Source organism: Polyergus mexicanus, unplaced genomic scaffold, assembly GCF_030449975.1.
Source record: "Polyergus mexicanus isolate NDT 795.1 unplaced genomic scaffold, iyPolMexi1.0 SCAF_4, whole genome shotgun sequence".
Lineage (NCBI taxonomy): Eukaryota > Metazoa > Arthropoda > Insecta > Hymenoptera > Formicidae > Polyergus > Polyergus mexicanus.
This window is the reverse complement of record NW_027223324.1, coordinates 778,832-923,010: the sequence shown is the minus strand read 5'-3', so window position 1 is coordinate 923,010 and position 144,179 is coordinate 778,832. Positions and strand designations below refer to the sequence as shown.

General features: G+C 39.5%; 1 protein-coding gene and 1 long non-coding RNA gene across 7 annotated transcripts; one reads left to right on the top strand and one right to left on the bottom strand.

Moving 5' to 3' along the window:
• Window positions 1-49,063: 49,063 nt before the first annotated feature.
• On the bottom strand, window positions 49,064-142,783 carry Dll (homeotic protein distal-less). 6 transcript variants are annotated; one of them, XM_070294588.1, is made up of 6 exons: window positions 142,605-142,783; window positions 124,203-126,526; window positions 116,595-116,836; window positions 54,919-55,087; window positions 53,245-53,557; window positions 49,064-52,205 (listed from the first exon to the last, which is right to left on the bottom strand). In XM_070294588.1, the coding sequence occupies exons 2-6, from the start codon at window positions 124,714-124,716 to the stop codon at window positions 52,187-52,189; spliced, it is 1,257 nt and encodes a 418-aa protein (XP_070150689.1). In that variant the 5' UTR covers window positions 124,717-126,526; window positions 142,605-142,783; the 3' UTR covers window positions 49,064-52,186. The 6 variants fall into 6 exon arrangements, with proteins under 6 accessions (XP_070150689.1, XP_070150690.1, XP_070150688.1 ...); XM_070294589.1 differs by having other exon boundaries at window positions 54,916-55,087; window positions 124,218-126,526; window positions 142,605-142,779; XM_070294587.1 differs by having other exon boundaries at window positions 54,916-55,087; window positions 142,605-142,778.
• On the top strand, window positions 136,192-138,134 carry LOC138932808 (uncharacterized). The gene is made up of 3 exons (XR_011446842.1): window positions 136,192-136,357; window positions 137,273-137,570; window positions 138,093-138,134. It is a non-coding gene; the product is annotated as an uncharacterized lncRNA (long non-coding RNA).
• Window positions 142,784-144,179: the final 1,396 nt, after the last annotated feature.

Genomic DNA, 144,179 nt, shown 5'->3' with positions numbered 1-144,179 from the left:
GAGAGATATGATGTTACCGAATAATTAATCACGTGGATTATTATCAGTGTTGACGATCTAACTGCCACCGTCGCGTTCGTTTATTGATACCAACGAATGATAGTCACCAAGCGTAATTAATACCAAGCGTAATAAGTGCCGCTCTTGAATCGTGTCTCTTTGAATATTGCAGAACATGTTTAATATATTTTTGAGCAATTTCACAAAATTTATTTCACTTTCTTGTCATGTCTTATTGATATTAAACAATTATTTATTTTGCATCAATCAGATTTATTTTATGCTTTAAAATTAAATCGTGTAAAATTGCAAATATCAATAGTATAAATTTATTTCGAAGAACTATTACTTTTTTAATATCGATATTGAAACATGCATTGCACGTCCGAACGTTTATATCAGATGGAATTTCATGCGTCGGAAGCATAGTCGGAAGATAGATAAATGTAAATTTTTAACATTTCCGTTGCCACGTGGCCGTGGAATTTTAAACTTCAAACCTGGAAGATTAAAATTTTTTTTCTGCTTGTCGTCGTGTGCGGCTTTATGTATTAAAAGGCGCACAATGTGATACGTATCAAGCGCATCAAGTAATACTCGGAGATGTATATCATCGCCGTGTAAATTCACAAAGTCGGAGCTCAGTAGAGATTACATAAATAGGAAAACACGTAATTACGAAGCAGCATGCAACATTGTTTCTAATCACTGCTTCCTCGTCCTTTGTTCCAAGGATTTTTCCCAGCTAACTTTGACACGCGGACTCTTTCGTATGCAACATTTATGTGCGAAGCTTAACTTTTTACGCCATGTCGCGCCTACTATTATCGCACTGTATATTTATCTTTCATATATGAACAAAATTCTCTCTTATTTACTTTGGTGAAAATAATTGCAATACACGACGGGAACGACAGGAAAATTTCTTCGAATCGCGATGTCTTTGTAATTTTTACTATTATTCTATATTAAGTTTATATAAGCTAAACATTTATTTTATTGATACTTTCGAATATCAATTATTTTATATATAAAAAAATAATATTACTGTTTACACAAAAATATAAATTATTATAGCGCTATTAAAAATACTGCGAGAAGCTTCGAAATTTATTGGATAGAAATTTGCGAAAGAAATAAGAATAAAATTGATTGACTATATTTTGACGATATAATGTATCATGATTTTCTAATATAAATTGATCTGAAACTGAAATGAAGTATTTCGAAGAGAATTTTACATAGTAACACATTTAGATTGATAAAAAATATTTAATATAAAATAAAAAATATAGCGCAACCAAAAATTTGTGCAATTATTTGAAATCGATGGTAAGCGTATCAACATGAGGAATTATTCTTCGACAAATGTAGACACAAAATGGCCACTCAAACGTGACTTCACGTTAGCAGATATGGATCGCGCCCTCCCTGACGGTCGGAGGATTCCCTCTCGGGGGGGATGGCAAACGACCAGAGGACGGGGCTGATGTTACCATAGCAACAACGATCCCTCAGTAGCCGAACCCTCCTACACCCTTCATTCAACTCTGCCACCCCTATAATCCGCTCGAACTCGAAGACAGCTACTGCACAATTTTCGCGAGAGGATATGTGCTTTCACGATATATCATGAGAAATAAAGTAAAAGTTTTGACGCGTATCTGTCAAAAATTACACGACAGAATTAAATTAACAGGAAATATTAAAAAAGATTAAACAAGAAAATATTTTGATTGATTTTATTAGAGTATATAAAAAAAAAATAATATTACTGGCAAAATGGTATGTAAATTAATTAATTCAAATATTTGTTAAAATATTTGAATTTGCGTGGATTGATATTTATAAATGATGATTAATGCATTTTTTAAATCAGGTTGATCACCTGATAAATTTATATCGACTATACATAGAAAAAAACGAGAATTAATTCAGATTAAACGAAATTGTTCTCGATTGTTGGATCTCAATCAAAGATACCAGTAATTTTTTGTCGATACTATTGTAACGTTAATTCACGGCAATTGTTTCACGCTAATATTTGGAAATGATTGCTACTTTGATAATGTTCAGAGATAACCAATGAAAGAGGCAAGTAACGAGACCTAAAATTACGCGCGTTAGCTCTCTCGGCGGGTAAACTATACGATTCATGATGTAAGTGTAAGTACAGATCGCGGATATATTTGCCACGGCGATTACGTACGCGATTGCAATTAAAGTTACTTCAATAATTGATAGCGCGAAAAGACGCGTTGATCTATAGAAAGCGACGTAAATCACTTCCAGGAATTCAGTGTGTATAATTATTCCTATGCGTGATTGCGCAACTTTGTTTTCATTTTAAAAATCCGCTTTTTTTCCACTTTAAAAGATAATTCTCACGGTAAAATTCAGAAAATGATGTGCGAATTCTATACATTGAAGAATAAAAAATAGGAAAAAAATAATATATAACTTTCAATATCTCTTAATTTTACATTAAAGTTATCTCGCGTTAAAGTATAAGTATATGACAAGAATTAACATCATTAAATAATAACAGATCACGTAAAACAATTAGCAATTAGAATTACAATATTTTACGCGCTTAAACTAATAAAATTATAATAATATCAAGAATACTTGATATTTAATGTATATATAATAAAGGTGCAATTTCTCGTTCGAAATATTTAATCGAAGGGAGTCATATTTCATTCAATCGGCGTCGTCGATCGAACAATTAACCCTTTCTGCGTTGCAATTTGTATTCCCCTAATCTGCAAAGACGAGCGGAAAATATGAGACGAATTCGAAGCGAGATTTTCTCGTATTGGGCTACCCTCGTCGATTCCGTAGCCCCATCGGTCTCGCATTCACGCCTGACTCCGTCAGAATAAATGTCGCGAGTTAGACGACGACTAGGTAGAAAATCTTCGCGCGACGTCTAATTACTTTACAGGAGTTAAAAAGGGTACGGTAAGGCCCCTTTGTCGGGCGCCTAACGAAGCGTCAAAAAGCTACCTCGAACAAAGTCCGAGTCTGACCCAAATAAATATTCATGGGAGACAGCGATTGCCGGCGCGACTCGCCTGCGCTCCTCTTCCATTTATTAATTATCTTTTTGTGTTACAACGTACTTTTTCCCGCCCCGAGGAGATACGCATACATACATATATGCATACGCGACGTTATACGTGGGCGAAAAATCCGAAAAAGGTCCATATGAGAGAAAAGGAGCAACGCGGTCGATCGCATATCGTAATATCGCCCGGCCGATTAACATAATATCTCTGCTTCTTTCGTATTCAAAACGGGCCATCGCCGCGGCCAGGATAATGGTACTCCCGATCCGTATTTATACTAATGCTAGGTTTGCTGAGACGAGCTCTAAGATCATAATGAGTCTTCGATCGAATTAGGCAGAAGGGTGTCTCTCGCGTCGCGCTCCTTCTTGATTTCGCTCCGCCGACGCTCTGTCTTTTTGCCCTTCTTCCGTCGAATCCTCGTGAATACCACATTTTTTTTTACATGGCTGCGTCATTAAAAATGGGGAAAGGAAAGAAGAGAGAGTGACCACGAGGATTTGTATCGTTTAAGGATCGTTTTATGCTACAATGTTATTAAAAATCATTCCGACGTCTAGTATTAAATGTTGTTCTTCGTTCTTTATGATACTTTGTGAAATTTTGGGCTGGTCGACGAGTTTTAATACAATTTAGTGCATTTTGTAAGAAAGTTCAATTGTTAGTAACAATATTTGTTATAATACTCTTTAAAAATTTAAATAATCAATCGATTGTATAAGATATGTATATTGTATATATGATACCAAAAGATTTATCTATAAATATTGATAACCTTTTAATATTGATAAATAGATTAATTTTTCTTTTCATTGTAATCTAAGTTAATGCAATGCGAATTTTCTTTTGATGCGCGTAACTTAAAATGTATTCGTCGATTTGATCGATGATTCGAGAGATGATGCGGTAGACAAGTAACTCCTTGTTCGGGGAAAATCAACAGTTTTCCCGCGAAACGAGCTTAAAATCTCCCCCTCGTCGGTCGAAGAAGTGCCATTAGCGGCGGTGACGGCGAGCGCAGCTTTAGAAGCTCTGAGCTTTCTCGTGCCTCGTCGCGCTTTCGAGTACGGCAACATCGGTCGTAGCTCGTTATTCTCTCGTTGTCAATGACGTTCGTAATATTGCATCCATCCCATCCATCGCCCCTTCGTCGGGGTTGACTGAATCGCTGCCTTTTAATCCTAAGTGCGGAACAATGCTGTTGCAATTCTCGCGATGGCAAATGCAAACTTTTCCTCGCGGATCTCTCTCGCTAAATGTGTCTTCGAAATAAAGCATTTTATTCTTCATATTATTTTTCATCTGTCAAAAACATTTATTTTCATTATTAAAAAATAATTAATAAGATAAAGTTATATTCGAAGGCAAGGAAAGATTTTTTTTTACACAAATTTAATTTTAAAATTATAAATAGTGTATGCTACATTTTGATAATAGACTATGTTATAAACGTTATCGTAATTTTATACTTTCTCAATCCTTTTTTTTTTTTTTTTTTATAGCATCTTCAATTATAGTTCAAAGTTGCATTATAATCAGTCATTATATGATAGATCCATATTTATAGCTTCTGAGATATTGTTTTTTACTTTCTGCTTATTTTACACATTGCACTTCTTTATACGCGTTTGTCGAAATTGGTGTTACTTTCTTTAATATATGCACGATCAAATACGCGAGTGTGGTAATAGTGCCGCGAGCTTTCTATAATCTCGGACATTTGGGTGCAGGCATCGGCATAAAGCGTCGGCCACTATCCGGACCGCAAAATTCGGGATTAATGCGTTTTTAATAGTGACATAACTGCGCCGTTCGTTCGCCAGCGCTTTCTTCCTGACGCGTGCGTTTCGCGGAAAGCATAAAAATTACATTGGGACCGACGGAGTAGATTTTTAACGATTCTCGAAAAGAGAAGCAAAAAATCGCATGCATGCGTTATGGACAGGAATGCTGTCCAATTTTTTGCAAACTTACCGCGATGTGCATGAAAGTCGGAGTGAAGGGGGAAAGGAGAAAGAGAGCATGGGACACGTATCCTACTCGTTAAACCATTGACTGTCACCGATTTGACAGCAGAGAGAAGTCTTGATGCGTCAACGACTATACATTTGTCAGAAACAATCCCGGTTGAGCACTTTGCGAGAGTTTCTCTTTCCTTTATGCCATTTATTGATCATGCACGTGAATTCAAACATCTTTTCAATTTTTATGTATTTTTAAGTAATAAGCTGCACAATAGTGATAGCACGATCCAATTAAAATATATATATATTCGATAACTGAATAATCAATAATATCTTGATTATATCATATTTCACATATGAAATTGTATACAATTAACGAGAAATTATACGTGCAATTAATACAAATATATTTCCGAATTTAATAAAAAGCAAGCAAGTTTCTTTGCAAGATGAAGAAGAACGAATCCTTCTATAACAATGCTTGGCTCGCTCTATCCGCCGCCATTTTGCGATCGGAGATCTGAAGATGCTCGATGTTCCTCTTCTCTTTTCTTCGTTTTTTTCTCCGTTTCGTCGTCCTAATCATTGTTATTACGGGAGGATGCCCCGTTCGCGCACACGCGCTTTTTCTCCCTCGCTCACATCCCCCGTACATCCCCCGGTGCGCGCCGTCTCGTCCACCCTCGGCGATAGATTTCGGTCAAGCCAATTACATTTTTTCCCTGGCCGTGGAAGGAATAAAACTATGATACAACCAGCCGGTATCGCGCTCCCCACCTGCCCCGAACACAGCATCGGTCGACCTTAGAAACCCCAAAAATAATCCCGCACAAAATTCGTAGGCGCGACAGACGCGGCTAATGCCAATAATCATAGCCGGATCATCATCTCCTGATCCTCGTAGTATCGTATTCTAATTTCCGCATGTTGTCCCGGCCCTTTACGGGGATATATGGAAAAATATCGGCGCCAAACTTCTGCCTTAATTAATGCGCACTCCTTAATATAATCTTCCATCGAAGATAGTAATTTCTTAAAAGTTGCAGATTAAAATCATTATACAAAAAAAATCCATATAAAAATCATTAACATCTTTACAAAATGATTGGCAAAAATAGAAAAGTGCAAGATATACGTTATTACAGAAACGTATATATAAAAACGTATTATCAAACATATATCACATTCTTTCGAGTGAAAGATCAAGTAAACACGTGTTCTTATTAAGAAAATGAGAACATCGTATAAAAGTGATGTTATCGAAAAAATCCTAGGCAGCTATAGCGTATCATCAGGATACCAGTGCGAGTGATCGGGAATCACGAAGTCGTCGTCGTGCTTCACACGCGAATCTTGTTACTCTCCGATTACGAGGCCTAACGAGTGCGTCACGGCGTCCTCTTTCTCGAAGACAGCTGGCCAGTTGAGGAGGTAGAAGAGGGCCCCGTCGTCAATTTTCTGCCCGACAGATCCGCGAATCCGCGTCGCCGATCCGCTCCCCTCGATCTAAGGCCCTCCATCCGCGCCCGTGGACGACGCCGGATCTCTTTCCGACGTCCTCCGTCCACGTGGTGTCTCCCTCGCTCCTCCGGACCCAGTAATTGATATTATTATAGGCTGGAGAGGGGCCCTCCCATTACGTTATAAATGTTACACGGGTCGATTACCGCTCTTTGTTCCGGACATGCTTACATTGTCCGCGAACAATGCTGGACCCCTTTCCTCCGCCACCTCCTGTTCCCTGGGCCCGGTGCATCGTATGCGAAGAAGGAAGAGGACGAAACAGAATTAACCCCACGATTTAACCTAAGAGATATCGGTATCGAGCTCTTTTCTCGGCGCGGATAACAGTGGCGTTCTCCCCTGATTATCCTTGGTGAGAATTCGATATTTATTGGGTCCATTTATACTTGTCGGTGAAAGCACGCGCCTTTATCTCAGGGAGGTAGAAATAAAAATGTTGAAGAGTTAGATGAAAAATATAAAATAAATAATTAGAAAATCATTTATAAAATTTCGTTTGAAATCTGGGTAAGAAAATATGATCCCAGAAATCCCAACGAGAGACGTACTTAAATTACTAAATAAAATATGAATGAAGGTAGTTCCGGCCATGAATGCTAATATGAATTTTTCAAGATGGGTTGTGATGTATGCAGTTATAATCGCGTTATGCTCCGAATACGTTGGTCACGATCGACTCAACTCTCCTTTCAATATCATGCGACGTAGTATATACAAACAGACAACATGTTTCAAACCAGCTAGCGATATAACTTTACCATTGATACTTATTTTTAAAATTAATATAACGAGTGCAACTAAAATGTATACAAGTTGATGATGAGATGCTGGATTACAAATTTGGAAAAGCGCAAATGTAATTAAGGCTAAAATTAAAAATATATCCAACGCATATATTGGAGTAAATGTCACGATGTTTGTTTCGTTATGTCATTTCCGCGATGGCGTTCGAAAAATATTTTCTTCAAAGCCGTGTATAGGAAATATATAATTGCAGGTGTGCGATTCGGGTTGACGAGTCAAACGACCAAACAAGCAGATGCTTGCAAAAGGACCATACGAATCGTAACAATGCCACGGCAAGGCCAGAAACACGCTGCAGCGGGCCCGAACCCCTTCGATTTTTAATTTAATCCCTCTTCTCGCGGCACGTTTTGTTTAATGATGAAGGCGGTAACCGCGCACGGACCCCCCGACCAATAGAAGACCGGCTGGAAATCATACACGAGATCGCCGGCTGCGCAGCGGCCTCCGAGAGAGGAGGTGAAGTTGGGTTCGACGAGGTTATGCTCGCTCCCCACGTCTCCTTAACATTCGACGGGCCTGTCCCGACACGGCATTACTCTCGCAAGAGGTGGGGTTCCCTCTCTTCGATCGGCGTTAGGTATTTCTTCTTCCACCACCTTCTTGTCCTCTTCCTCTTTCTCCTCATCCTCCTCCTTCTCCTCCTTCTCCTCTTGCTTCACCGCATTTTCTTCTTCTTCTGCCTTTCGCATTAGAATACCTTTATCTTCGTTGCACTTGTCGAAGTCCATATTATATTCTAGAATAGGCTAGCTTCAGCTTTCGGTACCAAATAGGAAACGTGAGAATTATTGTATGATTGATAGCAGACTTGAAGAATGTTCCAGTCTTTATATGGTAAAAATAGTGCTTTCTTGTAAAAATTAAAAAATTAAATTAAAAAGACAATAGAAATTGTTAATAATATGTTGCCATAAAGAAGCGAAACAAAGAATTTTAATGAGCAATACCGAGATCGTCAAAATATTGTAAAATCGTCATTATCGAAAATCATTACATTAAAATTTTAACCGCGCAAATTTTTCAAAATTTTTAAGTCATGATTCGCATCGACTACTCCGACAGATTTTGTATTAGAAAACAGCAAATTTTTCCGACGATGCAAGCTTTCGATAGTTACCATTTTTAATTACCAGCAAATAATGAATGAATGCCATCGATAAGTTTCTCTGTCTTCAAGGAGATTCTCCGTTTCCCGCATATCCCCTAATTTTCCGACAAGGAATTACGAAATTCTTTTGTCCGATATTGACGGAAGAGAGAAAACGGGGAATTAAGATGATGATTAAAGTGCCGTGACAATATCAGTGTCCGATAATTGATCCTTACTGCCGCTCACCACGTAAAATTTTTAAACGGCCGCTTAAAAGAAGCCAGCCGAGCTTTTTTTCCGTTAATCCGTTCGGGCAACAACGTACAACGCGACTATAGGATAACCACGGCGAGCGATGAAAAGGGGTTTCTTCGCGAGGGTGGCACACACGATCGCGTTATAAACACGGAGTCGAGTAGAATGGCGTCGTACACCGACACCCCGCATAAATCGTATACGCCTCGGTCAGTAGTAATTCCTCATGTGAAAAGTTGCCACACACATTTATGTTAGATCAGCCATAGTTAGACCTGGTGCGCGTTCTCGTTTCATTTCAAGTCGAATTATACCCGGTGATGGACGATCTTTTGTTAAAGTTTGACAATAGTCATCATGCTAATTTCTACTTGGTTGCGTATGAGTTTTGATGCACGATTTAATGATTTAGAAGGATTATTTTGCGCAGTTTGTGATCTAGAAGATATCTACTTGAATCGTTGAAGAAGATAATACACAGGCTGCATTTTGTTGATCTTAACGCAACGTTGTTTTTTTTCTACCTACTAAAATGTATATTATAAATTTTAATTCATTTGTTTGCGTAATGTAAGCAAAGAAATCAGCACCAGAGATCTTTGTTGCAGATAGTATGATTTGCGGACCCGGTAAGTAACAATCACGTGACAATGCGTTGCTTGCGTGCCCGCGATTCGATCGTATTGCAATTTTCGCCCGATCTATCATCGGCGAGTTTAATCGTAAACTGTATACAAGGATAAAACGTTGTTTCTATTAGCTCTTCGTCATTTTAAATTGGCGATTTATCTTTTCCGCGAAAAGTCTGAAATCCGTTATTCAGGCTGCATCGTAGCAAAGGATTTTTTATCGAACGCCGCAAATATCGCAAATCTCTTTTCTTTCTTATATGGAAAAAGCTTTAATTGCAAATTAAATACAGAAAGTGTCGTCGTTATTCACTATCGGAATATTCAATTATCATAAATTAAGAATCATTTTATTAATAGCTAAATTTCGAAGGGTTAATTCATTACGCGTTTATTCATTAACGCGGAGCTGTGTTATCGGCTGCATTCTACGGACAATTTGTTTAATTATTAAAATGCAAGCTTTGCGTGTCGTCTCCTCCATCACTAAAACATTCTAACTGCGATTCCGATCGAAGGAACAAAGTAGCGCGTTTATCAGCGATCATTATAAATCTAAAGGAAAGAAAAAAGACACGCACGCGGTTAGATCGATTCTCGCGGGTTTCAATTACTTCGCCGTGGAATCTTTTTTTCGGGCGGTATATACACGCGAAATGGTGAGGTTTCTCGGTAAATACGAAACACCGTGCGAGCAGGCACTGAAAATTAGCATGTCACCATCGTCATTGATGCGCCTGTTGCCCCTTTGTCGATTCTTGCATGTATTGATCGATGCCACCGTAATTTTTGTATCGCGTGCCATATCACCTGCCACCTTTCCTTTCCAGCAAAACCATATCGGCTTGGACATTTTTCCCTCAAAGTTGCATTTTCTTTTTGCCGCGCGGCCGACACGAGAACCTCCGAGCGGGGGCGCTCGAGAGCGCGTTGCGCGCTTACGTTAATTTTCTCTCGTATGTAAACGTAAGGAGAATTTTTTTCGAAATTACTAATTCTGCGACGTAGGAGCTGATTAGTTGCCCCGCGAAGATAAAGAAATGTACAATTACGAAGCAAAATTGCCCATGGCCGCAACTTAATTACCGTATTGAATGCGCAGCGCTAAGTATATGGTGATGGTTAGTAGTGGCAATTTTTCCTGAAATATATATAGGCTGCCTGAGAAATATATAATTACGTCAGATAGATTTATCAATGAAACATTTGCAGCTTTAATGTTTCAGTTATTTTTCAAATCGTATTCAGGTTGTATTTAATTTTCGTGATGACACACGCACACTTCATTATATATGACTTTTTAGGGAAATATAGTATATATCCATAAAGTTTATGATATCGCGTGTGTGTGTGTGTGTGTGTGCACATTTTTACTCAGGTATCATTCTTATGATTCCCTGAATTTTTTTTTTTTCACCCTCTTTGCGCACTTCGTGTTCTCTTATTGAGTTTGGACGTGCGCAGTTCCAGCATCATAATCACGTTTCCGTGTTCTTTCATGCTGCAGGTGCAATGTGGGGAGAAAAAAGGAAAGAGAACCTTGAACCAATCGTAAATGGCGCGGAGTGAAAGCGATCGGTCACCACGATTTTCCCAGAAGAGCGCGAGCCACGAAATTATCGGCTTGTAAATCGAACCATAGAATCTTATTCCTTTTGCGGCAAATAAGCGGCCGTCTGGTAATCCAGTAGCGAATCGAAACGTCGAAAGTGAGGAACGCAATCCCCAATTATCGAACTGCCCGACTAGACGTATACATACCTCGGGCTAAATACTATTCATCACTTACATTTTTACAGCGAGAAAATTATTTTATCTTTTCGAAATAAAATATTTGGTCAACTTTATATGCACATATGATACCTGAAGAAAAAGATATATTATTCTATATCTATTGTATAATATTAGATTAGTTTGTAATTAAAATATATGTATTAAATAGAGAGCTTTTTAAAGCGACTACTTTCTCATAACATTGTGTATAAAGGAATCTTTGTATTTCATTAGAAATTATTTAGGAAGAATTAGACTATATCTATATGTAAGACTCTTTTTCAAGAGAAATTGTAGACATGTCACACCTTTGCCCGAGAGCGATAAAGATGGCATGGCGACACTTCGCGAACAATAATCCGTGAGTCGCGCGATTATACGCGAGCAGAGCTTAATCACCGTAATAGGGCGAACATAATGATCGATACGATCTGTATTTGCTCGTTAAATTCGAGCTAGTGCATAAATTTTTGCATAATGATATGCTATAACAGTGATGTGACACAAAATAAATGTTACAATTAATACAAGTCTATACTTATATCTTTATAAAGTAATACTCTTTAAAATAACATTTTTAAAATAAAATTAAATTGTTGAGAAAGAGAATTTTTCTCTTTTCTTTTTTATTCTCCCTTTCCCCTACTTATTCTAATAATTTGTAACATATATTTTTGAAGGAATAAATCTGATAATATACATATATGTACAATGGTTCTTATCTCTTTTAATTAGAACGTAATTCTTTTCGATCTTTTGGAAATGTTCGATAATTAAAGAATAAATAAAGTTAAAATTAATATTCTCTCGATCGCAGCTTGAGACAACAAATAATCTCTCTCCGATAAACATACGAAAGCAGTATAAAACGTAATACGTTATATCAGATCGACTATGTGAATAGATGCGTGAAATCGAAGTAGTAAGACGTGTACGAGCGTAGGATTTGATTCCGAGCTATCTGAGGTCCGCGGACGTGTCGCCGTTTAATTGAGTCATCGTGTCATTAATCGCGTAATAATCGAGCATCGCGAGTAATCCGTCTGATCCCGCTGGTGATGGATCAAAATCCTCGCAAGACAACGCATGTCTGAAGATTATAAGATCGATGTACAATTAGGCCCAATTACACGCACGAATAATCGGCTATGGTCGATGAAAGATGGTTTATCCTCCCAAGTAAAGTAATACAGGCGACAGGTTTGCAAGATTGCTTACATCGACGAAACGAAGAGGGAACAGTCTTGCGATAAAAGGAGGCGTTAGTCCGAAGGCTCTTGTAAAATCTATGATCATGTGTTGTCGATAAAATAATTAAGCTAAAATACTCTCAATGTGGGAGTATAGAAGATTGGAATAATGTACAAAAACTATACAAGAATTATAAAATTATTTTGTAAAAGATTTTATAAATTATAAATCGCGGATTTCCACTTTTCTCAAAACAAACATTATCAGAAATAAAACATGCGTCACTTGAAATTATAAGTAATTTTCATACATAAACTATTACCAATGATGCATGTAAATTTCTATACATATTTTTTTCAAAGTTATTTTCCGTTCTGGACTGATTATTTTATTGAAAATCACCAACACAACGCATACAGTGAGCCGTGCGTATATCAGCATCTACCGAATTTAACAAAGTTCTCTTTCACTGGAATCCGAGCAATCGCGAGACTTTGCGAAACACGAGCGACCTGGAACATCGCGTGCCTTCGAAATATTCCGAGAATATGCTAATTACTAGTTAGTCAGTTTCTTGTGGCACTGCGACCGCTTCTACAATCGGCGATGCCCTTTTTAGCAGCCGTCCTTTCTCGTTCCTTTACTCTCGTCGTAGCTTCCCGTGATATTGTCGCTCTCTTTGTGCCCCGCAATCCCCGGCAGTTGCGCTTCGTTAAACATGCGATGGATCGCTCCTCCTTCGTTACCTCTGACTTTTGTGTTCTTCGGTGACATTGTTTATTGAACGGCTGGCCGCATTCGTGTCTTCCTTACTGGCCAGATACTCGCGAGCGAGCGACAGTGCTGATTGTTTTAATTCCAAGATTACATTCGATCGAAAAGAGAGTTACCTGACATTTTAATAGTTATCAATATCATCGTTCAAAACAATTCTACTCGAATTATTTAACTGTAAAAATCTTTATTTAATACATATAGATATATATGTATGTATTATTTTAAATATTTGACAAATTAGAAAAATTTGATAGATATTCGAGCATCTAAAGATATCCCTTTCTCTTTGATATCAACAATAAAGAATTTTGACATATTCATATGGATACGTTTTTTTTCTAAACTTTTACGAGAACGAAAAATATTGTAAGCTATTAAAAAAAAAATAAATGTTTGATTGTAAGATAATTAGACTCTAAGACTTTTTCAGTTGCATATTTGATCTACCGGTACGATTCTTTTTCTGTATTTGACCCTTCATATTCCTGTACGTCACGCAAACATGGCGATTTCTGACATGGAAGGATTGAATAAATTTGAAATTTTCTAGAAAAATAAATTTTAACCTGCGCATGAGCGAAGGCCATGAGCAGGATATCGCGTGTAAACGCGAGCGAATCCAATTAATGTGGAACGGATGTTGTAGAGCGGCGATACAGAGCGCAGGGGATGCCCCTCCTTATCATTCTCAAAACCGTGTAAGCTGCGGAGTTAATTAATGGGAGTGAAGAGAGAGAATAGTGTGCGGCTATGATACACATAACAAAGAAATAAGATAACTCGGATATCGAGGGTCCTTTGAATTACAGCGATTACAGCATCCACGACAAGTGTGAGTCTAACAATTAATACCAAATTACGTAAAACATTTTGATATAATAACGGATCCATATTTTCATTCAGGGAATCATTGGGGCATAGATTGTGATGGATACGCGGTTTTACGCTTCAGCAGTATACAGAATATCCGGAAATCGGGGCAACTCTATTATCGCCCACAGGTTATACGAGTCAGTTCAAGTTTTATCGTCGCGGAGAGCTTCACGTACGGCAATATGTTGTTTTATATGATGCAATCATTAGCGGTAATAATCATTAAATCCGCCGGGCAAGGCTGAGCGGAGTCGCGGCTTTGCGTTTCCTCGGAGTTATTTTTTTAGTGTCATATTATTACATTGAATTTTTCATGTGGCTATTTATTTATTTATTTATTTTTTTTTTGTAACGATAAATTTATTGATCCCTGATTGCGGAATTTGATGTTGATGAATGATTTAGACTTGATATAAATTAGAAATAAAAGATTTAAGCATTTAAAAAAAATTGACATACACAATAACAATAAGTATAACACATTAAATTTATATAAATTATAAAATCTATTTTATTTTATAAAAATTTTGCATCTACTTTTAATAGAAAAACGTACTTTCCCCCAGAATTCTATGTAATAAATTTTTTCTCTTATATTAATAAAAAATCCTTAATCTACTAGCCTAACTAATCGTTCAACTAGTCGACGAAACAATTATAGCGGTCATAAAGTACCAGTAGTTATTTTTGTGGATTTTTTAATCTTACGATCACGCCAAAAGAAAACGAGATAGGGCGAAAGCAAGACCGGCAAAGCGAAAAGGTTGATCGAAACGCGATGAAGACGACAAGACGGTTAGTTAGTCGGTTATAGAGGGCATAATTGCGGTTTACTGTCTCAATAAATATATACGACACACACCGCGCTCGGATCAAAGTGAATAGCAAGGCCTCGCAGGGTTTCGAAATCAAGCGGCACCCAGTGGGAAAAATTTTATGATCGCTACTTAATATGGTTTATGGTATTTAGTCCTGCTTACGCCGAACCGCCGCCGGAACCGGAAGACTCCTAATGATCCGCCACATTTATTCTCGAGGATTCCGAAGACCTCGGGACCTCGTACGACGTAGCGCCGGTAACAAGATCTCGTTATCCTTCGCCATTCGTAAGTCATTGCCAAACAATACAGGGTGTTCCACGCGTCAGGTTAGACGCATGCCTGCATTTTACGCCGAGAAATAATGACTTCTTGACTGCCTTATCACGGTTAAGTCACCAATACCTAATAATTAACCAAATGGTTATTGTAAATGTGCGTTCCAGTTTCTTAATCTATTATACCTATACTCGATATGTGTGCTATGTATCTTATCGTCATACAAACTAATTACGAGTCTGCGTCTATCACCGTAATTGCGAAGCCATCGTAACATTGTATCCTTGATAATCGATATCAAAATTATCGATAACGATTCTATATACCATACGAACTAATGCACGACAGTAAATTGACACAAGTTTGCAAATAAAAATTGAAAGGTTTAATTTTTTATCATACTATATCCCGGTTATGTATATCCGTAATTCATCTTAAATTAACGACCATTGTGTGTAGTTTATGCATCAATATTGATATTATAAAAACAAACCATCATTAATCGAGCCACGTGCATCAAGTTGTTTATGTCCGATGGGCATAACGCGTGACAAGATACAACATCGCGACATTATCAGTGCGCTATTTTTCACCTGTGTATGCCGCTATAGAACGTCGATTAAGTCTAAAATGCACTTTGGATCTTCGTATAATTTGCTTATTGCATTTTTCAATTTGGAAGACACCCTCTTTAGAAAAATTTTATATTATTCTATTTACTTAATTGAATTACACTCCGAGCGATATAAAAAATAAGTCATTAGTTTAAATCGTACGATGCACGAGATAATATAAAAAATCAATAATCAATGAAAGATGATCGAAACGTAGGTATGAAAATATTCGAAACGTAACCAAAGATACTATTGTCACCGATATAGAAAAACGTTGCTCACGTTTACGGTTAATTCAAGATAAAATTACAACGAGGACAGCCTAATCAACCTGTATTACATGAGACCGTGTAAATAATTCTAAGTGAATGGCTTGGCTCGTTTCACGTGCATTATCCGAACTATAATTTTGACGGATCCGAAAAAGACATTCCCGCGATCCGTTGAATTTAAATAAAACAATTTTTGCAGTTCTTTTTTTATATCTATGTATAAGTACATTAAATGCTACCGTTAAATGCTACCGTTCGCGTTTCGTGTATTAATTAAGTATATAGCATTCTCATGCCAGCATACGCACGTGCTAATTGCGCGAAGTTGATAAAAGCGAGGACATCAACGTCTCGTTTATTTTTTATTTATTGCCTACAACGCGATGAGTTAAATATTACGGTCAACGTAATTAGCAGCGCCCAATAAAACGTCTAATGTACGCCGGGATTGGATAACTAATACATCGGCATGTAATATTTATAAGACAGGTCTCAGTGACATTAATAGTCCACGGATTAACGGTCATTACACCCAAACAACTGTCATAATACGCGACTAAAGCTCTGGTTAACGTTAATATGCTAACAATTATTTTACTATTCACTAATAGCTAATCGTATGTTATCGTTGAATGTCCCCTTTACTACAACTTTGACTTGAATAGCTATATAATTTTGTCGAGCGTATTTACTCTCGTTATTTAACGAAAAATATTGCGTTTAACTTTCTCGTACATTCGCTCGATATCATAATCGCTGCATACGAGAATCTATGATTTCTCCTTGTAAATTATTAATAATATAACAATATCATCAACTTGTTAAATTCTAAAATTAAATTCCATTAAATTTAAAGCATTTCAAATCCTATAACGTATATGCAGCAACGAAATACGTATGCAATTTATTTTTAATTATAGATGAAATTCTGAAACGTACATCCGTTGTTTTTTTTTTTTTTTTTTGTACGATTAGTGATTGACTTTTTGGACTGTCGTCCTCACTTTTTGTAGAAAGAATAATAATAATGTCGCAACAGAATGATAGTTGTGCCACTTATGGCGTGTGTGTTTACTCCAAATAGATTCGAACCTTCATTTCCTCGTTGCTGCAGCAATTTTGTGGCTCTAAGCATCATTTCGTAATGCGTTCCATCTGCATTTTATCGTTGCCGGTACGTTGATGTTCGCCGCAACTGTTCTTTGTTCCGTGTCGTCGGGAATTTTGGAATCGAAACAGCTCGGGCGACCCTAGCATTAAAGATCCGGCTTGTGTTTTCCCATAATGACAGTCTGCTGTGGACTATACATGAAGTTAAGATTCCTCCAACTTTTTTCAAATAACCCAACACGTCATAATCCACAATATCTACGTTTTAATCCAACTTTGTACGACGTATAAATATAAAGAATTATTCGTATTTTGATTATAAATATCAAAATGTCGAGTCAAGCATTGATTTATTAATCAATTTAAAAAAAAAAACCCTATCTTATTTCGTTATACATATCTATTTAAGCGTGAAGCTTATTACGGGTAATAACTCGATTAGATCTAAAGATTGCGATTAAGAAGAAACTAATAGCAGTTCGAACAGCGTAGCAAGATTTATGCTGATTTTTTTTGCCACTATGATACCGTATATCGTGTCATTAGTTACATGAAATAGCATTATACAGGTAAAAAGAGAATTCTATAATGCGTCGTACGGAAGACGCATTAACCTTCGCTGGTAATCGTATTACTTGTCTTCGTCTTGGCATTTCTTATCGCGAATGTGTGGCGAGGTGGTTTGCGCGGGACGGGAAGAATGAAGTCGATGCGACAAGAAAAACGCGCGAGCCGCGCATTCTTACATAATATAATCGCAACCGTACGCGTACCTGCGTTCATGTATCCTGGAAAATCGCGCGTGCGTTCGACGAAGAACAGAGAAATAAATAAAGTTTATATGTTTCTTCGTCCCTCCTTCTCTATCCGGCGGATGATGCACTATCGATCCGACGGAAAAGCGCGCATGCCGGCACCTCGGAAAAAAGCGCGAGACGCATATGCGAGTAGCGTATATGCGGGTAAAAAACGCGTTGCGGAAAAGAAAATGGAAAACGTCGCGCGACAGGTATCGCCGAGAGAAGTTACGGATGTGAGTCCATCGATCGCTTCATTTTTCATTCTACGTGACATACGTGCATAAATAATGTCGCGGTAATTTTTTTTTTTTTTTTTTTACTCTCATTGGACTCATCTCTCGCTCTCACTTCTCGCTCGACATATCCGCAATTGTACGTACATGAAGTATACGCTATCCGGCCAATCGCGAAAGCTGTCCTCTTCCTGGCAAAAAACGCTCACCCATCCGTATGTCCGACTCTCACAAAAAAAAAAAAAAAGCCGCTGTTACCCGTAAAAGGACAATGCATCCGCAACGCGCGTCTATAACCACGAGCATCCGCGCACGTATCTCCTTGATAACTTTCCCTTCCCCGGCCAATCTTTTTCGCGCAATGCCGCAATCGATGCCAACGAAAAAAATGCGGTCGATGCTGCGAAGGAAGGACGCGACGTAGACACGCTCGAGAGAGGGTGCAGCAGGGCCAACGCTTTCCGTGAATGCGGCGGCTTCGTTTGATGCTTTTTACCGAGAGTCCTGGATACCGAGCGTTCCTGTAGTACGATTGGCTTCTTCCACAATCCTCTGATTGATCATTGGTCCTTTTGGTTCTTAAAAAAAAAAAAGAGAAATATTGAATTTACGTTCATTGAACTACGAATGCTGCATTGTGTAACAGTAATATTAATATAGATATATTGTTCGTGCAGTGAAATAAATTCATCATGTTTTAAAGAATTATTAATGATCAAATCAAGGATACCGCTATTTTTTCAATGTTGAGAGAAATAAGTTTTTTATATTTTATAATACAACAGCACGGTCCCCATGACAAAACAAGTATTTAGCTGAATTGATGAAGCTCATAGACATATAATGTTTGATTTTATCCGACCTATAGCTCTAAAATATGAAACGTGAATTCATCAAGAAACCATAAGCAAATTTAAACCGATCAAATTATTCTCGAGCTTTTCAAAGCGGTTAAGTTCAGTCGAATTAACCGGGATGAGAGCCAAGTGCGAAATGTTTCGCACGCGATCTGGTACCTGATTTACGAGACACCCTATAACCAGAGGCAACCAATCCACCGTCTTCATACATGAGAGTCTGGTTCTCCACTTCTTAAAGAGATGGCACCACCAGGAAAATAGTATCTTCAATATAATATCTTCAATATGATATCTTCACTATCACAAATCAACCAGTTTGGCTAGAAAAAGTTCTTCTTATGATATTTTACATTATGTAGATATACACGGTCATGATAATTAAAAAATTACAATGTAACAATTAAAAATATGTTAATGTTCACAAGAGTGTATACATAATTTCGATTTTTCCGAATAATAATGAGAATGGTAGAGAGGAGCAGTTGAGATAATATTAATTAACGCGTCGATAATCCGGCAAAACGCGAACAAAAGTTGAGCTATAAATCATTAAGGCGAGGGCATATAATAGCCGTCTGTTTATTTTCAATTTTCGCGATCCCGCTCGCGTGGTGCTATAACAGATCGGTTAAACGACCGCGAACGATAATCTGCGGCCTGATAAAGCGCGTGTAACGTCGCGCAATAAAATCGCAATCGCCCGACACGACGAATTAACCACATGCTATCCCTATTTGTAGCGCGCTCGTCGACATATCAGCGCGGCGATTAATTATGCATGTGGCGCTATTACACCATGAGAGCGGAGCTCGTAGGATGACGGCGGATTTGCACAAATTTAGCCGGGGAGTAGTTAACGCCATCGGTTAATGGGAAGCACCTTAATAATGATTACTGACGTACGGTTAACTGCATTACGACGTGGCGCTCGAAAGAATTAACGTGCTGGATCGTGGGTGCGAGAGCGGAGGGACGAAATTACACGCTTTGCGAAGTAATTAGTTTCGTACGTACGTAGCTATATATATTGTTGCCGAATATTTATCTCGATTTCGCTCTCTTTCTTTGGTTTATCTTGAAACGGAGAGCATTCAACGAAAGCTCACACGTGTTATTAGTATCTCGTATGATTGGGAAGCTATAAGTATAAATTCAATATATGTATTACGTTAAAAATACAATAAGATTACTGCTCTTCCTATATATATATATATAGTTGTCTCCAATCATATCTAAAGTCTAGAATCATATCGATAAGCATCAGATAGGAAGACGAGGGTTGGCTGAGACCCACGTGAAAAACTGCTAAAGTCGACAACGACATGGTTACAAAACGTCGGCCGCAAGCGATAGAGGAGGGCTCCCCTCACCGTTCCTTCAATTCAATTGAATTCTATTCCGGCGTGCAGTTGATATCATTGAGGTCGCCACTTAAATCCTCATTGTCGTCCGTCGCTTATTGTTTCACCCTTCGCGTACCGGGGCGTACGTACATATATACGTACGTTTCTCTTTCACATCCGTACCCGCACCTCTAACCGGCCTGAAGGAGAGCGGACTCGAGGGTCCGTCGCAGGGCATCGACAGCGAAACAGTAGCGGATACTTAAACGATGCCATTTCTCAATAGAGAGCATTATCCCGTGCGTAAAACGCGTTGCACGAACGAATTTATTTGCATAGAAAATTTTATAATGCCTTGCGTCCTTCTCCTAAGCACAGCATTGATAATATATCGTTCTGATAAGTATATATACAGTAACAATTTAAACACGATATTTATTTTATAATTAAATTAATTAAAGAAAATATAATCTAGAATATATTTAGAGAGAGAGAGAGAGAGAGAGAGAGAGAGAAGATATAAAAAAAGATATAATATATATGCATTTCTTTTCTTTTTCTTTTTTTTTTAATTATAGCGTCAGAAAATATTATGTTCTAATAAAAACATCTCTGTCTCAAGAATTATGCAAAAATGTAAATGTCTTTTATCTAGATCTAGATCTTTTATATAGATTAGAATCATTTATGTTTTGCATGAGAATAAGAGCGTCGGCTAATCGGCAAATTTAACCAAACGTTTGAATTTTTCATAAATCCCTAACGTATACAAATGAGGAAGTCATGATGGTATTGTCGGCGATTAATGATCTTAAAGGTCGTCACCGTAATTGGGAGGAGAATAAGAAGAACGACGCGGAAAGACGAGATTAGAAGAAAAGAGAACGGGTGAGAGCGGGAAGAGGAAAAAAGAGAATATACGACGAGGCGGCCCAAGTCGACGTTCCCATGTGTTACCACCGAGGTCGATCAGCCTGGTTTGTTCGAGCGAGCATGTGGGCCAACAATGCCCACTTCGGTAGAGCCGACCACGACGCACTTCACTCGGTCCATTATATTCCGTACACGTTTTCATGTGGCCGCCGCGGTTACGCGCCGGGGATATTCCCTGTCGACGGAGGGTGCTCCATCGCGGCCGCGAGGCTCAAAGATGCTGAAGAGCCCTCGTGGAAATTCGTAACGTGCCAAGTAGCGTCGAGTCGCGCAACATGGGAGCCCTACCTGTTCCCTACCGGCGACGAAGTCGACATTGAAAACGACATTCCTCTTTCAGCGGAAGTTTGGCGACAAAATCTACACGTGATGGATGCAGATCCTGAGGTTCTAAGTGAGAATGTCAATCTCTTTGATTCGGGAAAAAAACATTGAACTACGTAATTTGCATGCTTCTCACTTTGACTTTCTGATGTTAGGAAATTCTGTGCGAAAGCTGACGTCTTTCTATAGATAATAAGAAGATATGTATCTGGAATACTAAACACACTAATATGCCTTAACTATCAAGTTTCTTCCTGTCGCGATTTTTCGTATAGTGTCAATAGATTAATTACTATGAAGCGCTCGTATTTTCACCGATATTTAAAAAACGGGTATTTAAATTAAATAGAAACAATGACAATTGCTAATTATATCATCAATAAATCGCCGCAACACTTGTAAAAATGATAATTACTTTGATGCCGTGTGCATGTACGAATAAAATCTGAAATCTTTCGCATAAATGTATTCTCATCGATTAACAATGTCTATTAAACATTTGAAAGATCAACTTCTCTCAACTTCTACAGCTGCTACGTAATGTTATCTTACATTATTATTATTGACGTTTGATTGCTATCTTCCCGATGAAATCGCATCATTAATTTTCATTGCGCTGTTTGTTTAGACGTCGGAATTGCTACTCGTGAATGCAAATAATATGCACGCTGTAATAATTATTACCAATTGCCGCTCACCGATATCTCACATCTCATTAAACAAATAAGCGGTTGTTGATAAAAAAGAAAGAATAAATTTTAATAATTCTGTGGCAATGCACATTGAGAATGTTAAGAATTAACAAAAGTCATTACATTATTGGCGCATATGTAATATAGAAAAGGCCATTAATATTAGAGTCAAGCCCGATAAGTATCGATACGTCGGAAATACTCCGCGGCGCGATCATGTAAAGTGAATTATCCCATCAGATTATATCGTCGTCGTTGTCATTAGGGCTCGATCTCTATCGTCTTCTCCTCGTCCCAGCCACCTACGGTGTAGCCCCCGTTAACAATTCCACTTGATTCCGTCATTGGCGACGTTGGAGTTCCTGAATGAGTTCGTAACGAGATGCACAGCTAGAGGGCTGGACCATGTCGGGGTTGCCAGCACGTGTCCTCAATGGACCAATCAAAGCTCACCCTCTTCTCGTCGAATCTCTCCCCGGTGTCCTCTGTTCCTCTCTCTCTCTCTCTCTCTCTCTCTCTCTCTCTCTCTCTCTCTCTCTTTCTCTTTTTCTATCTCTCCGTCTCCACGCGACTGGCAGCTTATGCACATCGAGCTAATAAGGTGCCCTTGCTGAACCTAACAGATCGGGAATCCGAGTTTCTTTCAACAAACTTCGGAAAAATTTTTGTTTTTCTCTGATATAAAGAAAAACCAGATTTAATTATATTTCGGTATTTACGTGCGAACGCGTATTATATTTTCTATATATTACCGATTTATATGGAAGAAATCTACCTTTTTAATGTATAAAGCAAGATTCTTACAAATGCAGAAAAGGAAAATTTCTATTTAGACAATTTTTCCATATCAAATTACTACTCTTCTCATTACGATTGATAAAAATAATAATAATAATAATATTAATGCCAATAAGTTAAAAAGTCTCTGAGGTGGCAATACTTGTTCAAGCGTTTAACGAACCGATAATCATTATGAAAGATAGTAATAAGAGAGCAGCGGCGCGCACTGCTTTTTCTGCATTTTTTTGAATCAGTAAGAATCAATTTTCAGCAGCGAGTTAAAAAATTATTGCGATCGGTACAGCTTGAAATATGGAACGAGATCGAGGCGTGCAGTTCATCGTTTCCTTAATCGAGAGGGAATTCGAGAGAGTCCGTCGCCTGATGGTTAACGACTCATGAAGTCGTCTCTCGTAATTAATCATCGTAATGCTAATGATGTTCCTTAATGGTAACTCACCAGCTTGCCCATAACACTCGCGTCTGGCTCGCGTCAAGCTTGCGAAAAACAAAGTACCGTGGATACCAATGATCAAGCCATGCGCTCTATTCTTCGTGGTAAATTTCCCGCAATTAGCAGCTAATAACACAAGTGCACAACCTGAGATCTTATCTTATATCTGTTAGCACTTGTTTTATAAATTACACTCGACATAAAGAATTATACGTTATACACGTTATACGCATTAAAATTCGTCTAATAATCTAATTTAAATATATGTAACGTTTCTCGAGTGGGAGGAGATAGAAAAAATGATATAAATTAAATATTGAACTTAAATTGACAAAAAGTCAGCAATCTTTTTCCCCCTCTTCAATAATATCCATATATTATTTAGTAATATAATATTGAGATAAGCCACGTGAAAGACATATCCCATTAAGCTCGCTTGTATGTTCTCTCCTTTTCTTTCCTATGACATATGTAACGAGGGGTGGCTTAATAGAGCCTGTTGAACGCGGGTGATTCGAGGATCGGCGCGCGCGTTGAGGCGGACAAAAAAGGCGCGAGTCGCGCGAGCGTGAACGGACTCGATGGGTTTCGCACGTTAATCAACGAACCATTTAATTGTTGAGATAAATCGCGATTTACAGCTAAAGTTACGACAATAGATTCTACAGATTAGAATTATTTTGATCAGATGAACACGTTGAAATGAATTCGGGAATAAATGATTGGAATTTCTACATTTTAAGTAGAACATTTCGTTTCGTTTCTGTCGCTCTCTCATTGAGTTGTTTTTTTATATTTAATAAACTAGTTTTAAACTTTAGCGCGAAATTTATTGGCAATCCTCGGTACACTCGGAGATCGACGAAATGCACGTAAACAGAAAAACAACACAACCACTAAACATTAAGCCGGCTGTAAAATACGAAATTATAGTTGTGGTATAGGCAATAATGCGTTCGCTCGCGTACTCACAGGCGTGTTAAAAGTACACGCTGGTTGTATATAAAGTACATACTAAATATATGTTCAAGGGATTATGGAAAGACGTATGGAAGTTGCGCAGTCGGGCGCAGCCGTAGTGGCTCACCAGCACCGATGTGATTACGACACGACTTTTAACAACCACTCTCGACATCCAGGAGAAACTTGTGACATCAAAACTTCGGCCGAGTCTCGCGATTGCCGTTGACTCGGCGATTTCTGAAGCTCGCCGTAAGAGTTACCGGAGCCCTGAATGTACCCAGGCACCAAATTGTCCTCCTTCGTGAAGAAACCGTCGCGCTCATTGTCTTAAGCCGTATTATACAAGGGCTTTCAACAATTCTGTGTTTTTTTGCTCGACTGAGATCTAATTAAAAGTCGAACCATTGACTATTCTAGAACGACTAAAAGTTTAAGGTTCTTAATGAATAAAATGCAAAAATCAAAATCTTATTCGATTTTAAGTAGACTTTAACAGAAGATTGAGATCAAAATCGTAATAAATGATGGTTTCAAGCAAGACTCAATATAAGCATCGTGATGAAAAAATTTTTTCTCGGAATATGTGCGTGTTATATGCGTACATTGCACATGTTCCCTAATATTACTAAAGAATATTTATGTCTTTTTATATAGTTATATATAAAAAGAATGTATCCCGCAAATATTTTTAAAATTATTTAAAATATTCTAAAGTCTTTTAAAAAATTGAAATCGCAGTTGCATCTTTCTATATTTGTTTAATTTAGTAAAAACGCAGATAAGTACAATTTTAATGCAGCTTACATGTGCATCTAATGAACCATGCTCGTTGCCCGCAGCACTTCGCTAACAAGATTTTTTATTATTTTATCTACCCGTATATAACACATATTACATAGATAAAGTATCTCATTGATCTGTTAAGAAACGAGTTGTGTTTCATGGATCACGCAACCTGCTTTTATAAATCGGATTTTTTAAAGATACGCGCCAGATGCAAATTTAGTTAATGTAGTTAGTTGGAACTTTAGCCTCAAAATTACATCGTAAAATACTGCTATTGTATTATTTATTAGTTATCGAATTTTCTAACTTTTATATACGGTTATTTAAATATTGACGATCAATTGTTATGAAATATATATAGTAATAAAATCGCATCGCAGTTACCATTTTACATATGCTACGTCTTTATATGTATGTATAAATAAATTTATATTATAATTCTATTAACAGTATTATAGTTAAGTAAGGAAACCACATAATTTTTTTACTTGCAATTAGTTGTAAATTTTGAAACATTTAACATAAATTTTATGTGTGTTAAAAATATATACATATATACATATAATATTATATATAACTATAGATATCATAAATCAATTACCTAGAGAATGATTAAATTTTCGCAAACTACCTCTTAATTCACAGCATTGTAAAAATTCATAGTGCACAATCGCACACTCCCACCAAGCCTCGTAAAAGCATTAAGTCGTCCAATTGGCCGCATCTGTTGACTGGTTACCGGGTGACCTCGGCTCTTATCAAATGCGTTGACGCGATAAAAGTCGAGAGAGCCAGTTTGTTGTACGTCCAGGTTGGAATAGAAAAAAAAAACTCGAGAACAATGACGAGAGGAAGGAAAGGGGAGAAGGGAAACTCGATACTAATTGCCCAATCAGTGTCTCAGACCTGACCCTTCGTAGGGTTCTTCTTTCTTCGATCATTTGGAGCCGCGGCGAACGGCCACGTCAATTATACAATTAGCAAGAGAAAGTCCCTTTTGAATCTCCGCGACGCGACTGACCCAATAGCGAACGGATCGACACGCGAGGCGCGTGTGGAGGCCCCGAGGTCGAATAAATTAAATTCGTCTTCTCGTGTCGATGGAGGATAAAGCGTCTCCGTGGATAAAGCGTCTCCGTGGGATTTGTGTGTCGCGGTTTTGCCGTGTGGGATTCAATGCGTCGCGGGAACTCGTTAGACGCGATGAGCTCTGCACTATTCGTCTCCCGTGTCCAAGGCCTATTGCCACCGTCCGTTATAAAGTGGCAGTTTTGTTCTTGTTACCGTGTACCGTTTCACCGACCGTAATTTCGGAGATTGCGTCGCGCTGGATTGTGAAAAATTCAGTGAAACGCGTTCATTCTAGAGACCCGTACCGTTCGTTTGCTTTCCTCGATGATGGAAATCCGAAGTTGGACCCGATCGCTGCAAAACAAAATTCAACAACAAATTAATATATGTTTGTTAGATATATATTGAAAAAAAATTTTACTTTCAAAATTCTAATTACTTTATCATTTTTGAATCACCTAATAAAAATAATAGAGAGAGAGAGAGAGAGAGAGAGAGTATGTTCATATAATATATAAACCCTATAAGAGTATGTAAAAAGATTATTCCATTTTTCAAAGCCCAAGATAAATATAATTACTGAGAGAGACATATGATGGATTGTGCAACAAAACGCAATATTAGTTACTCCCCTCTTATCCCTTCTTAAATTCTCATTTTTAATTTAACAATGCGTTCTTAGATTAGATTTCTCTCCGTAAAGTATAATTTATAATCTCTCATTAATCAGATTGTTAATGAAATATTCACCATAAAGGCACGAGTGTCCAGAAGAAGCTAGGGCAGCGCGGTTAATCGAGGAAATTCAGTGAAACCGTAATTAGCTGCAGCGATCGTCGTTATAGCGGCCACGAAAGTTTGCCAGACCGGCAGCCTAATGAACTCGTTACATATTTACACGTTGTTCGTGCCTATCGAGCGGACTGGTGAGCGCAGAAAACCACATCGAATTAAGAGGTCCTCTCGCAAATTGCAGACGAGACACGAGAGAGCGATTTAAGCTCATCGATCCACGACCGACCTCTGAATCCGTTTCGCACTCGCTCGTGCTAATGATACCATTTTGATGAGAAAGTCATTTAATCGATATAAAATGTTTCTTTCTATATATATTCTCGCATTTAATTTATATATTATATTTTCGATATATCTTAATAATAATCAAATATATAATTTGAATAGATCGTTATATACAAAACATAGTTTAAACAAATATTTATCTTTTACATATATATATATATTTTTTTTTCTTATTTCATCATTTATTTCCTCTATATTAGATGCACATTTTATTATAAACGTTTATCGTAGTAGCTGTCTCCACTCATTTGCCGCTTAAAATATTTGTAAATGAACGACTCTGACATTGCACGATTCCACTATAAAACTAAAGATCGATCATCACATTACGAGAAAATTTATATGTCGCGCATTCACGGCCAAGTGCCGGCTCTCGATATATCATAATTATCTAAAATCCACTAATAACCGCACCGAGATCGTTTCTTCAATGAAACCAACCATTTTTACGTTCTCAAATAACACGCGAGAAGATATACGGAAGTAATAGTGACTAGCAGAGAGCTACGACGCGCCTCACCGGGGTGGTTTCGTGCCGTCCAAGTTGTCGTAGATTCACTCTGTCGTCCGGTCTTCCGAGTTCAAGGTCATCGAGTGCTTAGGAGGGTCGCATGTCCAAGAACGAGCGACGATGTATCGGCGTTCAGCGGTCGGCCACATGGTGAATTAAGGGTCAGCCCATTACCGATTTGACCTCGGATGACCCGGCAGTGTATACAGAGTTGGTTGCGTGCTGCTTGATTCAATTAACCCCACGACACACAAATACGCTAGCGCACACGCATGCAGCACAGTGTATGAATACGCGCGAACGCGTTTGCCCGCGTAACACATACACCATGTCGCTTAAGATCCAAAGTCATCTTCGAAGGGGAGACGAAAAGCGCGTGAGATACAACGACAAATCGGTGATAGCAAATCCGTATAATTCTCTTGAGGAATAGCTGTCTCTTGATAAATTCAATAAATATAAATCGGTAATCAATTTGTTTTATGGAAATATAGCGGATTCGAGCAAACGAATCTTTGCTTTTTTTTAGAATCAATCTGACACACACATATATGTAGAGTATTCTGAAATATTTATAGAAATTAAAATTTTACGGCGCGAAGAAATATCTTGTAGAGAATAGTAATTTTACAATCTTTTTTATATCTATAAAATTATTCACGATTAACGATCATTTAATTATTCGTTCTCTGTTTTAGTGATTAATGTTTTATATTTTCGTCATTCATATAATTTTCCATCAGTATCGTATATATCTATAGTTTGATACACAGCGACAAAAATTATGAATAATTTCCTGTTTCCTCCCAGCATCTTTCTCTCTCTCTCTCTCTCTCTCTCTCTCTCTCTTGTCAATTTTGCCGGAAATGTACATGTCCGTTGAGCTTCCTAAGCTACGGGAGCCGAGTGTGACCAATATTTCTTGATTAGAGAATCGCGCGGCACATCGGATGCGAAGGCGTTTGCGAAGAAGAAGAGGAAGAAGAAGAAAACAAAGACGAGAGAAAAGGAATGAGAGGGAGGTGAAACACGGTGAAGAAGAGTCTCATCTGGTTCGCCGTGGACCACTCGTAGAGAGGATCCATCAATCACACATGTCCCGCACCTCTCGCCGGTAGCAAGAACCTGCAGAACGTCTTCGCCTTTACAACGGCGTCGCCGAGGAAGTCGGGTCCTCATCTTTTACCTTGATCGTCCTAAGGTCTCTCGCTTCGTGCAAAAAGTGTGTAATAATCCGCGGGCATTGTGCTTCGGCAGACGTGAAGAAAACAGTATACGCATGTTTTCAGTCACCTGTACACGATGTCTGGTAAAAAGTCAGCTGGATTGTGCGAGTATTGACAAATGACTTCCGTGTGCTCTCATCGTAATGCGATAGACATTGATAATATGCAGGATGAAGAATTTCGTTGTCAGATTATTGTAGAAAAATATAAAAATATTATATGACATTTTAATGTTTAAATATTTATCGCTATTTTAAATCTTTCATATGATTCTTCTTATTTTTGTTCTTCTTTCTTCTATAATTATTTTCGATTCCCAAATATTTTACTATAATGAATTTTGATGCCTTTGAAATATCGGGAACACGTAAGGTGAAAGTCGTGGATAGGGGGGAACCGGAGAGACTAGGACAGGAGAGGAGAGATTGTTCAGCGAGGAAAGAAGAAGGCAACGGCTCGGGTCTCTCGGAGGCGAGATTGTGTGTTAATGTATGGCTGGCATTTGGACGACAACCGTGACAAATTGCTTTATTAGGTTGGCAGCCCGGGAGCCTTTCCACTCGCAGCTCGCACCTCAGGACCGCCACTCATCGTGATTGTACGCTCTATTCTCCTCTACCTCTTGTTCTTCTCCATTCTACACCGTCTTCTTCTTTCAGCAAGCAGCGGAAGACAACGTAACTCGCGGCTAGATGAATGGATGAACGGTGATGCGCGCTGCGGGAGGGCGGTGCTTTTTTGAAATCGAACCGATCAGCCCAGGTCCGATCCCGTGAATCTACACGGCGAGATCACTTACATATCGCTCCAACACTGTCGAAAAGCTTATGCGCTTTCTTTTATTCATGCCGCCATTTTCATAATTAATCTTGATCTGTCCGTTGAAACAAATTATTTGATGCTTAAATTCTCACAATCGGTGTTGCAGAAGCATCCGTGTGCGCTTCTCACGTTTTTTAAATAGGTATATGTAAAAAAATCATTCGATAAAAGTACACATTTTGTATAATATTTAAAAATAATAATTTTTCCATTTAATTGATATAATACAATTTTTTTCTCGTGCACCTTTAATATTTATATACTTTTAATTATACCTATACGTATCAACTTCGACCTTTTGTGCCCTTTCGCATCATCAGCCACTGCTCAAAGGTTCGACAAAAATCGAGCTCGATCTGGCGTTGCGTTCCCGAATCTGATTTATTGACGCCATCTGAGTAAATTACAAAGTGTGATTAGCCTTGACGTGGTACAAAAGACGCGGCTACCGCGCGAGCCTGTTTCAGGAAGCCGATAGGCCGCGGATCGGCTACCATTACGTCACCTGGGCAAAGTTGCCGCCACCTTGCAGCTCGCGCGTCCGCGCCGGCAATCCGGGCGAGAAGACGCGGATTATTAATGTTCGCGCCGGCCCGTTAATGGATCGGAGGTCTCCCATTCGAACGCGAACGAGCATAGTATGCGGGTCCAGCTGTGTGAACGTGTTGTAAGATCCTTTTTTGCGAGGTACATTGTCCTGGCGACTCCCGGATGCGGCGTCATTAAGTTGCTCGCCGCCTCCTCCCGCCGTACCCCTCGCCTTAACTCACCGTCGATGCCGGGCGACGCTTCCTCGCTGGCAACTAACAGGAACGATGTCGAATATCGAGCTGGTCCACCTTATGCGGCTTCTATTCTCAGCAAGGTTATTAACTCTAGGTGATTATTAGCCTTCGTTACTTAAATCAAATCAACTGCCTAATGATCTATCGTCACTTCCATCGAAACCGCGCTTCTTTCGGCATTGCTCTTTGCTACGATAGCTTCTCAAGTCTCACTGTCAGTAGAGATATATCTCTTGTAAACTAAAAATACATTGCATTTATAATTTATAATTTAGTAAACATATTTTTAATAATACAAGTTAATGAAAATGTTCTTTCAACGAAACAGCTGATTTATTTAGAGATTATTAAATGTTTAGTGCGACAAATATGCGTCTTGATAAACGCTTAAAATTTCTTTAAGAACGTTTGGTGAAACGTCAACTCGATGTGTCTAAGTGGACGATGGAAATATATTTGTGGAAGTCATGAAAAGGCCGTGACGGAAGCGATTAACGATGACAAATCCAAAGAAGCGGACACATACAGTCCTTTGTAGAGCTTTCAACGTATAAATATAGAAATGCTTGCGCGCGATCGTTATCGCGCGTAATATTGACTCCGGAGCTATCAGACGTCGTCTAAAGTCAGACGCGTGCGATTGGACCAAATGCCATAAGTGGAACATGGGAACAGTCCGGATTTCTGGTCCACGATCACGTCGCGCACGTCGGGCTCGTCAATGAATAGATAACGAAGGAGAATGAGCTAGTTGAGGCGGTTTGATACATCGGCGACATCGCCGCAACATTCATCTGCATAAATCATTCTTATCAGTACGATTCCCTCAAGCAGGGATTCTCAACCAACAACGTTGAACACGTGACAAATATACGCCTATAGATACAATTTAATCGATGTACGATATTAATCTTAATGTATAAATAAATCTGCTATGGCATTTATAAGTAATAATCTATCATGTAAATGTATATAAACATCAAATGCAAAGTTAAATAAAAATTATGGATTGCAACGTTTAAATTATATATATTATTAAGTTCTTCTCTCTCTCTCTCTCTTTCTCTAACAGTCAAATTTTTGATAAATGTTATTAATAAAAAACATTATTTTTGGAATCCCGAGTTTCTTTCTCCAAAATAAGGGAAGAAAAGAAAGTTATCGTAAAAAATATCTTATTTCTTTAAAATAACATTTTAAATATCGATAAGATCAGAAATTCCAAGCATCGAAATTTTTTTTTTATAATCTGCATCAGTATTGATAAAAGTCTGACATTTTAGTTGAAAGAAGCGACAGTTTTAACGCGATGACACGATGCATTAAGCGTGGTTCACAGGCCGTACGGAACGCGTTCCCCACACGTAGGAATAAGACGCCCACGGTATTTACCCGTTCTGAATTCCTGAGTCGCGATTCGCCCCCTCGCGAATTGTTGCGTAGCGCAAACCCAAACTCTTAACTCTTAAGCTCGCATGACTCGCCAATTCAACGATATATAAGGTGATCTGAAATTGCCGGGTAATCTATTATTTTACGGAAAGCAGCTGAGGCGCATTTAAAAAATTTTACATATTGATATGCGTTTGAACAGTCGTTTTTCATTAGAGATACATAATAAGCGATGTGTATATATTAAATATATTCAAGAAACAATAGCAAGAATGCAGAAATTTTTAAACGATAAAAATGTAACGTAATGTTTCCGTAATGTGCCGCGTGTTATCGTTCATCGTAATGTACAATTTAATATCGCGAATACTTGAATCGGAGATCGGAAGTCGACTCACAGAACGGGCAAAGACAAATCAGAGATACTTTAAGCACACCCTGTACTTACACAGATGTTTAAGAGCTAAGCAACTACTCAGAGCGAGTGAGTTGATGCGAGCCGCGTATCACGAGAAGGAAGTTCAATTTAACCCAATAAAGGACAATCAGAGGCCGACGGCGACCAGAGACGAGTACCTACTACTCTTCTGATGGTTAAACGGATCTACCGAGGGACTTCGCCTTCAGCTCTTTTTCACCTAGAAGACGAGAAACTGGTCTCTTACAAGAGATCATATCATTTTAAAAGACATCGTATCGTAAACTTTTTCGTTTCTTAATGATAATCACGAGACTAGAGAAAAGTATGTTCCTGTTCGATTTTGCAAGAATATATAATCGCAATTTTTATATAGAATAGTTGATGCTTGTAAAAAATTATTGTGTTCAAACTATAATAATTTCTTAATAATATCTGTCAAATATATGCTTAAGAATCGTTATATATATTGTATATATGTACATTAAGATACGTAGAATAATGTCGTTAATATGGTAAGGCCTTTTTAATTTCCGCGAAAATGTAGGCGATGTTCCTGGTAAGTTTCCATAGTAACAATGAAGAGAATGTTCATGTAAGGCTCCTCTATGGCTCGCTGAAACGTATTATGGCTTGGCACTCTGTGCGAAAATGGAAAAAGGCCAATTCTATCCATTCTTCAAGCTCGGCCTCATGCCGAAGATCATGGAACTCACGATGCACCCAAGCGTAAAACCGGTGACATGGACCAAGTGGGTTTTCGTGCAGAGGATTTCTCACAAAAGACCGCAAAAAGGACGCGCGCTTCGCATGGAAGCAGAGAGCGGTTAAAGACTCTTGGCAAAGGGGTGCGATAAAACGGCTCTTAAGATCCACGAATATATCAATCGCGTCGATTTGGGTTCGTGACATGGACACGATAAAAAGTGCAAAAAAAAAAAGAGATGAAGATAATTGAAAAAATGTACGCGATTTCTTTTCTGGAATATTATGATATACATATGGCGATTTTATATAACGTGCTATAGGTTTTTTGTAAAAAAAACAAATTAATGTTTAGATATGTATTATATATTAAATAATTGTTAGAATTATTCTAGAATGGTTTAATTAATTTCTAAAGAATAACTTCTAGAATATTATTCTAAAATTGTCACTCAACAATCAGTGATATAGAGCACGCTTTTTACGCACCCTGTTATCCGTTATACATCGTGGAAACACCGGTCTGACTTTCATCGCGTCACGTATCGGCGTTTATCTCATAGCGTATGCACGAGAGCAGAGTCGGTATCGGGATCTCACGAGGTCCATTCGGGAGCTGGTGATGAAAAGAGCGAGAGGTACCTAGTAGATTAGCGAGGGCTCACCCCCTGCTCACCCCACCGGTCGAATAAGGGGGTTCCAACATTAGCGATTATACGCATCGTGGCACCCATACATCGAGTGTCTCCGTGTGGAACTAAACAGACAAAATGGCCATGCTCTAGCTCACCCTCGATTCCGTTTTCCTTTTGCGAGAAGCATCTCTCTTTCTTTCTCTCGTTCTTTTTCACTCTCATCGTCTAGGAGATATACCTTCATGACGGAGAAGAGTCACGAGATTTTCGAAAGTGCTCCCCGCTCCGGAGAGATATGTCTTCGCGGATTGGTGAAAAGCGTAGTGGGTCTTGTGCATTATACGCGTCGTTATTATCCTCAGTCACGCACTCGTAACGCGAAACTGCGAAAAACAATGGCTTATGCCGCGATATTTCAACAGACTATGTTGAAAACAATAGAGAAAATATTGATATACACATAAGTATAATTACGGTTCAAACTTTGGAAATTATTCTAAATAATATGACATAAAATTTTGATTTCCGTTAATAAAAATATAAAAAATTTTAAAACGAAATTATATAAGCATCTTTAATAATCTCGATCAATTTACGAGATCGACTGGTATTTATTAAGTAGCAAATAGACTTTTCGACAGAAAAAGGACATTCTAATTGCTCGCAGTCGCTTAATTTCCTCTACGATTCTTCGCATCTCGGTCGTACGACAGCTGCGGATTGATCCAGTTTCCGGATCTGGCGTCCTCATCTTATTGTCAAGGAAATCGTAAGGACGCCATAAGAGATATCGCGCCTCATCCACTCTACGTCGCGCACGCCACCCTTTCCCCGCGGGAGACCGATGGGACAGATTTTTTTTTCGTGTCCAACGGATATGCACGCGAATAATCCGCTTTTCATCGGGACCAGTAAACATCGGCTATTCAGGAAGGCCCTTCGAATCTCCTGGCGGATGCCAGGACTGCGTTTAACGCGATCATTTCGGAAATCGGATTTGGCGGCATTGTCCTCGTAAAAGGGATGACACCGATCTTACCCTCTGCGCATTTAAGCCACTCTCGTTCGCTGATGCATACCGCAACATGGCGTGACAGTCCTTTTAGGAAACGAGCCGACTGGCGGGAAGTAAAGCGTGGGATGCTGTCATTGCGAACTATCGAGAATGCTAAAAGCAGAATAGAACATAATTTCTCCTTTAAATGTAAAACGTTAAAGAAAATATGCGTATACAAGACAGAGAAAGGAAGAAAAGAAACGAAAATCGAGCAAGAAAGATTGACTAATCGCAGAAATAAAAGAGTCTAATTAAATATAGTGGAAATATTTGCAAGAAAGCCGGGCAAACCACGGCAAAAACCATTTTTATAATTTCATAGCTTGCGGAAGACACAGAGTTTTTTTTCTACTGTGCTCATTCATGAATAAGTTACTGCAATTACGAGTTACTTTATGAGAGATTGGCACATTGCGTATGTCAAAGAACGCGGCTGCTGTGACAAAAATCAATTACAGCTTAATAAAGCGGTTGTATACAATACTTGCCTTCGATGCCTATCTCTATTTATTGATTACCGATCGATAATGTAATAATGATATTTATTATCCGCGCGCATACGCAGAATAAATTTTTCAAACCTGTCTTTTATTACTCTTGCTTTATGTTTATTCTTCCGCGACACGCACGATGCTAGATTTAAATATATTGTACATTGAAAGAGACAACTGATCGCGAAGATATAAATTATTAAACTTTTTTTCTATTCAACGACGAAGAAAACTGACGCAGTTAGATTTTTTCGCGCGTACGTTTGTTTACGATAGATTTATGCATATCAATTATTTATGACCAGATCACTCTTATTATAGTGAGAGGAACATTTCTTGTACGAAACGTTATTACGCCATCACTCTGTATTATAGCGTGGTGTGATCGTCAATTGCGTAGGCTCGTGTGTCTTTACAGGCCGTTTCCGACCTTCGAAACAATTACTCGCAATTAAAGCCGTCGCAGCAAAGGCCGAAGATTCGTTTCTTTAATTGCTGTATGAAATTTCCTCGCCGCGAAATAGACATGTAATCGCATATAAATTCGGATGTAAAGTTATTATAATGAATTAAAAATCGGTGTACGATAAATCTTTTTTCATAATCAATATTCATTATATAAATATTTAATAAGACCACAAATTCTATCATTTAATAAATGTAGGCCAAGTTCCATTATAATTGCATGTATGCGCGATATAGAAAATATCTTAGAAAACGGACATCTTAGATAAAATATAGTATTGCCATTATAGTCGTTTGCCGTCGACTTTCAATTTTATCACAGTTATTACAGTTTAAAGACCGCAAGTGCCTTCAAAAAGTTTATCTTGAAAACGTAGTAGAGACGCATTATTATTTCGCATAATTTCGTGCTCGGGCTCTTTAGGTCCTAATAACTATACACACGCGTATGTGGGGGGGGGGGGTGAGGCGTATAACGTTCAGCCCGCGCATGAATAAATTACAGACGACGTAACTCCTGCGTAACTCCTGTCACGATAGGAATTATCGTTCCATTATTGAGAGGACGCGCATAACGGCAATGACTTCCTCGACTCGATTCAGACGAAAAAAGGACCTCCTGTCTCTCACACTCGGCAACTCGTACCTATATCTTCGGTGAGCAAAAAATGACCGAAGAAGACAGAAGACAGAGTGAACATACGAAAAAACGCTACCGACGTACACGACTCTTTAGTTTGCTTCATTCGCCTTGATCGTACGACGAATAAACCTGCGGAGACTCCAAGGTTGATTCGCAATCCGTGTGCGACACGCGCAGATGTAATTTGCCTCTTTCGGCTATTGTCATTTTTGTACGAAATGTGAGAATCTCGTGTGTATCTCGTAGAATCGTACACTTGAGCTTCTGACCCGCAATAAGTAACCTGTCTGACGCAAGTATATTTGCGATTCAAACAATCACGATCAAATTTTATTTTGCAAAGATAATTCAATATATTGTGTAGATATATATAGATACATATAGATATGTATAAATGGAGATAAAACGAGAAATCGAAAGCATCCTCGGATTCTGCTCGCGGAAAATACAATAGTAATGACTTTCGGAATATGTTTCCCGCTAATAAATACCAGAGCGTTCAGGCTCGGCGCGGCGTTCCACTTCTTTTCTTTTATTGTTGTTGAGGAATCAGAGAAAACGTTTTCCTTGTCGTTAAAATGATATGCGCACTGCACATATAATAATGACCGGCTGTGGCCGGTAAGTAACGCTAATGATGTACGTTTAACTGTACGGTCACGAAGGTAAACTCGATATAGCTGATAAGCGAGTTCATGAAACACTTTTGCGAATATCGTAATGTCAGAAAAAAGCAAAGTTTCTCACCGTATTATTAACTTTGCGGAATTGTCGATAATCCGAAGATACCAAGCTCCATCCAATATTCAAGATGTTTTCCGCACGAAATAAGAAGAGATAGAGAGCCGAAAATGAATAAAACACATATTTCTCTTCATGACAAATAGCTTTATAAAATTTATTTTCATGCTCGTTTTTTTACGTATTAAATAAAAATTTTACGTCGCCAAAATTTTGATTATACGTCTTAGAATTCACAAGGAAACACATTCATCTTATATATTTAATCCTTGTTATATGTCAATTTTCTCAAGTAACTATTGAGATAATAATTAACTGTATTGTAATACGATGTTTTATTAAGTATTACGTTTGTTAAAAAAAAGATATAATATATACTGCAATAAGACGCGCACTAATTTCATTGGTGATACGATGAAACCTTGAATACATAAGAATTATATTTCTGCGCTGTGAAAAATTGCAATTTCATTATAGTTTAATTATATACGTGTTATAGAAACAGTATAAAAATCAGCTGTTGTTTAAAATTTGCAGAAAGTTTCAAGATAATAAAGTCAATAAAATCTCGATTTGAATATTAATTGGTTTGATTTGTAAGATAACAAAGCATCCCAATCTCATTCGTCATATCTTAATCGGCGTCTCCGCATCGCAAATAGATGAAAGCGATCGGTAGTAGTGTAGAATGCGTGATATATCTCGGGAAAAAACGCGTTTGAAGGCCGTGAGGTAGCAGGTTTCTTCGCTCGTCAGCGCGGCGGCAGGTATAAGACGAAGGGATTCTGGGATTCATTAGCGTAATTAACGGGCCCTCATTAAGCGTATTACAGAATGAACGGGCCCATCTTCGCTACATCTCGGCATCGACCAGCTTTCTACAACTACGCGTCAATTCGAGTCGCGTGTTTCTCTTTCGGCGCGCACGTATATATTTCTCTTTGCAGATGTGTAACGTTCTCTCTCTCTCTCTCTCACAGAAGATTTATTTCAATGAAGCTGAAAGAGGCTTGTCACATTCTGTTCCTACAACCAGAGAACACGTATATGGATATTTTAATCAAAGACTTCGTTAATTAACGTTAAAGCAATGATTCATTGCTCATTTTTTGTATAATCGTGATTTTTAATTTTGGAAAGATTTTACAAGTTAAATTATTACATAAAATTATGCACATTAATATATTGCAAAGTATGAAAGGTAATTTAATTGGAGAAAAAAAAGCATACATATAAAAAAATGTGACAAACTTTTTATGAGAACTGAATTGCTTGAATATACAATACAGACAAAATACATATATGTATAATAATCATCACAAGTTTAAATGGCTTTCAAATAAATAATAAATTATTGTATCTTTGTTTTTTCTTTGTTATGCAGAGAGAGAAACTGTTTCCGATTATTGCGTAACCAATCGCTTACGTAACGCTGCATTCTATTGCATATAAGTATGCGATTGAATGTCAACGATTATATTGTCTAAGGGATAAAAAAGTACGACCTTTCGGTCCGGGACTTCAGCCACGAGCACTTCTGTGATGTATCTCATGTACGCATGGCATATTAATTAATTTCTTGAATAATGATAAATCTACGCATAGACATACATACATACATACGACATATATGTATACATATTTACATCGCCAAAGATACTCCGTCTTTCTTAATATTCAACAATATTTCTTCATATTCTGTTAAGAATTTAACAAGTACGGTTACACAAAGTCATGCAAATATCTATTTGGATTAAAATTTTTAAAAATATATTATTTACGTTTTATTTCATAAATGTCTAAAATATTTATGATAATTAAAGCGCGTTTAAAATGCAGAAAAATTAAGGAAATAAATTATTATAAGAAATACATATATATACAATGTGACGATGCACATATGTTTAAGATACAGATGAATTTATTTAAAAGTAAGATCTCTTCCATATCTCTCTAATAAGTACAAGTAAATAATAATGTTATCATCTCTAATGCTTCTTCTAATGCTTATTAATACTGTGGCAATCCGCTTTGATCTCGTTAACACTACATATATGAAAATACTATCCTAAGGGGTCCGGATGTAAAACGAGGCACGCAACGCGTGTGCGTAACAAAGGCTTAAGGGCGCAACTTCTTTGGGGGTTAACGCGTGCCATTCGGCGTCTGAAATAGGTGATGATAGGTTGAAACCGTGATCCGATATCATTCCTATGAATTATTAAGTAATAGAAGTTTAGAGTGGCTTGGGGATCGTCAGCTTTTGATTTTACTTATAATAGTTTAGATTTACGTATCAAAATGAAGCAATCGATACCATCTGCTTGTATAATACGTTTGCGTAAAGAAATAACGTTGTTTTATCGAATCTCCGACTTTTAATAAACAAGGATAGTCTTATCGTATGTCAAAATTAATTTAGAATTATGTGATTGAAATTGGTAGCTATCGTTTCCTTCATTCGATATAAGGATGCTAAAAAAAAAAAAAAAAAAAAAAAAAAAAAAAAAAAAAAAAAACGTTCGTTCTTCACGTAACTCTCGTCATTCGAACATTGATCTCGTTGCTTTCTCGAGGGATTGAAAGATGGGGGATTAACGGACGGGTGTCGCCGCGAATATTTTATAAATTAATGTCAATGCGCCCGGCTATATATCCGGTTACACCGGAAGTGCCCGGTACAATGAAACACGCATACAACTTGCGCGTAAGGAAAAGACACAAGGGGGCGACGTGGGGAGAGGACAGACCGAGCGAAAAAAATGCTTTCGGCCGTACGTGGATTTCCTCCCACATTGTAAAGTAACCCCTATTCACCCTCCGCTACAGGACGGCTTTTTTATCGGCAGTACGCGCCGCGAGTTTTTTCTTGCTGCTCTCCCTTCTGGTGCGACCCCCTCGCGATTGTGTTCGGGACACGGGGGGCGTGAACTCTGGCTGCCACGAGTAACCTCGAGGCGTTTTTCGCATTTGCAAGCATCGCCAAAGTTGAGCTGAAAGGAACCGTTAAAGTTTATGCTGACATCCAGCTGGTAAAGATTGGGTGGATGGATAGCCGGCGCGCGATAAACTGTTTCTGGCAAATATTGCATTATTTATACATTTATAAAAAATATACATTTTTAAGAGTTTGAGAGAAAGCAGTGATATCAAATGTTAAAGAAGCTTGATAAATTAAATTTCAATACCATAAGTATAATGCGATACCGATTATTTGTGAACAATAAGTAACATCGTAGTGTTATACAATCGATAAATTTTTTTTTCTTATTTTTTAATCTGACAAAACATAAATTAGCGAATGGCAACCATTCAATTATACTTTGCGTTCTGATCTTATAGTCTTTCGCGAGTAATTACTAATAAAAAAATTATTAGCCGTTTCTGCCGGTTTATTCTCGGCGGTACGCTCTCTCCTAAAAACACAATCCGCCTTAACTTTCAATAATTTATTCAGATGTCCACCGTACGCTTTTTGCTTGTTTTCTCCTTTCTATTTGCCCCTCGTAGGTTTATATCCCAATTATCTTTTACGTGAAAGATATAGCTTAAGCTTTAGAGATAAGTAATAAAGTTCTTTTTCTTAATCAAGGAATACAGAAAATAACATTGTCCGGGCAAAAAAATCTACAATATAATCCGCGCTTTATATATGCTTTCGTATAAAAGCGCATGAAAATTACTTTGTAGACAACAAAGTTAAAGACAGATTTTAACATTTTATCTTTCAGCATTTTTCGTATTAAAATCAATTCAACTATAATTGAGAAAGCGCGATATTAATATTTAATAAACATGGCATCCCAATTTACATAGAGATTTATTCTTTCATCCGATAAACGTGATTTGATCTCACGGACGGATAACTGACCCGTCCGCCCAGACATGTCGCTAGATAAGATCTAAGATTACGGCGATGCTGTTAATGTCGGATTAGTGTCACTAGCCCTTTTCCAAAACGACTCGCACGAGACTGGGTCAGAGGGTCGGGCGTGCGCCTGCCGTCCGTCGGGCTTTACGTCTCGTCTCGCGGCTTCACTTTACGACTACCGTCGTCGAGTGAGGGCCGACCCTCCCGCAAATCTGTTTATTTTGCGCGGGTTCGCTCGACAGGTAGGTCCTCGAGAGGACCGATCCTCGTGTGCGATCGACAGCCCGAGAAAGACATCGGCCTCGTGTTGCCCCGTTCTCGAGGAAGCTTGCCGCATCCTCGAGATTTGTGCGTTAATCCTTTGATCCTTTCTTACTGTCGAGTCGAGAGCTCAGAAGGGAGAAGCTCCTCAAAAGTACTGCCACTTGACTTTTTCGATTTACGATAAAGTCGCCCGTTCTGTCTTTTAAGGCAATAATATCTAATAATTGTTGTACGATTGTTTCGTATAAATATCGTATAATATTACATACACAATCAAATTTTTCATTTTATTTAAAAAAAATTATTATTCACATACGCATACACAAAATCTCTTTATATAAATAATAAATAATACTTTAATAAATAATATACAACATAAAACACACACATACATATGTCAAGTGGTGCAAAAAAAAAAGTTATTCGTTGATATAAAAGATTTTCGTATATCACTTCATTAAACAGCAAAAAATAATACGATGTATAAATAATATAAAAATATGCAAATAAGATAACAAGGCATTAAAGAGAACAAGGAATATTCAACTGATTATCACTGGTTTCCTAATGAACGTTAATGGCACGTTAATTTCTTTATCATTTTAACTACGATCATAAGCATACCTCGTTATAAAAACTATTTAATAAAATCTCGCGCAAGAACTAATTTATATCTTGCTAGTAATATCATGTTTATTTTAAGTCATCTTGTGTGCGCGTTTTCTCATATGCGCACGTACAAATATCCTTTTCTGAAATATATTTAACGAAAGAATAACATATTTTCATTTACGTTTTGTAAAATTTACAAAACTTTAACGTGCGAAAAGTATGTAATATTATTTTAAAAGATGATGATCTACTTTCGTCGATTCCTAGTAATCAAAATATATCAAGGTCTACACGAGGTCGAAACGTGCATTTAATCACCGATGATCGAGACACACAAATGTCAATGAGTTTACCCTTTCCTCTACTTATGGACTTGTTCGAGTTTCGTTACTGTACACGAGCATTTGTGTGAGTCTTTCTGCCACGTGCCTGCAACCCTTATGAGACAACCGATACGTTGGGCGGAGTTCTCTGCGCCCGGTTTCTTTCGACCTTTGTGATCTGCAAGTCCACCACCTGGAACTACAGAAGGTACTACGATCGAGTGTTCGTCGCTAGAGCCGTTGAACAACGTTTGTCTTTGAAAGTTTTAATGTCAGTTAATTTTTTTTCTCATTTTCCATTGGGAAATACAAAGAGTTTTCACAAAGCCTCTACATCGAATTCCTCTCATGCTGTTAATTTTATTCTAAACTTTCTTTACTCTTGGAGAGAGGTGTGTCTTTAACAATAATAATATATCTATGCCAACTTTTTTAATACGTCATTCTTTTGGGAATATTAAAATTTGCAAATTTAAATATATGATAGTTTAATCGATAATATAAATAATTGTACGATATAATAATTATACTTATAACATGTTCGTTGCTACATTTTCATAATTTTTAAAAATAAAATTATGGCCAAAGTTGAAGAAAGTGTCATTTAATTTAACCCGCATAACTTACGATATTTACGTAGCACGATCCCCGCGATTCAGCTCGGCCAGAATAATGATTTTTCGCCACGTGCACGCGGAATGTCACTAATGGTGGAAGGAAGAGGGGAACGAGAAGTAATAGAATTAGTTCGGCCAGACGGAGGAGACCTCCTCACTTGCCTCGCTATAATACGAGCTAAGTTCCGTCACGAAGACCTTAATATCCGCCACTTCCGCTGCCTCCCACTCGTTCGTTTGTTTATTCGATATCGTCGACCATCTTACGAGGCCGAGCCTTCTCGTCCTTATTCTGACCCTTACATGGGGACATGGACATTACACAATATAATTTTCTTCGACGGCGTTACACGTGTACGCGGGCTGATTTATGACGTTACTGATGCTGTTTGTACATGAATTAAGGAAAATATCGAAAAAGTAATATAAGAGGATAAAATCATTCGCAGAGAAGAGATATGTACGAATGTTTTTCTAGCCATCTGTGATAAATTAGTAAGTGATCAAAAACGCAGATCCTTCCGGGAAACTTTTTTAACAAGTTTGCTAATAATATATTAATATAATAATATATTCTCGAATTACTAGCTTTAGATAATCAATATGTAATTCACAAAATTCAAGACAGAATTCTATTTTGCGTCACATATTCTACGGTATGAATGGATTCTGATATGTATTTTGTTTTTGTAAAATGTTTTTATATTACAAATATAATGAATCAAATTCTCTTCGAATTTTTTATCACAAATAATTAGATCGTCTACAATGATTCCTTAGCATCTTGATAACTTCATAATATATTTAATATTTTACTTCATATAAAAATACTTGACGAGTATAATTATCAATTATTATCGCAATTAGAAATGAGCTATTCGTTACTTTAAATAAAAATCGTTCCGCACACGAAGGCTCGTACGTCGTCTCGACGTAACACGAACTCTCGAGCCACGAGGGAGCTGTATTGTCTCGCGGACGATTCGCTCGCTCGCGAAGTAGCGAGCAAGAAATCCGATGTGGGTTAAATGCTAATTGCACAAAGTCGGGCAACTCGAGTCGGCGAATCTCTCGGGTGGCACGATCCGCGGTCGCGATAAAGCAAGCTACACGAAGTCCGTGCGTTCTTATCCGCGCTTACATTCGGAAGGTTAAGAGTATCGTGTATGCGGTGCTAGAGTTCTGGGGCACTTTTAGCTTTCGTGTAACAGTTGCGTGTTGCTGCACGTTCTCGAGTCCGCCGACCGCCGCTTTGAGGGGAAAAAAAAAAAGTATGTACTCTCCACACAATACTGGAGATATAAAAGTTATCGATATTACGAAATTAACACGCGTTCGCTGTGCTGAAATAATAGTTTATAAGCGATTCAAATGATTCGCAGCAAATGGAATCTCAAGAGAAAACCTTACATTCTCGTGCAAATATGTTATTAGTATCGTAAATATTTACCAAGTTATTATGCACGCACGCGCCGATACGACACCAAGACAAAAAAAAAAAAAAAAAAAAAAATTTGCAACGTTTGATAATATTGTATTCAATTTTCTATCCATTGCGATGAGACTATATACTCGTATTTTATTATTTACCTCCACGTGGCAATAACGTCATGTTTTTTTCTCCGAGAACCGGTGCAAAGAAATGAGGTCGATTCGCGCAAACAATGTTATCTAATTTGACGTGAATAATAAAACGATACGTCGATCGTGCACAACATTTCGAATATATAAATAGCGATATAATCATAAATAAATTTTTTGTTTCTTTATAATAAAAGTTTCCTCGCATCGATAATTTATTTTGATATTATCGATTTAGAAACAATCGCGGATAGATATATGGGATGAAAATAGCGTGTTCCGCTATATCATTCGTATAATGCGATTATATAATATGACGTTAAGAGCACGCAGTGACGGATCAGATCTGCCAGCTTTATCGAAATCCGTGTGTCGACTAGAAAGTGCCCTGAATCGATCACACGGCTCCTCTATCTACTTTCTTGAATAAACAAATGACGCCGCAATCCAAACAAATTGTCCCACGGATATATTTCTTCCCGAGATGCGCTTAATTGCGTACAGGCGTACAGTTATTTCGGGGGAGAGGTAGACTATTTAAAGTATAAATTTATTTAGTATATCTTAAAATTAATTGATACATATATGCATGTTCCATTTTTAAAAAACGATTATTTAACGATGAAAGAATTGAACTCTGTTAGCATTTGTTAATCTTTAACGCACATTATTATTCTTTTATATCTCTAGAATATTGATAATATCAATAATAATAATTTAATTAATATATATTTAGATATGAATATAAATAGATCATTACTATTTATATGAATAAATTTAAAATGCAATTTTTACTCATTAACTACGTTAAATCTCTTCCGCGGAGAATCTTTAATTTTATTAATCATTTTCCTCAAACGATTTATGATACCTGCGAGCACTTACAGCGGACTTATCTATTGAATGAAGGGTCATCTCTTATCTTCATCTGCAACCGCCGCTCGCACTGTGCCGTAACTTTTCCTAATGGTAACAGTACTTAACTGATCGCAGTGCATAGATCCAATGAATATACGTATATACGCAATGATAGGAGTTCAGTTTTGTTCCGTCCTTTTTTTATCCCTTTTTTTTTCCTCATCAAATCGATGAAGAAGGAAAAGAAAGCGTTTTATAACGCGGAGTAAAAACTCTCGGATAAAATCTGAGTTATAGCATTCATAAAAATAAACTTTTTTATCTATATAAGCGAACTATTAATCAGTTAAACATGATTTCGATAGAAAAAAAAGAGAAGGACTGAAAGAAGAAGGAGATATATAACGATCTTTACGAGGAAGAAATCGATCTCCTTACGATAATGGTAAATTGAATTCAACGTCGATGACGAGCTGCTCGTCTTCAAGGTAGCCAAGAGCAAATAAACATCCACTCGACATAATGTCTTCGAAGACTCGTTGGATCGAATACAGGCACCTACCTTGCGAGAATTCGAGCGTGCTTCATCGAACATTGTATCCATTATACGTTTTTGTCTGCCGCTCCCCCTCCCTCCTCTTCCTCTTTTCCCGTGACTCCCGCGAGACTTGCATTGTCGTCCCGAGATGGTCCTTTTCCCCATCTTCTTCTTCCTTTTCTCCTCGTATATAAGTATAAGTTTACGTTTGGAAACCACGAGCCCACAAGGCCTCGCGGTATTCATCCCAACATCGGCGTATCTTTTTCTACTGCACGGTCCCGCACGAATGAGCGGATCTACTCGCGCGTGGCGAACGACGGATCTCGGAATAAAGTATGTATTCTGTCTTGGGGAGCCGTTCTTATCAAACATTTTTCTTAACTAGTCTCTTGAACTCTCCAACATCGGATGTGCTGATTTAATTAATGTTTAGCTGTATCACAATCGGTAATTTAAACGAATTTTCATTTACTATTAAAAAAAGATGAAGAGACACTTAAAAAATACAATTACAAAGAATAAATCTATAGAAAACAGAAATAAAATTTTCATGAATATAAAAACTGCTTTTTCCTATTAAAAAAATGTGTAAGAATATATGGTATTTTGTATCCGTTTCTCTGAGCGAAACGTCTTCTTCATGATATCGCGAGAAGACGCAGGATACAGCGTGCCCTCGGCTTTGAGAGCGAGATAGGAGTACAGTTATCCATAAAAGTAGAGCATGCGTACGTTGGCTCTAGAACGGCAGGTGGCTGCCGGTGAATAAAGAGAGAAGAAGCAAAAGAACGCGAGAGCCGTCATCCATCGGGACAGTACGAGAGAGTTCTCGTTCACTCGGAAATGATTGAATCATTGAGCCGATGTCCGCTTGTTATATACGAAAACGTAGTAATTCATAAAAGACACGCGACTCGCGTTATTAATTCGCTCCTTTTGACATATCATAGAGACAAAATTTAATGGACAACATTTTTTCTCGTTAAACCGATAGCTTGCATATTTTACATACATGCTTCGTAACGATACCTACATTTTTAGAAACTTACCAATTAATTGATACGCAATTGCTGCAATTCAGTAGAATTCTTCTATTCCTTTTCTAAAAATACAAGATGTTAAATATGTTAATTTATATATTCTATAAAATATAAAAGATAGTAGGACGGGGGAATATATAAACGAAATACCACGAGGCAATGTTTTAAATTGAATTAATTAGTTATTCATATTTTATACACAATAGTAATCATAATTAAGGTGTTTTAGTTCCTCGTAATATTCTATATCCGTACAAGGGTACTCGGTAAAATCGATAAATTGGGGTCTGCCGTGTTATATCCTATATGTATATAGACGATTTTCTAGGCCTCTCTTGTTTCTTCTGTTTCTCTCGTTCTCGTCTCATTTCTCTTTACATTCTTATCACAATATCGTATTTTACACAGATTCACTTACGTCTTATATGCTAGAGGGCCTCGGTGCAATATTTACAGATGTTCGGCGTTCGATCTATCGGCCTCGCCGAGTCTGATCGATCTCCGATGGTTTGCACCGAGACTAGTAACGCTAGTAAATTCTATGGACTTTTTTTATACTGTTTACCATTCTCTCTCTCTCTCTCTCTCTCTCTCTCTCTCTCTCTCTCTAAAAAGAGAATCGTGTTAAGTTCGCGTTTCATTCTCGCGCGCGGCACTGATCATAATCCGCATATTTGATAAAAGCGTGGAAAAAGTGAACTGCCGCTACGTTACACGATTTGTTTCGCATGATTTGCTCATCGAAGCTATCCGGCAAACATCTTTCTGCATCACAGAAATTAATTTTGGTATTTCCTGAAAACTGTATCCCTTTTCATAAACGGTTTTTTTTTTTTTTTTTTTTTTTTTTTTATATTCATGAAGAGATATAAGCTACCTTTGTATGTCATTTTCTTTCTTAAAATTTTATAAAGTTCCTTGAATTTAAATTTATATAGAAGATTTGATTTCTCATGCAAATAAAGATATTTTTCTAATAAACATAGCTTTCCAGAAAATTCAACGTCAATCTCGCAAACAATGATCAAGACGCATATGCCTTGTCACTTCGACCACGCTAACAATTGTTTTACGCTGTTTTCCGCATTTCCGGCTTTATACGTAATTTAGGAACTGAGGGGAGCTTCGTCTTAAATTATACACGCATACACCTTCTTATTGCACCGAATCAAAACGCAAGAAGCCATCCGAGGAGGCCATCTCGTGCCTCCTAGTTCTCCGCAGCGCGACTTGCGGTTAAATCTAACGGCACTTATTATTATATACGAGAGAGAATCGCCGCGTCTCTCGTTGTCATCGTCACCGTCATCGTCGTTGCCGGTGCGCGTCCTTTGCCCATACCGACATCACATCCCGACGAAGACGACGACGATGACGATGACGATAACGCGGTGTACGTCACAATGTAGGAATTTAACGTCGCCCCGGCGCAGCGACATCGATCCCCGGAACGTAGCCTACCTTCCAGCCCGCCTTCCTCTTTTTCGGCCGCGGAACCTTTACGTAACGCGGGCTAACGTAATCGCGTAGCATTCAACAGCAAGCGCGGTCGACACGAGCGGAAGGGCATAAAACTAGTTTTGTACTGTTCTCTTTGTGCACCGTGGGGTAAACCTAGGGCAGCCTAATCCGCCTCGAGTTTCCGCGCCGCATCGACTCGCGCGGCGTCGACGCTTTTTCTTCGTCGATTCTCAGGGAAATTTATACGGGTGCGTTATATACATATATACGTGAGATTTCGCGTATATACTCTCGATTCTATTGACACACGGCGTCGGAAACGTACGGTTTTAGTGTCACGAAAAAATACACTCAATACAATTATTTGAGATTTAATTTACAAACCGTAGATACGTTATTATTTTCCTATATGAATCTGTAACACGAATTTGTATACTGTCTCATATCTGGATTTATCGTCCAATCTCGAGAATTCGATGCAACTTTGAATCATGTAAATGCACTATTAATTACGGGTTAATGCATGAAAGCTCTTACGTTATAATAAAGCAATATAGAAATTAAAAATTTAAATTTTTATTAGCCCATTAGAAAATGTAAGTTTTAAAAGTTTTGCGTGGATATTAATTTTTTCTCTCTCTTTTTTTTTTTTTTTTTTTTTTTGTGTGTGAAAATCTGAGAGTCGAGCTGAGCGAAACCGAGACTTGGCGCGCATCGCGACATGTGCCGAACGGTACCGTCAATCAGAGCGAAGGAAAAGGCAGAATCAGGAAGGAAAGGGACCGTATGGGACCATGCGTTCTCATGAGACGACCATTGTTGCATCGACGAGACAGTGGATCTATGTAGGTCAGCGGTGGGGCCCGTCGACCCTCCCAGTTTCCCGCGATTGCAAGCCACAGCCGTCGTTTTTGCGGTTTGGCGTCGCCTCTTGGAAAGCTAGATATTGCACGACGCAAGATGGCAAGGGTGACCCAATATGGCTGACGGGGGACAGCGAAGAAGAAACAGCGCAAAACAAATCGCCGCATTGTTCACCCGCAGTTTGACCGGCTTACAACAAGTCGCGTATTCGGATGCCTAGTTTCTAATTCGAACATAGATCATTTAATCACCGCGGCAATGGAAGAAAAAAGAGAGGCAATAAACCGTTCTTTTTAATTTAGTGTGAGATTTTCTTGAAGTTTTTTTAATTTCTAAAATAGTTCGTAAAATTTACATTAGATAAAATTATATTCCCTTGCGTACACAACATTATAAATAAATAAATATTTTTGAAATTAGCAATTTTTAAAATAACAATTCTCAATTATTGATTCGTTTATAATCCGTTATATAAAATATTGCAACTGAAAAAAATCAAACAAATTATGCATTAAACTGTAGCATTACAGAAAAGATCACAATCTAGGCAACTAATTGAAAATTCAAGCAATGTCTTCTTTACATTTTCCAAAATTCTTAATGAACTCGAACATCGGCATTCTACGCGACTCTTTAGACTTTAGACGAGATAACAATTTTTTTTCAAACTCCTCCCAAAACTATCGTTCCTCCGTTCATCTCTCGCGCGCTTCTTTCCTCTTCGGAGGAGGCCGCGGCCGATTGCCTCATTCGGGAAGAAGGGACGACCGGTGATTATAGCGAGCCACCGTGATTGCCGAGATTGTTTGACTCACGAAAATGTCATTAGGATTTCATTACTTCCAACTGCCTTGAGGAACGACTGCTTCAACGAGTTTATGCAACGTTGTCTCTCTTTTTCTCCGCTTCTCCTCTTCCCCCTACTCTATTCCACGTTTATCTTCTCGAAGAGATTCCGCCAATCTCGCCGTTCCTCTCTGTCTCTATCGCGCGAAATACAGCACGAAGTAGGTCGGTTGCGCTCTCAGCTGTTGGGCAACTGTCACAAAGGATCGATCCGCCTAACGTCATCGGCAATTGACATTTACGATGAGATAGAAATTGGTCTTTAGAGATGCACGATCGTGCTTGATTCAGAAAAGTGACGAAAATCTCGTGTTGATCGAGCCGTATAAAAAGGTCATTCAATCTGATCCTGTTATTCGCCAGAATTTGTTCTGGAAATAAACGTAATTATCAGAGGCAAGTACCGGATATAGGCCATGGATCTCAAACTTGATTCGCGTCCAATATTTTCATCGTAGATGTCATAATTATTGCTACTTTAATACTATCGCATTTTGATGACCCCCGGGATTCGTTAAGTTTGAGAGTAGTAAGAAGTTGAACGAGTTTGAATATTTTATCATATCCGATTAATTGTAAGTTTAAAAAAGCAATTTTTAATAATACTAATAAATCATTGATCTGTCAACACCGGTGTGACCTTCTCCCCTTCCCCCATCTCAGAGGAATCTAATTTAAAATTAGATTAAAATTCTTGAATCTTATGCATTTGTTCTATGAATAATTATCTGGAAGTAAATCAATGTAAATCAAAAACATTGAAGTCAGTATTTAAAACTTTAGATTGCAATAGAAAATGGCATTAAATAAATAAGAAAATATTTAATTTTGGCGATTAAACGCAAAGGAAATGTTTTTCTACAGATTATAGTGTTTTGAGGCTTCTGATATAAATACAAATACAATTAATTAACACCTTTACTGTGTTTCGATCCCACGTGATTCGATTTTGGTAATTGTAGCAGTAACGTCGATTCAATATGTTTTCATAGAAAATAATTGTATCGCGTAACTCTTGTTGAATTAATAATTAATTATAGCGATTAAAATCGTTACGCAGTTTCACGCAATTGACAAACATTATGGACAACATTCTCACAATGAAAACAATTATTTGGAGGCAATCTTTGCTTATAATTAACCGTAGTAATCAAATTAGATCCGATGCGCGCAATTGCGATGGTTGACACGAACAGACATATAGAGAAGCCATTTTATTTCCCAGGAAAAAGATTCCTCGCGATTTTTATATTTTTTGCGACAACGATTACTTGTCAAACACGAAAAGCGTTACAGTCATGATTATTCAATCATACGCGAAGCGTTACAAGTACCCTCCAACTCGTAAATCGAACATCAAGACCACCAACGAAAACGACGTCGTACCTCAGAGAATTCGCATCACGAACGATCAATTTTCGGCAATTTTATGTCATAAACTACTGTTATCAACATTATATTATCACTCATTTCATATAATATTTACTTCACCATATGACGAAGTCGTTCCTTTCTTCTTCCAATCAACGTCGATTCCATACCCAAAGAAAAAGTCTCGCTTTCGCAACGAAACAACGCGCACCGAAACAATGTCACTTATCAATTAAAAGTCACTCGATGCATACGAACCGTTTATGACTTGCCATCGACGTCGATCTAGTCCATGTTGACTCGAAATTCGGTCCTCTTCGTTAGCTTTGAGAAACATTTTTTGACAGCGCGTCCTTGCCGATCTAAGATCGGTATTTGTGGTTGCACATTATTCATCTCATTAATATTATTATTATTAATATTTTGCTAAATGTGTGTGTGTGTGTGTGTGTGCGTGTGCGTATCATACACGATATCGCACTGTTCGTATTCACTTTGACGGACGGCCTGCACGGATACCGGCATGCGGGTTTTATTAGACAATTAGAAACAATATTAACATTCAATTTTCCTCACAAAAGGCGCTACACATATTCACAGTTTAGGGCGAGACCGCTGGAATAAGTCCAAGGCGCCACGAAGGAATGGTTCACTTGAACTCAGTTCGAGGGACATCTTCGTTAAACCGCTGGCCACACCCTGCAAAACACACAGATGATCGTTCTGTTAGGGAAGATTGACGCATCGCGAGAGATATTTCGCGAAATTTTAAAAGATTCAATTATCAACTTCAAATCTATCTAATTTCAAACTAATATTTATCGCCCATAAATAAAAGTTTTACAGTAAATGTTTCAATAATTAATTAATTTTAAGTCAGAGGTATTAAGGTAAATCTTTTTTTACATCTTTTAATATAAAACTGCAAATATACATTTATCTCTCTCTCTCTCTCTCTCTTTTTCTGCTGTAAAAATATATTTTTCACGCTTGTACTATACTACATACATACTTGACGTCGATTTTCGCCGTTATTATATTATTAAAGAGATATACGGTAACTTTGAAGCTTCCGGAATCACAGTGCGATGAATATTATGGTAAGGCAAGTGAGGTAAATTTGTCGTGTCATGCTGATTCTCGGTGAATAGAAGAAACATCTAGCATGTCCCAAGGGGACATGTGACTGGCAGTACCAGTTTGCATTGAGGTGCGCTGATTGACGCGTCGCACTTTAATTTCGGATTGAAAATGTCTATTAAATACTATTCAATGATTGCTCGCGTAAAAATCACCGAGTTATAGCAATCAGAAAGACGAGAAAGCTATTTTCAAATATAGACATTTAGGAAATGCTGTTTACTTATTGTATGTTAATAAATTTAACAGATTTCTCCTGCAGAGCACAATATTTATTTATCTCACGATAACTCTATCTTTATCTTCTATAAATGTCCTATATAATTCGTACAATACTTTCATGTACACATTTCAAATATTTAAAAATATCTAATATCAGAATATTTCTATATAATTAATTATCTAACTTCAATTTAATTATTTAAATTCAATATATTTTTTAAATTTCTTAAATCGCGTTTACCTTTATACTTTCAAGGGTACTCTAAGAGGAAATTATTGTTTTAGAGATGTAATAATTTATCTCGTCAGCTTCCAAAGGCAATGCATCAAACCTCCATCAATGTCGATCTGTTCGCGATTTGAAAAAGCAACTTACGTGAGTAATCCGGGATTAGGGTCCGCCTGGTACCAGGAATACTGCGGCATGTAGCCTGCGTGATGCGGCGGGGGTGGCGGTGGCGGTGGATGATGCCCGGGCGTGTGCGGGTGATGATGGGTGTGAGGGGGCGCGTGCGGATGCGGATGGTGCTTCATCTCGCCCGGCCAGGAGGGTGCCGGCGGGCTCTCGTTGTGCTGAGGCGACATTTCGCTTCCGGGGCTCGAGCTCCCGGGGGTGTGACCGCCACCCCCGCCGCCCATGCCACCCAAGTAACCCGTCGTCGGGCTGCCCGACACGGAACTTCCGCCTCCTGCAACACAAACGCGAACCGGGAACCCCCGGGTTTCAGGACCACTCTCGCAGATTCTCTCGCGGCTGTCGCCGTCGCATTCAAGCCGCGCGGTTGCACATGCAGCTGCGCGCGCCTTCAATGGGACCAGCGTCGTAAATTGTATTAATAGCGCGCGAGGGAGAGAGCTTTCCGCCCGCGGCATTGTGTACTGATGCATCTGGTAGCTGTTACGAAACGGGAAAGAGTTTCCAGGATGGTTGCGCGATCGCTCCGATTCCGCGAGCTAGTTAAGTTGGAGTCGGTACCGAGAATTTGAGGTGTATATATGTGTAGTTCATCCCCCTGAGTGTGTATACGTCACGCTTCCGTGACATTCCGCCGTTTAGGAACGCTCTGATTTTTATCCTTCTCCCGAAACTTTGTTACCTTGACGCTATTCTTAAGCACGAAATGGTTGAAGCTTTGTACTCATTAGTGTAAATAATGAAGTACATTATAAAGTACATGCATTTACCCGTACTTAAATTTTTGCGAGAATTATTGCAAGAAAAATAATAACGTAAGATTAATCTAATACATTAACATTGTAAAACTGCTTGTAAATAATCTATCAATTTAAATCGCAATAAAGTAATTCAAATGCAACAATAAATTAAAAAATACGAAGATACGATATATTAGAGTTTTTACATAAATAAAATAATCTACTCTTATGGTGTATATATATATATATATATATATGTGTGTGTCTGTGTGCAAAAAGATAGAATTTATATCGTTGACCCAAATCATTTTGCGAGGCATAATGATGCGCATCGGGAAACGCATGGCAAATTTCGCTATGCTGAGTGATACTTTTAGCAAGAGAAATTTCTCAAGATGGGGTTAATTACACCGACAACATCTTTCGTTTCCGAATAAATCACTCACGAGGCAGATTTTAGATTACTATCAGCCGCAGAAAGAGAGCAGCGATGAGGCAATCCCGGTATCCTCGTCGTCGGGGACACCGGGCGGTGGCAAAGTATCGCGCGATGGTAAACGCATCTCGCGAAAATTGCATCGGATTATTAGAATTGTAATTACGAAGAGGAGAGCGGCGTAGATTGCGACGGTGATGCAGTAAGTGATGGAGTAGTCCTGTCAACCGCGCAATCATCGCGCGCATTTATTCCGTGGATGTTCGCCCGATTAAAGATGCACAAGCGATCGCGGTCGCGAGAATAGATGGATCGATCGTGAGAGCGATTTTATCGATCGGCTCTTCCGAATCGCCAATTAAATACACGATAAAAGAGATTTGTTTACATCGCATATTTTTTTAAAATTTTATCCGAATCGATGTATTCTATTTAGGCAGGCATAAAGCGACTCACCACCTTGCATGAGACTTCCAGGTTGACCAGGTTGAGGGGATGGTCCTCCGGGTAGAGCGTTTCCACCCGCTAGAAGACTGCCATGCTGGCCGCCACCACCACCTCCGCCCTGCTGCGCTGCCTTCATCATCTTCTTGTACTTACTCCTTCTATTTTGGAACCAGATTTTCACCTGCAAGAAAAATCAAGATCTTTGAAATAAGATGTTCAACGATATAAAGCTAACATTCAGAAATTTTATTATATCTTACGCTTATCTAACACAAGGATTCAACTGCTCAAAATATAAACAGAAATAAATATAAATAGCGTTATCAATATTACGATTGAGCCATCGTCATTCATCATATCTTAATAATGAAGATAATTTCTGTCAATCTTCTGAAGATATTAGAGTAAATGGCGATATTAGCGTAAACTATAAATAAACTTATTACATTATGTTGAATATTTATTAATGTGTATTAGCATTCAGCGTTTTAAGATTATTTTCTTAAGGCTATTATCATCTATATATGCATATATTTGCATAATAAAACAATAATTAATTTTTGAATATACAAACTTTTGTATTAAAAAATTTGAATGTTTATAAATGTTAATAAATACAGAATTAAATAAAACTTAAGCATTAGAAAATATATCTTTAATTGACACAATTTTAACGAAATTATCTCGCTCCCCTTATAAATTTTATGATTTTCGAGCACACGATAAATTGTAATATTTACAATATAAATCATACGTATTAAATATCCAATCATCATAAATCATCATATATAAACATCATAACAATTATTATAATTAACATTATATTAATTATTAATGTATTCTTTTTCAGATTTCCTCAAACCATCGAATCGGTTCGTTAAATTATTATGAAATAAAATCACGAGCGTTTTCGTCGGGATGCATCGTACGATTATCGATTCGACCCCGTGCATGGAAGTACACTTCGCAACTGTATGATGATGCGCGGGTATGCCTGAATCTAATCCGATGCTTCGCATCATTGCTCCGTACCGCCGAGAGTTAGATTTAAGAAAAAGAAAAGAACGCTCGTCATTTCGTAATCATCGTTTCTTTTGCCTCCTCCGTGCGATGCATAGAACCGCAGCAGCGGCAAGCAACTTTGTCGTCCTGATACCGGGTGCACACGCGCGATCACTAGGATTGTACATGCTGTTCTTTTTTTTTGTCTCAGCATCCGCACACATGCGCCGCACGCACGTGACATGCTAGCTCAATCTTACGTAACCTTGCCGTCGCGGAACTCTAAGTGTGTACGTATTACAGGTATATGCGTAAAGTATATATATTCGCGTTTTGCACGGCAAGACCGAAGCCATATGTTTGGATACGTACTGTTCAAATCGTCGAAACAAAACTTATTGTTTAAAGGCTCCTTTTTACTTGGCCTTGTCCCGGATGGTACGATATCTTTTTTTCTATTCCGTAAAAATAGCTGTATATTTAATCTCATTCAATGTAAAATTATCACAATATATGATATATATTTTTATTCACCTCTAATATATAATTATTAAATCCATAGATTGTCCAATTTTCACAAGAATAAAGCTTCTCATATCAAAGCAATAAGAGATCGATTATTATTTTTAGAAGCTTTCCATGCGCGTTCTTCTGCCCCTGACATGTTCATGATTCTGTCATTCTCCCACACACGATGTAATAGAGGTATTCGGCTATGCCGGATGACTCGGACGAAAACAGAGACATATACCTTTTTATTAATAGTACGCTTTAATGACTTTTTAACGAGCCTATCCGCTACAAACCATCCGGGCTTACTCGATCAAACTTGATATTCCACAGCCATGTCGATCAAACGCTATGATCGTGAAACGCAAAATGAATACAGCGAAAACGCGCACCGACTATTCAACTAATCAAACGCACGAGAAATTTTTCACAATTAAAAATTACTTTTCTTTCAATTTTAACCCCAATTTTCGACCAGTACGTTCGCGTATGTATGCGACAAGAATGTAAATTATGATATAAACTATATACTGGCGTATATATATATGAATTAATTATTAAATAGACGGCAAAGGAATTCTTCACGAAAATTCTTGCGCGAGAAAAGTAATGATTAAATGTTTCTTTTTTTGATTGTTGCTTCATTAGTACGGCATTTATTCAATCAATCTTTTCAACATATCGACAATACAGCCGGTAATAACGATTTTCTTTATAAGACGCGAGAGAACGATACGTAAATACTTTTTTTTTCTTTTTTTCTTTTTTTAACAATTAGGTGAGTCTCTCTACTTTTAATGAACTCGTATGATGTTGCATTACTCTCGATGCATCTTCGACCGCCTCCTTCCATACCTTTTTAGCATCTCGCTTTTGACTGGACGCGAATTGACTTAGTTAATTAAAGCACTGTCCAGCTTTTGATTGACGTTCAAGGTATAAAAAGTTGACGACGTGAATATACGTATGTGGATTTAGAATCTCGCGCAATGGAAGAATCACGAGTTGGTAAGGTGAGTGGGTAGGCTTCGTTTTATTAAATGCTTCCAGTTTACTATTATTTGAAAAAAGTAACAAAAATAAAATATAGATTTAGACATTTTGGATGAGTTACGCATCGCAATTATAGATCATACATATAAAAGACTATAATCCAAAGGCGTGCGAAGGGAAAACATTTCTCTCTCTCTCTCTCTCTCGTATAGATTTTTCGAATAGAGATTTGCAAGTGTATTGCAAATAAGAAATAAGAAATATTTGCAACGTGTAATCAAACATAACGCGCCTGCCAATTGCGTCATATTGATGCAGATTTCACTTTACGCTCATTTTCCTAATACGCAGAACGATGATGTACCCAGGGCGGATCGAAAAGCCGAGACTAATCGGTAGATACGGCACGACGCTCTTGCATTATACATAAGAGCGAAGAGACTAGAAATAAACTGTAGCTCCAGTTTTGCGGAACGCGCGTCGTCACACTCCGCCGTAGCCTCTTCATTAAAATCACGACACGAGCTACCGAAAGAAACGTCTTGGCCGATACTAGATATTATGCGCGTATCTACAAGATATATAGAGTGCCCCAGAATCTTCGTCTTTTAATTTTAATAATAGATTGTTCGACAGATTTTAATTTCGTATCAACATTTTCTTCAGAATAGAACAACCGAACAAATTATAATAGATACGAGAAGCGACTGCACAGAAACAGTTAACGCTACGAAACACATATTTGCATCGACTCCAAGCTCATTAAAACGTCCGGTGTGAGAATTCCGAGGCACCCTATACATACACGCTACATATCATCGCGAAAAATATGCCGCGGCAACATCGACGTGGACTTCCTCCGGCCTCTGGCCGGGCGAGCGTGCGCCCGGCGTGCCGGCGCAGATAAATCTCTTTCTAATTGCTCGCTGAAAAACTTGGCCGCGGTTGCGCCGAGTCGAGATGGCGCCCGACAAAGGCCAGCAGCGCTAAAACCCGATCTCGACGTGCTTTATTTCGCTCGGCTAAGCCGGTCAAGCCGGCCAGCCGGAACGAAGCGGATCGCGCTCGCCGCGCGGTTTGTTTATTGATATTTACAACCGGCGTTGACAGGGTACGACGCGGCATCGACGATAAGGGATGCGCCTTCGTTCGCGAGGATAATATAGGGGGGTTGTGTCTCTTTCGAGTTGCCGGCGGCTTCTATCTCTCTCTCTCTCTCTCGCAGGAACGGCATGTGGGATATAGTTACGCGCGTGTCGGCGCAGAGCTTTAATTAATATCTTTTTTCTAGGTGTCGTCGAATATGTTAGATCGCTCTCCTCTTTCTCCTCTTGCGGTCGTTTTACTTGAAGTAAAAGATCGCGGACAGTGATTGTATTACTTTATGCGTAGTGTAATTAAAGATAGGATATATTTATCCGCCTCTTTTATGCGTCGAGTGTTTTCTTACTTTATCTTCTTTTATTAACGTTTCTTTTTTGGAATATTAAAATAATTTAATATTATTAATCATAATTTATAATAATATTATATCATTTTTTGCTGTATCGCGCAATATGTATTATGCCTGATATGATAAGTCTGTACAATTTTTTATTTCATTCCAGTAGAGATAGAGAAAGCGATATTGAAAGGCGAATGTGAAAACATAAGATTTCATAGTGCGAAATATGGTTTGAGGTAATAATGATTGTTCTCGCAAAGCGGTACGATGACAAGCTCGGTATTCAATGATTTATTACCTCTTGCATTCATTGTTCCGTTACTAGCATTCTTTCTCTCAAAACGTTCCCATAATTCGCTCACGAAAAATGAGAAAAATGTCGAAATTTAAGGCCATATACATCGACAAGATTTTGTCCTAAATATAATATTCTCACTAAATCTGTAAAAGTCTCGTTAATTAATTTATTAATTTAACTTCATACATAATATAATCGGCAAAATGTTTCATAAGAATTCTTAACATACTATTTAAATATCCTCAAACAGATTCACTTGTAGAGCGACAATATCATTTTTATTTCTATTGTACATAATTTTTAGACTCTATTTAATTTATATGAAAGATTCAAGATAATTTTCAAGCTACATATAAAGAAACCACACGCGGGTGCTGAAGATAATTGTAGAAATATAAATCAAATTATATTCCGAGAGAGTGAGTTATAAGAGCCGTCTGTTGGTCGACCGCGAGGTAGTAATCAAAATCGCTTTTGCTCCAGCGAGGTAACATCAACGTCGAGCGAGGCGTCGAGCGAAATCCGCAAGGACTACGTCGCGTCGTGCTAGTTAAAAAGAAGGGTAACCGAGGAAACGAGAGTCAAGGGATACGAATGCACCCTGACGCCGACGGGCACCGGCACGGTGGCAAGCTGTCGTTATCTCTCGACCGGACTTAGAGAAGCGCGTGTTACGTGGCTCCTCTGGCCGTCGAGCAAAAATTGCAACGCGCGCGAGAAGCAGCCAGCCGATGGTCGTTCCTCACCTCGTCTGGCCTCGTGCCAGCAAAAAAAAAAAAAAAAAAAAAGCGAGGACGCTGTTGCTGCCGGATCTCGCTGATGTTGCCGCGACCAGCAACGGGCTTCCGACGTCGCCGCGGGCGAGGAACTCGGTAACAGTCCGCGCTGTCGATATCGCTGATGCATACTCAATGAGCGATGGATCGTCGCCTCGAGGGGCGGGAGAGAGGATGCCAGTGGGCAGGGACAGGAGGAAGATGGCAGGAATTGCAATCGATAGGGGGACAGGTAAGATTTTTAGATGAAAAAATGCAACGCGGATCGGAAGGCGATGCTGTTTAATATGTATGAGTGGCATCTAGGAGTAATATTATCTCTGTATAAATGGAAACGTTCTCCCACCGCAATTCGATCCGCGTCGGGACTGCATCCTTGGATCGCGATGCAGCTCGATGATTTGGAGTCGCTACACCTAATACAAGGAAAAGGGGGGGGGGCGAGGGGTGGAGGAGGGGAACTGCGGAAGGATGAGTCGTTAGAAGTTGCGACCTTCTTTTTGGATGGCTGGAACTGCGGATGTGACGTCAGACTTCGGGTCGTTACTAAGAAATATTTCGAAGATTCATCAACAAAGACGATAATAATCGCGTTCCGCAAGTATTAATAAAATATTAATAATTTGAGAAATATAAAGCAAATATATGAAAAGTATTCCTTTCGAGAATGTACTTTTAATTGCATATTTGTTGTTTCTTCTTTTGATAAGATTCTTTGTGGATCGATTTCGAATCGATAGTGTTCGCTCTGTCAATATTGGCCGTAAATGACGTAAACGTGGGCACGGTCGGTGGACTACACTTTACTTGTGGTAAATGTAACGCGCGATTAGCGAAAAATGTATAATAATTCGCGACTTGATGATGCGCTTCGATAACGGTGAATTATTTTTGCATAATTTTTATTTCAAGTACAATATTATGCCTTGTGCCAACTATACCACTGCACGATATCAATAAATTATATGGAAATGTTTCTTTCACACTCTGTTTATAAAATCAATTAAATTAAATAATCTATTGCGAACAATTTATCATAATTCTATTGTGACACGTTAAAATTTAATTTGACAAATTATGTCAACAAGTATCATTCAACTGCAATTATATTATGTGTGATATATGTTCTTCATCGTTGACCTTATCGTAACTCATCCTTCGTTTGATCGAAGCGGGGACTGGACAATTAAATGCAATTACGGCGACGGTCGATGATGATGGCGCGATTAATGATACGAAGTCAGTGAAATAGTTCACATAGTCACAACATTTGTAGCATACTTTCGTAATTTAAGAGATAATAATCAATCATTAATGTATAATAAAAAAATTACTTTGCCGATATTAGTATCTAATTTATCACATAATAAAGAACAAAATAATTACGAAATAATAAAAAATATCTTTTCGGAAATTTTTATTAAACTAAAATGCAATATTAAAAGAGTATTAAAAAAATTGCGTATATCGAGTATCGGAATCAGAAAGTTATAGTACACGAATTACACATTCACTTCTCACGTAAATCTATACAAAATTGAAAGTTATATCGCAGATCGAGTTATTGCCGCGATAGGGTCGATTCCCCCTCGTACAGTGGGACCCCCGTCGGCGCGTACTGAATGATCCAATCTGTCCACACAATAAATAATCACGCGTATATGGTATCGGTGCGGTCTACCTGTGGCCGAAAGCCGTAACAAACTAATCCGTCATTAGTTCTTGATGCCGGTACATTTCGCCCAAGGATTTTCAGCGAGCGCAATAAAGAGAAGTATACACGATGAGATTATCTCATCCATTTTCCCTCATGCTTTGTACAGTCTAAGGTCTAAGTAAATAGATCAATGAACATGATTGCATCCGATAGCGCCGAATTAGTTAGTGCACTTGTTCGCATGAAAAGGGGGAAGAAAGATAGGAAGGAGATAATGCTCTCTCGAGCGATATATTAAAGTACATTCCCATTCATTTTGACAATATACGCTTGATTTATATATCTGCTTGTTGAAAATTGAAACTGGAAAAATATAGAATAAAAAATATCAAATATACTTTAATACTGATTTGCAAAATGCAGTTTTTCTAACTGTTAACGCGCATTCCACAATATCCCTCTATACCCAAAATCACACACACATAGACGCAGCTGGATAACATATGTTGCATATTTTGAGAAGGACAGTCAGTCGCACACACGGCGGATATCATAAGCACCTACATTTCTAGCTATCCGCTGGATGAAAAGAGGAAGAGAGAGGAGAGGAAGAGAGGGAGGGAGGGAGGTCAGGGAGAATAATAACAGCCGTGTAAATGCGTCACTAGGGCCCCCGTACGTTCGCATAATGCCTTTTTTTTTTTTTTTCATTTCGCTCGCCCGCTCACTCCCACAATGCAACGTCGGCCTCTCCCGCCCCCTTGCCCCTCTCGTCCTCCGTGTCAGGGGCCCCTCGCTGCTTCGGCGGTTCCCACTTCCTGCCTGGCATCGGTGATGCGCAGTGCCACCTTAACAACAAAATTCCCCAACGTTGCAGCGGTCCTCTTTGCTTTTGTTTCATTCACGGTTGTTCCTTTTATATGTATGACCGCGGAACATAGACAGTGGGGAGGGAAGAGGGGGGGGGGGAAGCATGCGTCGGAATCCGGCGATGATACAAAAGGAATTACAGATTTTATCACAAGCAGCCTGATTCGCAATGTTTCATGGAATTCGCATACAGATTTCAGCTAAGCTTCTCGACTATATATGGTATATACTATAGTATGTAGTAGATTATGTCCCAAGTAATCTCAAGGACGATTTTGATCTACTATCATTCTTCGTGTTACGTCACGCTCACACGATGCCCGCCAAAGGCACATTGATTATAAGTAGCGAGTTACTGAAGAGGGAAGGGGAGTTGCATCTTTCAACAAAATATTGAAAAATGATCAATAATGTCTATCAATTTTCCTTACTCGTCGCACACATGTGTTATTATTTTTTTTTCGAGATGGAATTAATGGAGCTACGAATGATGTCGTCGTCACGTCATGTACAACGTTCACGATCGGCCACGAGCGGCCGACAACAAAACCGCGCGTACTAGTAGCTTTGAAATCCAGTGAAATCTTAATCGGAAGCGCGATTATCGCGATATCGTTATTATACGCTTCGCGTATTCCGCGTCCACGCTGCGACACGAGGTCGCGCGAACAACGGTTGACGAAAAGTGATTGAAATCGAAACGCAATTTCGTAGTGGGCTCACGTGCCGCGAACAACGGTTGACACCGTGACGAGAGCGGAATACGCGCCGCGCGTCGAGCGGTACAACACCCGTCACTGTTTCTTTGTACCATGTCGTCGTTTTGTTACTTTGTACATATTCATAACGGCGTTACATCACCGGCGTGTATGTACCGCGATGCATTCTTTCTCTCTCTCTCTCTCTCTCTCTTTCGCTTTATCGATCCTCCTTTTTTTTCTCTCGGTATTTTTTTACGCTTTCCGTTTCCACGTCCATGGATACCAATCGGTGATTGTCATCCATCAACGTCCGTCGGTGATGCGTTTCGCGCGGATTTATTATATGTTTTGAGTCTTGGAATGACCACGCAGAAATAGTACTATCGTAATTAAAGTGCGATTAATGCATTGCGAGCGCAACAAGCTGATTTTTACAGCGAACCGAACATTTTCAAGAATCTCAGTGCTAATTGTATATATATATATTAACTTCTACAGGAAAACATAACATTAACAATATTACAAATACAAATGCATTCATCGAAAAAAAATACAAACGAGTGAATCCGAGTTCTCCCAAGATTGTACCCGAACATCTCCAATTAGCGTGTGTTTCGCGTACTTAATAATTTTTCTCTAATAAAGAAACATCATATCCTTTGTAGGATTATGCAAGATGCAATTAATCAGTTAAAATCACTCGATCTTTCTTTCTGAAAGCTTGTATTGTAAGAAAGTGTAAATAATTCAATTAATTTTTCGTAATTAGTAATGCTCTCCCTCTTAGAGGAAGCATAAATTTTTCTCGCTTCCTGCAAGGGCACCAATAACTTCTCATTATCAATTATGTTCCTAGTCAATTTGTGACTAGATCCCTAATCAAAGGTCTTTCACATCGCGAGCTGCTGCAATGTAAGTCTCGATGAAGACTCAGTTATTCCATCGAAGCCGCATCGCGAGTTTGAGCGAGAGGCATTTTACGCAGGATCAACAGCCGCAACCTGTGGTCCTGCGTTACGTGAGAAATCTTGGGGCACCGTTATTGTATATCGCGTCGGCTGTCGTTCGCAGGACACAAAGATCCTATTCATCCGCATGCAATTGCATATGTAGGAACCGATCTTGACTTCTCCATCACATTGCGCATCCTCTCTGCCGACGAATACATCCTTCTTGCTCGCTCAACCTCGTTATCGCGTAACATCGTGGCGAAAAAATAATTTACAGCAAACTAGAGGCAAAACGCGTACATCTCCTTCTATAAAATCGAAAGATCCTTTCGATGGCAAGCTCTGTAAACGAACGTTAATTCCACGAAGACGCATTTCGCGTTAATGTCGCCAAACTATCGATCGATCGTAAAATCATAATCTAGAGTACAGGCAATTGTCCATTCACAATTACATGGTGGGACAAGGAGGGATTATTAATCTTTCTATCATGTCAAGATTAATAGGGCGATAGTATTTTTACGATACGAGCTATTAGCTTTATAAGGTTATTAAAATTAATTAACATCCGTTTATTTCTCGCGTTAATTGAGATATAGCGATTTGCGGATGGCTCCTCTCAACTGAGGATGAAATTACCCTCGTTGATCAAAGCCGGAAAATTTCGAATTTTACTTTATCAAGAGCATATTTGAGAAAAGTTCGATCAAAAAAATACGTGAATGATTATATGAAAGTTATGACATATTTTTTTAGAGAAATGTATATTATTATATGTATCGAAGAGAAAAATTTATCTCAATCGTAATCGGAATTAAATAACGAGAATAATCGAAAACATTTATGCACGCGGTCTGTCGAGGTGTCATTAGGTGGCCTCGAAATACGGCGCAATGTAGGTTTAAACCCCGATCTCATCTTTCTTAGTGCATTTGGGAAAGCGCTCGTTGAGGCCGCGGATGGATCCACCTCGCAATTTTCACGGCGAGCGTGACGACGAAGGCCCGACGGACATTCCCATGTCCGAGTTCTCGCGAGTTTCCACGAGCCGGAATAAGTTCTCGTTTGTAGGTGGATACCTTCGTCATGGTGAGCGGTTCGCGGCATGGTTTACCGGACAATCGTGGTGGACGCGCTCGAGGACGATGAGAGGAGACAGGACAAGAGAGAGAGAGAGAGAGAGAGAGAGAGAGAGAGAGAGAGAGAGAGAAAGAATATGAATCGGGAGGGGGGAAAAAATGGAAGGAAAACAACAGAAGAGAAAGACATGGAGAGAAAGGGAATGAAAGAGAGCGAGAAAGAAGCTACCTTCTTCTCGATAGCGGCCGCGGAGGAAGAGAACGAGGTACCACCGCGTATACAGGGACGCGAGAGGGGCGAGGAGAATGTCGTGCTGTGCTCATCGAGGTGTAGATCCTCGTCCCCTGGGTCGTTCCTACGCCGTGGTCAGCGTCCCACTAAACCACGGCCACGTTTACGTTGTCGCTTCAACCGCGTCTAAACCGTTGTCGTATGTGGCAACGTTAATCTTCTACTCGATCTTACGCGATCGTTAGGATTTGTGCCGTTCTTCCGGTGAGCGACCGATACCCCGCCGTTGTACGATAAATTACATGAGATGTTATACAGTAAATAATCATGGGATATGTACCGATGCATCAATAAATAGTCGTAGTAGACTTGGTATCGTCGCAACTTCCATTTGTTAAAAACGCAAAAATGTAATAGGTGCGATAAAAAAAATGTATCACAGAATTTTTTCTTCACGAATGTAAAAAATCGAGAACGACGTCGATCTTTCTCTTTTTCAGACGTCAACGGTAAAATTTATTCGACGATATTATGAATTCCGTGACTTCTCTCTTTCTCTCATATTTGCATGACAACTACGCTATTATGCTGAAAATTCCATCCCTTTCACGCTCGCGTTTCAGCGAAACTTGGCACTCGGCATGCTTCTTCCATTAAAGCAACAACGAGGCGACTTTCGACGGCGAGGCGGGACACAATGCACGAGTATATCGATTTATCTCTCTCGAAACGCAACAACTAGAGCGGCTTCCGCGCGAAATATCTACGGTATTCCTGAACACGTAGTCCTCGTAGCGCGATAAAATCGTTGCGCCAAGAGTCTCGCTTCGGCGCCTCGCGCTTCGAGTCGCACCTGGCGCGAGTTAGCAGGTTGCCGAGCGGCTGCAGAGCCGATCGCGGTACTGCAAAATATTACGGAGGAATTAATATACACCGCTACGCGCATAAATCATAAAAGCAAGAAATAATGGACGCGCGAATAAATCTTCAACTTCAGCATAATCAGGAAAATTAATAGAGAGGACTGTCCTATATACGCGTATAATTTGGAAAAAAAAAAAAAAAAAAAAAATTTAAAGATGTTATCGATGAGCAGTTATCACATCTTTGAATAATGAAGAGGATCCAAATTCTAAATCATACTTTTACAACAGTTTAAAATATTCTCGCGTTACAAAAAAAAGCTCCCGAATCTCAACCGCACGTATCATCGTCATGCTGCGTTCTTATCCGCCTTTCGCATCTGATCTCTGTAACGGTCCCGACATACGTCCACTTCCCCATCTTTGTCGCTAATGCGATCGCTCGGCTTACCCGGGCTCGTATTTTCGCGATCACGATCACGCCGCGGAAGAGGAAACGCAAGCGTTCCGCCGAGCGGGTCGATATCTCAATCTCGTCTCCTTTTTCATTTTCTTTTTTCTTTTTTTTTTTTTTTTCGTGCACGACTCACGGATATATCCGCGTCTGTGCTCGAGAAAGAAAGAGAACAGGCCGGGTGTCCTTTATGCGTGTGTACTTGACGGGTTAGACCGGGTCGTTCGCCGCCGAGTAAATCGTGCGCTGTACATGGTACGCAATGTACCGCCAAGTTGCCGATTTCCGTAAAAGTCTAGAAACGCTCTCGCGAGCGGCCCGGCCGAGCGCGAAGCCGCCGTCTCTCTTTCTCTCTCTCTTTGCTTGCGATCACCTAAATGGACCGTAGCGCTTCTACGAAAGCAAACGCAACGATGCATCGTCGTGTACGGACGGGTTGCGCTTAAGGCGAGTCCTTTACATCTTAATCCGTGCACGTGCAGCTAGAAGCAAGCACGGCCTATCGCGAGAGAGGCCTATATGCGCCAACGAACAGGTGTGAGACGCGCCGCGAGGAAACGGCGGAACTAATGTTACCGCGAAACGTTTAGTATGCGTATATGTATTCGCGCCTATTCATTATCATGTACCGGTCATCTAAAAATAGCACTTTATATATATACATATATCTTGTAGAAAAAAATTAATATTTAAATATTTTAAAATTTATACTTTCTTTCTCTCTCTCCTATTAAAATGGGATTGTTAACAAAATAAAAGACAAGTCTGTATGTATAATATAATAATATTAAAAAAAAAGAGAGAAAATATTAAGAAACCCAATATCGAAAACAATAATTATTTTTACGATAATAAAAATTTCTAATTAACGGACTTTGCATCTCCATCTGTCAGGAAAGATTCGGTATGAAATTATACTACCGCAACCGGATGCGGGTCAAAGCATAATGTATTAAGATATTAGCTCTGTATATGTATACCACGGATAAAAATTTGGCGATAATCGATCCTCGCGCAAGCAAATGCGGCGCGCATTCAAAGCGTCATTAAATCACGCTCCGGGAGAAAGAGAAATAAATGAGAGGACAGAGCTTCTCGTCGTCGAAGGAGTTTCTGGCGTTTCGCAAACCGGAAGAGCGAATCGCCATCGACAGCGAAGATTTATCTGCAATAGTGATGAATCGCGCGCGTCCAACTGTTTCTAATACGCATCGGCCACGTATGCAAATGCGTGCAAAAAAAAAAAAAAAAAAAAACGGTAGCAGCAACAGCGGTAGATCGACGCGTGTTTACAGCCGTACGTTACAAGAAAACGGGCGGAAACTCGGCGAGCGAGTGACATCGCGTTGCGCTACCTTGAGGCCGCAGGATGATGAAGTAGATTCCCTCCCTTCGTACAGCGAGGATGTGCGTTATATCACGCTCATATAGAACCGCCGCCGCACGCATCGACGCGCCTGCACGCGCATTGCTAAGTCGTAAATGTGTGACGCACCGCGCGCGAGATAAAGTCTTATCTCGCCGACACGCCGTATAGTGCTCGCGCGCACGCGTGGGATCCGCGATCTCATCGCCGGGAAATCCCGACGATCATTAGCATACGCCGCTACATGGAACGTTTCCATTCGATCGCGAAGATCACGATGTACTAACCCGGTTTGCGCGAGTCGCTCGATCGATGGAAAAGGCCGGAAGTTGCCATATGTCTTGCGTTGCGGCTCGGAATTTACATTTTACATACAAACGCCGGCGCGATGTCTCGCGGATGAATTTACGTTTCTAGGAGTCGTTGGGAGTACACGTTACGCGCGAAATCCACGGACCATGTTTCGCAAAATAATTAAAACGGTACAGAGTAGTAAATAGATAGAGTATGTCTGAATGCAAAACAGTGTGCGTAGACTGTATGTCGCTAAAGCGCGAAATTAAGTTAGAGTTCAGCGAGATGCGACATAACGTCATAAAGTTATAAAATGATGATGAAGCAAAAATTCTCATGCGACGTGTTGCGGTTTCACGTGGAAGATCTTACGGTTAGATGATGAAACGGTACATTGTGTTGGACGCGTATGTACCGCTGCACTTTCCACTTATCCTCGGCATAACCGCTTGATACATTCACGTTCGACGCAGCTTTCAGCGGGCGTTCTTTCTTATAAACCTGTCCCGTATTTTTCATCTTAACGCGTTGACAGATGTAAAGGCAAGAAAAAAAAAAACGCGTCACGTGGTCATACGCGCGCTTCCGCATTCGCGTAGCGACTGCTTCTTCTTTTAAATTAAACAACATGAAGAATAAAGCTTTATTCTCATTTTTTATGCGGGACGTGTGATTATACGTGTATATTGCAATCAATATCGATTAACGATTTATTCTACTTCTGACCTAATTCTATCTGGAAGATCTACGGTGTCAAGCATTCCGGGACAAAACCTATAGTGTTGCGCTTCTATCGGCATGTACAAATTCTCATCAGCCAGGCGCATCCACATACACACATACGTATACACACACGCACAATCACGAGAAGCAGGACTCGTGAGCCACAGGCGCATTATGCGAAGCACTCTTCGGCGCATAGCGGACACATGCAATTTTCGAGCGGATTCTGCCGGCTGAATGTTGGGGAAAGAAAGAGGCGACGACGAGGGAGATGCGCGAGGAAGAGACGCTGAAGGGGAGAAGGGAGCGTAATTTTACCCCGGTTGCCGGTAATTTCACGCTTTTACTCGGGCAGGTTAGCGAGGCGCAGCTCGTTCTCGTGGAAAATGTCGTACCCGTTCGCGAGTTCTCCTCTCCATCGCTAAAATTCCCTCCCCCCTTTCCCGCGCACCGTCCTCGCTTTAAAGGCCTGCTACTTCACGAAAACGCAGACGGTACCGATAGATAGTTACGGGACATGAGTTTCTCGCTCGCTCGGGATTTTATCACCCTAGAAATCTTCCGGTGTGTATACACACGCGTGCGTGCGTACCTACGTGCGTGCGAGCGCACGGCGAACTTATCGTCGGTCTAGATTCCGCGACTGTTCACTTATTAATGCGCACGCGCGTTTGTGATTTATCGTGAAAACGCGTGAGCACCCGAGGATTAAGCAATTCGATCCTTAACGCCGACGGTTCGAGGGATGCGAGCGCTAAACGGAGGTTATCGCATAATTATGATTATCTATAAATTCATAAGAAGCTGCGTAAACTTCACCATTTTTCAGTTATACCAAGTTTCTTTTGCAAGTTAATTAAAATTATATAAACGAGACTGTAATATTTTTCTGATTCCGATTGATCGAGACAGATGCTGTTTATGCGGTTCAAGGATCGGCGGGACTGTTGAAAGAAACGTATCTAAATACTTCCATTTATTAATACGATCCGCATATTCATTGCAGATTATTACGCGAGATCATTATACGGGAATCGCTGTAATCACCTCATTCTAAATTCCGCCCTTTCTTCCCGGTTAAATATTCCCCCTGTATAAATAACATCGTAAAGATAATTAAAACTGGTTTTGTTACTTATGCATACATAAATTCCACGCTTCGCGCTTTTGTTTTTGTTTTTGTTCGCGAAAGAGGAAGCTTACAAAATCACACTACCAATCATAAATCTGATCTATATTTACTCGCGCGCGACGCATACCCATCATCGCTAAGAAAGAAAAGTTTGAATCGTTTAAATTCGCTATTATCATTAGATTGCTATTAATACTGCTTCTTCGAGCCAAGGATATTAGTTTGATATTAATACTGAGAAAAATAATTAGTCAAATAGCGAGTTACCGAGAAGGCAAAAACATTAGCGATCTCTAACGAATAATAATCTTGTTTTCATATATATTTATAAGACTAAATATTATAATTGCACACGCATACACACATTTTCGATATCGAATAATAATAATAAAAAGATGTAAACACTTTTTTTTTAGGTGATACATTTGTGCTATTCGATATAAACGCGGAAAGATATCGATATTCTATTAAAATAAAGTATTTCTAATGCATGCAGTAGCGCGAACATGCTCGTGCTCAGGCGAGAGAGGAGGATTCCAGAATCAGTATCGGCTGTTCGCTCCTTAAGGGCTCGAATAGAAGAAGCGATCGTTCTCAAGAAGCACCGAGCGATCGTCGATAAGCGCGTAGATGCGCCCCGAGGAGTAGGCGTAATAAATTGTTTGCTGATTCTATTGAGCCTACACGAGATGGTAACAATAGCAGGAGAGAAAGAGAGAAGGAAAGGAACGAATGAATAATCGCTCGAGAGGCGCCAGACGGATTGTCGTTGCCTTCTTTCGACTGACTTACGGGGCGAATTTGAATTCTCGATACCTTCGGTGTACGCTGGGCTCTTATCTCTTTTAACGTTCTCCGCTCCAGCGATTTTAATTGAAATTACATTGTGTTTCGTGCAAGCGAAATTGCGCAATCTAGAACCAGATAGCTTTGAATGATTTTTATGTATCTTTGAAATGATCGGGAAGATCGTGATGAATGTTATATTAATTGGGGATAAATCAAACTAGTATACAACGCATATCGGAGGATTAATTTATTCCACACGGCGGCATGACTGATTACACATAAAGTAACTTTCACCGATCGGCACGTTTCGATTTGACTTCGTGCAACTTTGTTCTACACGTCGATAACGCACTGTAATGACGGTTACATATCCCGTGACTAATTTTGCAGCAATCAGCTGCATCGGCGTCCGCCACAGAGTCGCGAGATTGTGAAAGAAAATCTGGATTTTTTTTTTTTATACTTGTTATAAACAGGATACGAATATGTTCGGATTTCAACATGTCGAATCTTTTTTTACCTCGTCTATGTCAATTATGTTCATGTGGAGCGCGGCAACGCGGCTACTCCTGGTTTCCTTGATTCAGTTTTTCTATCGTCTTTTTTTAACCTCTGCGATTGATCTTTGACGGTGATACGCGTCTACGTGTGCACACTCAAGTCTCAAAGATGTGTGAATATATCGCGATAATAGATGTTTTAGCCTTCTTACTTTACGAACATTTTTCTTGCGCCTCGATCGCCAATTCACCTTTCCACATCGCAAATCATAAATTTTATGATACAAATTATTAACAGAATATTATTTTTCACTTCATTTTAAATTAATGGTTTTATAATAATAATAAATTAAACCAAATTATCGAGCGAGAAACTTGATATTGTATATTAAACCTTCACATATACTATAGTATAGTAGATTATTTATATTAAATCACCCGCATAAACTTTATTGTAAATCATTTTGATATGATACCAATCGATAGCATGCAATGTTAATTTAAAAGCGGAAAAAAATATAAAAAATGAATTTCATATACTCGGTTTCTTTTTTCTCCCGAAAAATAAGCGATAGCATCGATCACTGCAAAGTGTTAAAATCATCAGGCGCTTTTTATTAATCTTGCGATCGCACATCGAGCGGGTTAATACATAATAGTCGAGTTAATAATCCACGCGAGGAAATCCCGGTCTGAAAATTGTTTTTCCGCGAATGCCGATTAGATACCGCGATGGTACCGCGTCTTTCGTCATCCACGAACATCTCCGAGTCCGTTTATTATATCACGTTCTTTATATTCCGCGAATGAATCATTAGCAAGTATCAAAAGAACAGCACCGAAGCGCGATATGTATATTCGGCTATGGCGTGGCGATATTTTCAGGAGCTGAGACGAGATCGCTTATCTCCGGCATCTCGCGCGATGTGCGTCTCACGTGAGACCATTGTCTCGCGTTTTCGCGGCAAGGTGAGATGGTTGCGCAACGCGCACACGGAGAACCAAGGGAAGCGGAGATCGTATCGCGAGCATATCGTGATTCCGATCTAAGTATGACTAAGCAACCGCATGTCCCGCTTTTAGACAACATGTCCCATCGCCCATTTAATCTTCAAAACGTAATGCTTTTTTAACGATCAACTTGCACTCGTAGTTGAATATCAACTAATCTTTGCGTGAAATTAATTTTTAACGTTTCTCTCGATTATGAAAATGTTCTCGAATATTTTTCTCTTCTGCGCTGTAATTTTTCTCCGAATAAAATACATTCTGTATAGCGGGGAATATGTTAGTTATATAATAATATACAATATAATATAATATAGTTTGTGGAATTTAAGAATTTAATTGTCGTAATTATATGACATTCTGCTATTCATACGCGCCTGTTTCACCGATAATCTCCAGTGGATTATGCCAAATGATTTTTCGGCGAACGTGAAAACTCAATTTATGGATATCCCATACAAATGTCGTGCATAAATCACTGGCGAGCGAGTAATGCGAGGAAAAGTGGAACGCGAACCTTCAACGACCGGTGAGAGTCGATTTACAGTCGCAATGACATTTAGCTGTGGTAAAAATTCGATTGTTCCGGGATGCTCGATCGGCGCGTGAAATATTCGATTTATTTATTTAGTAAACCTTCCACGCCTGAGTCGCTTGTCGACTAAATACTTATGACTGCCCAACAAAGCGATTTGTTCCATTCTTATTTGCATAGTAAATGTATATTCGCCAATTTATACAATAAAGAACGTAAAAATAAATAATGTTATTTAACCACGGTAAAATTAATAATGAATAAAGTAAGTATCTATTCTTTAATTGTTTTCCATTCACTTATCTTGAAAAACTAATCATCTCAGCTCTCTCGCTTCTTGAAACTGTGAACGTTTGTCTTACCTGTAACAAAAGAAAAAAAAAACATTCTTTGGTTATTACACATCAAGCACTTATGTTATCTAATATATATATATATATTTTTTTTTTGTAAAAATCACATAACTTGAGCTCAATTTATTTCGTTTAGAGAGACCGGGATAGTAGGCCGGCATAGTTAAAGCTTAATCGGAAAATTGGTCTGTTTAAAGCGCGCCACGCAGTGTGAGTACATTTTAATTACCACTTCGTAGTGCGAACATCCCGTTGCTTATTAAACGTACTCTTAAAGGCACGGTTTTCGCACAAGATAATATCATTATGTGACCTTAGGAAGCTCGACATTGTTTTCCCGGCGCCTTTAAGGCGCATGCTCATTAATCTCGATCGGTGAGTCAGCCTCTAGAAGAACTTTCATCGAGGCGTGGGCCTTCCTAAGAAGATCTACCGAGTGATCTATTCTTTAACATGTAATATTTCGCTAACAGTCTAACGGCGAGTCATCGACGCCATACATGGCAACATCACAGCGAATATCTCCAGTCGTAATTCTCGCGACATTCCATATTATTTGATTAACAATTAATATGTGTGTAGTTAAATAAAGAGAAGATTTAAAAAACAATCACGCGCGAATATTTTGCTATTTTCTATATTATTTAACTCTATATTTTATTCCGTAAATAATACAGATAAATAGAGAGGGTTAAAGGCTGTACGGGGGAAAATTCATGTACATCCTTGGAAATCTTCATTAATCAGAGACCAATTAATCACGGGAGCTAATTATAGAACGCGTGTGCGTCGCGACGCGGGTCTTTCAGGAGCGGCATGCGACTGCTGTGAGGGGAAAGCCGTTACAAGGTAGTGGTTGGGAAACGGTTAATAGGACAAATTACGCTAATAAAAGGTAACAACGTCAGCCGTTTTCACGGTAGAATAACAATGCCGTAGGCCTCGCAGGTCCATTTGAATATTTCCCTAATGCCGCCGGTCTGGTGGGCCGGCAGGACAGACATGCGCGCGCTTTTTCGTACGCATCAATGCCCATAGGTCGGTCCGTCCGTCCGTTCGTCGTCTGTCGTCCGGAAGGGTAGGCCCTCGAAACTATTTCGAAACGTAGTTAGTCTGCCGAGAAAGGCCGCCGGCACATGTCGGCATTAAATTCGTTCTGCTATCCTGATCAGCTATTCGTCCCACACGTTGCCGTGCAGAATTTATCGTTCTTTCTTGACGCATTTTTATCGGCTACCATGTATACGCATCGCTGTCATTTCTCCGCCCTCGTGTCTACCGTAGTTTTAACGTTACGCTCCTTTGGCTTTTATTTCCGAGCGGCCTCAAATGGCACGCTTTTCTCTTTCTCTATTTCATAATATGTCTACCATTTAATTTATAATCTTTCTGAGAACTTTTTTCACTATAAAAGATAATTATTTTAGAGCTGCAAAATTCGTCACAATGTGCATAAATTTAATATCATTTTATATTTCTAATTTCTTTTAATGGATCGAATCAAAATTACATAATTGGAATACTACAGCAAAAAAGAAAAATATATTTCGTCGCGAACCATATTTTTTTTTTGTCGTAGGGAAACGCTTCGGTTCTGGTATTGGACGGGGATCGATAGCTGACGAGCAACGGTCGGGGGGATTCCCCGAATACGAGGCTGTGCTGAAAGCTTAATTTCACCGTGACACGGGAGTATCGAGTGCCGGCCAATCGGAGCGTGGAGGGATGACGCGGTGAAAAAAAAAAGAGGACATGACCAATGAAGCTGTACGATCGTTGGGGAGCAGCCAGTCGATAGGCCGTAGCTTTCACGCTTTTTAACACTCGAGAACCCGCACGATGGTACGACAAAAATGCTCCATAAATCAGAGCGCATGCGAATCGTGTCTGTAGAAATGTCTCGACTCATTTCACATTTACGGACATTCTTATGTTCGCGTAAACGTTCCGCGAAGTGCATTTTCAATATTTCACGATGTAATGGAGATGGAGACGCGACGCTTTTTACGAGTGTGATGTAGAATGTGTTTTTATATTCTCGAGCATCGTAACACAATTCCTAATAGAAATCTTAATAGCAAATTGCGCAACAATAGTGATTGTTTGAAATAATATAGATACGATTTTTTCTTGAAGCGTAAAATAGTAATCTAAATTTTCTTGCTCTGAATGAATTCCCGAATTGCTGTGAAACATATGGTTTTTCTGGCATCGCAACGCTGCCGATGCGCGAGTCGACCATTTGAGATAACACATATTCCGACAGATTACAACGTATCCCTAAAACACCTGATTCTCGGACGATGAATGTATCTCGCAGGTCGTTAATTCCGACGATACGCGAGGTGAATGCGAAAGACGAGCGAGAGGCTCATTTCTAGGCTACATTTCACGAACTGCGTTTCTAAAGCCTGCCTGTTATGACGATCAAGTGTTCACGTCCTCCCCCCCCCCCCTTTCCCGACAACATAATTCAATGTACATACATATGTATGATGTACATTTTTTACGATCGCATCAGACTAATAAATTTAAATAACATACAAAGTATGTGTCCCCCTCTCTCTCTCTCTGAAATCTCATCATCACCTTCATTGTTTAAATAACTAGACCTTTCGTATCAAAAGAAAATAAAGATAAATGTGTATAATCTCGATACCAACTTTATCCTTTTTCGATTCTCGAGTAAGATATATCTATATATCTTTCTTACATCTCTTTTTATGTATTTCAAAAGATTAGATACCTAAGTAGATCACACGTTGCTAGATGACATTCGTGTTGTCTGAAATGATCATGTGAGAATCTAACTCTCGACATGAACTCGGTGCGAACGTTTGCGGATTAAAACGTGCAAATTTCCAAGCCCGCGATCGTTAATTCCATGCAGATACGCAATGAGCGAGGCTCGTTTCAGGCCACTTTTCACGAGCCGCGCCCGCGGACAGCCTGCTACTATAACGGCGATCAGCTGTCTTCCTCCTCCGGTGCAGCTTATGAGCCGGGAATGGGGCGGTGCTGCGCGTGTCCCGAGTTCGTGCGGAGGAGATAACTATAAAGTTTGTCCCCGTTGTAACTTGCCGGCCTCGACAACAAGCAGTAAAGGCACCCTAGATTTCCATATCGCGGTTGTGAAAACGAGCGCGCTTACGCGCCCGCGGTACGTAAAATCGTGACGCGAAAAGTCGCGCTCGCGTCACCGTAAAACGCGGCTGTGCCTCTTTCCACAATCTCCTACGTGTTTTCTCTTTTGTTTCTCATCTAGCTTTTATGCCTCTCGCGGAGGATTATCCCGATGTGAGAGCACTCCGTGCGGTACAAGCATGTCATGGCAATATGTGTTTCTTTACACGATAATCGGAAAAGTAACGATCGTTAATGAAAAAAAATATTATAGATATACTTTCGAAATATGCATTTTCTAAAACATTTCAATTTTTCTTTTAATAACCTATTTATATCATTAATATTTTTATAACATTTCTAATAATTTTACAACATTTTATGTTACGCTTTATTTTTATTACTATTTGAATCACTACTGTAATAATATGTACGAGCTTCATCATTCAAAGCTATTTTCTCGACATGTTCCTTGTACTTACAATACTTACGATACTTATCAATTATCAGTGTCTTGACCCGAGCGATCGATACCTAATAAACAAAGCGTTATGCTTATCGGCGTAATGATCGATGTAGCGAACAGTAATTACCCGAACCCATTCCTGTCTTTAATCATCTCTATTGGCAATTGAAGTGTTAACCGTGGTATCGTCGAATGTCAAAGTAGTAAAGCAAAGCGGAAATTATATACTTGTCATCGTCGCCGTCGTTTAGGAAATACAATGCAAAAGAGTCGTGATTAATCTGTCTTACGACACTACTGTAAGTATCAGGAGCACGTAAATATACCGCGATACATATACAACGGTGATTCGGTATATTAAGCCTCGCGGCGATTGCACGGAGCGAGTTCTTTACTCACGCTCGCGATCCTTGCCCTTTCCTTTTGCTTTTCACCTTGCTTTCCTTTTGACGTTTACCGAAGCACTCCTATTTCCTTTCCCGCGCTTTTTGTCCGCACCATCCATGAATTTCACCATTTGTAAATGTATGATACACCAATTTTTTATCCAAGACATTCTATTGAATTATCCCTTTTTATCTCCATATTTCTCTACTTCTGTCTCTTGTGTCTCCTTTTTTATTCTATTTTAAATCGAAGTAAGATCTCACGACGGTCGCGAAAGAGATTTCAAAAGCATTCTAAAAATTCTAATATATAAATTATTAGGTATATACACTGAAATGAAACGTAGACTGAGACTTTTATGGAACAACGACACTTTAATCCACGTTTCAATTGAACGTATCTAATATTTTTGCCGGCTGTCGCATAAATTCTTAAAAAAAAAGAAAAAAAGAAAAAGAAAAGGACATTTTTTTCGGCACGTTATGAATAAACATTGTCTCAGAAAGATAAGTGCTCACGACGATCTGCACACGCAGGTATTCGTTATCTGCGATGTCGATAGCGAATCAGCACGATATCAATGAACGCGGCCAACTGGGCTGCATATGCGGTTCGCTTGGCGCGAGATACGAGCGACGATGACAGATCACGATTTTAATCGATAGATCTGCAAACGAGGCGGCCTCATTAGCAGCCGGTTGCCCTTACGACTCCGATAATTATCCGTAACCGGTCGAGTCCGGCAACATACCGCAAACAACACGGAAGAAAAATATATTTACATTTTCTTCCGCGACGGTCGCGACGCGACGCGCTGGCGAGAACGTGCATCCAACGTGCTCGTCAACGTGGAAATCACGCCGTAGTCGTTAACGCGAGATCGTTAACCAGCCGGGATTTTTAATCTAGGATGGCGGAATTATACAGCCGGTAACGTCGACCGAAGTCGTTTAGAGGATCCTACCATTACGATCCGCAAACATCGGCAGGTCGTTAATCCTTAATTTATGAACTGCGAAGGGCCGCCGGGGGGAGGTGACACCCGTCGCGATTTGTTCCGGCTCGTAGTAAACTTATGAATTGCGTAATTATCGCCTTAATGGAATTCCGCGTGGTAAGCATTCGCGTTAATGCCGAGAACGGATGGAAAATTACTGGGATGTATCTCCATCCTTCCGGTCGTATAGATTTTTGTGTCCTTCTTGCTGTCCCTCTTGTTATTAACATTCATACTATATTAAATCATTACTACCGTATTTTATTATGTAGCCGATCAATATATTATACATTCTGAATGTTGGTCGAGTTCAACGTATCATTAGATATTGCATTTTGTGCAGAGAGATAAACAGAGAGAAGAAAGAGAGAAATCGAATTAAATTTTTAAATACTCCGAGAAAAAGGATAACAAGAATTCTCGATGTAATATCCTGTGCGCAAACAGGGTATAATCAAAGATTCTACGCTATGAAATCTAACGAGTTGGAGCAAGTCGCGAGAGGAAGGGAAACGACCTGTTATATCTCGTTGATATTTATATCAACCACCAAGATCAAGACGATTAGAAAGAAGTAATTCTGCTATCTTGATGTTACGATCGCAGTTTCTGACATACACAGTGTTATTTGCAAAATTTGTAGCAAGTGAATAAATTATGTAAATTAAATTTTGATATCGCTCGTATAATTTTCATAGAGTATAAAATTAGAAAATCACCATTTTAACAAACTGTTATCTCTGAACCTATATGTAGGGTGTTGAGTCACAGAGTCATTTCGACCTCTAATACACAGGTCAGACATTTGTAGCCTACTGAAAGTTCTGCCATGGCGATGACTGGAAAACGCCATTGCGCTACATGGGCCTCGACATGAAAGTAAGATAGCGATCCGACAACTTTAATTAACTTTGACATTGCCGCTGTAATTATGGGCGTCATTAAAAGCAGGGGCATTGTAATTGAGTTAAGAAAAGCGATTTGTACCGCGAAACAACGGGAAAAAGTCCCGACTCATCCTGACTTTCTGCGATTGCTCGCTTTATATATTTCCGTTTTGTCTTTCAGAAAGTTTGGTCTTAAACTTCTTACAGCCAGCAACAGAATTTATCGAATCAAAGTAAGAATGTATATGACATACGGATTTTTCTTCTTTCTTTACGTATGAAATAATACATTACAAAAAATATGACTTCGCCGATCTTATCCGTATAAATTATTTTCTTTATTCGCTATTGCTCGCTTGCGATCGTTCTTTATTTACGTTCCTTTTGTTGGAAAAGTTTTTTTTTATTTTTTTTTTATTTACACTCAATTGCCGCTCATCGCAGATGCACTCACAGAGTATACATCGCTTTGGAATCGTGCACGTCCGCCAAGGTAGGAAACGCGCATCCTTCAATGCAACACTGCATCTTGATTCGTACCGCATCGCCTCGTCTGACCCACCGCCACGCCGCCCTCGGAGCACTTTCAGCGTTACCCCGACAATCTGCCTCCGATCTCGCGGGGTCAAGAGGATTATTTTATGAATATGCATAGGCCCGCTACTCTCATACATATACATGGGCGAGTAATTCATAATGGTCCACTCCCCCCTCCCCCCCGACGTCCGACGCGTCCGCATTAATATCTAGTTTACTCTCGCCGTTTCGCCCGGGCGTTCTCCTCCGCAGGGTGACGGCGGTGGAGGAGAAGAACGCGCGTTTTAAGTGGCTTGTCGACACTGTATGACGAGAAACACGGTTACCGCGGGGCTGTCGTTTTCGATGTAACGTCGCTTATGAATAGTTATCGCACGCGAGACAAAGACGGATCTCAAAGTAAGCCGCACGGATGCATACCGGTGGTCATAGCGCAGCGTCCCCGCGTGCATAAAAGTTTGCTATAATACCAGTGTTATTTTATTAGATTATGTTGATAGGGCGGGATTTCGCAATATCGTTCTTCAGGTTGCACGTCCCGACAGAAAATCATTCTCGTCGACCGATATCATTTCTAACATACGTATAATGAGTGAAGCATAATAGACGAAGAAATATATGTTTCTTGTCGGAAATATGAATCTTTTTCTGAAATGGCTGACATAAAAAAATTTATCAAGTAGATTGTTGTGTAATCTACTCAAATTTAGCATATATTATTTATTGTATATAAATATAGCTTAGGAAAGAATTAATTGTATAAATTAATACATAATTACGACACTTATCACACACAAGTATAACGAAATTTATTTACAGAGTAGGGAGTAAAGTATCCTTAATTTTACTTGGAAATGCAATGCAAATTTTATCTCGTGTCAAATAACTCGCAAACGATATAAGTTATCTAACATTATTTTCTCTCAAATTATATGCAATGTATAATATTAAATATCACTTTTCAACGTAATAATAAAAATTATGTTATTTAGAAGCTCGAATATATTAATCAATCGTTTATTTAAAATTTTTAATTAAAAATATTTTTAAAAAATTTTTGTGTTTTATATTTTTATAAATATACTAGCATTACGTAATCATAATATCGAGAATAAAGAAAAATTTAGTTAATCGTGGATTAGAGTTAATCGAGAGATTAAGATCTTGTATACGCCTAATTAACCAAGGCGCGAGATTCTCGGTACTTGGGCAGTCCGATATTAATTTCAACGGATACAACTGCGCTATCATCGACAAAAAGTATCCATTTTCCGTAATATTCTTGCCGTCTTCCTGGCCATAATAAACCTGCTGCAATCCTTTTTCCACCTCTTTCTCCACAACACCCCTTTCTCCGTTTCCCTCGATTAAACTCAGTAGATAAGTCTGCGATAAGTGCGAGCCTCCGTAATTTCACGGATCTGGGGTTGGTAATCTCGCGCGTTCCGCGGGGTATATTTCTGGAAAAATCGGCGAACGGTAGCGGCGGGCCAAGATGGTTTTTAGCCGGCGGTAGTGTCGGATACCCGTCGTCGTTCATTACAACGACGTGGAGGATCTACGCTTTCCGCATCGCATGTATGTACGTGTCCCCGTTAAGTATGTATCGTGCGCAAACGAGTTCTCTCCATATCCATCCGCCGGAGTAAAATAAATAAATAGCGTTGTGCGCGCGGCCCGATGCGATGCGGTCTTCTCCGCGCGGAATCCCCCCCTCATTCATCCCCTCTCCGCCTCCCTCCTTCTTTCCCGTGTACCGCGCGCATACCGGGTGTTCACATCCGTGAAAACAGGCTTCGTAAATATGCACGTTTTATGCATCAATATCGTGCCCGTACTTCTCCTATCTGTCCCCTCCCTCCTCCTCCTCCTCCCATTTTTTACTCTCGCCTCTTCGTCTTGCTCTCTCGTTCTCGTACGCGTCCGTCCGGCACCGCACTATTCGGTGCGGTGCAGTGTGGTGCGGTACGGCCAGAGGGATGGAGCGGGGCCGCCATGTATAATTCAGGAGGCGCGCGTAATTCTTAACGATAATAGAATCGATAGTCGGGAGTTCGATCTTATGCAAATACCGGGACGGGAAATTTTCTCGCCGTGCTTTTTGACAGTTTTCTTGGAATAAGACGCGCTGATAATATCAATCATCAAAATGATTTTTAATATTTATTACATACTCATTGTTAAATGCAAGGTATTCAGCAATCGGTTTATGTGCATTGATATTAATGTTAAGATAATATATTTAATAAACATTGATACGAGCCATTGTTATCCACAGGGCAAATCGGCGTGTTGATTCGTGCGTTCAAGTTGCATGACTGAACACGCAACTGGTATTTTCACGGAAATTTGCGAGGACGAAAAGTGCGGGCATCAGCTGGCACCGTCGATGAAAAGCCGATAACTGTAGCTGCACATCGCTATGACATCGATCGGTATCCATTGTCTGACTCGCTTCTAGTTCGTATGGAATTTAATGTAATATTAATCGTTTAAACTGATACGATATTTATATATAACGGCGACATCATAGATTTTATCATTTTAAGATAATAGCAGCACGATTTAACTGAAAAAGCGAACGCAATGGCTTTTGGTATATCTCATACTATATGAAATTGTAATAGCTTCGACAGCTTCATTAGAAATTTCGCGCAAGTAACGTTTTACTCGTTAGGTCTTTAAAAGCAGCAATTTAAATTTCTTCTTTTATTTCGTCTGAAAGACGAAGATGACGAGGGAGATGAAACTTTGGAACGTCAGCTGGATCACTACGAGCCAGGCTTCTACGAACGCGAGATTTCATTCTCTCGCAGGGAGAGAGAAAGAGGAAATAATTTTCAACGTGTCCTTGAGGAAGGGGGCATTTGTCCTCCCACCCGCCGACGGGCCCTTAATGGGTTTTTAATCGGGATCGTAAAACGCATTAAAACTTGTACCGATGACGAAGGAGGAGGTCCTTCCTTGCCAAAAATCAGGCTGTGCATCAAGACTCTCCCCGGTAAATTCGCGCAGCACAGTGGTACTTGACTTGCCTGACGAGAAATCACAAATTTTCTCTTTATATTAATTGCTTCGCCGCCGACATATTGCCTCTCTGACTAAAGTTTTGACATGACATAATATGCTATTTTCACAGCACAGTCCACGTGCATTCTACGAGTTATACTTGAACATTGTACAATATTAATATTTAGGTATGTGTGAGTTGCATACATATGTGTATGCAATGGCATATACTTCTACATATTCAATGACAAACATTCTAAATAAATAATGAATGGATTAAAAATCATATATGTGGAAGAATGTATCATGAGAAGAGTTCTTGAAGCACAAGAATATTAATCTTGATTAAACTAGATGTTACTATTGTTTGAGTAGCAAAAAGTTTAATCGATTGCATACACTTACAATAAGGTATAGCTATTTTTTTTTTTATGTAAATGCAAAATATTAATTTATATTGTTAATTGAATATTTCCGCACTATAATTTCAATACTCATATTTTATCGTATGATTAATGAAATTACGTGGATGACTGCAAAGAATTAATTGTAAAGTAAACGAAGAGAATAAAGCATAAATGTTTACATTGAGTTGTTACAGTTGCGAATATAAAATCAATTAGTAATTTAGAAATGTTTATGGAATGTGAATAAAATATTATTTTAAGATCCAGAAAAATTAGCACAAATGGAAACAGCTTTCTTTGAGTAAAAAATCATATAATCTAATAAATAATCATTCGAAGGAATAAAAATTCAATGTAATAGCGTGTAATATATTGATTCTATATACGAAATAACGTAGCTATGTTAAGTCGGCACGAATTGAGAAACACTGGCAGGACCATTGTGGGCGTACCTTGGCACATCCCATATACCTATAGGCATTATATACTGCTATTCGCTTTTCGTGCTTAGGTGCAGTCCTGCGGCCTCGCCAGTGCCCAAAACTGCCGCAGTAAGACGATACTAATTTTCTATTAGGACGTAAATGTGGCAAAAACCGCTGTTATTAGGTGATAAAAATAGGAATATCGTCGCCATTCAATCCAAAAAACACATGCGTTGTATTAAGGCGTTACGCCTGTATAACGCCTCATAAATTAGGAAAAATTCATAAATTTTACTATTCTTATATTTTTATTTTATGCAAACGTTTATCTATTATATATGAATGTACAAGACGTATATTTTTTCGTTATTTATTTTACATTTTATTATTAACACAATAGTGATCATTAAAAAAAATGTACGTCTTGCTAATTTTATCCAACTCTTTGATTATAAGATATATATATATATATATATATCGAGTTTGAATTAGCGCATTTCCGGAAAGGTTTGTTTACGCATTGATCGTTAAGGATCGTTCCCAAGAGTATAAAGAAAAAGTAAATCTAGGAAACCAGTACTAGTATCGGCGTTGCCTATTTTGTAGCAAACCGACTACAACCAGAAAGTCTTGGCGTATTGAGTCGTTAATGTTCGGCGTTATTCTTAGCGTTTTATTGACAGCTTGTAATTAAATGACTCGTTAAATTAAATCATGCTTGCAATGCGTCGAATCTTCGTGGCATCCGTTGTTTTTGACTTTAATCGGGTCGCGAAATTTATTTGTAGAATATTGCGCGTAAAAAATCTTTCTTATCCCAAGTATTTATCAGTTCATCCACTTATTTTTAACGTTATTTCTATAATAAATTTATGATACAATTTTTCATTCTGCCTTACAGAAAATTACGAATTCTATTGTTTCTTCGATAACAAGAACTTTTGTTTTACGAAAGATGGTTGTCGATGATGAAAGATCAATCGAGGCTTGTATACTACTTTCTAATAACACGATTGTCACGAGATAGACGATCCTTCTTTTGCCAAGGGATTTGTTGGACTTAATCATCGTGACACGTACTAGCGAACGAGACGCTGCTTTTACTCTCCGCGCGGTAAAAGTTCATATCCGGCCGCGACGAAACAAGGAAGCATGCGAAGAGAAGCGCACGAAGTACCGCAACGAAGTAGAAAAGGAACTCGCGTGTATACCCGGAGAACGTAGGCGTGCCGCGAAGTGTTTCGCCTCTCGAGGACCAGAGTGTGGCTTTCACCCAACCGAAAGAGGAGCACGACGCATCGCTCGTTCCCGCATAATTTCCTGCAATGCTATCAGATCGCCGCGCCGGTTCCCGTTGCTCGTAAGGCAAACCCGAATTTCGCGTGTCCGAAAGTTATTTCGGCCGCACTTGTTTCGACTAGTTAGCGTATAATTTTTAGTAACGGCGAGCTATATGTCGAGCAAAGTGGATCGATGAAATATAGGTTTATTTTATAAATATTATCGGCAAAGTATATATCATTGGAGAAATAGTTACTATTATAAGCGCGGCGAAATAATTTTATTTCCTCGGATAAAAATCGGTATTTCAAATGGAAACGATATGACCTGCACGTATATACCATACATGGCCTGGACGCTACCGCGCGGCGCTAGATCGATACTCTTCCGTCACTACGGTCATGCTTTATTCAACGGACTTAACAAAAGATACACCTAGCAGTAAGATAATGCGAGTGCCTCTACAGTGACCAAAATAGAGCGCGTGTCCGCGAGCCAGAGTCATTCCCGACTTAGCGAGACTCAATGATCGACGACGACAACGCGCTTACAGACGCCTAGGAGCGGAAAAACGCCGACGATAACGAAACCTACCCTGTCAGAACCTACATTTTTTGCATAATTTTCCACCGCGTTCTACCACGTACCGCAAGTGCATGCGTTCGCGGCACTTGAAACTTGAAATTCCTGTTTCAACGCTGTGTGATTTAACGGCATTTAGCTGCGCGCCACTTTTTCGACCCTGCGAGATTCTCCCGCTCCTATACCCTGATTTTTAATTATAACGCGCCTTCTATAATATATTAAAAACATACGACAGTTCTATCTTTCCATGTTATTCGATACTCGTTTGCCTGATACGACTCAAATAGTTCTTCCTACACAATTTTCGATGTGTTAATACTTATTATTACCATTATTATTATCATCATCACGTTTTAACGAGTTAGCTAAAAACATAATTATAATTCACGTTTATACCGGTTTAATACCACGTGTTGAAGTGGAAAAATCGGCGATACGAATTATATAAAAGACAAGAACAGTACAAGAGCGCGAATGCGAAAAAGAGACAGAGAGGAATTGTGTAGAAGAAATGTGTAAATTATATTACAGTTGACTAGATACTGATCAAACGCGGTCCTGTATAATGGAGATTAGGGTATATATCGGCCGATTGAGCGGCACTGATTCCAATCGATTCGCTTGTATAAATCAGCGCGCTGTGTTGGTATCCCGATACATATTAGGCTAGTAGTTTGTTTCCTTCGCATACCGACCGATAACATATTTTCCGTCTCTGTCTTTGTTCGTGCCAATGCAATGCAGCTTTATCAAAGTGAATTAACCTCGTATCTCCTTTGATAACTCAATTTCACGCTTATACACATACATATATATATATATATATATATATATATATATATATATATATATATATATATATATATACTGTTTATATTGTCTTTATACAATAATATAATTGTGTGGAGAATTTTATAATTTTAAGATATACTATAACATCAAATAATTTTTTTCTATTAATTATGCAGTTTTTGATATATATTTAATTATATAATTATATATTTAATTATATTGTATAAAACAAGATTACAAAATAAGATGTTATATTGTGCATACATTAATTAAAATTATTTTTATAATTCTCTCGTGAATAATCTCAGCGAGCGATAAATGAGAGATTAATAGATCGTTAATTTATTTACTTTTATATAAAATAATCACAATTATATGTAAACTAATAAAATTATATAAACTATTACATCAATTATGGTTACAATGTTTTGATGACAAAAGACAATTATTCTTTTTCATATCGTCATCGCATTAAGATATCCCAAAATTTAATAGTTTGACGTATAAATCTTTATCTTATTGACATTAAATCAATCAATTAATTCAATATCTGAAAAGCTAAATTACTTCGGAGAAACAATAGGAATAACTTCATAATTTACGAGATTGAAAATGAATGTAGAACGTACATATGTGTATACGTAAATCGTTGCGGTGACCATAATTGCGTACAGAGTAATCAATGAACAAATACAGATATAATAACTGAAAACTAAATGTGCGATTCACTATGCAGATTGCATCCGATGGAATCAATCTGCGCACTCATGAAAGATGATTTCCATTATTCAACAATTATTATGTTATTATAAATTTCACTGTCAAAACTTTGTTTATTTTTGCGAGTCTTATAAAACAAATGCGTATTTAAAATTACAAACGCTTCTTATACGAGGGAATAAAGATGAGAGTATTATTTATCATCACATTACTGTTTTTGCAATTTGATGAGAATTAATATTTATTGCGCGTTCTTTTTATCGTACTCTTACATATTTCATCGCGTTTATTTCTGCTCGTCGCTTATAATCGATGGAAATCGCGCGCGTATCAGGCCAATTGAACGGCACTGATTGAGCTAATTCGCGCGACTATAAATCAGAACAATTCGCATCTCTCTTTTCCAGAATGCGGCGGATTTCTTGGCTCGCAGCGATCGCGGCATAGCGCGAGAGATAGGTCGAGCATAAATATTCACGCTCGACAAGCCGACGTGCATTACACGTGTGCAAGAGAAGCGTGTGTCTAACAATAAAACACATCGGTAGAAAACGAAGGAGGATCTTACCTCCTAGTCGCTTCTGCGTCTCTATACGCGCGGCTCGCGCGCCTGGATATACGTTTTAAGTTCTCGTGTAGTCGATACGTGCCGCTCTCGCTTCGCTTTCTCTCTTCCTCTACGTTCTCTCTTTTTCACGCGTGGAATCATTATATTACTATTGCCATAATAATTGTTTATTATGCAATGATTATTTAATCATCTGTAAATTATTCGAGTTTGCTTTTACTGGAAAAAAGACGTACACGAGATGAGAAAAAGAAAGATCGGATCGAATGAAGAAACTAGTGGCCCGAAGGAAACGTCGATAGATTAATCGTGACGATAGCCAACGATTTAATTAACGGCCGAACGCGATTCATGCCAGACTGTCGCAACTTTTGTGAGCTTGGCACTCTATTTTTAATAAATTAAGTTTTCGATAAAAAAGTAATAATATTTCGTTTGTCATTGTTATTTATAATTATCATTAGAAATAATTGACTTTAAGATTAAAAAAAAAAAAAAAACTTTAACATCATACCTATATTGATTCAGAACTGTGTTTGTAATTACGCAATTTATAAAAGTTACAGTATATTTGTAATTTTTAAACAACTTTACTAATATCACACAATTGCCACACTTTCATCTTAATCACACATATCAATTCAAACATTTATTCTGAAGAAGAAGAAGAAGAAGAAGAAGAAAAAAAGGCGATATATTATCCACAGTGTTATATTATTATTAAACATTATTACCGTTTCTCTGAATCCGCCAATATTACTTCGGTACATCAATAAAGTTAACACGAGTAAAAATGCACGAGAAAAACGAGATAATATTTTGAAATCACTTTTTTTTCTCCACGCTAAACACATACCTGTCAATTGTGGGTTATTTCCATGACTTATATGAACCTACATAATATCTTGCATTTACTAATCTCTTATTAAGTATAAACATCCTACTATGTTATGCATAATAATTTTAAGACTTTCCTCTGCATATATTTTACATCGTGCCGATTTCCGTATGCGAGAAGAGGAGCAAGAAAAAGACAAAGAAAACAAAAAAAAAACAAAAAAAAAGATTCCCGGTGGAATGTCATTCATTAATTACAACTGAGCTGAGATTAATGAGTAGCGACTCGACCTGTGCTTACGTAATAAACAACGCGCGTGTACTTTATTGCGACGGATGTATCAGCGATAAATAATCGCCGCGTTCGTTCATTATACACAATTTTCCGCGCGCGATTGATTCCATGCGTTTTTCATCGGCCACATTACATGCTTCATTCGTAATATATTTTCTTGTCTCATCAGAATTTTAATCTAATATAACGAACGGAATTGCAAGTATTGCTCGAGATTGCATGTTTAAATAACTCTCAAAATGCATATATATATTCAGAAATATTTCTGTTGCAAAAAACGTTAATAGAGAATTAAAGAGTAATAAAATAATAAATGTCTGCTTAATATATTGTTCAAAGATGGATTTTTCATGAATTTCTTACTAAAACTTTGCGTTTGACATTACCATATATGGGAGGAATATTATTTAATCGTTATATATTTGTTATAAACAATACCGCTATAAACGATAAACTATTTGTTCCCTAGTTCATATCAGATGTTGAAGAATCAGTCGGAAAGATTTATCTCAAGATTGCGAAGCGCGACAGGCAACGGATGTTGAAAAGTCGCAGGAGAGACAGCGAGAAAAAGCGCTTTAACACTTTAAAATGATTAGAGAGAGATGTTGCGATTTAAACGCGCTTTAACATCTCTTCGTATAAACTTGAGATGCTGACGAGATAAATGATAATCCGCATGCCGATGCGGATCAAGCGGGAACTCGGGAAGTGACGCGCAAATTCACCGTTGCCCACGTGCATTCGCGTAAAAGCTGATTCATTATGCGTAGCACGCAGTCCGATCCTCTCGATAGATGCTTTCCAATCTCTCTTTCTCTCTTTCCATGAATAATTAAAATTTATCATTACGCGCAAAACATTAGCATATTTAACAATAATAAAAAATAAAAGAATATATTGGTTCGATATAATTTCTCTGTTCGGTTAGATAACCAAATGAAATCCGCAATCAGATCTCGCGATCAGATCAATTAGAATCGACAAAATTACCGCCGTGTTAATCAGTCGCTCCTCTCGAATGTACGTCCCGAATAATCGATTCGGTCAAAGGACTTCCGGTCCTTCCTATCCGATGAGTCGAAAGAGCCGGATGCGTCGTTCGTTCGCGACCTTACGCAACTGCGTAACGTATTCGCACGCACACGATCGCATGCCTCCGCTCGCGCGTATCGTCGATTCGGATCGAGGAACGAGTCTCGGCTATAGAAAGACGCGAGGAAACCACCACAGAGGACGGAACGGAATAGAGACTATACGCGTATCGTAGTGGAAGCGAGTATCTCAGGACTTACGTAATTTCTTCTTCTCGGGTCCGGTGGAGCTCGCGCGTGTACGTGCATGCGTGCAGGATGCACGCACACACGCGTATCGCTGGAGACGCATGACTCTTTGCGGATCCATTATTTCGCAGAAATCTAACAACTGGTTCGTTAACGCGTTCGCCGCTTTTATGCCACGTACTTATTACGTCATTTTGGACAGCTAAATATGGAAACGATCTCTTTGTCGATTATTATAGACGCCGCCGCCGCCGCCAGTATTTTTTGCAGAAGATCTTAGATAAAAGACATTAAGTAAAGACTTTAAGCGAAATACTTTTTTTAATTGCCTCTTTTAAAGAGCTTTAAATTTCATTTATTCCGATAATTTATTTGGAAAATATTATAAAGTTGATATCCGATATTTGTACACAAAGTATACGTATTTCTTTTGTAAAAATATTTATGATAAAAAAATATCTTATATATTTAATTAAATTATTTTGATCTTTTGAACTCGTACTGCCTATATTCGATATCTCGCTTGTTTTACAATATGGCTTTATTCTCTGAAATCAAGTATGATCGACGTAAGGAAAGAAATTTATAACGCGAGAGACTTTGAGCTATATAGTCATATCAGAGTGATAATAGTATATTAATCAGTCGTTGACGTTACGAATCACCAAGAATTACCGCACATATGACTAGCGTCCTATGTGATTCTTAAAAAACCACGTATGGATTCTCCTAGCTTTCCATCATTCGGTGAATCCGATGACCGTATCAGGATTCCACTCATTCAGGAATTTATACCGCATACAATGCCGCCGCATTATTCCGCGTTTTTCAAACCTCGCCTGGGAGTCATTCTCGCAGAAGAATCCTGCTTCTACAAGTCTCACTTACAATTATTCCAAGGTATATAAGAAAATATGCACAAAAAGTAATCTACCATCTCTATCGATACTATAAAGAGCTAAAACACCTTTTCCTTTCGCACGGCAGTCGCATCAGACGTGATAGGTTTAGTTAATTATTTCGATATAAATATTCATCGATATTAATATGCGTTTTCCTTTATCCTTTTCCATCTCATCATTCGAAACTTAATCACGCCTGAATTCTGACATTCGACGAGACGTTGTTTCGCAAACTCTAGTCACTTTTCTTTTAAATTAAACAAACAATTTGCCGAAAGCAGAAACACGGCGGTCTGAAACGCACTAACGCGCAAAATATATAAATATAACGTAGGGAATAAAGTCTTTATATGAAAGAAAAAAAGAAACGCGATCGGTAGCTGAGACGGAGATGTAACACGCTCTCCCAGAACCACCTGTAGCTGCTTGTACTCCTTCCACATGCTCCCCGTCCATGTTCTCCGGCATCATGACACGCAATGTCGTTAATAACAACACGCCTGCTCGCGCGTTATTGAGTCTGATAGCACTACTCTATCTTGGTTGAACCGGCTTCCAATGTGTCGAATGAGACGCAACTATATTGGCTTCAGAATCGTTCAACTCCGGCAGGTGCAATCGTTGGAACTTTGTCGTTCAAGCTACCGATATACCGCCTCATTCCTTTAAGATCGATTATGTCCAACCGCCGTGCGTTAATAAAAGAAAAAATGACTTTTCCGGTTTTAATATCTTCAAAGCTACGGGTATATGAGCGACTTTACTGGTACCGATAAGATATCGGCATCTGCATGTCTGATAAATGATGGCAGATAATGCCCTCATTTTGTATCTCTCGCTAATAAGAATATTATAAAATTATAAGAAAAAAAAATGGTGGCATCTGATACGTTAGATAAATATAGAGGCTATTTGTATCGGCCAATCTCTGATTAAAGTTTCCTTAGCATTTCTGTGTCTTCGTTATTTGATAGGAGTTTCCTGGTTATAAGTTTAGAAAATTATTATATCGCTAATTATGATAAATTCTGAGAAGTAACGTTAAATCTTTCTCAAGTTGAACTATATTCGAGTCAGAGTACGCCGTGTGATTTCATATGGCAAATATATTTTACGAGAAACAATGTGCGTAGCAACGGCGGGAGTAATTCCGCGAGTTTCCCAACGAAGAATTTGCAGCGACAATAAGGCGGGTGGAGGGAGGAACGAAGGCCGAAGGAAGACAGGCGTGACTCCGCGTATCTTCCGAGGGCCGCGGAGGCTGCGAGGAGGAAAATCCATAGAAGACCGTAGGTGGCACTGTGATTACGCGAAAAATCTACCTGCGGAGCTAAGATGGACCGACACGCTCGAGGGAGCGTCTGACGCGTCGCATCCGCAATTGCGCTCTTACGCAACGCTCGCGCGCGGCACCTCTCTCGCTGCTTCGCGTTATTGTTACCTTCATGCCTGTCGTCGATTTCAAGTGTCATCGTTGTTGTCGTCGTGTTCGTCTCCGTCATCCAGTTGTCGTACGAAGAACGGCGATTACTCAGCAATACATCGCGCGGCGTCGAAAAACACGATAAATAAATATTATTAACGCCAGATAATAATATGTAGTTATTACTACATGTGTCGTATTCTTGAAGAGAAGAGAGAGAGAGAGAGAGAGAGAGAGAGAGAGAGAGAGAGATCCCGGAAGATCGATCTTAAAATGTGAAATTTAATATAAGGCAGAAATAATTTGAGTTAAAAATGTTCATGTGTCAATATGCGTGTCAAAAAAATAATTGACTATAATTATAAGTCATTTTCTCGGATACATTTTTTCACGATTGTCACAGCATCGATCGAGATTACTTTAGACGCGAACCCGGTACGCGGAATCGAGGAAGGAAGGAAGGAGAAGCTGCCAGGGCTCGCCTTATACGAGGCGCGAATCTCGCGGCATGAAATCGCCGCGACGAGAGAAAACCTACGGTGCCTTATAATGGGTCGGGGCCGGGTGGGTTCTCAGGACGAACACCACAGGGAGAAAGAGAGAAAGAGAGAACAGGTGCATGACGTCAGGTGGGCAGTACTTCAGGGCCGCGCGAATAAGGCCCCACTCGCTACTTTTCACCGAAACAGATCGTCGGTCAAACGGCACCGCCGCGTATTTCGACGAGCCGCACACAATCTCGTCCAATCACGTACGCTGCATTTCTCACGGCCGCATTCGGTAGCGATGCCAGTAAGAATGCTACAAAGCTACAAATCGACGATAAGAAATATCCTTGCAAAATTACCTCTCAATTCAGTTCTACTATCCCGAGAATTCATAAACGCAAAACATCTATTGCAAAATTTATATTATTATCGATTAATCTAATATTGACATTATTGATGACAATTAAAATATTTCTCTTTTGCATTGGTTACACTAAAAAGAAAAAATTTTTTAGCTCCACGATTCAAAGATTTTATCTAGATAGTAGCAGTCAAGAAGAGCATATTAAATTTCGAACATAAAGTATCGTATTATTTCTCTCATTTGATATTTCGGCTCGATGACGTGACACCGCCTTAAGGGTAGTATAGGCAGTTTGAGGACGCGCGGCGAAGAATGCAATCACCGTGGCATCGCGCGGAGGGACAAGCGGATATGAGCATATATCGGCTGGTGGGGAAAGGACGCGAAGCTGCGCTTGTAAATTATGTATGAGAATGTACTGACGGGGAAGAGAAGAGGGATTATATAATAGCTTGTTTACGGTCGAATGTAAACACCGATCAATGAAACGGCTCGCGATCGTCGTCCATCGGCTTTTGTCCATAGGATTCGTTCGCGACTTATATGCCAAACCGAGCCGAGCATGAATCGCGTCTGGTGATCGAGAATTGCCGATCAATTGAAAATGCATCATGCGGATCTTGGCTGATGTCTTTATTTGATTATTTATGTCAATCGGTTTCGCACCTTTACGCGAATTGACAGTTGAACGTGGCGTGCGAGGAAGATTGTCGTTCGATTATTTGATTCTTTTGCGTAAATTTTGTTTCCGCTTGCTACCAATAGAGCGATATGGTAGATGCGAACTAATACATCATTTTTGAAGGATAAATTTTCATGTGATGTTCAATGTTTTGTTGAATTATGAGATACATTTTTGGGAAGCTGTTCCATCAGTTTACTAATTATCAATTATTAATTAATTTATATAGATATAATTTCTCTTACTTAAAATTGTATTAATATCACAGATCGAACTTAAGTAGATGACGAAAGATAAACTTTGCGGAGGAGGAATTCTCTATGGTGATCGTAACACTTTCTAACACTGTATCTCGGACGCAAACAAACCTGGCGGCACGCTAGGATTGCAAATTACATGAATTAATACACCGGTTTCTGTGGTGCTGCCTAATTAAAGTTAATAAGAGCTTAACACAAAGAAGCACGCGTACATGATCATTAACGAAGGCTAATGATGCATTATCCTGTCCCAAAAATGGATGCGCGCGCTAATAACAATAGGTCATACCGGAAGTTGATTACCTTTCACTCATATAATAATATCCGTTATTCAACTAGAATGCATTCGCATTACATCCCAAAAAATTTTCTTCCAAGTTTTAATCTCATTTTCATAAAAGTGTTTTGAATAAAACTAAAATTAATTCATTTGATTATATTTATATCTAGTATGTATAACTTAAAATATAATAGGTATCTCGACTCTTCCTCTCTTTTTAGGTTTGTATGCGTGTGTGTTAACATTTTTATTTAAATTGCAATAAAATACGCATTGTACGTAAGAAACGCGAGAAAAAAAAAACGCACTTGTACAATACCTATTCGAGCAATGAAATTGTCTAAAAGGAGCCTTTCGAATTCATCTCGTCAGCGCTACGAGTCTTACCGCCTCGGTTCATTAATCATTCTCGCTCGCTACACGGAAATCGCGTCTCGTACCGACGTAGTAAACAGTGTATCGATCTCGCGAACCGGTAGCCGATAAGCGGTTCGTTGAATTTTTCCCGTGAAAGAATTGCCCGATTTCGAGTGGTAGCTTCGCGGATCGCGCGCGATTCCATCGCGATGCGATTAAAGCCGCACATTCGCCTCCGGAGCATAAAGAGAAAGGAAGTCGCGCCAGGTAAAAGCAGCCAATTCCGCGAAGTAGCCGCACGGACTAATAAACTGTCGAAGAATCGCTCAAGATAATTTCTCGCCTGGCACAGCTGGCGCAACCAGCTACCGCGGACGATTAATCATTACAGCACATTTACACGGAGGTCGCGCGCCTGTTCGCAAATATTTCCGTAGTCGCAAAAGTAATTTATAATACGCGAAAGTGGACCGTGTACTCTTTCAAAGCTTGAGAGACGTCACGTTAGTCGTGTTCTTTAAATCGAATTGCGATTGTTCGAGCGGATCCATAACGCGAATATCATTGAACCATAGTCTAATCAAGCACATCTCCTGCCACTGTTTCATTAAAATCTTCATTGTACGATACGCTGATTGCTTCTCTCAATCTCTCGATCATCGTATTAATTAAATACGTATCTAGCATTTGTCATCATTCACTTTCATCGTTCAATACTGACACGTTCAATCCGATATGAAAATTAATCATCACGCTTTTATAAGATTATCCTTCTTCAACGACAGTTTTCGAGATCCACCATCATCGCGTGGCGTAGAATTTACATGAAGTAATCGCGGCGCGATTAACTGGTTCATCGACCGACGATCTGTTTACATGAAACCGGGGGGACTTGGTAAGAAAAACGAGCGATCGACCGCTCCGTTCAACTTCAGCGATTTCCAAGTAATAAAATTAGAGCGCGCGATCTTCCTGCACCGACCGGACTCTTCTTTCAATCATGTCCGCGCAACAGTTTCTCAGGTGGATCGCCCATGTGTGTGTGTGTGTGTGTGTGTGTGTGCGTTATATGTATGCGTATCCCTCTTCTTCTTTTTCCTCCTCCTCTCCACCCCGGCCCGTCTTTCTTTCTCTCGGCAGTTGCGATGCAAAAATGTAATTAAAGGCGTGCGCGCGCGCGAGCGCGAGCGCGCACATAACGAAAGTGGACGGCGACCGGCGGCACGGCCGCTGCAAGTGAATGACGCCCGAAGGCCACGGCGGTGCAACGTGTGTGCAGTCGCGCGTTGCATACGCGCACACGAGCGAGCGCGTCTACGCACGCTTCTACGAGGGACTTTTCTTCTCACGGAAAGATAATGTGTCGTGTAGGAGACGCGCTATATCGCGGAGTATCGATAATTACGAATCGATCAACGAAGCGCCGTACGCTCTATGTCCTCCGATATCGAAAGATTATATATAGTTGGAATAATGCATTTTTTTTTATTTATTAAAATGGTGCGATAAAAAAATGTTTGTGCTGAATATAAGCTTCTTTTCGTAATAATGGAGATTCTTATCGATATTTACTGGTTCATTATCTAAATATTAGTCAAAATGAATATATGGTATTCTATTATTTATTCAGCATGAAACGCGAAAGATTCAAATAGTGCCTTAAGCAGCATGAGCAATCTGCATAATGCACCGCATAATGTGCGCGCGCGCGCGAGCTCGTGCGAGTTCTTTTCTTCCCATGAAAAGACGGAACGATGATTCGCCATGGAGGCCAAGGAAAAAGAGTTGCGTCAAACTTCGACGTGCCACGTCCATCATGATTCTACATCGAAAAATTCCGGGAAAACGATGCCGTGTGTATCGAAAAGAAAGGGAACTCGGATGCATCGCGACACACGAGAGCCTTCCCCTTCTCGTTTAACGAGAAACGCGGTTAAGCATCGTTGAGCATCGAGATTATATCTCTATTTTTCGCGCCGAGCCGATCATTTACTTCTCATATCGATATACTTGATTTTCGCGGTACACAATTTTTACTACGAAAAAGACTTCTTTATGTACGTTCAACTAATACAAAACATATATGCATATGTACAGCTCCTATATAATTAATATTTTATAATAAAGTCATCGGCCAGATCGCTCGATAACTAGTTATCATGAGATGTGGATTAATTATTACGGTATTTTAGCGAAATAATATTACGCCTGTAATAGCAAAATTGTATATAATTTCAGATTGCACGAGATCTTTTTATTATCAATAGGAGAGTAATTCGAAGCAATTCATTCGTTTAAATTTCTTTGAGGAAAAATATAAAAAGCCACAATGTCTTTCTAGATGCCTCGTTCCTTGGAGAATCGTATCGTTAAGGATCGCGATGCGGAGGGACACCTGCCGCGGTTGTACGGAGCGAAAAGATCGACGCGTCATCAGCAAAGAGACTCGCGTTAGACTCGCCTCGTTTTCGGAGGACGGAGAGAGAGGAGAGTGTTGAGCAGCACTAATTGACCTCGGGGGCCCGACTGACCCGGCGCGCGTCCGAGCTGACAGACCGGACCGGACCGGCCGACGATTAAACTTCCCGTTAATATTGCCCGCCCGTTCTCAATCTTACTCTTTCACTCCGTCTCCCTCCCTCTTCGCATCTCCTCTCGCTCTATCATTCTCATGTCTAGCTTCATTCCGCCACACGGCCGTGCCCATTCCTTCCTCTCGTGTTGCTCCTTTCGTCTCTCTCCATCTCGCTCTTTCCCTCAGAGCTCGCGTTCTCTTCTCGCTCTCTCACCTTTTGGATTCACCCCGAGCCCGGTATCCTATGAATATTTATGCGGTCTGTAATCTAATACCGCGCGCATCGCCGTCTCAACAGGGGCGGAAGGAAGATGTGTCCACCCTTTTCGTCGCGAATTTCGTTTCCACGCAAATAACTATTGTCGCGAGAAAATATCCAAGACGAGGAGCAATACTCTCTCGCCTTCTCGACCTGTAGTTTGATTACAAAAAGATTCTCACGAAAGAGAGCCCATAATCGATTTGCGCGCTGGAGTTGTCGGAGGATCGTGAGCGGTTCCCTAAAAAAAGAAAGTTCGTTTCTTCCGGTCTCATTTATCTTTCCCCTTCCTCCCTCCCTCGCTCTTCTCTTCCTCTGTCTCGCGTGGAGACCCCGCACTGCCGTTTCGGGTCGCGACTTCATGGTTCAGTCGGCTGGGCGCAGTCTTCAGGCGACTCTTGACCGACTCGACAGGAAGTCGACGGGCCCGATCCCCCGAATGGCTACGAGGCGTGCGACCGCGCAGCCGCGCGCTTGCGGAGAGAGAATACGAGGTGATTCCGTGATGAAAAATTTTCGCCTCGTTTCCGGATCTGCTTGTCAGGCCCGTTGAGGACGAGCGAACGAGCGGGCGTGCGTGCGCGCGCGCGCGCGCGAGGGGCCCCTGTCATTATTTCCCACAGACGCCGTATGTTTCTACGGTTCCGCTAGGCTAACCCCGACGAAGAAGGGTCAGCCATGGAACCATGGAGAAGAGGAAGGAAGGATTCCTCGAAGGGCCCCGCGTACAACCTGTCGTGTCCGTCGTCTTGACAAAACAGCGAAATTACCTCGGGGGTTAACGGCGGCTGTGGCGGTCGCCCCACGGTCAAGAACTGTGGTATTCTTCTTCTTTACCAACGAAAGTACGCGAGTACTGGTATTGCGCGAATTCGATTGGTGGGAAGGAGACGGGTATGCGTGAGGATTTCTGTCTCTTCGCTCAACCCTTTCGAGCACCCTGCGAAAAGGTTGAGTTGCATAGACGTATGTACGTATTCGAGGAGAGTCGATACGAGGCATGCGGGTGAGGGCAAATATGAAAGTGAAAATTAGGCTATCGAGCTATACGTAGGCCGACACGGCGGCGACATCTTTCCTTTGTGAATGTCCTTCTCTCCTCTTTCTCTCTCTTCGCATCTATATATTATTCCGATGCTACCCCTCGTCTTACATATTAGCAATTTTATCGCGAACACGTTAACTATGCCGATTAAATATGAATCACGTAGGGATGAGGCGAGGTGATAGACAAATACAAGATATTTATTACATGAAGATATTCCCAGATATTAAATGATATAATATCTAACATTCTTTTTGTATTATTTTAATCAGTTCAGTGAAACATGCAAAGATCTGACTGTATTATAAAACTATTACTTAAAATAAAATAATAGATTATATTTTTCCTCGCGAAAGAAAAATCCATACGCAGTTGGAAACATTTGCGTGTACACGCTATTACCAATCACGAAGGATCGGCACGCGGTTTTTAAAGTCTGATATAGTCAGTGTATCGACCTAGTATTGCGCAGGTTAATAATAACAAAGAATCTGGGGCCTCGCGCGTTTCGCACGCCACGTTGATACGCAAGGGTTGCAACGAAAGAAAGTTTTAATCGTCAACCGCGCGAATATCGATCCTCGGCAAAACCTTTCTATTTGAATCATCGATTAACTTCGCAGGCGGATATCTATACCTACATTCCCTGAGAAGATTCGAAAATTCAATTCCCTTTTCGATTTTACAAAAAAAAAAAAAAAAAAAAAAAAAAAAAAAAAAAAAAAAAAAACACTATTACGCAAAAACAAATCTGTGTAGTTTGTGCAGTTGCAATTTATAATTCGTACTATGATCATCCAGCGGATCGAGAGAAATCTTTAAATCATATTTTTAACTTTTCATTTTAATCGAATCAAATTCGGATATTTTTAAAAATATTAAATATATTTATTCGGGGATATTTATTATTTACTTAGAAAAAAATGTTCGTGAAAGTAAAAAAGTTATACCTACATGGCAGTCGTCATATGTCTATAGCGAGTATAGGATCGCAGAGGAATATCGGAAAAGTTATAACTATAGTAGGAAAAGCCGCATCATATCATACACTCAAGGTATACGGTGAACGTACGACAGGAAGTGCATGTGATCGAAATAAAATTCACGTTCGGGGTGCAATATAAATTAGAGATATTTTTATCATACCGGATATTTTTTCTGGAGTAATGCGTCTCAAGCTCCGATGTACAAGGTAACGCAAATTGCGTCGGTCAAAGACATACGCCATACGTCTGATGTCATATACTATCTGACATCATATGGCACGAGCATAACGATATAACTGAAATAATACTAGCAGTATTATATTTCATTATTCATATTTCTATATTTGTAATGCTGCAAATAGGCGCGCGCCTCGAAATGGTAAAAAACATTATATGTATATATATATGAGAGTGTGTGTGTGTGTGTGTGTGTGTGTGTGGTATTATAATAATGCCTGAAGCGATTTGAAAGCAATGCCACGAGTTACCCGTTGTGGCTTTTGCCGATAATAACGATAATCGAAAGAAAGCGTAAGAGAAAAGAAAATATGGACCGTCTAACAAAATGTTGGGTGATCTGAACATGGATCGAGTCATATGGCCGATCTCTTTTTCCTTCCAATATCCCGCGAAAGCACTGTTGAATTATTCTAAATTAAATGTTCTCTTGAGTGAGACGTTTTTGCACGCGACCATTACCAGCCTCGTGTCGTAACGGCGATATTAACGATCCGTGAAATCGATGCCGCTTTAATCGAACTCGATATCCAATGCGAATGTTATTCTAATTTTTCTGATTTACACTACACTTGGAATTTTATAGTCGGTTCGGAAATGCGATTAATATAGAAATATTAATTGAATGACGTCATTGAGAAATTATACATAGGAAAACGTCATATCAATGATAAGCAACTGTAAGATCAATTAATTAAGATCTATCATATGATGACACATCACGAAAATACACATATATAAATTATTTAGGTTGTCGTGTATAAAAAAAAAATATATGTGCACTACCGAAGTAGAATTCACTGCACTTTATTAAGACTCCAAATTCGCCTTGGAATACAAATAATCCACTGCAAAGGCCGATAATTATTTTCGCGTCATAATTCGTAATATTTGGATTACCGCGTCCTATGCGTATGCGTGTATGTGTATGGACACACAAATTAGGACTGCGCGTCCCGTCGTCATCGTATCCGCGTATACCTCTTGTAAAGTAACACGATAGTACCTGCCGCGGGCCGATTTACAAAGAGGATCGATCGACAAAGGGCATCTGATAGGCTCCGCAGGATCCAGCGCTGAATGGATCGCGGTCGGTTCGTAGCGCGGTTTACGCGCGCACCAAACGCGAATAGTATGATACCGGGGTGTAAGGCTATAGACCTTTAAGCCTGGCTCACAGTGTATTGCCCGCACGCTAATTTTAATAATACGATAAAGCGAGAAGGAACACTTTAGAGAATTAAATGCGATTATTTAAAAAGTGATCATTAACGTATTATTGCCATTATCATGAGAGATTATTTCTTTTTTTCTTTTATAAGCTTATATCGGACAATAACTTCTCACTTCTCATACTTATTGTTTCTTAATCACGGACACGTGCGATTTAAGATTAAATAAAGAAAGAAAGAATCTCTCGATATAATTTTTTTTTTTTTCTTTTGTCACGTTTAATACGAAATACATTACGTTCGATATCCGATACATGTATCAATTTCGATATAGTAATCATCAGAATCAGAAAGATCGTGCGATTAAATACACGTGGTGAATTATAAGCGTAAACCTAAGATTCTGTAATCGCGGAAAAAACGAGATTTAATACCGTGTAAGAATTTATGGGTACTTTGGCTACGTGTGAGGCCGGCTTAACATGCCCCCCTCCCTTCCTCCCTCCCTCCCTCCTGCCACCCCGGTCCTACGGTTTTGGAGGAAGAGTACAAAACGCAAAGGGCTCCGAGCAAAGACGAGACGGTGGGCGGAGCGCGCCTTTCGGGCTCCAAGGCGATCCACTCCGACTTCCACCTTCTTCTTACTTAGAGATATAGTAGGCGCGCGCGCGCATCAACGTGTTACATCTTTCATGAAACAGCAAATGAGAGTTAGAGATTACATAAATAAAAAAGAAAAACGATGCGCGCGTATATGTGTGCGGGGGCCTCGGGAACTATGCGTGCTTGGTGGGCACATACTCAACTCGCGCGGCAGCTGGTTGATAGCATCGGCAAACTGTGCCGAGCGTGGCTGATTTTGACGTGGCATTAAAATCCTTTCTTTCAGTACCGCGTGCGCGCGCGCGTCTGAGGTTATAATCACGGTGCAACTATGGTATGTACGATAAAGTGACACGCCGGTATTCCCCTCGCGCGTAATCGCGATTGTAACCGGAGACGCTGTGATATCGGCCGCCGCGGGGTAATCATGATTACTAATCATACGCGGTAATGATCGACGGCTAAGCTATTCGGGCGAGAACGGGACGAAGAAAGATCGAGATATATTGAGTACCGTATTAGAAGATATTAGATATTACAATAGATAAATAAAACTCTTGACATCGATGGCAAAATGTGATATGAAAAAATAAATTAAATTGATCAATAATCATTTAATAAGGGATAGTATCCGCACACTCTCTTTACGCCCTTCGACTCGTCTTCTGCAAGCTTTATTGTAATGAGGAATTATTCAACATCGGCTTGCTTAGGATCCCACGCGCAACTCTCGCGGATTCGCAACAAATGTGAGCGATAACAAGTGGCTTGCGCAAGCGCGCGAAGGGATGAATTCCGTCTTTGAGAACAGCCGGCCGCTGTTGCGAATCTGGAAGGCAATAGGTAGAAGAAGACATCGGCGATCGATCGGCAATGCCGATTGAGACGTCCCTGAGGGAAATCCTTCTTTTTATTCTTCCGCAGCTTTGTGTGCAGAAACGGATTGACGTACGATGTGTCAGCGGTGACAACTGGCGCATGCGCAGCCCGAATACGAAATGAATCTTCGGCCTTCCACTCGACTTTTATAGCGAGCTATAACCCTCGCCTAACCCCCGTCGTCTTCACCTGACCCGTTCCTCGCCCGAGGCGACGAAATCCTCGGGATTTACATGAAGGAAAGATCCACGCCGCAACGACTCGACGACTCGTCTCGTAAGACTAATCGAAGAATAGTCTTATCATCGCGCCAAAAGCTATACTAGCATGGTAATTTGATGATATATTTAAATCATAATAAAATATTACGTTTCACATAATCTTTCTAGCAAGATGTAATATTGTACATTAGTAGAAATATAACGCGATAGCTTCTCGTTGTTATTTTTACTTCGGCAGGATTTTATAATGCGATACGGAATTATCTTCCTCGTATGCTAATCTCATTGTTATGCACATTGGCTAAATGAGTTGCATTATTAAAGTGTGAACATGAGCTCGTCTATAAATCTTCTCTATCAAAATTAAAAAATAGAAATTTATAAATACTTTGATATATTAAAGTAAAAATATATTAAAGTCCGTAAATACTATTCTCTTATATATCGTGGACTTTGCAAAAGATATTCAAGGCAAAAATCACGAAGGCTGTTGGAAATGTCTGAAAGCACCAAGTACGACTGAGTGAATCCCGTGCTCGGTAAGCACGTCGATCTATGTATTCCTGTTGCATCTTTCGTTCTCCGAGGAATGCGAAAAATGTGGAGAGAGAATGAACGAGAAAGAGAGATCGACGGGACACTCTCTCTGTTTTCACAATCGAACCGCTTCGTCTACCTGGAGACCACTGCGTGTCCTCCCGAGAGTTCTTTTCGCGAGCATCGCGCGCGTCTCTTTGGATTTCTTTTCTCTTACGCGACTGTCGTCGTTTTACACCGCGTTTTGTGGCTTCCTTCCTTTTGATTTGTCTTCATTCCTTCCGGGAGGTCGAGGTCGACAAGATCGACGGCGCAAATGCGAAGAGTTTAACTGCGTAATTCTCATTTACTCGGATACAGCGTTTTACCGCGAAAAATTGACAACAACGCAACATTGATACAAGTGATCGATCAAGGCCTCGCCTCACCTCGCGGAAATTCTCATGATTAAATTCAACGTCACGCGGAAAAATTGCGTAACCCATCCTCTGCCATTCCATACGCAACGTAGATCGACGGGCCGCAAAAAACAATCCGTGTAAGAAAACATGTATCAAGTGCTGCTATATATAGAACGAATAAATCTTCAAACTCGTTCTAGAAGTTAGCTCCAGAATTTAAATTCGCGTGATAGATGGGAGGAAGTTGTACAATGAAATATCTCGCGAAGACGCGCCCAATAGAGAACATTTTTTAAGCATTCACCGGATGGATGAACCTCCTTCGGAGGTCCGTACCTCCCAGCGAAGGTTGGATAAGGTTGTAAAACGATACCTAGGCTCTCGGAGCAATGCCGCAACTATGCCGTACGTAGGGCCGCGAAGCGCGGCGATGGGCAAAGGAGGAAGAGACGAGAGCGCGAAAGGTTTGTCCGGAGAAGGCGAAGGAGAATCGCCGCGCTTCGCGAAAGGGAGAAAGAGAGATTATACAGAGGGAGAAGGATCGTCAACACAGACACGAAGGGAGCCGCCATGAAACAAACGAATACCGAAAAGGCCGGCCGTGGCTGTCGCGGTGCGCGAGCCGGAGCGAAGGGAGGAAAGGTAAGAGGAAGGCGATGGTAAGAAACTCGAGGGAGCAAAAGCACGGGGACGCCGCCACTTCAAACGGCCCGCGCATGCGTCCTCCCCTCTCCCTATATACCTCCCCGTTGTCGGCGAAGTAGACCAGGACCGACGGTACAACGCGAAGAAAGAAAGAGAAAGAGACGAGGAGAGCGCGAGAAAAAGACGCAAAACGGCGGGAAAGCATCCGGGACGAGACTACTCTGGATTCCTATAATTGTTCATTTTTGCAAATTCCACAGTTTTTGCTCGGAAGTTCGGTAACCTCCGACGAGAATCTTAGTGTCTCTTAGAATGGTCCAAGTGTATTACTGTCTATAAGGAGGATGAATTCTTAATTGATTCATACAAACTATAAACAATCGATATTAATATATTATCCTCGTATTTAAAATTGAAAATAAAATGATTCAGAATTACGATATATTAAATCTTAATATCGCCTCTCGGAACAGTTAATAAAGTAGAATAATCATGTCAATAAATCTTTTTAAAAGTGTATGTGCATCAGTCGCATGATAAGAAAATTATATGCAGCGTATACGATTATTCCATTTTCCAAAGTATATCCAATAGTTGGAATTATAATCTTTATTTATAAAGGCGCTATAATCCTAGATGGATTTCTCATAGAAGCTCTACGGATAAAATCGATCTTTAAAGAAACATTATCGAAGGAAACATGTCCGAGAAGGGAAATTCTTGCGCGTGTGCACATCGCGTTCCCATGTCCGGACGAATGGGGCGTGTTTCTGGGTATGTTTCGTGCGAAACGCATAATTCGATCGTTACGTCGTCGTTAAGGTTTCTTCGTAGTGTTCCCACCGATCCCGGCACGAAGCTGGTTCTTCTCGCGCCTCCTCTGATTCACGTGCCTTTTCCCTCTGTTCATCGCGTTTCCACGAAGTCGTAGAAGCAAACGCAAAGTGATACTCCCATGATCAGGCCGGACGTTCGCGTGCAGCGCGAAAGTTTCAAACTGGGACGCCTCGTTATCCGCTCGCAGGACCGATAGGTCCTCGCGAGAGTCTTTCCTCGGTTCGTAACCGGCTACGCGGAATTCGTATCGCGGGTATAAAGTAGCCCGAGCGTGGCTTGCGCGTCGGTTTTCTTCGGAGAAGAGAGAAATCCCGGGGTAAATTATAGTTTTCGTATCACGAGAGCGCGACCATGCCAGCGGCTCTCCGCACGCTTCGGATTTCCGCTTGGAGAGGAGCGAGCGAGCGGTCGCACACCGTCGTCCTGGTGGGTCTCAATAGGCCCGCGGTTTGTCGCGATATTTAAGACGCAGCTAAAGCAAACAGAAAGCTCCACGACATTGTTGCGGCCGGCTGCGCGGTCGAAAGGTTGTAATTATTGCAAAGCCGATTTATTGCGTCGTGATGGTAACCGCGTGCCGCGTTTCTCTCCCTCCAAGATCATTCGCGACGAGGCTACCATAAAGAGAAGATATCGGATAATAAACTAGTCACCGGGCCCCGTATACAGAGTTCAAAGTAGAGTGTAATTACCATAGTTGTATTCACTCATGGGTAAGTTTGATTGAAACGTCCGTTTGATAAAACGTGTAACTTGGCATGCATGTTTTTGAATGCGCGTTAAAGACTTGTTCTTCGAACTTTTATAAAAATGCGAGATCTTTTCGTGCGATTAACGTAAGAGGCTTGTGTTATTTCTAACGGAAGAGCAGTAAAGTAGACGGATATTTAGAAAGAGGCAGCATGAACACCGTGTATCGGAATAAAATTCTAATAGAATATATATAGATGGATAGATAAAATATCCCTCGCAATAGCGCACGCATATTAGCCGGGTTCACTCGCAAATAAAAATCCATAAGCCGAGGCAAAAATTAAAGATCGTCACGACAAGGTACTGTCGGATGAGACGGCCGCGCGTCTTCCCTCCCGCGGCCCATCCTCGGCACCCCATCTTCTCTACGGTCGTGCACGACTGGTACGAGAGAGTTCGGATTTACTGGCGAAATGTTGAATTTATTAGATCGAGATACGCATGGGCGTGCCTCGCCGCGTTTCCCCTCACCCCTTTCATCCTCCTGCACCCCGTTGCTTCTCCACAACGTCGACCTTACCGTTAGGTTACATACGCGCGTAGAAGCCCTTCCAGCGAGAGCCACCTAAATCTAAATCTAAAGTTAGACGAAAGGAACCGTATACGCGGCGCGGCGCACGTACACGCATGGAGGAATCGAGAAAGATCACAGGCGTAGACGCGTATCCTGATGGACGCGCTCCTCGCGTTCTAGGAATCGAGGGTCGCGAGTATCGTGAATTCGATCGTTGGCGCCGAACGATGATTTACGGGCGAAGAGGAAGAAACGAGGTAGAGGGAAAAAAAAAAAAAAGAGGAAAGCGAGACTGGAAGGGAAACCGAATCGGTGGGTCCAGCCGGCGTGAAGATTCGTGGGAATCATCGTTGCTTACTTTCGCGATCCTTTCGACGAGCGCGCAAAATTCCGCGGGGACGATCGCAAGTACCGACAGATCGCGTGACACTTTGCGGCGGGATGAGAAAGAGTTCTAATGCAACTGCTCGCGGTCTCGTTGTGGGAATTCTCGAGATAGTTTTTTTACGCTCGGTTGGATCCGTGATTTACAGCGGTGGAAGAAACGGAAGAAAACAGGGAGAATCGAAGAATCGTTTGCGACGTTTCAAAAATGTTTCCTTGCAACGTGATACCAAACGTTTCATGTCAAACTATTCACTGATAACGACGTGCGTGTCTCGGAGCGGAAGCCGCGGCAGCGCTTACCTCGTTCTGGAAAATCGGGCCAACGTGCATCGTGTCGTCGAACGGAACGGTCTAATCGTCGGCGAAGTTTCGGTCGAATCGTCCGAAATCGCCTCTTGGCGGGTGCGAACGTCAACGCGACACTTGCCGGATTATTTACAACTTCTTGGCATGGAGAGGCCGAGCTCGGGCACTGCCAGCGCGAGGAGGAAGTAACGATGATTTATATCCGCTGCTACCAGTCCTGCTCCCAACCCGCGATAATACCAATCATTATCATCGCTTAATAACAGGCATTACTGCCAACATTGAAATAATGCATGCGTGTGTGTATGTGCGCGCGACCGACCGAGCGAACGTGTATGTGTGCACTTCACAAGCTGCCTCTCGGCACGGCTGGTCCCCCTCCTATCGCCCCGCGAAGGGTGCCGCTGTCCCCTTCTTCTCACCCTTATTTCTTCCTCACCACCCACTCTCTCTTTCTCTCTCTTGTCGCCATACGGTATTCAACAACGACGTTACCGGCATCAAACGCCGATAGCCAGCACGGTAAAATCAGGTGCGAGCCAGCGCCGAACCAAGCGCAGCGTGCGCCGCCGGTGATCTTCTTGAAAGATCTCTCTCGACGCGGGGGAAAGTGCGGGGGGAGCAGGGCAGAGGGTTCTCTCTACGCCGCGAAGGGATTCCTCGCACGAGGGAGGCAGGAAGGCCATGCTGCCGCCGCTCGAAAACCCCTCGAGCCTGTTTTGCGCGAATTCTTCTACACTCGGCCGTGGTTCTCCTCTCGAGGGACTTGCCGACGCGTGATTCTCCTCAAGGACGATCTTTCTCCGCTTAGCTAAGGCGCAAGTGTTTCAAATATTTCCCGCTATTAATAATATCCTTTCATAAAAATTTATCTTTAATTTTATTTGTTCAATAAAAAAGTGTGCTTGACATGTCATATTATATTAAATATTATACACGTGCTTTAAATCTCTCTCTCTCTCTCTTCTCTTTTTCTTTCTTCTTTCTATTTCTTAAAACATTTTTATTTTTATTTTATACTATTGTACTAATAACTTGTTTTATGCATAATGTCGTGTGACGATCGTGTTTAAATGCGTGCGATATTACATGTCACAATCGACAGAATATATATTATTAAGACGTACAATGATCCGTTACACGCGTATCTCTAACACAGCTTGGTGGGAGAAAGCGGATAGTAAGAAAGAGCACGAATCCGCAAAAACGCGCTTAAAGAAATCGTGTCGAAGAAATCACGATCTGTGAGAAACCCTTTGACTCCACCTTTTTTTCCATGCGATCGTTTCGGTCCGCATTCGTGTCCACGTGTAACGGAATCGCGACTCGCCGCGTTGTTTCTGCAAACGTCGAACTGTAATTATTGGCATCTGAAGCGCCGTGGGAGGTATCGCGATGCACGCCATCGTCCCACGAATAAGCGGATACATACACGAGTCAGTGCGTGAAAATAATTATTAGCCTCCGTTTGTACGGCAGAGAAACGTCACGAGAGAGGAGGCAGAGCCGAGATGAGACGCCGCTATGTCGCGGACGAGAAAAAAAGGGACGAGTTTCCGGTACTCCGCTCGTAGTTTTCTTTCCTTTCTCCACTGCGGATAATATCCCGTTGTCACATGAAATTTCCACCACTTAAAATAGCATTTCCTAGCATTTCCTAACGTTTCCTAGCGTTTTATCAAATTTAGTATCTGGACTTTAAATAGAAAAATATTATACCATAAAGTAATAATACTTTATATATATATATATATATTAATCATAATTAATGCAAAATAATTTTCTAGCCACGAAAGACTTTTTAATGGTTATTGTTTTATGTTTCTATAATTCTTGAATATCAATTTCATCATGTCTCTCATAATTGCTAGTTATATCGCGTAGAGCAAAAAAGGCATCCAGCATCGCGATCGCGATGAACGCGCGTTGACAGTTTGACACAGCCTTTTGTTGGGCATAATCGTGACTTGCCTCTCCATTGTCCCCGGTAGATTAGAAAAATAATCAATAAGCCCTGTCGCTCTCTCGCATCGTCTACCGCAGAAAATGATAAAAGTTACAAAAACTTGCTGTCGGGCGAGCGAAGGCACGCCAATGTGGCCGCGCGTTTAATAGAAATTACTGAACATAATCCAAGGATGAAATTTCTTTGCGTCGCACGTGTTGTCGTCGATGTAATCGTGATTCGATACAGTTTCAATGGATTCTTGCCGCGTTTGACGATATTAATTATTATCGTGCAAGAAATCAGTCTGATATCGCGCGGTACGCTTGCGTCAAATGTGGATGACACGCGCAAAAACACGTCACAAGAATTTCATAAAAAATTTAGAAGAAGCAAAACCAGCAACACACACCAGATTCCCGATATCGATCTGAAGAATGGCTGAAAATATTAGCATTCTTTATTATCGGCGAAGCCGATAAATCCTGGGGTAAGACGCTCGATCGAAAGGGAACTTCCTTGATATTCCATCGTAAAATATTAATGCATGCGTTTTCCGAGAAAACAGGTCAAACGTAGATAAACAATTTTTTGTTACAATGTGAATCAGAATACGATGATTCTGCATCGAGTAGTTTTTCGCATTAATTTATATGCAATAAAATTCATTTAAATCCGTCATCTATCATAAATTATATATAATGAACTCTTACAACGATTTCAATCTAGTAAATTCAGTATAATTTTTATGGTGATTATTTTTACGTGATTTAACTGTGAATATATATGAATAATATATGAATAATATTATTCCTCAGCGATTTATACAAAGTCGCAATCAGATATGCACGTATACCGCTAGCTATCTAGTAACAGAAGAAAGTACTGGGTATATACTCGATATACTAGCACTAACGTTTCTATTAAACAACGGAAACGTCAATCGTACGACGTGTTACAAGGTTCATCGAATAGGAGGGAAAGTTGCCGTCGGCGAAGTCGTCGTGCAATCTTAAACGACGCGCGAAACAGTAAACTGAGAAATTCCATTAAAACAAACAATACGTTCGTAAAAATTTACTGCAAATACACGCATATCTAAAAGTATTTGTAAATACTGTTGTGAGTCTCGAAGCGTCATATGCGAAAGATCCTCCACATCAGATTCCCCGGCAAGGAAATTCGCCAAGAAATTCGTTAAAAAAAATCGTGACGTACACAGGCATACAACTAGTCAGAATACATAATAAGTTGTATCGAGCCGGAGATCGCGTGTGCCGCGAAACTTTCTCATTTACAGACGGTAGACTAGCGATTGACAGATACAAGCCGATAGCAACATGTCGGTCGAACTTTTATTCGTTTCATTGTACATGCCGATAATGACGGGGGTGGACTGACATCGGTAAGCGCGTGTGAGCGCGAGCGTGCGCGACATACGGCTTGAAGCTGATCGCGCGCGATGGACACATCCCTATCTTGACATGCACGAGTCAACCGATGAGATAATATCGCCATGAGCGGGATCAATGCCGGTTACTGGGCCAGAGTACGAAGAGACCGAGAGAGCGAACGAGAGGTATATGTATAAAGAGAAAGAAAAGAAATAGATTTATTACTCTTTGAGAGCCAAGGTCTGTCGGCGTAAGTATAGCTAAAAGAAAAATCTATATAAAAAGTAACAATAACAAACCCATAAAAGATGTAATAGAATATTTTATGTAGCACACTTTCTCTCATACATATTGTTCTGGAGATTAAATAAATAAAAAGATGTTGTCCAATATATCGGAGAAATACATCGGTAATTTTTAAACTATACAAAGATTGAAACATTAATAAATAATAATTATTTATTTGTTACCATTTCTATATAAATCTATTCTTTATGATATATATATATATATATATGCTCAGTCGCTTCCAAGTAATTTCATAGGTGCGAAGCGCAAACAGAAAAGTATTTTAATTAACTTCACCGAAAACGGTCGGGATTTTCACGGCGAACTTTACGTCGCGTCAAACACGCGCAGTCAGACCTTTCGCCGAAGTTCGTAAATCTCGATTAAAAAGTTTACACGGTGATATGAAGTACGTTATGCGTTTCGCCGGATTTTCCCAAGTTACGAAAAGTCATTAAAATAACGAAGTTGTTCTCCGCTCATATCGATTCTTGCCCGCGAGCCCCTTGATTCCCAAGTGACTTCAATGATTTAGCATTTATGCGCGAGAATGGTTGACACTTACTTTATTAAAACGGTTAATTACTTAAGCAGCAAATTAATTTATAGCTATAGACACGAATCGCGCAGCCCCTGAGGAATCATTTATAATGTATGCATTCTAAAGAACGCGTTCAAACTTCCCGACATTGCCTTGCGACATTGTTTCGGCATCGAAGCTACCTTTTCAATGATTTATACGGCCGAGCGCACGAAGTCATCAATTACCTTGCTCATTGTTCCCCAACGAGAAATTGATTCTACTATCTCTCGTATCTGCTCTAATAACGATACGAAAGAGCGTGCCCTGCTATAGATCATCGATAAACTATATAAATTCTTACTAAACAACTACATTTTTTTTTATTCGTCTAAACTTGGATAATTCATGTATTTTATATATGCAAATTTGTTTAAGGGTTAGGTCGATAATTCACAGTTTTATTTATATTAATCGTAACGATATAAAACATCTCTTTTTTTAGCAATAAAAAATATGTCATGCCTGATAAGTTAATTATGAAATATCGGGTTATACATATATCGAAGTCTCAAATATATGACATATTCAAATATGAATTGGAATTAAAAAGTTTCGATAGGAATTTATTGAGCGATTTGATCAAAAATATGGAAAACGAGATAAATTTAAAGTATATCGAGATATACGGTATCATTATACTTTCGCACATGCGATATAAGAAATTGCCCGACAGTCTCGTATCTGCCACATTTTATTCAATAAATAACACTTTCATAAACCGAACGATTTATTGCAGAGTCGGCAGTGACCCTCGTGATCCGATACACCATATACCCGTGATTAATTATCCGATTCATTGTTCTCCGGCGAGAAACTGTGTCCGTTATCTAATACATCTGGTCTGATAACGAAACGAAAGGCTTACAGACGCAATCAGCGCGTGTGTGCGTGTATATACACACGTATCTACAGCGAGCGCAGTGATAGGCAGATAAATGGACGCTGATAAATGCGTGGAAAAGGTGGACGAGGGAAAGAGGTGGAAATACACATACGAAACGGTGACACAACGGCCGGTTATCGGTGAATCGACGTTTGCCACGAAGAGACAAAGACGACGGAGCGTTTCGCAAGTAGGCATTAGGACGGTAGCCGGAAAAAAGGGAGAAAAACGGTGTAATGATTTTAATCGCGAGCGAGAGAGGGAGAGAGATATGGAGAATTGATCGAGAAAATGGATAGGATCTTAAGAACACGATCTAGGCTAATCCGCTTCGCTCTTTCGCTCTCTTGAGATGGATACGATCGACGTAAAGGTTCACCGGAATCCAGCGTCGCTTCTCATCTCGCGTATTCATGTTATATTTTAGCAGTAGCGTCTTTAGTGATTATTTATGTAACGGGTTAGAAATTGGTTTCGTTATAAATTGATTTTATAAAATCGCGACAAAGCTTTAATTTCCAATTGTAGAAATCGAAAGATTAAATCATCTGCAAGTTATTTACTTAGTTGTGAATATTTTTAAAATTCTTCAAATAGTTTCCACAAAATATATAGTTAGAAGAGATACTTTAATGATGTAAACAAGTAAATAGATCTCATCAATTTTAATTATTATATGTCAATTAAAAATATCATTTAATATATGGAATATGTCATAAAAATGCTAACAAAGCCATTAATCGATCCATGATAATTTAAATTTAACTAACGTGTATTGGAATAATTAGTCACAATCTTCCCCTCTGAAAATCTGTCTTGTAATTTATACGCTGTAATTTTTTCGTTTCCTCTTTTTCGTCGGTTTACATTAATAGTTTTTTCTCTCCTGTGGATTCTTGCGCAAATATTTCAACATACCGAGACAATTAGAATAGCGAACGGTAGTCATGTTCGCGAGCGCATTCATGCATAAAAAATAGTTACCCGCGCGTTCATTCGTTGCATGGGCGACATTCTCGATGATGTGTGATGCTTTTCCGCGAAAACTATACCGCGTGATCTCGCGATAGAAGTTAGTTTCATCGAGGACCTTGAATGCGATTCGTGCCAGTTTTTCGACAATTTATATTTATTCGAAAATTTAATGAATAAAGCTTCGACCGCAAAAAGATATCTATCGTTAAATCCTTATTTATAACCCGAATTTAGATAAGATTCTATACAATCCTCATATAAAGACTTGAATACAAGTTGGAATCTAGAACTTGTGTATAAAGTTCGTTTTGAATGAAAAAAATTACAACTTCAAATTTTGAATGTAAGACAGATGTAATAGCACTGATGCATACTCGTAATGCTACATACGAGGCATGAAAATACGAACAGATATTCTTTTAATTCATTTCATTTCGTCGTGTCTCCCGAAGTTGCAAAATCTACGAAGATTAAGCTTAAGCCCGTCGTATCCGCCGCGATAGACGGGATGACAGAGACGAATTTGAAATTCACGTCGTGTACTCGCGAGCTTACCTCTCGCGACTTTCGAATCTCGCTTCGACGTGTTCGCATTCCCGGGGCCAATGAGGAGAGATCGGGCACGTTAGTCGTGGCGAGGAGGAAGAAAAAGGAAGCACCACGCCCAAGGTACGTGGCAGGAACGCAGACAGGCGTGCTGGTGTCCACGTCCCTAACGTATACATCCACGCGAGAGCGAGAGCGTGTGCCCGTGTGTACTTCGCGTGAGCGAGTATACTACCTCCCTGCTCTTCACCTCCCGTCGTCCCCTCCTTACCTCTGGCCTCCTTCGGACCCCCTTTGCACCCCCTTCGCGTATCTCGTGTACACCGGCGGCACGAACGCTACCACGTCCTCAAATTGAAGCCCCGGAGAAAAAGAGATGCGTGGCCGCCTCACCTCGATCTCGCTTCTACCTCCCCTCCCTCCCTTCTACCCCGCTTATCATTCCCTCTTGGCCTTTTGAGGCCGAAGGAAAAGACGAAGAGGAGGAAAAGAGAATGGGGAGAAGCCGGTGGGGAAATACGGGGGGGAGATCGCCGGGGGGACGACGTGGCTGTCGTAGCGTAAAGAGGAGAGGGGAAGGGGACGAGGAAAGAGGAGAAGATGGAAGAAATTGAAGGCTAAGGCGCCATGTTGGTGGCGATGACAAGAAAGCTAGCGCGCGACGGTAGCAGGGCCAAGAGCGCAGAGGCAGAGGCAGAGGCAGAGGCAGATGCAGAGGCGCTTGGTCGAACGCCTTGATTGGGCGATTACAGATTATGCACGGTGCCTGCTGAGGGAAGCTGAGGAGAGCTGCGCCGATCGCGCGCGGCGAACGCATTCTTCCCGAACTCGATGCGGAGATGCCGGATGTTTCTGCTAAAGATATAAGTCATTCTCCCCCATTTTACGAGAAAGAAAGTTTACGGCAATACGCCTGATTACGCGTGAAATCCAATTAGCTTCTATCGATGCAAATTTTTATGGTCGCGTAAAAAGAAAATCTCTAAAAATTATACTCTTACGGCACTCCGACATTATCGTACGCGAAAACTTATACATATATGTCGAATATTGATCTTTATTAATTTACATCGCTATTCGATGTAACGCGAAAAATTGAATAACAGATGCGTTTTAATAACATTACGAAAAATGTAACGGATAATCTTACAGGGTATCGTAATGTCATATTTCCCTTCCGCGTAGCTATTGCTGATTTCAAGAGAACGATGGTGTTTAGTAAACGACCTGACGCCGATTGCTCATCAGGTTGCGTCGCTCTCGATTCATTCGCTCACGGGGAGGGAGAACAACTCCTGCGGTGCTCCGTCTAATGAAATTATCCGGTCCGGACCCCCTGCAACGACATCAACCAACACAACAGCCAGTTATCCCGTGATTACGCGCGTGATACGCAGTTATGCACTGTGCCATACGCGTTACGACGATTGTACACACTTCTTCGAGGGTTGAGCAACGCACAAAGAGCAACCGTGAAAATTCCTCCACGTTGTCTCGCATCGATCAATGAAACGCATAATTTTGCGAGAAGAAACTTGTTATTTCGTTAGAATGCAATTCGATAGGAATAGCGAGAAAGGACACTTATATAATTTACGAGGATATTCACTGTTTAATAAACTGTCTAATAAACTGTCAATACGATACGCAAGTCGATCCGAATAAATTCAAATTGTCGCGAAAACGTTTTAATTAGCTTCGGTTTTTCGGCTCGATAAATCATCATGTCTCGAGAAATCTATAATGTACCGATAGAATCAGATCTAATTAACTTCTCTCCGATTATGTAGCTCGATCTTTCTAATAAATCGTTAATTGGAAACCGGGCGACGAGCGCATAAAGCCTTCGCCTGCGTGGAAAGCTCGCGCAAAACTCGCGCGATCGCCGAGAGAGAATTTATGGCCACCTCGTTAGTTCGTAAACTTGTCTCTTTCGCTCTCTTTCCCCGCCTCGATACACTGGACACTGGCGGCAACCCTATCCCCAATGTCCAGGGCGTGGCGAATCAGTGATTTACTGAAGTCATTTGTGCCGATAACGCTGACAGATGCCGTTTATCGGTGGCTCCCGTTACTCGATGAACCGAGTATGCATAACTGGATCTATCCATCGCGTCAATCGCGAAGAAGAGTATCGTGGCGTTATCGTCTCAATAAAACTCAAAATTCTAGTCGTGACGCGAGATCTCTGTAATTGGCCGGACAAAACAACCAGCTTCGATACGATGTTTTGTTGTTTATCGACAGAATTGCCTCATTTATATAATTTAAAGAAGTCTTACGACGACATTTCCTGATAATGCATATCTCGGAGTGGAAAACCTGTTTCACTCGCGGAAATATACCTCTCGGATATTTTATCGTTCGGTGAAAACATGTTGTCACGTGGACTGTCATATGTATAAATTAAGACTTCAATAAGTTCTAAGCAAAATTCATAGCAAAAAAAAAAAAAAAAAAAAAAAATTTCTCTATCACGGAAGACACATTATATCGTAGTGATTTTCGCTATTGTATCACGATAAATATTCGAGAATAATTGTAATAATTCTCTACGTACTTGATCAAATTTAAATTAAAATAAAGACAATTTATTCGATAATATTTAATAATTACTTTTGTAATAATTGCTTTGTGTAAAATAAATGGCGCATTTTAGCACGTGTGTAGAAGCTAAATAATTAAAAAAATATTATATTCTATATTTACGTTTATTATAATTTTTTATGCTATCCTGTCGCAAGTAGCGCGAGATAAGAGCCATTTATCGTTGCGCTACTGCGTCGTGGGAAGCTCGCGCTCTAGAGTCTTTTAATACGTCCATAGAACTGACCTGTGTTTGCGTGAGTCCGAGGCTGGCCGCGAGCTCCGCTCTTTCCGGTAGCGCGAGGTACTGCGTCCTCTGGAACCGCCTGTTGAGCTGCTGCAATTGCAGGCTGCTGTAAATCGTCCTCGGTTTCCTCATCTTCTTGCCCTTGCCGTTCCTCAGGGAACCGCCGCCGCCGCCGCCTAGCTCGTCGACGAGGCTACCGCCTTTATCACCTAATGGCGAGAGGTCTGCGAACATGCACCACCCTAACATCAACTTTCAGAATCCTCTTCACTGCTTGCGTACAAACAAAAAATAAAATTAAACTAAAACCTAACCCGTATTTTTTTTTTTCCCCGATAATATATATCGCAACATGACGAAAATAGTAAAAAATTGATTATTTAACACGAATTTCCGATATAAAATATCGCAAAAGATATCATAATGCGAGAAAGTGGAGAAAAGAACGGTGTTGATAATAAAAAAAAAATTGTTAAAGTTATTATCTTATAATTAAGAATTTGGATTATTTAATGAATCTCTGTGTACAATAAAAATGATCTTGTGCGAGATGTTTTTTTTTTACACGATAAAGCATCGCATTAAATGTTTAATTACAAGACATTTTTCTGATTGAAGGACTTTTATACGAGAATGCGCGTAAAAAGTAAAAGACGTTTACCGAGGCGCTCAAAGAGTCTCGAAATCAACGGAAGTGATGCGCCGTTTTTTCAAAAGGGCAAAGAAAGGAAAACAATAGCATAAACGGCACAGCCGGAATATTTTATTCGATAAGCCGCGCGTAATTATCTGATAAAATAAATGCATTATTCAATTCGCATATTACGAATTGAGATAATTAGCACAGTGTAGAAAACACCACACAACACTGAGAGCAAAAGCCTTGCGGTGCGTTAACGGCGCGATAATTAATTACGGAGCCATATATCAATCTTAAAGCGATGCAATGAAGTAGCGTAGAACTCGCGATAGAGGTGCGCATCGTGCCAGCGTCCGCGCTGCCTATCTCGCGTAGAATCTGTTTCATTATTTTTATATCGCGATTATCATGTTGCGTGTTTTCATCGCGCGCGCACGTTCTTCCCAGGAGAGAGAGAGAGAGAGAGAGAGAGAGAGAGAGAGAACAGCCATCGACATTTTTTATACTACAACGATAGCTGTGTTTTGTCAAGCGATTTTCAACGCAAGTTGAGAGGAAAGGCCACCAAAGTCGATGAATAATTGACGTTGCGAGTAAAAACGTAGATATTGACGTCGAGACAAAGCGACGCGACGATTGGAAGCGCGAGAACCTCTTTCTACGTGACAGTTAACACAACTATTAATTAGAGTAATTTATTCGAAACGAACCGCCAAGTATGTGCACGCACGCGCGATTCTACGTGATTTATATACGTCACGAGCGCGTCATCTCGACGATGAGAGAACGAGAGAAGATCGACGAGATGCGAGTCGATCGATGCAGAGCCAACAGGGAGGACTTTGATCGTGCGTAAAAGAGACAATAATGATCCCCCATAAACTTTCCGCGAGGTTACATTACGACGCGGCGATGAAATCGCGTGTTTACGCTCGTGTTTATCTTCCCCGTTGCAATTTCGAGGCGATACCAGACGCGTATACAATCTTTAATATCAATATACCATAAGCATCTTTTTTGACAACCCGGGAATGTGACAAAACTTAGGTTAAATTTTGCGACTATTTTTATTTTTTCTTCTTCTTCTTATAAATAACGTATACTTTTTTGACTATTCATATTTTAAACGCATATTTTATTTTCATATAAAAATTATTCGCTACTTTATATATATATATATATTGTATATATTTTACATTTCGATAAAATAATTGAAACGTAGCTAGAATGAATTTAAAAAATTGTCAGATAAAACAAATAGAAAAGTATAATGTACTTTATATCGAGAGACTAGAATTTTTTTTTTTTTTTATAATCGATCAATACTGTCATAAATATTTTTTCTATCATGATGCAACGGCTAATATTGTCGCGCGATGTATCAACGTCACATAAAGTAGTGTGCAATAAATTTTATAGAGGCGTTAGCAAGGATTATACGAGCTCCCGTTGTTAATTACAGCCGGTTAAGGCGACGCGATGTCGACCGGGGCGGAGAATATCCCTGCACGCGTGAAAAGACCGAGGTACTGTTTTATGGATGCATTTTTTTCTCTTTCTCGCGTCGCTCTCCGAGAGTTCGCGTTGCCAGAGGAGTACGATAGAGAGGATAGACTACGGTCGTTAACACCCAGGCGTATGCAAAATGCGCGGCAGCGGCAGAAACTGCCGCAAAGTGTTACTTTGCCGCGGTACACGCGCGCGTATTCAACCGCCTAGCATTGCTAAAGGTTCTTTTAGAGTCACATAATCAAACCCAACCAAACATACGATAATAAGCCCACCGAGCGATTAATGCGACGTTGATAATCACACGGTAGACGCGCGGCTCTCAATCCAAAGAACTTGAAATTACAAGGTGTCCGTCTCTGCCTTAGGCTGGACTTAACACAACCTGTCTAACATTGTCGCTGAATCGACATCTTGTATTTCTATATCGCTACCACACTGCGCGCAACGAATTATGTAAAAGCATGCGTAAGTTTATCTTTGTATCTCGGTATAGCTAGAAAAATTTCCATTTTTTCATTATTCAAATATTGTAGAATTGACCTAACTCACAATTTTTGGATAAGCTATTTTATTATATTATTTTGATCATACGCCATTTTATTATTTGTATGCTGTTCTCGGCGAAAAATAATTTCTATTAATCTAAATAATTTAATATATTATATACAATATACAATTATATACAATATACAATTATATATATAATATATATATATATATATATATATATATTATATACAATAATATTATATACAATAAATACATATATTATTGTTTCGGCAATAATATACGAATATATACAGGTGCTAAAATGTGTATTATTCGAATCTTTCCACGACATATTTAATATGCGAGATTTATTTATTCAAATTGTTTAATATTTCAATATTACTTGTTATTTTAATAATGCAGCTCCACGGAGAGAGCACATGACCGATAGATATATCTGGAAATGTATCTCCTGAGAAAGCACGATTTCCATAGAAATCCAAACGATCCGTAAGATTCGACCGTAGCTCGGCGGGATTTCAAAGAAGCCAAGCCGCGTGCTCCCCAGGTCGGTATACCTCTACCTAATCCTTATGAAAACAATCATTTAATACCTAATCCATCACTCGAACCCGGGTAAGCATTGTCTTTCGACCGTTCCGGATTAAGTCGGGCGGCAGTCGGACGTCAGGTCAGGTGACTGATGCGAGATACCGATGGGCGCCTCGTCTGATATGAGAGAAACACCCGCTAATTGAATTCCAGCTTCAACTACGTTCGTTCATTCGAGGGAACAAGGACAACGGGCGTGATGCGGATGCGACGACAAGCCGGTTTACATTTGACGATAAGATTCGCCGATGGCGCAAAACATGTGTCAAATATAATGTATTTATCGTGGACCAACAATACAAACATACATATACATCGACAATTCTTCTCTTTATTCCCTCGTGACTTGTCGCTCATGCTTATATAATATAATATCGAAGAATTTTATTAAGATTCCGAAATAGAAAAACACCGCCAATAACCGCGATAATGCCGACATCGCAGCTAAATGCGTCTTCGATGAACTAATTTTCAAGAAAATATTTGTAACATTGATATTATAATTGTAAACTTGTGTAAATAAATAATGTACAAAATAAATTTATACGAATTACTAGATTGACATTAACGCACGTGTACGCGATAAAAGAAATTCGTTGACAATTTGGACATGTGAATGATAAACAATTCTCACACTTTAACTATTAAAAGTTGCACAAAAGTATCATATATTTTGATTAAACTCTTATCTACAAACATACAGAGTTCACGAAAGCCGAGCGTGTCTTTCTAAGAATTAGAGACCGTGCGCGAGAGAGAGATTCTCAGAAAATTTGAGCCATCAAATAAGACGCGAGGTGTGTCCGCGTAAAAGGCGATTTTCCTACTTGAATCTCTTGTGAGAATCGAGCGACTATTATATTATTGGTCGATTAAAGACTCTGCGCAAATGATTTAGTTCAGAAAATTCGAGATGCCACCGTTAAATCGTGTTTGCGGAATCAATATTCCAAGGAATAATTTTTCTATTAAAAATAGAATATTAAAATAGAACGACAACGATTATTGGCTCGATCGATGACTCCGCGCGGATTAATTAATACATGTTAATAAATATGTTAAGAATTCTTATCCGTTCCTTAGCCATTTTCTATTTTCATTCCAAACATCAATTTTAATATTCACACATAACTATTTACCGATTAAATTTTTATAATTATATAATATGACAAATTGCAATGTTAAAAACAAGCGTTTAATTGTGCTGCGAATCAATTGCATGTTTATACGCGTTTAATATTATATAATACGCGTGTAAAATTTACGCAATTAACGTGTCACCTTTATTTCAATTGGATAATCAAAATCGCTCAGTAATAATCGCAACTTTGCGCGTCGTGTTCAGATGGACAAAAGACAGAATCGCTTTTATCGTTTGAGCGGAATGCACAAATAGTATGGCATGCTCGTTAGCAATTAGACGGATCGCAATTGTGATTTTGTATTTATCATTCAATTGATTAAATCGGCGCGATTCACCTTGTTGATGGCCACAATATTAATGATCGTCGCACACTCGCGTTCGCCCTTTCGTTGCTTCTATAAAAAATGCCTCAGAGAAATATGATAAGTTTCAATGAGTCTTGTACTCGAAATTGTAACGATACGTAACTCCCGCTCGAGAAATTTTTTCCGCATAACTACTGAAGCTATGCGAACTCTTCGATAAAATTTCCACGATGCAGCTCGCGGAGCGGATCGGGAATAATGCGTTTCGTTACCATACGATTTATGAAAAAACGAGCCGCGTGTAAGTTGCGAAGGAAAATGACCGGTAATTTAAGGGCGAAACGCGAGTTTTCCCGCGCGTGAGAATTCAACCCTCTGACGAGTGATCGCTCGCCGCGAGCAGGAATTGCGCTCCCGATCGTGCCGCGTGTTGGCTCGCGGGGATTCCTCCCGCTCGACGGAAAAAGTTTTTCCGCGGAAAACCCTTTCTCGCGATTCTCTCTCCGCCGCGTGTTGGGGAAGCTCGCCGGCAATTTTCGAGAGAGGCGCCACGAAAATTGCGTGCACGAGAAGGTCGGGGTGCCCCGCGGCGGATTACGTAGAAACGCACGGACTTCCCCGGGAGATTGCCATATGCCGCGATGGTGGACGTTACGAATTCATGGGGCGCGAACGAAGGGTAGTAGCAAACTGTCGCCGCGCTTATCCGATCTCTTCCGCAAGCGCGTTTGCCCAAGCGCGCGCCGACGGAGCTCCTCGTTGCTCTACACACACACATAGCCCCGATAAATTATTCGCCGAATGTTGCCATGGATGTGGCGGAATATTTCCAGACGATAACCCGAACTATATTTGAAAATGCGATCGACCGAGAAACCGACGCGCAAATGTCGCCGCGTGGAGCTAAACGGCACGCGCGGACTTTCTCTCGGGCAAAATAAGTTATCTCGAACACGCGATTTCGCGATACGGATGTGTATGTACAATAGGCTCATGCTATGAGAGAACTGCGTCAAAGATGTACATGCATGCGGACAAATGAAATGACAATTTCAATGAAATATGATAAAACAACTTATAACATTATCAGTATAAGCGATCTAAATTAATTGTATTATTTGTGGCTAAAAATCTTGAATGATTATCTTGAAATAGCTAGTTTTTTTTTTCGAATTCCTACGACAATGTATTTACGAAGATATTCATCGACTACATCGTAATGTCATCGTGTAATGTCTCGAGCGATTCCGCGATCCGCGACAAGGCAAGGGCGAATCCGATAATAATCGCAATTACTTGACTCGTGATTTCGCGCGCGAGACAAAAATCGCGATTATCGCGATAATCGCGCTAATGCGATTCTGAGAAGTAAAAACATGAGAAAAAAAACGAGATGATCGGAAGGAAACCTCTACGAGCGAGAGCTCTTGAAGAAGAGAAGCCGTAACTGCTCCCGTTTGGTCCCGAATCTTTTTGTCTCGTTCGTTAGCCGCTTTGCGGGACTTTTTAGATCCCTAAGATTCTTAGTCATATATCTTATTCCGTTTCATTGTGCTGTGACATAGCTAGGACGTCGACCGGCTGCTACTACCTGCTACTCTAAGTTTTTTTTTTTTTTTTTTTCGTACCTCGTGTTTTCTACCTTTATTTTTATCCCGAGAATCTTCGTTTAAATTACGTCCTGCGAGTAAAAATTGTACCGGTAAATTAACTATCTCATTCATGAGAAACATACGAGCTTAAAAATATATTTAAATATAAAAAAAGAAAGTTGTGTATCCGTGTGAACGGATCGATTTTAACGTACAGATATGTCCGTTGTTTACTTATAAAAACTTTCACGTCCGATTTCTTGGAGTATTTTTTAGAGTTGATAATCTTTCTTATATAGGATGGAGATAAAGATTATAAGAAGGATAACGAGCGAGTAAATCGACAATGTAAAACAGGGCTGACGGAATCGCGAACTGCGAGAAAATCGCGGTAAACGCCGCCAGTTTTTTTTTTTTTCTATGTCGAACAAAACTCAGCGAAACAGCATCTGTTGTACTTACGTTGCGGAGACATAAGCGTTCCGCGTTTGTCGCACGGAAATTCGCTAACGCGGATTAAGACGTTCACAAAGCGGGGGGGTAGGAGGCGAGGGCAATAAAAGTCCCGCGGTCATATACAATAAAGTCGTAATATAATAAAACGCTCGCGCGGGATACAGGTGACCCACCGGAAACGCCTGTCGCCATCTTATTTCTGTTTCGTGTCAAGGTGACCGTATCATTCTTGACAAATGTTATAAACGCTGACACGATATTCGCAACTTGAAGTCGTTATTAGTATTAATGATGGACGAGTTCAAAAAATCTCTCTTATTTATTTATATTTAAGATATAAGACTCAAGGTATTTGAATATTCTAGTTAATATTCAGGAGTGCATTTAATTCCGAATCTTTAATCTCCTTTCGAAAAACGATCTTATAAAACTTTTGATTTATTATGCCAGATTATTGATTATTGAATTAAAAGCAAATTTGTCTATGACCATGACGCGTTTCTCCGATCATAATTAGCGAGAGAAATTCTTATAGTATCATCAATTTTGTTACATCGTCAATTACGTATAAGCACTTTCGCCTTGAGCCCTTCGACGGTATCTCCGTTCCATGACGACACTTTGCACTCTCGCACTCGCGAAAGCGTTTTCACTGTGAAATTCATCGTAACGATTCAACACCGACGAGCACGAAATTAATTTTACTACGTCATCATATTTTCTTCACGATTTTACTATTGATAGGAAGGACGGCGATCCGATTCGGCGATGTCGATGCACGGAACAGAGAATCATCCGCGATCTAATAAACTAGACTTATACGCTAATAGAAATGTAAAAAAGGCTGCGAATACATACAGTTGGGGTACTCACCGTCCTTGGGCGGCGAGGGGCACTGGGGGGCGTACGATCCTAGGTGATATCCGTAGGCGTTGTGCTGGTGCATGGGCGCGAACGGATATCCGGCTAGCGCGGATCTAGGACTGGGGAAGCCCGCGTCCGCGTGCTGCTGATTCCCGCTGCCAGGCCCGGAGCCCTGGTGGGCCAGCGAGCCGACCTGATGCGAGAATTGATGCGCGCCGGGTACATTGTGCCCGCCCGGATAACCGCTCCGAAGACTCGCCGGATTGTAAAGGTTATTGTGCTGGAGTTCGATGAAGGCGGATTTGCCGCTTTGGGAGACCGGCGTGCTGGACGTCGTGCTGTCGCTGCCGTTCCCGCCGGGTGGCCCGGGCGTCACCGAGCCGAGACCCGCGTGATGAAGATGCTGCTCCATGTCGGAATTGGCGCCTCCGGTACCGGCGCCACCGCCGCCACCACCGCCACCACCTCCGCCGCTGCTGCCGCCGGTCGGTCCACCACCGCCCGACATACTATTCGGGGTCGGGGTACTCGACGGACAGGGGTCGCCCGCCCCGAATGGGCTCCCCAGGTCCGTGAAGTTGAGCGTCGTCGTGCTGCCCGGACGCTCCACCTTAGACACGACGTCGATGCCGCCGCCACAGCCCACGATCTTCGCCAAACTCGCCGACGACGTCGTCGTCGCCGCGCGTCCTCCGTATGGGGCCCGAATCTTGGGGCCACTCTACGCGACGAGTACACCGAGCGCGTACGACTATGTCGACCGAGTGTCGGAGTAAACGCGGCGAGCCGGCATTGGATCGCGAGAGGAGTAAACCCGCTTCCGTCGGGCAGCTTGTTCCGGCTTTTAAATTTCACTGCGTAGAAACTGAATACCGTTCGATTGTTCGCACTGAATTATTTTCGTCAAGTTGCACTATCACGATGTTTCGTTCCTTTCCCTCACTGTGCGCGGTATCGAGAGAATATTCACTTTTCGGAGCAGTCTATGCTACATGTGAGCAGCCGTCTCACACTCATCCGTCGCTCGGATGTTTTCGTTTCTTAGCTCGGACACCACTTGTCACACTTGTCCACTTCACACGCGTACTTTTCGCGAAAGCACTATTATAAAGCCAGAGAGAGTCCGTGGTCGACGCTAATGTCCGGTTGCCGCGCGTGTCAGCTCATCGTCACTCGGCTTCCAAACGGAGATGCGTCACAAAATCGTGACCAGGCCATCGGCATATCGGTCCTCTACACTCGCGTTACAACGTGATACGAGTAACGGTACGTCACTTCAACAATCACTTGGGCACAGTCCTCGAGCGCACTTGCAGCGTCATCAAACGCCGCCGCGACCAATAGTCCGCGATCACATCCGCGCGACGGACGACAGTTGCGCGATGATGATGAAAAACAATCCGTTCGACCAAGAGATCGATGTACTCTATCGCAGCTTCGTATTTCCCAACACTCGCGCGTCCGTCGCCGATTTAATTACACGTCGTAATACGCGACACGCGCGCGCGCCCGCTCGCGCACCTCCTCGGCGACGGTGTGCTTTTTACGCGCTTCGCGCCACGATTACACTTCTTGATGCCGATGAGCGTATCGTGCCACGCTCGACTCGTATACGCGCGCGTACTGGACGAAGAAGGTAAGAGAAGAAGAAGAAGACGACGAGATGACCAGGGCGTAGAAGAGGAGAGAAAAGCACACACGCGCGCCTGGTTCCAGTAACTGCAGTGCACACCGCGCGACGCGGACCGGTATAATGATACATAATGAAGCCCGAGCCGCTCCCCGGAGCCTGGTTCACCGTTTCCAAGAGTCGCCACAGTCGGCGCTACTCAAGGCAAAGCCTGTGAAGGGTGCCAGGCGCGTTTGCGATTGGCGCGTTGTGCCGTTCCCCACCAAGCATATATAAACTCTGCAACGGCGATTGGAGTTGCGGAGGCCATTATGGTCTCCACATGGGTGTCGCTGAAGAACAACCGCGCCTACGTCTACGTAGCCCTCGGGGCGACCGACGATGCGCCGAGGTGTTCTGTATACCTGCCTGCCCGGGGAAGTTCGTTCGTTCGTAGGATATTGGGTCCGACTGATATCGTCGGAGATATACTCCAAGAAGGCTAGAGATCATCCAGCGTGCCGCAGAATCGCGTCCGTTATCCTCTTTCGAACTTGGTTTGATTCATTGAGCTATCAGGCTCACTGTGACGCGAGGTGAGAGACGAGTGACATTCCAATTGTTGGGTATTCAATGTTTCGATTGTTGAGAGTTCAGTTGAGCTTAGACGGATTATTTCATCGTGGATGATCTTCCGAAGACTGACAGTCTGAAATACAAAAATGCAGAGATTACGATACAAATTTCAGCTTGTTTTATTAAAATAAATGCTAGTACAATAAGAGAGATAAGGCTAATACGAGTTATTGATACACGTGCTACAAAATAATTATAGTACATACACTACTCGTAATTTTCGTCTTATTCTTTTTAATAAGTTCATTTTCATAATATCAGTTTCGATTTTTATTTACGTCCTCTTGACTCAAAGATAGACAACAAACTATGAAAAAAGCTATATGGTACTCAATATCCACTTTACTAGTGAACTATCTTGTATCTAATAAATCATTATAAACACACGGTGTTTACATTTCTTAACTCTATCTTGTCCTATGATTTACGAGACTTAGCATATAGTATTTTAATATATAATAAATATTTGAAATTTTTACTTTTCAAAGAATTTCCTTCGATTTTCTCAATATTTCGAATCTCGAAATGTTTTTATTTCTCAAAATTTATAAGCTAGATTACTTTTTTAAAAATTTAATAAAAGCATAATACATTTTATTTATTATATCTGATAATCAAATCTGTCGGTTCATTTTAAATTTATAACGTAGTTATTTCATAGTCATTAAGAATAATCAGTCATCAAAGTCGTGTCGGCATGTACATTTATTTTTATATCAATTTGAATCTCAGGAAGCTGTCGATAATTAGTCGCATGCCTCATAAAAATTATATTTTTAAGAGAAAAAAAGAAAACTGTTTTACTTTATAATTCTAATTATTTAATAAAAATGGCAATGTACGCGATAATAAATAAAACAAAACATATATTAAATTTAACATACTAATGCTATTAAAAAACGAAAGAAATCATACGCAATATATTAATATCCAACTCGCAGTTCATGACATTTATCGGGCTGCCACATGATTCATTTCCTTCGTGTCGAATCATTCGTTCAGAATAATATTTAAAATCGAGCTGAATTTAATTTTTTTATCATTGTACTATCAGTATCGATCGCGCGAATGTTGTTGCGATCTTTGGAAGCAAAAAAACGCCTTTGGCTCTGTTTATGAACTCGTCACGAAGAAAATGAATCGCCGGTGAACATAAAAAGATAAAGACAGACATAAAGTTGTCATACGAATGGCGCAATTTTTTTTCTTTTCTTTTATTGTCATATGCGCCGTCGCAATTGTATCGATAATCAACAAACTGACCATATTTTTTTAACGACAACAATTTCGATATGATTGTTGTTGATTAAATTCCAAAGATTTGTAACACAATAATTATGCGATGCGTTTGAATAATAATTATGTCAATTCACGCTACAATTTACAAATTTGTATCCAAATATAAACCAAAAGAAAATATTAGTACAGCAAGATAGCAAGGGCGTTTAACTTTAGTATAAAGTGCAATTTATAATGAAATATTGTAGATTCATTGCCGATAGTAGCTACGAATGCGTAATCGGGTGAACGGGCAGAGATAGATCAGATCTTGTTAGCGCGTAGTCTTGATCGTTCGTACTTACGCATTCATTGACTGTCAATACCGTGTAACACGTATCAGTGTAATTAATTCAATTAAATCTTTTTGTAATTGAATATCATTCCATCGCCTCTTTAATATTCATGATTAAAATAAATGACTTTTCATTATGCACCGTTTGGTTGATGATTTATTTTATAAATGACTGATGATAAACGAGTAAGAGCAATATTTCCTATGAAAGTTGACGTACTTTGGCCGATGAATTTTTATTGTAAATATTCTTTTTTTTTTTTTTTTAATATTCTTCTCGTTAATATATGTACATATACATATATATCGTGCTTTTGATTTTATTTATAAAACTATGTTGCGTGTATAAATTAAATCTAATTTCAAATAGTCTATATTTTTTACGTCGACGTTATTAATTCGAATTTGAAAATTTATAACTTTATTTCATTTTCTTAATTTTATTATTAATATTAAATAAAAATATTTTTTCTAACATATGCGGAATAAATCTATTTTTGAGATTTCGATAAAACTTTAGAAATATATATGACACGGAACAGTTGAAACAGGAACCCGTTGATTGTCATCCTAGCACAGTGACCTAGAGACATTTCTTTTTCTGGATTATAATTATACTTAATCAGTCAGAGCGAGCACAATTACTGTCTTGAGCGTGGTTATCGTCTACAATGATATTAGTCGCTAGATAATACCCCATCTATTAACATTGCGTCACGTTTCGTCGGTGTACGGACTCGATGCTTTAATTACGCGAGCACTCATTTTCGATACGCTGAAGAAAACGTAATATTAATTACACGATTTTACCGATAAATTATTGTCCACGCGAATACTGAAGACAGCATGAATATTTTTCGATATTTCGAGAAATGCATATATGACTTTAGTTTATGTGTATTATGTGTAATAATTAACAATAGTAATAGCAAAATTTTAGATATCTATTTTTACCGATTATTTAAGAAATGAAATTAATAAACGAAAACTAACGAACGCAAAAATAGAAAATAGGGACTTTGTGTAACGCATACATAAAACTTTTAATAATGTATGAGAAATAAAGTATACGCAGAACTCTATTTTGTATTACATGATAACAGCTTTCTAGATATAGCGGAGTTTTTACGGTCAAATTTGAAATATCTATAGGTTTGTTGCATGCAACTACAATTGTACGCTCGCATCAAAGCTATCCCATCGCGGTAATATCCCTCACGAAATAATATGTTTGAATATAGGAATATACACGATATATATAAATGTTGAAATTTTTTTTCCTCTATGCATATACATCTGTTCACGCCATTGTCGGCATTCATACTATTTGCCACTTTTATTTTCTTTTCTACGGATCTCTATGGTTTAATCTTTTTACTTTTTTCAAAATTTGATATAAATATTCACAAATATTTATAGCGAAATGTGTTAATCTTGAAGATGACTTTTCAATTTTTGAATTGCAAAACACCTCGTTGCACGCGCGATATATGCGATATGCAAAAGTAGCGCCGGACACGAAAATACCAAGAATGGCACGAGGCTCGAATTTCCTTACGTGTCCTGGATGAAATCACTTCCCTCTTCGTAATACCGGTGTACCGATGCGCCTGCGGGAACGGCACTAGGCCAAAAGAGCGTGGCACGCTCTTACAGGCGCGAAATTACATTGGAGGCTAATTGCATGGCGGCAGTAGCGCAAACACGTGTCATCAGTCGACCGCCACCACCATCACCGCACCACCACCATTACCATCGGCTGCGCCATCACCCATGCGATACCTATGGTGGATAGCTGCGCGGCCGGCCGGTTGTGTACGGTGAATTACGTAATTGAGGTAAATGGCGGCTATCCAGAGTGCGGGGAACTGTGCTAAATAAAATGCCATTCAATTAGACGATGAGAAGACCGCGTCGGTGGTACCCGCCAATGTTGTTTTCTCCACTTCGCCAGGATCTTCCTAAAGCGGATGATTCGTCGACGCACGAAGGTGCGCGCTTTAAAAATTATGCGTCTGGTCTTTTCGATAAAATGATTGATTCTAATCGGTAATTGAAGTACTTGCGCTTATACAAGGTGTTTTGCACTTCACGATATATAATAGTTAGGAAACAATTGATTTATAATAAGGCGATGAATTTATCTAAACAATTTTTCTTTTGTTAATCTAACTTTGTCTTAAAATTATTTGTAATAAAGCTGGCTTTATTAGCATGTTCGAAAAAGTAATTTAATCCAATGATATTAAAATATGTAACAAAATGTGTAAAATTTATTTCATCTTAAAAAGTTGATAAAGAAGATATTTCAAAGATCTACAATAAAATGTATAATCGGAGATTATTAACAAATAAAAGAAAAAAAAAAAATCTATCTTTTTGTCTCGAATTCGCGATATCTCACACGGCGTAGCGTCAAAAAATGTTTCTCACACAGTGCGAGAGAGACAGAAGCTCTCGTAACTAAAGTAGTTTTATACGTAGGAGAAAAAAGGAAGGTAATACCAGCGCGCGATGTGGAAACGAATGAATAAATTACGACGCAAAGTGGCATTTTGATTTCTCGTTGCCCGTCGTTTCTCTGTCAAATCAAAAGGACGTAAAAATATTCGCAGATTATAGTGCTAAGTGGCACTTTTATCACTCGCTGTAATTGCGTTTGCAACTCGCGAGAACTTTCTCCCGCTCGTGTAGTTTCGCAGATTCCGTGACTGTCGATCGGTGCACCGCTTATATCGCATTTTTGTGCATTCTTTTTCCCCCATCCTATATGTCTGTCAATGACGGCTTCAATACTTGTCACGTTTAAATACAGAGAGTATTCCGAGCGCAAGAAATAACACATTTAGATACAGAAGCTATATGTATTGTATTCCATCATTATATTTTTGTTGCCGTTCAAAATTTTTGTTTCACAATTATTTTAATTTGGCATATCTTATTATCATTATTATTATTATTTTTATTATTATTTCTTATTAAAATTGGTTAATAATTCTTGAAAATTATTCAAACAATTTATATATGTGTCATTAATACACACATATCTCTTTCATATCTCGTTAAAAGAATAGTATCAATAACGGTATACCTGCATTCTGCGAAAAGCTTTCATAGCCTCGTCCATTGCCGGGCATAGTACAATTTAATCTTTTTATGCGCGATTGAATCGCATTGCGCTCTGCTCACATATATCATACATTTTCCATCGCATACGTCTAACAACGTCTAATATACACGCAGTCGGCGCTAAAGGTTGTGCGCGTATCTACGCCGCGTGTGAAGCGTTATGACATGGAAAAAACAGAGAAGGAAGAAAGATGGAGAGCGCGAGAGCAGCAGGTCTTCGAGTTTCTCGATGCCCGAAGCAGTGACAAGCTCGGATCGTAATTTTCGTACTTTACTGCCCGGCAGTAAAAGCCAGAGCGAGTATAGGTGGGCGTTGCCCGCAAACATTGTGTTCTACACGGTATTATCGTTCCTTCTAACGTCCGAAAACATCCTCTATTTTTAGTGCGCGGACCACGAAATCTATCTACCGCGCCCCTACCACTTCGCTGAAAATACTTTAAGGGTTGTCGCAGAAACGATTCCGTTAATCCGATATAGCCGGGCGTCGATGATTTACCGAACGTATATATGCGTATGCACATTTATACATATATATCCGTTTACGCGAATATTGAAATTACACATCACATACGTGGGATTGCAGAAACATACTCCTCGTTAGAGCTCCAGTGATATTGAATTTAATGACATGGTAGTTGAAAAAAAAAAAATGTAGAGCATTCGAGAAAAGTGAATAAAAAGTATCGTAATTTTCCAGACAAGGTATACTATTATTCAAGAAAACATGTAGCAAAGTGCGAGGAGACATTGACAGCGATCGCGTTAATGATTGTTATTAAAGTCTTCCGCAAAACCGATTCAAAATTTAGTTTCACTTTACATTGTAAAACTTCATAAGAAAATATCGATGTGTACTGAAAGCAAATATAACACGATACTAGCAATGAGCAAATTTATGTTTGCATTTGAATCAATTTTTGTTATTAATAGAAATTTTCAGTCACTATTTAAAAAATTATTTTTGACATTTTTTTAATTAAATGATTATATAATCCAAATAAAACAGTTATATTATGAGTGGAATTAGGTAGATATTTACCTATACGTATATTAAATTTTTAAAATTGATATATCAAAATTAAGTAGTCTTAAATGTAAAATCATATATTTATATTCCGAGAAAAGTGCATCACGCGGCAATAACTCGGAACGCAACGTTAGAAAGGCGGGAGAGGCAGCGGATTCGTGAGTCTCACGGTGAGTCGTTCGATCACGAGAGTCAAAAGCCTTCGAGAAGTCGGCGACTTACGAGACGAACGAGGACGGGCCGTCGTTCGAACAAAGAGACTTTCACGAGTACCTCCCCGAGGAGGAAGAAAAAGACACTGAAAGGGAGGTAGACGCGCAAAGGGGAGAGCGAAGAGTCACGACGAGAAAAACGAGAGGGCGAGGACGCGACTCCTTCAGGACGGATGAATGGGACTACTAGCGACGTGGAGCGAGGGATGCTGTAGAGAAGCCGAATTGCCCGCCATTGTGGTGAAATTGATTATCGTGTGTATCGAGAGAGGATTCGCCAAATAAGATACGGAATAATGACGACGGAATTATGAAACTGCATATATTGAAGAAAATTTTAACGTTATTAATGAAGACGATAATGTATCACAGTTTAATCGCGCTATTAAATTGATAATCAATTTATCGGAAATTATTTCTACTGATTTATGAGATTATTATTTTAATCTACATACTATAAAAAGAACGCTAATAATTTTTTAGAAACAGTTTTTCAAACAAAGAGAGAGAGAGAGAGAGAGAGAGAGAGAGAGAGAGAGAGAGAGAGAGAGAGAGAGAGAGAGTAGTAGATTAATTATTTATTACTTTATTACAATATATATTTTTCTCTTTTTGCAGGTTAAAAATTATTTAACCACTCTTAATAAGATACGTTGAATTAATACGCTGAATATAAAAATAATTTATGTGTACGATATAATAAATAAAAAAATGCTACATTTAAAAATGTGATAAATAATAAGTTTCGCCTGCACAATGAATGAGTATATAGTAAAATCCAGCTCGGTAGTTTAATTCATTGATGAAAGAAACACGTTAGAGTCATTATTACGTTAGAATCTAATAATGTGCCGACAATAGCCGACGCTTTAATTTCCCCAAAGCACCAGGTATCTAATTTTTGACGATTCTTGAATTGGCCGGAAAAATAAGTATCGGATATATCGAAGTGTCGCCCAACCGGACCCCTATTACTCGTACAATCGCCCCCCTGCAATTAAGTGTGACCGTTTTGTCTACTTCGTTTCTCCCGCTATTCCCATATATCCCTTCGTCTTTTTCCCTGAGGCAGACGAGGAGGAAAAATTGACTTTCAAGGTAGTTGCCCTCGCTTGAATGAATGCTCGAAACAAAAGAATGCCGCGATGCACACGAAGGAAAAGGAAAGAGGGAACGATGCGACCGCGAGGGGTGTGGCGAGTTCTCTACCGGGAGCTTCTTCAATGAGAGACTACGAGCGCCGGCGGATATTCGGTCTTTTCGGTTTTGATTGAAAGTCGACGTTTCTACGTAAGAAGCTCCACTTGCTCTTTAACGTCATGTGTATCACGATGATCGTATTCGTAACCACGTAAATACTTGCACAGAACGTATACTTCCATTGTAAATGTACTATAATTGTTTCGGTAAATATCGATAACGGCCAGTTTTAGATATTTAATGACAAAGTGAAGCGCGCGTATATAATACATATTAATATGCGATTTTTATCATAAAATTATCATGAGTAAAATGTTTAATATTTATTACATATTGTAAAATTAAATGCGCGTAATTATGTATAGTAAGAGTATTAAAGTGACGGCACATTGGTGAATTAAAACACTGTACACATATGTTAAAGAAAATTAAAAGCATGTTATTAAGATCAGAAGCATGTTATCAGAATGCATTAAAAATTATTATTATGCCATAATTATTGCACTTCATTCCCGGGACAATTTGCGATGATAAATAATTAAGTTTTTTCCGTTCACGAAGGTGCGAAATGGAAAGCGACTTTTTTTTTATCACGCATGTTATAGATTTTTCACGCGACGGCAATCATATGAAAAGAGAATTTTGCTCCGATGGGACTTTGAGGTATAATTGTTTGAGAGCAGTGAACTACGTAAAAAGGGTGAAGCTTTGAAATGGAAAAGACGGCAATTTGCACGCGTGAAAATTATAACAGAAGGGTTGTCAGTGCTAGGAGCAAAAAACGAAACAGTCGCCGTGCAATCCGTGGTACGATCGTGCGACATTCTTAGGCGCATCTTCCTCGTATTTACGATAAAAGAGAGCTATTTTTTTATGAGCGCGGCTTTTTTCTTTCTCGAAAAAACATTAGTTTTCAATTCTAAAGGAAAAGAGTGTATGCATATACTCTTAAATAAGATATGTCATTAGAAAAATTATCCTATCCAAAACATCAAATAATTTTATTTGTAATGTTATATGCATTGTTGTAATATTCCGTCTCTTGTTAGAGTTATAAGATTGTTTGAAGATTATAAAGAAAAAAATAGTTTCCTTTGTTTAATATTTACAATATCACATGATAAATAATAATCGAATGCGCGCAGCTAAAATAAGTGAGAAAGGATTTATATGTAAATACAAAAAAATAAATTTTAAATATAAATTTTTTTTATCTATGCATATCAATTATTTAATGTTTTTTTTGTTTTTTTTTTTTTCATTTAATGCGCCAAAACCGAATGGTACTTTTTGTCACACCGACTGATTCGACGGAAAGCAATTTATAGTCGTAGAAAAAGTCGAAAGATGTTTGTTGATTCACCATTACAAAAATAGCTAATATCACTACCAGAAGCAGGGGAGTAAATGCGTTTCTCATTCTCTTTCTTATACCTAATCGAATCTCACGAGTACCCGCAATTTCCGCGACTTTCCACAAAGGCCTCGCTCGCACGCACGACATTGCGAATGTATGCGACGAACACCTGGAGTTCTCAAACGATCGTGATGGACTGTTGATAAAAGGAACTTAGTGTTCGCACGAAGGGTACATGGGTGGAATTGAGCAAGAAACTCTGTACGAGGAGTTCCTCGGTTTCTTGCAAAAGGGGTGGTTCACGATCACCGTCGAGGTGTATGGATGATGAGAGAGGAAGGAGACAAGAGGGCGGGTGAAATCATCGAAGGACGCAACGCGGGGACATATAAAGTAAGAGATCGAAATACGAAAAGATGTGAAAGGAAAATAGAATGTTAGAAAATGCTGAAGACGATTTATAATAATATTATAACTTTTTTATAATATATTGACACGAGCTTGTAATATTTTTATGATAAAGCTATGACACTTTTATCACTTCGCTATTGTTTTTGTCAAAATTATATTAAAGATACTCATATCTCTCTGAAGAATAAAATCGGAAAATTAAGTCCTCGCAATCGATCTACTCTATTCATTCTAAAACTAGAGGAAATTTTTCTAATTTTATCTCATCAATGACAGAATTACAGATGTTCAAAAGAAAAAGAGAGAGCAATAATGCGACAACAATCGAAAGAGAAAAGGAGAGAACATCTAAATATGCGCGCGAAAGAGTTGACGAGATACGGAAAAAGAGAACGCAGGCACGAGAGAAAGAAGACTAGATGATGCGTGAGAGGAGAGAGTGCGAAGGAGAACGCAAGGGGAGTAGCGAGAAAGAACGTCAGCTGGTTGCGTTCTCGCGTGACGACGCTCCGCACCGCGCGGCCAGCTCGGTTTCCCCCCGTGGCGGCGGGAAGACCCGCCTTGTATCTCTGTCCCTCATTACTATTCTATGTGTCGTAGTAGACGACGAGGGCCGTCGTCGCGCATCAGGCCCAGTGTATAGGCAACAAGAAAACCGGCCAGTGTGCGTGCGTGCCTGCACCGCGACGGGCCGCGCTGTGCGTGCACGAGCGCACGCGCACGTCCGAGTCTCTCGACGAGCCCCTCTTTTTTTTATATATTTTTTCGCTGCCTCTCTTGCTAGTTCTCTTTATCTCCCTCTTCCCTCTTTTCTCGCGGTCTCTCTCGTTTCCTCCCTTTATTTTTATTCGCGCCCTCTTGCTCCACCAGAATGCCAGGGTGCGTGTCTGCGAGGAGCAAACTCTAGCCACGCTAGCCCGCAGCGCTCGATGTCAACTCGTTGCCACGCATCTGCCTAGCCGGCTGTCACGCCATCGGCGAGCCATGAGAGAGTGAGAATCAGATCGATCTTACGCGAGTGAGCGATACGCGATGAGAGCGAACGAGTTATGTCGTCGTCGAATTTTTAAGGCCACTTTGGATTCTTTCTCGATTAGCGATATATGTAGGAATACAATCAAAAGGCTCGCGTAATTTTACCACTATATGTTTTCATTTACATTTTTTCCTAACGATTATGTCCAATCAGAATCAGATATTTTTATATTGCAATTATTGAATAATTTTGCGTAACAAATTATCGCAAGAATGTTTAACGTTTTTCTCTACAAAAGAGCCGCCAACTTGTTGCAATCCGTTTTGCCAACGGCACCTATACTATCTTTGTATATTAGAGAGAAAGCATAGCGTTTGATTAACATAAGAAAGCTTACACGTAGAACATAAAAGAATAATGTTTATTATATAACACGCGAAATTGTCAATAATATTTATGAAAAATATTTAATATACAAATTTTTTACGCGCTCGATTGATAGTGGAGTTTAGTTTATAATCTCGATAAATGTATAATATATAATAAATAATAAGCGTTATAAATTATATTAACAAGTTTCAGGATTAAAATTTAAAATACTTTTCATTAATTACATCTTTATAATAGAGTTAGAAAACAATATAACTGAATAAAAAATTTAAAAATTATAAAGACATTATAAGAGAAAAACAGGTAAAAGTAAATTTTATTTGTAAAGAAAAACTCTTTATATTATTTTATCGTGTAATTTTAATATTTCTCTCTTTCTGTAATTATATATAATTCTTTGTTATGTGTGTGTGTGCAAGGATATATTATTAGAAGACAGATAATTATTTTTTCATCGATTAACATATTTGTTTGCCAATAAAATTACGCGGGTCTCGTTTAGTTCGGCATAGTATCGATTCTCTTTTTTATTTTGAATTAGATGTGGTCCTTTCCGAAGAAAGGAAGAGCGTGAGGATTCGTCGCGGTGGATTGTAGGGTTAAAAAGACCCAGTAGAGGGTTAATACCGTCGTCTCTAACCAGAATTGACACGGCACTCATCCCCCTCGCAACGTAATTGGCCCCTTTGCTTTCTAGACTGATGCCAGAAGGGATTTCTAGAAGTCAGTGGGCGAATCCTGTTTCGGCGGCGTTTATATTCGACAGAGGACCCTGGGGGCCGGTGTTTATTGCTGATCTAATAAAAGTCCCTCGCCTCTCGATCACCGCAAACGTGACTGTACGTCGTTATATGGCGCCCCCTCCTCCCCCCCCATAGTTGCCACAATAAATTTGTACATTCCCCGTCAATGTCAGTTATATTATCACCACGTATTATTTTAACAAGTCGTAATAGATACAGAAATTTATCTCGAAATTTTTACTTTATATGCCTGCTGAAATTTATAATTTATTTGATATATGTTCTATAATACGGGCTATATGTTTTTATTAGCTAAGATAATAAATTAATAAATAATTATTAATCTTTCTTTCATACAGATACGATATATTAGATAAATCTTTTTTTGAAATCTTGAATTAAACACGATATATTTATGATACTGTATTTAAGAAATGAATGCCATTTTAAATTATATTAAAGTACGTGCAGGCTGTGCGTGTGATTGTGCATATTAGCTATTATTTAAAATATAAATGTAATATAATAAAAAAAATCTATGGTTTAATGACCCGTATCTTACTATTGTACTTTATATAACTTTAATCAATACGCGAAGATAATCGAGATTTGCTGTAGACGAATGCCGGGCGCCAAAAGAGATAGATCAAGAGAACAAAGAAGAATCAGTCGGAAGAGACAGAAACGGAGTCGATGAGAGGGTAGCCGAAATAATTAGCGGGAAGCATTGGGAAGGTCGGGCGGAAGGTCGTGGCCAGGAAGCGGCGTGGGGAGTCCTGTGATCTTAGGGAAGTCACGGGTCAGCTATGTATGCTTTGCTTGGTTTTTGCTGGCGAATATTACTGCGCGCAATTAGCCGCGGTTCATTAGTTACTGTCCGATCAATCAAGACGTCCGACGCGCACGGAAGAGATTTCCTTGTAAATTTACCAGTTTTATAAAAAGCGTTTCCTCTCGAGAACGCGATATTTTCTGTACATCATCAATTGTGTTAAATAAAATTTTGCTAAACAAAAAATATTTAATGCGAGAGAATATTTTTGTGTGAGCATTTTTTTTGTTTTTTTGTTTTTTTTGTTTTTTTGGTATGTCACTTCCACATGTTTAATCTACTTCAATTTGTATTAAATTTTTTTATTAACAAAACGATGAAATATATTTATATAAAGTACAAGATTCACAAGGAAATCATCTCTTGTATAAAAATAAAAAAAAAAATAATTTCTTGACGTTTTGATGGTGAAAGAGATAAACCTTTCACGTGCTATAATTTTTTTAATGTATAGAATTAAATCCTGATTAATTATAAGACATCTTTCGACTTCGATTCATCTAATTTCCGAGAAGGATTCGATTCGGGTCAAAGACCATTATGATGGCTCTCAAAGTATTACCGCTAACTTTTCTACATACACATAAGAAATATGATATTTACGTATTATATTAATGATAAATCTTGTATATAATATAGAATCAATTGTAATCAATAATCATATTGCATAATAATTGCGTAATAATTTTAAATGTCTCTTTCTGCGAATTTTTTTAGATTAGCGATATAAAAGTCATGTCGAAGAGACGACGCGAATAGATCATACTCGAATCCGACGTTATAATCCAAGCATCATCGCATCCATCTTCCTCAGCTCTCTCGTTGACCCTTTCCACGGGAGTTTAAACGAAACTCAGGCAATCTGCCGGGTGCTCGGGCCTCGCAGGTTCATTAGTCAGGAGGCTAAACGCCGTTACCCCACTCTGCTAAGTAAGCTGTAAGGCATAGGGACGAGCCGGGAAGTCGAGCGTAAAGTCCTTCGTAACGATGCGTTCGATCGATTGTTACTGCATGATCTTGCACAATTCGCTATTTTACCGCGGCGAACCTCGATTCTCACTTCTGACGATACTGATAAATTGGTCACTTAAAAATCCATTAATTACAACGAAGTGCGAATGAAATTTCATGCGAAGTGAGAATTCCGAGGAGAGAGATTTTTCATTCACAAAAATCTTAAATCATATGAATACTTCGTGCTATAGAGATCTTTATATAATCTTTTATATATAGGATAAAAATTTTCATTTTTTTTCACTAAGTTTACGGTTAATGCTATTATTTAACTATCGAGCCGTTAATAGAGTCAATATATGAGTACAATGCCACTAGTTGCAGGCAACTTTCAAGATAAAATTTTTTTCTGACAGTTGTATTATGTATGATCGGCACGAAGATTGTTCAGTGTGCAAAAGTTACGAGAAACGTGAATCGAATTCTCATGAATCGCAGACAATTCGCGGCTTCGCTCTTGTACCGTTGAGGAAAATTTTTTTGTTTCACGCCAGTAGAAAGGAGAGATGATTTAGACGGTGTTGGAAAGTTGGCGCCAGGGCAAGGATTGAGGGCGCTCTTCGACTTCTTCGAGCTTGATTGCGTAGAAGCCGTAGAAGCGAAGCGCTCTATCCAGGAGAAGTGAGGCACGGGATAAGGTGGATAGGAGGGGGGCAAAGGGAGGGAGGGAAGGAAGGAGGGAGGAAGGGATACAAGGTGAGATAGAAGAAGAAGAAGAGCAGCAACTTGCAGGGCGCAGAGGCACTGGCGCCGCGCGCGGCAGCCTCAAAGGGATCCCTCCGCACGCCCATCTGTCTCCGCTCCGCCCCTATTCCCGCGCACCATATACATCATGTACGACCGCGACCCAACACGACCACCGGGATCCGACATCGTGTCAGGCCACGTCACACATCACCGCCGCTACGCGCGTCCGGACGGCCGGTGTCCCCTCGAGGGGTTGCTTTACTCCGCACCCTCCACGCGCGCCCTGCTATCTTTGTATCCTCTACCGGTCATGCCCTTCCGCGCATTGTAAAGCGGGCGAAGTTACGACGGTAGCACCGTCAGACGTGTTATCATCACACTCGGCTCATTACAATGTCGGCAAAATTATCTCTCTCTCTCCCCCTCCCCTCCCGCGTAACGTTCGGCTCGATGATCGTATTGCATTTCCGAATTGGATCATCGTGTACGAGTATCCGCGCATCTCGTTAAACCAAGTCTGAGATTTCAACTAATGATGCATTTAAATAATCCAGACGTTTCGATATCTTGCCCCGCTAGTCATACATATATATCTCGTGTTACGTAAAATGAGATTTTGCAGCATTACATGCGCACTGACTTTGTTTGCGTGCAAATAAAAAATTATTCGTTCTCACCGTTTCGCAATCTCAACGTTTGCGATATGTTCGCGGGCGCGTTTCGACAGTGTGATATTTGAAAATATGCAAAATTACTTCTTAAGTTATCGTGCCTTGTAAATAAAATTTATGAGTCACGTATGAATTTGATATAGATGGAGCAATGCTGATGCTTATAATGTGAATATAATTACTCAATTTATCTCGTACCTTGTTTAAACGTCCAGCCTATGTAATTCTAATTATACTAAGGTACTTAATTATTACGCGATGATCAATGTATTCACTTAATTGCAAGAATACGCGCAATTCGCGTGTATCATATAATCAGATGGTGTGCTGACTTCTCATGACATGATTGATTATAGTTTATATAATCCCGAAATAATGCAAAAGAATCCGATTCATTTGTATTTCTATGTGATTTCATGAGAGTCGCTTAATTAAAAAATTGAAAGTGCAAACTTTATTATTTAGAATCAATAGTTTCATCATTGGAGAGAATTTCATATAATATTTCAAAAAAAAAAAAAAACGTTATATATGAGTTTTTAATTATATAATGCAAAAACACGTTACATCTTTTTGCCTTTAATCATATTGTAACAAAAGAAGAATACCGGTTCAATCGACGATCATAAATAAATTTTATATGAATTATCTTTTAACGCGAGCATGTTATTTACAATAAAAATCTTCGACTTGGAATTAATGATCCTAAATCTATCGAACAAAAATTTCATCGAAGCGAGAGGTTGGATACGGACGAGACACGAGAGAGAATACGACGCTCGTGGCTACGAGTTGCTTTACCGAGAAGCAGAGAGCTCGGATATAAAACCAAGAATTTCCCGCGAGGCTCGCGTGTCTCGGATTTCAGGATAGGGCCTCCGTGTATCCTCGAGCATCCTCGATCTCCTCGAAAGAGGACCCCTTCGAGAGATTGACTAGTCGATACTAGGATACGTCCAGGATCACGCGAACCCCCTCCGGCAGTAAACTGGCTAACACGGAAATATCCCGCCCGCGGATCTACTTTTGCGTTCGAATTATATATATATATATATATATATATATATATATATATATATATATATATATATAAGTTAATCCAAAATAACAAAACAGAGAGAGACTCGTTGCTTCTCTATCGTAACGTACATTATAAAATAATTTTAAAAATGCCCAATGACTCTCTTTTTTTTAATTTTTATCGCTAATGTAGCTTCAATATAAATTATTATCCACATCGATGATTTTTTTCATGCATTATATAAATCAGTTAGAATTTGCTATGTAAAATATGTATATTGAGAAAAAAAAAGTTGTTAACTTGATTAAATTTGTCCAACTAATTACTATTTCTTTATATTTCTTTAATTAAAATATTAAAATATTTCAATCAAATACGACATATTAAATCTAACATGACGTATATTTGACTTAAATACTTAAATATTTCAATTAAAGAAATACAAAGAAATAGTAATTAGTTAGACGAATTTAGTCAAGTCAACAACTTTTTTTTTAATGTATATTTTCTGTTAATGTTCTCTTTCCTTTTTTCCTGTATATTTGTTTATATAATATATAATCTTCGAAAGATAAAAATATGCAGATCTTTAACTTTATTAAAAATTCTGCTCTATTAAAGCAATGTTTAAAATGTTGAAATATTTTATTATGAAGAAATTTAAATATTTTTGAATATAAAATCTAGGATGTTTTAGAAATATAGTTGTTTGAAATTTTTTCAAACTTTTTTTATAAATATAAAAAATAGAAAAATATATAGACTTGTGTGGAGAACTTTTCAAATCATCTAATACATTATATTACACGCAATATTGTAAATTAAAGCATTGCCGTGGAGTTATAAGCAAATAATTAATTTACAATTAACAATAATGAGAGATAAATAAATTATAAATAGCATACCTTAAGATTATTCCTCCGATGCCTGTCCGAGCAGTCCTCCCGTCCGTCCGTTGTTGCTTCTTTATGGCAATCACTCGCGAAAACATAATTAACAACGATCGCGCACCGATTAATTACCAGAATATGATAATCGCGCCTTAATTAAATATTATTATAACGATCGACTCGGAATTGATATGTTTTATATCCGATTAATCATCAATAGTCGCGAAAATGATCGGTAATTTTATTCTGCTACAACGTGATATTGATTCGAGTTAGGTTAATGACGCTAATTAAGACGCAAGTATATAATATATACTTATAAAAAATATATATAATCGAAAATATACCGAAAATATATAATCGAAATTCGATATTGCACGCGCAAAATATTTCGAGCACATAAGTCCCACTATACCTATAATTATATACCTATTATTATTTTATTTAATATTATTTATTATTACGCCTTTTCGCTTTTCAACTCGCACAATTAGACAAATTCACGTATCATTTCGCGTTCTCTGCGTTGCGAGATATCATAAATATTTCGCCGATTTATAATGTCTATCATTACTCGGATTCAAAAGCACGATCCAAGTATTATAAAAGTCGTTTGTACATCGAATGTTTATTAGCAATGAATGTAAAATATAAAGAAGGTATGCTTCATATACACATTTTATAGTACGTTAAATATTTCGTGGGAGCAACAACTAAACTGCGAGACGATGTTTACTGTTCGCCTTCGCGGCGTATAATGCCGCTATGGTTTTGGAACTAGTATATTTACGTATATAGAATTGTAACGCGCCAATGTTTACGTACTTAACCTTGTTTACATTCCAGCGCGGCGATATTCCAGATTCCAGCGGACTACGGAACACGACGCACGGCGTACGGCGTGAAGCGCTCTACGTATCATCGTATTATCTCTTTCTCTCTTGCTTTCACTCTCTCTCCGTCTCTCGCTCGGCCGCTGTTGGTTTCTCTCTCTTTATCTCTCTCTCTCTCCTTCTTTCTCGATCTCGTTCACTCTCCCTATAATTACTATTATTCTTTAGAGATTATTAATCCGCGCGATACTAATCAACTTTTACAATTCGTAAGCGTATCGAGACTGCGATTATTTATCGAGAAGCAGATATTTCATCTAATTTATACATTTACAACAAATAAGAATCAACGCCATAGGTAGACAAGATTTAACGATTATCATTTCATTACGAGCGATTCTTATGCGAGCAATAATTAATGATAATAGATGCAATATATATATATTTATTTACGTATTCGAAATATATCGTGCGTGCGTTGAGAATTTAACCTAATCGAATGTATATTTTCGGACGTACAAGATCAGAGTGCGCAATAGCAGAGTGAAATTATCGATGTCATTTTCGACTATTGATCGTCTTAATCTGGTAGAAAACAGATCAATTCTAAATCGAGTATTGAGATAGTGTTTAATTAATGCGTATTATTATACTTAACTACAGCACAGCGCCGGTAATTTCTCCAGTACGTGGCGAGAGGAGCCGAGGAGCGGAGTGGAAAGAAATAGTTACCAAGTATCCCCACTACGTCACAGAC

Bases quoted from the DNA above. Each gene is read 5' to 3' on its own strand.
- Dll (XM_070294587.1), bottom strand. From the start codon at position 124,716: ATGTCGGGCGGTGGTGGACCGACCGGCGGCAGCAGCGGCGGAGGTGGT. The intron at 116,837-124,202 runs GTATGTATTCGC...AGTTGATGTTAG, and splicing joins GGACGGTGAGTACCCCAACT to GGTGGTGCATGTTCGCAGAC. The intron at 55,088-116,594 runs GTCAGTTCTATG...TTTTTCTTGCAG, and splicing joins TCGGACTCACGCAAACACAG to GTGAAAATCTGGTTCCAAAA.